The 133,497-nt window shown below is 38.7% G+C and overlaps 15 protein-coding genes and 1 non-coding gene across 21 annotated transcripts; 8 read left to right on the forward strand and 8 right to left on the reverse strand.

Moving 5' to 3' along the window:
• The first annotated feature begins 3,225 nt into the window (after window positions 1-3,225).
• LOC137936206 (protein PLASTID MOVEMENT IMPAIRED 15-like) lies at window positions 3,226-5,160 on the forward strand. The gene is made up of 2 exons (XM_068780774.1): window positions 3,226-3,363; window positions 3,496-5,160. Exons 1-2 carry the CDS (start codon window positions 3,226-3,228, stop codon window positions 5,158-5,160), a joined length of 1,803 nt encoding a protein of 600 aa, XP_068636875.1.
• Window positions 5,161-8,516: 3,356 nt separating this feature from the next.
• LOC137936440 (receptor protein kinase-like protein ZAR1) lies at window positions 8,517-11,612 on the forward strand. The gene is made up of 2 exons (XM_068781110.1): window positions 8,517-10,286; window positions 10,524-11,612. Exons 1-2 carry the CDS (start codon window positions 8,528-8,530, stop codon window positions 11,171-11,173), a joined length of 2,409 nt encoding a protein of 802 aa, XP_068637211.1. The 5' UTR covers window positions 8,517-8,527; the 3' UTR covers window positions 11,174-11,612.
• A 10,334-nt stretch (window positions 11,613-21,946) lies between these two features.
• Window positions 21,947-22,027, forward strand: TRNAL-CAG (transfer RNA leucine (anticodon CAG)). The gene has a single exon. It is a non-coding gene; the product is annotated as a tRNA-Leu (tRNA).
• Window positions 22,028-22,194: 167 nt separating this feature from the next.
• LOC137937839 (reticulon-like protein B9) lies at window positions 22,195-23,387 on the reverse strand. Its single transcript, XM_068783021.1, has 5 exons — window positions 23,242-23,387; window positions 22,971-23,151; window positions 22,703-22,844; window positions 22,526-22,595; window positions 22,195-22,438 (listed from the first exon to the last, which is right to left on the reverse strand). The coding sequence occupies exons 1-5, from the start codon at window positions 23,345-23,347 to the stop codon at window positions 22,269-22,271; spliced, it is 669 nt and encodes a 222-aa protein (XP_068639122.1). The 5' UTR covers window positions 23,348-23,387; the 3' UTR covers window positions 22,195-22,268.
• An 11,036-nt stretch (window positions 23,388-34,423) lies between these two features.
• LOC137936935 (F-box/kelch-repeat protein At5g15710-like) lies at window positions 34,424-37,925 on the reverse strand. The gene is made up of 2 exons (XM_068781912.1): window positions 36,596-37,925; window positions 34,424-35,287 (listed from the first exon to the last, which is right to left on the reverse strand). The coding sequence occupies exon 1, from the start codon at window positions 37,745-37,747 to the stop codon at window positions 36,641-36,643; it is 1,107 nt and encodes a 368-aa protein (XP_068638013.1). The 5' UTR covers window positions 37,748-37,925; the 3' UTR covers window positions 34,424-35,287; window positions 36,596-36,640.
• A 1,273-nt stretch (window positions 37,926-39,198) lies between these two features.
• On the reverse strand, window positions 39,199-51,997 carry LOC137936581 (FAD synthetase 1, chloroplastic-like). Of its 3 annotated transcripts, none has more exons than XM_068781346.1 (5): window positions 51,613-51,997; window positions 42,317-42,452; window positions 40,097-40,272; window positions 39,652-40,020; window positions 39,199-39,550 (listed from the first exon to the last, which is right to left on the reverse strand). In XM_068781346.1, exons 1-5 carry the CDS (start codon window positions 51,980-51,982, stop codon window positions 39,528-39,530), a joined length of 1,074 nt encoding a protein of 357 aa, XP_068637447.1. In that variant the 5' UTR covers window positions 51,983-51,997; the 3' UTR covers window positions 39,199-39,527. The 3 variants fall into 3 exon arrangements, with proteins under 3 accessions (XP_068637447.1, XP_068637446.1, XP_068637445.1); XM_068781345.1 differs by adding an exon at window positions 50,163-50,215 and having other exon boundaries at window positions 39,199-40,020; window positions 51,613-51,911; XM_068781344.1 differs by having other exon boundaries at window positions 39,199-40,020.
• Window positions 51,998-52,208: 211 nt separating this feature from the next.
• Window positions 52,209-56,239, forward strand: LOC137937147 (uncharacterized). 2 transcript variants are annotated; one of them, XM_068782225.1, is made up of 4 exons: window positions 52,209-52,315; window positions 55,559-55,662; window positions 55,777-55,924; window positions 56,014-56,239. In XM_068782225.1, the coding sequence occupies exons 1-4, from the start codon at window positions 52,297-52,299 to the stop codon at window positions 56,049-56,051; spliced, it is 309 nt and encodes a 102-aa protein (XP_068638326.1). In that variant the 5' UTR covers window positions 52,209-52,296; the 3' UTR covers window positions 56,052-56,239. The 2 variants fall into 2 exon arrangements, with proteins under 2 accessions (XP_068638326.1, XP_068638327.1); XM_068782226.1 differs by having other exon boundaries at window positions 52,215-52,301.
• A 581-nt stretch (window positions 56,240-56,820) lies between these two features.
• On the forward strand, window positions 56,821-58,295 carry LOC137937353 (flavonol synthase/flavanone 3-hydroxylase-like). Its single transcript, XM_068782421.1, has 3 exons — window positions 56,821-57,451; window positions 57,538-57,865; window positions 57,951-58,295. The coding sequence occupies exons 1-3, from the start codon at window positions 56,988-56,990 to the stop codon at window positions 58,161-58,163; spliced, it is 1,005 nt and encodes a 334-aa protein (XP_068638522.1). The 5' UTR covers window positions 56,821-56,987; the 3' UTR covers window positions 58,164-58,295.
• A 1,507-nt stretch (window positions 58,296-59,802) lies between these two features.
• LOC137937042 (G-type lectin S-receptor-like serine/threonine-protein kinase SD3-1) lies at window positions 59,803-62,690 on the reverse strand. 2 transcript variants are annotated; one of them, XM_068782073.1, is made up of 2 exons: window positions 61,035-62,690; window positions 59,803-60,569 (listed from the first exon to the last, which is right to left on the reverse strand). In XM_068782073.1, exons 1-2 carry the CDS (start codon window positions 62,464-62,466, stop codon window positions 59,986-59,988), a joined length of 2,016 nt encoding a protein of 671 aa, XP_068638174.1. In that variant the 5' UTR covers window positions 62,467-62,690; the 3' UTR covers window positions 59,803-59,985. The 2 variants fall into 2 exon arrangements, with proteins under 2 accessions (XP_068638174.1, XP_068638173.1); XM_068782072.1 differs by having other exon boundaries at window positions 59,803-62,690.
• Window positions 62,691-67,055: 4,365 nt separating this feature from the next.
• LOC137936555 (protochlorophyllide-dependent translocon component 52, chloroplastic) lies at window positions 67,056-70,342 on the forward strand. The gene is made up of 7 exons (XM_068781299.1): window positions 67,056-67,753; window positions 68,001-68,188; window positions 68,333-68,431; window positions 69,079-69,247; window positions 69,372-69,575; window positions 69,701-69,882; window positions 70,066-70,342. Exons 1-7 carry the CDS (start codon window positions 67,253-67,255, stop codon window positions 70,319-70,321), a joined length of 1,599 nt encoding a protein of 532 aa, XP_068637400.1. The 5' UTR covers window positions 67,056-67,252; the 3' UTR covers window positions 70,322-70,342.
• Window positions 70,343-72,151: 1,809 nt separating this feature from the next.
• Window positions 72,152-74,302, forward strand: LOC137936061 (cytokinin riboside 5'-monophosphate phosphoribohydrolase LOG8-like). The gene is made up of 7 exons (XM_068780587.1): window positions 72,152-72,247; window positions 72,334-72,431; window positions 72,580-72,610; window positions 72,770-72,869; window positions 73,086-73,156; window positions 73,259-73,402; window positions 74,137-74,302. The coding sequence occupies exons 1-7, from the start codon at window positions 72,152-72,154 to the stop codon at window positions 74,215-74,217; spliced, it is 621 nt and encodes a 206-aa protein (XP_068636688.1). The 3' UTR covers window positions 74,218-74,302.
• A 1,589-nt stretch (window positions 74,303-75,891) lies between these two features.
• On the reverse strand, window positions 75,892-77,926 carry LOC137936711 (uncharacterized). The gene has a single exon (XM_068781550.1). It carries the CDS (start codon window positions 77,716-77,718, stop codon window positions 76,105-76,107), a length of 1,614 nt encoding a protein of 537 aa, XP_068637651.1. The 5' UTR covers window positions 77,719-77,926; the 3' UTR covers window positions 75,892-76,104.
• Window positions 77,927-78,982: 1,056 nt separating this feature from the next.
• On the reverse strand, window positions 78,983-87,641 carry LOC137937052 (uncharacterized). 2 transcript variants are annotated; one of them, XM_068782087.1, is made up of 8 exons: window positions 87,141-87,641; window positions 86,179-86,271; window positions 80,717-80,928; window positions 80,084-80,228; window positions 79,920-79,992; window positions 79,582-79,728; window positions 79,383-79,508; window positions 78,983-79,301 (listed from the first exon to the last, which is right to left on the reverse strand). In XM_068782087.1, the coding sequence occupies exons 1-8, from the start codon at window positions 87,422-87,424 to the stop codon at window positions 79,206-79,208; spliced, it is 1,176 nt and encodes a 391-aa protein (XP_068638188.1). In that variant the 5' UTR covers window positions 87,425-87,641; the 3' UTR covers window positions 78,983-79,205. The 2 variants fall into 2 exon arrangements, with proteins under 2 accessions (XP_068638188.1, XP_068638187.1); XM_068782086.1 differs by having other exon boundaries at window positions 87,138-87,641.
• Window positions 87,642-94,818: 7,177 nt separating this feature from the next.
• LOC137936137 (small ribosomal subunit protein uS7) lies at window positions 94,819-97,503 on the forward strand. The gene is made up of 4 exons (XM_068780692.1): window positions 94,819-94,964; window positions 96,669-96,940; window positions 97,018-97,221; window positions 97,303-97,503. Exons 1-4 carry the CDS (start codon window positions 94,902-94,904, stop codon window positions 97,355-97,357), a joined length of 594 nt encoding a protein of 197 aa, XP_068636793.1. The 5' UTR covers window positions 94,819-94,901; the 3' UTR covers window positions 97,358-97,503.
• Window positions 97,504-104,959: 7,456 nt separating this feature from the next.
• LOC137936207 (transcription repressor MYB5-like) lies at window positions 104,960-106,012 on the reverse strand. Its single transcript, XM_068780775.1, has 2 exons — window positions 105,681-106,012; window positions 104,960-105,548 (listed from the first exon to the last, which is right to left on the reverse strand). Exons 1-2 carry the CDS (start codon window positions 106,010-106,012, stop codon window positions 104,960-104,962), a joined length of 921 nt encoding a protein of 306 aa, XP_068636876.1.
• Window positions 106,013-110,669: 4,657 nt separating this feature from the next.
• On the reverse strand, window positions 110,670-129,932 carry LOC137937103 (peptidyl-tRNA hydrolase, mitochondrial). The gene is made up of 9 exons (XM_068782166.1): window positions 129,628-129,932; window positions 129,476-129,560; window positions 129,317-129,384; window positions 125,426-125,476; window positions 125,244-125,317; window positions 122,827-122,885; window positions 122,620-122,696; window positions 118,852-119,021; window positions 110,670-111,185 (listed from the first exon to the last, which is right to left on the reverse strand). Exons 1-8 carry the CDS (start codon window positions 129,748-129,750, stop codon window positions 118,890-118,892), a joined length of 669 nt encoding a protein of 222 aa, XP_068638267.1. The 5' UTR covers window positions 129,751-129,932; the 3' UTR covers window positions 110,670-111,185; window positions 118,852-118,889.
• Between the last annotated feature and the right edge of the window lie 3,565 nt (window positions 129,933-133,497).

Here is a 133,497-nt window from a genome sequence, read left to right on the forward strand (position 1 = left end):
GGATTTGGACGAGACATCCTATTTGATCCGTTATTTTACATGAGTTTTGCCCTTGAGTCAATGTGAAAACTGAGTTCAAGCTTCAAAAGAAAAAATAATTAAACTCGATCAATTTATGTAAGAGAGTATTTTAACTCATATTTGTTAAGGATATTAATTGCATATAGACATATTTAGAATTATCATATATATCATTTAAAAACATGTTAAAACATTTAGAGGGAAATTCTCATGCTTTATAAATATAAACATTTGTATCTGGTATTGGAAGGATTGATCAATCATTGACTATGATTGATCATACAGAATTGTGCAGGCAAAAAATATGAAGTATAATTGACCAACTATAGCCGATTGATTAATCATCCAGGACATAGTCATATCATGTTATAACACATGATCAATCATCCAAAAGAGATTGATCGATCATAGTTGTCCTAGCAAGCTGAATTAACATGGAATGATCGATCATCTCACCAGATTGGTTAATCAGTTAGAACCTTGCCAATAAGGGACTTCAAACATGATCGATCAAATAAAAATACAATGATTAATCATATTTGTATTTAACATCCAAAGGGAATCTCGATTGATCGATTAGTCCATCAATCAATAAGTCACTATCTGAAAGAATAGTAGCATTTATGTTCGATTGATCGATCAGTCACTTACCATTGATTGAATAATCAATGATCTAATTTTTGCCAACAAGCAAATAACAACTAGTTTGAATTGGGGAAACTATAAATACCCTTACTAAACCATGAGTAAAGAGAGTCATAAACATTTATTGGCATATATTCAAGGCACAAAAGTTTTATCTTGCAAATTCTTTTTTAATAGGTCTTTATAGAGAAAGAGACCTTCATCTTTTTCAATCATCCTTGCATGCATGATAGCACAAACTCCTTTATCATTCTACAACGTGCTACAAAGGAGGAGGAAACTTGAAATCTCTCAAGGAGAAGCATATCTCCAAGTAAGGGTATAAAATTTTTCCTTTCTTTTATGTTATTGTGAAAAAGGTTCATCTAGAACTTAATAATCTAGATAGAAAGGCCTAACTAAAGCTAGAATCAAGATTCTCAATGGGGAGATTAGGCTGTATGAAAATCGTGTATTGAGTTACATGTGGCTGAAGAGAGCCAAAATCTCTATCAACGATTTTAAAATCCATTGGTAAAGATTTTGATTTCTACCAATGAAAATTCATTGACAGATTATTTGCTAATAACAACTTTTGCAAGTAAAGTTTAGACTTCCACTAAAAAATTAGCTAAGTCTATTTTTCGTGTAATGAATGCTTCATAATACACTAATTTTACAATGAGAAGCACAAATAAAATTATATCCCTCATATGTGCGCTCCAAATATAATAAAAAATTAAGCTCAATAAAGTAACTGATTTAAAAGCAATAACTCAAGTTGATTTGTTGAAATCAATTAGTGCAATTAATGTAAGAACAGGTTTAACCCCAAATTCACAAGTAAAACGATGGATATTCAAAGATGGGTTGGATTGTGCTCAACAAGGAAAACCCATAGCTCAATCAAGTGTCAATTTGAAAAACAAAACTCAAATTCATTTGTGGGATAATATCAAATGATTTGACAATCAAGAAGATCAATTCCAATATAAATATAAGCCAAGACAAGCTAAAGATATAAAATTAAGAGTTCTAGTGCACTTAGTTTTTGAAAAACTTGATGATTGATCAAACTCAAATGAGGCGAAAATTTGCATAAATAGATGAAATTCTAAAAACTTGTTATTTGAGTATGAAGTGAATCTTTTCTCTTTTAGTAAAATCGATGATATATGCTAAATTTTTAAGAAAATACTTAATTTTTTTTCTTTATCTACTTACATAGTGGTATATTACTTACATGTTTTGGTGGCTTACAGAGTTTGATAAAAAAAAATACTAAAATTATGAGAAAATACTTAAAAAAATTCGTTTTGACCTACTAACATGGTGGTAGAGTTTGGATTCGAAAATTCTCCTAGGTACATATTTAGTTCACCTAGAGCGATCAAATCAACATTTCTTCTCTTCTATTGTAGAACTTGTTCGATGAAGGCTACTTGTCTGATCAACCGTCTAACCCTTTGAATATAACAACTTGTTCAATTAAGGCGATTTGATCTATTAACTTTTTCTCTTCGATAGCACGGTCAAGGTGTCCTTTGCTCAATTAAACTCCTCTCTTTTGCAACACAATTTGATCGATCAAGGTGACCTTCTTTGGTTGAATTCTTGTCTTCCACAATACAACTTGATTGGTTAGGGTGGGATCTTGAGACTAATATTTTCCTAATAGGTAGTTTTATCAAGTTAGATCAAGATAAGTCATGTAGTTTCTTATTATTTTAGACCTAATAGATGGAATTCACTTTAATTTTAGTTGTTACAATTGTAAACAACTAAGAACTGAACCATTTTATACTGAATAAGGCTTAGAGCCTCGGGGCACTGGCGGACTACAATATGTGTGGCTTTAAGTACAAAAGACGCTGACGATTATTCAGATGTAACGAAAAGCAGATTGAACATTTTAGTCCTCTTCCCGATGCTTTAAAAATCCTGGCAAAATTTGTATTTTGCACGTCGTCGTTTCCAACCTTTCGGTCTCTTGCTCCATTTTCTATGATCGTATCGGCTTCATGGCGACTTGAGCGACTCAAATTCGGAAGGTCAATCCGGTGGTTGAGGACTTGAGGTAGGTGTTTCGGTGTCTTTTGATCAAATTCCTTGTGTATCGTCTTATCAAAAACTTCTTTCTTGTCACTGTAACTGGAACAATTTCTGAAATGTGATGGTAAAACAAGGAGGACCATGGTGTGGAATTTGATGTCAGACATGTGTTTGGATGGTTTTTCTGCTCTTGTTGCTGGAGTTCCGTGACGGACGGTTTTCAACTTGAACGTGACTTTGAAAAACGCGGAGATATTGCTGGAATGTTTGTTTTTATTTTGTTATATTATATATTATAATAACGATACCGAAAATGGTGTCTTCGGCATTAGATGGGGGAGGAAGCTCCTCTGGTTCTATCTCCTGATTTTACCTTTTAAGAGGCAAAATAACAGGCTAGTTTATCAGCTGCCCATGTGTTTTCATTGAAATTCATCTAAGTTATGATAAGAAATTACCCTATCTCCTCTTTGATGATGTGTGTTTTTCCCTGGTAGAGAAACTGAAGCTAGTCAGTGGTGGGGGAAAATGGTTGCTGTGAATGAAGCTGAAGCCAGTAGTACAGCAAAGACTGGTTCTGTTAAGGCAGCTATAGTAGACCTGTGTGGAGAAAAGCTTCTCAGAGGAACAACACAAAAGAGCAAAGCACATGTAGAATTTCCCAAGGTATTTCCTGTTCTACCAAAACAAGTGGTCAACTGAGGTTTTTCCGTTCTCTCTCTCTCTCTCTCTCTCGTTCGCTCTTTCTTTTAAATTTGTTAACGGTTGGATTGTTTATCAAAATTTATCTTGACGAAGGCAAGAGAACAACATCTGGCAGAATCTGAACTCTTCAATGCTAGAAAAAAATTTAGAGAAGTCTCACTACAAATTGAACATTCCAATGCCAACACAAAAGCAGAGAGGAAGAAGACTCGCAGAGTAAAGAAAACAGAAAGATCTGAAGGAGACTGGACACTGGTCTCTGGCGAGCCAGACAGTCCCAAGTACCATGAAGTGATGAGACAGTTTGAGTTAGTGAAACAAGATTTAAGTCAGCTAAAACTGGATATGGCCTCTGTTTTAGAATCAAGGCAGCAATCTGAAAAGCAGTTCTCCTCTTCAGTTTCTAGGATGAGGTCTAATTCAAACACCATAGAAACATTCAAAAAAGAGAGAGAAGAAACCAATGAAGAGCTTGGGCTTGCTAGAATGGAGGCTGTTCGAGAACTTAGTTCTGAAGATATGGAGAAAGCATGTACAAAAATTAATAATCTGATTCAAGACATTAATCATTCAAAGGAGCTGGAAAGGAATTCAGACATTCATGTATTAAAGAATGAACTGAAGTTGGTAAAGGTGATGAATCAAAATAATGGGTTTTCCTCCAAAGATTCTTTGGATCAGATTAATGTCGTGGAGCTGATTAAAAAAGAAAACGAGGGAGAATCTGCAAGCGCTGCTACGTTGGAATCTGTTTTGACCAAGTTAAGAGAAGCTAAAAAGGAGTTGAACAGTATTAAGCAAGAAAGTTTCCAATTCATGACTTCCATGGATGTTATACGAGGAGAGCTGAAACAAGTTGCTGCAGAAACAGCCAAGTATAAAAAACTGGAAGAGAAGTCGGATTCGAAGGTTCGAAACCTCAACTCTAAACTTCTCAGAGCACGGTCCAGATTGGAGAGTGCCACATCTGCTGAAGAGAAGGCTAGATCAGTAGTTTCAAATTTTACTGCGACACTCCAGCAGTTAGAAACTGAAAAAGAGGCGGGCAAGAAAGAGAAAGAGCTCTTAAGCCAAGAAACTTCAAGTATTAGCCAAGAAATTCAAAACGCAGAGTCCGAAATTGAGGTAGAAGAGGAGAGACTAAGAGCTGCCATGGAAGAGCTTGAAGCGGTGAAAAGATCAGAAGCTAGAGGTCTTAAGAGCTTGAAGGTTCTGACTGAGAGAACCGTCCAAGCCCGAACATCTTCCTCTCCAATGAGCTCCACAGTGACAATATCAAAATTTGAGTACAAGTATTTGACTGGTGTAGCAGACGATGCTGAAGAGATTGCAGATAAAAAAGTGGCTGCTGCTCAGGCTTGGATTCAGGCACTAAAGGGTAGTGAAAAGGAGATCTCGTTGAAGACTAAGATAGTTCAGAAGGAGATTAGACAGCTAAGAGATGTCGAAGAACACGAGTTGAACAAGACAGAGAATGCATTAAAAGCGAGAAAAGCAGTTCAAAGTGAGTTAAACAATTGGAAGCAATTAGCGAAACAAACTGAAGCGGCAAAGTTGCAGCCAAAGGTAGCATTGAAAAGAACACCTAAAACTGATAATGGAAGCCCCATAATCCCGAGAACATCTAGGATGAGAAGACCGGCCTCCACTGGACTAAGGCAAGTGGGACGAACTTCCTCTATAGCTCTCAGGAAGAAGAGGGGGATGCTAAATTTAGCCAAGTTTTTCACTGGTAACAAGGCCGGAAAACAGATTTGATTTGGCAAAACATGCTGGTTTCTTATAGATATCTTTAATTTTTGAAGATACAACATGATGATAATGACATTTATTCAACTCTATAGATTTTTATTTTGTTATTGCTTGAACGTCAAGAACACGATTTCTAATGCAAGCATAAACTTTTACTAAATATAAAAGAAGAAAGGAAAAAGAGAATATTGGAGAGAAAAAAAGGATTTCTTCTTGAATGAGCTTGGAGAAGAGAAACTAAATCTCATATATTTCCTCTTACACTCTCTTCTTTGCTCAATTCACATTGAAGCAACATATGAAGCCCATTATGTGTTCTTAGATCATTGGCACTTAAATAGGTGTTAGTGATTGTCAAGAGGGTTGACCAATACAACCTAAAAGACTAGTCGTTTAAGTGTAGAAAGCCAATCTACTCAAGACAGGTGGACCGGAACCACCTCTGACAGTGATAAGTATTATCCACAAGCTTTTTTATTAAGAAGTCAGTAATAAACTAGTTTAAAGTATTTTTTGAAACCCGAAGCAAATTACCACACAACAAAGTATGACATTAAAAATACTTGATAAAAGTAAAAATTGATGGTCATTAAAATTAGGGGGAGTAAAAGAGGGACATCAAACTTGGGGGTAGTTTTTCAAAAATCATACAATGTGCATTTGCATTTTATATGGTTTCTAAGTGTTTGTCGTCGTAAAAAAAGAGGGAAGAATGTTGACCTCAAGGTCCTCATTCTCATAGTCTTTTATGATAATAAACAACCTAAAGACTAATGGTGTGGCTTAGAGAATTTTTTTAATACACAAAATTACAAAGACAAACCATTCACCCCAGTAAGAGTGAATAAGAGACAAACCATTGACAACACCATTGTTCAAACAAGGACGACTATTCAAACAAACTTCTACTATGCAAAAGACAAAGAAAAAACACTATTCGAACAAGAGGAATGCTGAAACTTAGGATTTCATGATGTATAATCTAAGTAGAAGAGGATTAAGGGGTGAGTAGAAGAAGAAGAGTTGTAGAAAGAAGATTTTAGGAGGAGAAGATGAAGAAAGTATTAATAGTATAAGAATACCATTCACCCCAGTAAGAGTGAATAAGAGACATAAATCATAAACTAATTACATTAGTGTCATTTTTATAAAGATGACTCTTTATTTACCATCATGTCACCATTGTGTGGGCCTATGGGCCATCTCCTTAGTCTATGGGCTTGAACCCATCTTTCACACACTGGGACATGTGGACTTTCTTTGTTCGCGTGTACTTGGGCCCATCTTTCAACACCCCCTCAAGTTAGAGGTGAGAGAACATCATAAACATCTAATTTACTACAAATGGTGTATAGAATCTTCTCGTAGAAAATGACATTCTACCATATCTTCCCATGTGGGCTTAGGCCCATTGTCCAACACTTTGTAAATAGAGTTTATCTACACTACCTCTCTTATAACTATTTTTTTTCTAAGAATTACTTTAGTCTTTCATTCCACACTCTAGGAGCTTGCTTTAACCCATATAAAATTTTATGTAATTTATATACATGGTCAAATTTGCTCAAGTTTTCAAAACCTTCAAGTTGTTCATCATAAACTGTCTTCAATATACCTATTTAAAAAATGCACTCATTACATCCGTTTGGTATATTTTGAACTTCATATGACAAATATAGGCTAAAAGGATTCAAATTGCTACTAGTATTGCCATGGGTACATAGGTTTTTTCAAAATCAGTTATTTCTTTTTGGTTATATCATTTTGACAACTAACCTAGCTTTGCTCCTCGCAACTTAATTTTCTTCATTAGCTTTGTTCCTAAAAACCCGTTTTGTTTCTATGACTTGTTGATTTCGGGGTCTAGGTACTAGAGACCAAACGTTGTTTCTTTCAAATTGATTCAATTCCTTTTGCATTGTCATAATCCAAAAGTCATCTTTTTTCGGTTTCCCAATTGCACCTTTGCTTGGAGGAACCTAGCCTCATCTCTTCCCATGTCAATAGTAAGAGAGAATTAAATTTTATGTTTCTTTCAAAATATATTTATATAGTTTTCCTTTCTATAGAGGGGGTGAGATGTTTCACCTTCATAATCTGAAATATTTCTCCGGCAGGCGGTAACTGGAGCAGCTGCTTAAAACTGCATAATCCGTAATCATGACGACAATGCGTTTTTCCTTTGTTCTGTAATCAAGCCTTCCCCCACCAAATTGCAGGCCCGAATTCTCGGCTTCCACCTTGGAAGTTAGAAGTTGGAGACCAGAATTCTGTAATTAATTAGGTGACCATACTGAGCAGAGTCATCGCCGTCGCCTCCAAAATCGTCTTCACTGCAACCACTAAGACTGAAATTCCTACCGGCCCCACCTTTCTCGTCCATGTCTTGCCGTTAGTTGCGGCGAGATGCCACATTGAACGCCCCATTATTTCCCTGAAATGGCTTTTTCTTTGAGAGGAAGTCCTCCGTTTGGCCTTTCGATGGGAATTATTTTAAAATTTGGATTATCCCTTGAAACTTGAAAGAAATAAAGAAGCTAAAAAAACGAAGTATACCGTATTCCACTCTAGATTTGACAATAGAAGAAGTGGATGTCGTTGTCCTTCTCAGCCTCCGCATTGCTCAAAGAGTGAATGATTCGTACGATAATAATTGTTAATGGCCTCGGAGAAGTTTCAGAGCAAAACCCAAAGGACTGTAGGAGAGCACTCGGCGTTAGAATGGAACATAAAGTAAAAATGTGGGAGATCCTCGTTGTCAATACATCATTGTTCATCCCTTCCAGAGTACGAAAAGGGGACATAATCAGAACTGTTTTGCTGCTTTCATGCAAACGAACGAAACCAGATAGACACTGGCAAATGGGTTTTGAATCTAAGGTGGCGATTTGGAAATGGTTGCTGTAGCCTGTATGCTTTTCCCTATTTTCTTATTGCCGTCGGAAGGGCCCATGGGAACGACCATGTCACGCCCTTACCAGACAGAAGAATACCAGAATATCAGAATACCAGAATACTAGAATACTAGAATACTAGAATAGGCAAGTAGAAATCAGAATCGCATAAAAATGAACAAATATTAAAAGAGGTTCGACCATGAAGGCTTTTCTTTTTCTGGTATCACTTTTAATCTGACAAACGGCTACATCGAGTGGCGCATGCCAATTTATCGGCAGTCCTTTTCTCGTATCTCGCCGAAATCTTAGAAGCTTGATCTAACGGGTATGAGTTTGAGAGGCACAGGGGTCCAGCTTATCAGAAAATCATCAGAAACAGAAACATTCGGCGTAAGTGGTGGTGGAATATCATGGTAATTAGAAATATTGAGCCTTGAAAGCGTTCCCATTATGATTTTGAGTCAATAAAAGGATAGATGACAGTATTATTCAACTGGTTTTATGTTTTGGGTTCGTGTTTAATGAACGAAATCTGTCCTCGGAAGACAGCACAACCGGCATCTCCACTTCTTCACCGTCTTTTGAAGGCCAGGGCTCCCAGTCCCACTCCAACCACTCTCGTTGCTCCTCTTCAAACGGTCATATTCATTTCAGAAAAGGAATTTCAGCGGCAAGGTGAGCAAAGATCCCCTGATAAGACCGATTTTTCTCACGGTTGCTTCTTTACAACGGCCATGGAGTTCTGCAAAACTTTACCCTCTGAGTCATCTCCGGTTTGGGTACTGTTCCTCTTCTGTAGCTTGTTTGTTCATGTGGGTTGCTTGAATGAGGAAGGAACTGCTCTTCTCTCGTTCAAAAAATCAATGGCAGAAGACCCAGATGGGACTATGAATAACTGGAATTTCTCCGATGAAAACCCATGTTCGTGGAATGGAGTCACATGCAATGACAAGAGAGTTGTTTCTTTAAGCATACCCAAGAAAAAACTGATGGGTTTTCTCCACCCATCTCTGGGAGATCTCTCTTCCCTTCGACATATCAATTTACGAAGCAATAAGCTTTACGGAAGCTTGCCTGTTCGGCTCTTTAACGTACAAGGCCTCCAAAGTTTGGTGCTTTACGGGAATTCTCTGTCTGGGTCTCTTCCCCCCGAGGTTGGGAATCTGAAGTACCTCCAAACACTGGACGTGTCGAAGAACGCGCTGAATGGTTCCGTACCCATTTCCATAATCCAATGCAAGAAGATGAAGACCCTTGTTTTTAGTCACAACAACTTCACAGGTTCCCTTCCTGATGGATTGGGTACTAATTTGATACAATTGGAGCAACTTGATCTTTCTTATAATGGATTTAATGGTTCTGTTCCTAGAGATATCGGTAAGCTTTCTCACCTTCAAGGAACAGTTGATCTATCCCACAATCTATTCTCCGGCTCCATTCCTGCAACCCTTGGAAATCTCCCAGAGAAGGTCTACATTGATCTTTCATACAATAAGCTCAGTGGGCCAATACCACAAAACGGAGCTCTGGTGAACAGGGGACCGACAGCATTTATCGGGAACCCTGGACTATGTGGTCCTCCCTTGAAGAACGATTGCTCTTCAGATAGTCCGGCGAGCGTTCCTTCCTCCTTTCCCTTTTTACCAAGTAACTATCCGCCTGGAGTCTCGGATGATAATAACTCAAATGGCAGGAACAAAAGGCGAGGCTTGAGTAAAGGCGCTGTGATCGCTATTGTGGCAAGCGATATTGTGGGAATCGGGCTTATTGGATTAGGGTTCCTTTTTTGTTATTGGAGGGTTGTGTCCTGCAGGGGTAAAAGTCAGGGAGGTCACTCGGGGAAGAAGCACAACGGGAGGAATGACTGTTGTTGTTTTAGAAAAGATGGATCGGAGACTCCATCAGAACATATTGACCAGTTTGATCTTGTGCCATTGGATTCACAGGTTAACTTTGATTTGGACGAACTTTTGAAGGCTTCTGCTTTTGTTCTGGGTAAGAGCGGGATTGGAATTGTTTACAAGGTTGTGCTCGAACATGGGCTCACTCTGGCTGTGAGGAGATTGGGAGAAGCGGGTTTACAGAGGTTTAAAGAGTTTCAAATAGAGGTGGAAGCCATTGGAAAGCTCAGACATTCAAATATTGTTACTCTTAGAGCATATTACTGGTCAGTTGATGAGAAGCTTCTTATTTATGAGTATATCCCAAATGGAAGTCTAACCACTGCTCTTCATGGTAATTAAAATCCCTCTTTCCTTCCTTTTTTTTCGAAATTCTTGTCTGAATTCCAAAGACAGCTTGATGACACCATTACGAACGTCCATGACGACCTCAGTTGCATTTTATTGTGGCAAATTTTATTATGGATCTTTAGGATTGATAAAGTTCTTGGTTTTTATCTTATTTTCATGACTACTGTAGTTTGTATTCTGAAGCCAAATTTTTATACTGCGGATCTTATTCTTTTTTCAGGGAAGTCTGGAATGGCAGCTTTTTCTCCAATGCCATGGCTTGTTCGGATCAAAATCAAGAAGGGAATAGCAAAAGGTTTAGCTTATTTGCATGATTTTAGTCCAAAGAAGTACGTTCATGGAGATCTTAAACCCAATAATATACTGTTGGGGCAAAAAATGGAACCTTATATTTCTGATTTTGGTCTTGGGCGCCTCGCAAATATTGCAGGAGCGTCCCCAGCACTTCAATCAAATTGGGATCCCTCTGAGAAACAAGAAAATCAATTGTCTGATATCTCAGGCAGTCTTCCTGCAAACTCTGGATTGTATTATCAAGCCCCTGAGGCATTGAAACTTCTGAAACCATCACAAAAATGGGATGTCTACTCTTATGGAGTGATTTTACTTGAAATGATTTCTGGAAGATCACCAACAGTTCTGATGGCTACCTCTGAAATGGATATAGTGAGATGGGTCCAGTTGTGTATAGAACAAAAGGAACCACTTTCCAATGTATTAGACCCATTTCTAGCCAGGGAACCCCAGTATGAGGACGAGATTGTTGCAGTGCTTAAAATTGCCATAGCTTGTGTTCATTCCAATCCAGAGAGAAGGCCTTCAATGAGACATGTATCTGATGCATTGGAGAAGTTAAGTGTCAGTGATTAGGACTCACTAAGTCCGCTCATTTGTCATTTGTGAATTCGATTAGAACCACCTTTCCTGCATGAAACAACAGAGCTCATCCCGTTTGTCAAAAAGTTTCCCTCAAGAACATGTTAAAAGAGGCTCTGCCCCAGATTTCTCTGCAATAATTACCTTGTTGACATGGCCAGTTTCACTCCCCCTCCTCCCGTTTCCAGCTTATTTTGTGACCTTGTAACTTGTAACTTGTATCATGTTTGGTTGTGGTAAATGCAAAACAGTGCTGGTAATTTGATGCATGACCCATTTTTCTTTTCTCCCTTGTTGAGCTAAACTTGTGGCCTGTAAGTCTGGACTGTTGGGTTAAATAAAAATTATTTCTTTCTTAGCATTCGTCACTTGAAAGGGGAAACCTATTCAAAATCTGCTCTGTATTAGTGTGGACCTGCTGGAACTCTGTTTTGCTTGTGAGCAGATGTTGGATCGAGTGGTGACAAAAACTTTTATGTTGTTTCTTTTGTTCTTAGTCTGGGCAGGCATCTTGTTGTGAAAGAAACTGCTACATCACGGGAGGATGAACCCCATCGTTGTCATACTTCAATTTCTGTTGACAGAAATGAAAGATTAAAAATCTCCTTGGCCTAGATTCTGAGCTCCTCCCTCCCCCCTCGGACTATCTAACAGAGAAATCTACAGATTCTGGCTCATGGTTTGGCTTCTAACGAGCGATCACTACACGTACAGACGTTCCATAAACTGTTGCCGCCAAATCTTCCAGTAATGGCCTCCTCTCAATGCAGTGGCTTGGATTATTGTCATTTATGGCAGAAGATGGCCATTAGAGTCCTGCTCCGAGGCCTCCCTCGATTCTAGTGAAGAGAGCCCGGCTGCCATTTGCATCTTATGTTTGTCTCGCTAGGACCATCTCTGACTGTCACGGATGAATTCACGACGGTTGGCATCCAAGGCGATGGTACGCAAGCAGGTCCAATCAAAAACCACTTTCTTCCCGGGCTTCAATGATGGAATTGCCGGAGATACTGACCTTGACAGTAGCTTTTCTGGATTCTAATGATCCATGTGGTTACTAGTTTAACCTTTGGTGAAAATTCTTGTGAGCAATGTGGATTCTAGTCTGGTCACTCCGCAACTCTTCCTTCCATCTCTCTGCAGGACTTGTCGTGGTTGCTTTCAATACAGTTCCACTGAATTGTCCTTTTCGTTAGGGTTCTAGGGACAAAAAGCTGCATCTTTGCGTTCTCCACATTGGAGCTTTGGAGACGCAATGAGAGGAAAGTATGGACAGACCTTTCGTGCTTGGTGGAAACTAGAACCTTTAACAGCTTGTAAAGATAGCCTGTTCAGCCTCTGATAAGTAAAGCATCGAATTGTTTGACTGCGATGGTAAAAAGACTTTCTTGGTACAGTTGTTTACCTGGCACGACTCAGAAGAGGAAAAAAGACAGTGATGGACGTGATCAAGTGCGGGTGAGAAGAAGAAAGAGAACGGATAGGATGCGATTATGAAATTAGATGGTGAGCAAGCAAATGAGAAATGGATACAGAAAGCTCACTGCGATTGGATCATCCAGCAAGCAAGTGCGTTTTCAGTAGTTGTAGTAGTGGTTGAGCATCCACCACAGTTAAATTCTATTAACGAGGAAAGAAACTGGTAGACATGGAGAGCCGTAAAACGGGCAACTCAACAGAAAAGCAAGTGAATTTGAGGAGCATCTTAAGAAGGGTGACAGCTAAAGCATTTAGTCATCGGAGAGATTCGCAACCTCCTCAGGGGATCCATGAAGTCCCTGTCATCGAGAAAGATTGATTGGGGATGAGATGGGCGCCACGTTCCTCCATAAACTGAGAAAGCGTCCATTGAAAAAGGCTGTGTTCGTACATAAACACAGAAACCAATTTTGTCAAAATGATCAGATAGTCAAGATTCAAACAGTTTTATTTTTTGGTATCTAACCAGTTAAAAGTTGGCGAACAAATTGTCTAAGGCAGGTAGAACACTCCTAGAAGAATAGTCAAAAGCTTCCACGGGAGCACAGGAACGAAGCATCATTTTTTTCCTCCTTTTGTCTGTGAGAAAACCAGGAGGATAGGCAAGGGAGAGTAGATCGGAATCAAAATACCTTTCAGGGAACGTGAAGAAAGTGGCCTGACAAAAAACTCGCAAGAAATTGAGTTTAATCTCTGGTTAGATTCAAAAGATCAACTACCCTCTTCAAGCTTTCTCCATTGATACACGAAAAAAAATCAAAATTCAGAAATTTAGTTCCTTTTTTTCTCGTATAAACACTCAAGCGTGGTTCTTTAGCAACAGCCTGACGCTCAACAACCGGAGAACCTCCCATATACTATAACGTATAAGATTGATCTTTACCCACAAAGACAACTCCTGCAATCTCTCAACTAGGGAGAGAAGCAATAGCAAAACTCTAAAACTCCTCCCTTTATTCATACCAAACATGTCTTCAACTTCTCGAGCCAGAGAATAGTTGTTTAAATTGTTAACAGCGCAAAATTTTCCACCAACAACTACTCCATCCATGATCACCTTCTTCACATATGACCACCTTTCTGTGTTCCGTGCTTCTTGAATCTGTCGGACTCTGGAGCTTTTCAGGTTCAACCCTGTGCAGCGCATAATATACCCATATTGACTTGGTTCTACGACTGTTAGACAAGAAGAGAGATTATAGCCATCCGGTCTTGCACAATCTACTCTGAATTATAGCCACATTAACTGCATCTTTAAGTTCTCTGTTTCTGAAGGAAACCACAACTCTACTGGAAAAGTGCACCAGGATGTGGATAAATTCAAAATACTCTTAGATGGGAAACCCTTAGTCTTATGGATTTGTTTAAGAACAGTGATAACCAGAGAACTTGGATTATCAAGAGCAGTAATTTTTTATAACACAAACTGGGAAGATTTCATAGTCTCTGATATAACAAGGCTCCGAGCTTCACTTTAAACTTCTTAATTTTTCCCAAAAAACAAAAAAAACTGTCTCGCATTAAAAGCTTGAAAGTAATAAAAAAATTAAAAAAAAAGCCAAAACACATGGCCAAGAATCATGACATCTTCAAGGATTCCGTACTCATTGCAAACACCTGGATTGACAAACAGTGTCTACAATACAATCTGGAAAAAAACATTATTACAGTCAGGTGCTCAGCAGATGGGTTGCATATGGACCCGCAGCATGATTATCAGAATACTGCACAAGCTTGTCTGCTTCCTTTGAAAGCAGGATTAGCTCTAAGTCTCTCTTTCAGATAAGAAGCTCGAGTCTCCTGCACAAGCTTGTCTGCTTTCAATGCGTCCTCAATTAAGGCATAACACTGGATCTTGCTGGCAGTGGAGGTGCGATCAGGGACCATACTGATATAAAAGATCATCCCTACATACTGTTTTGGTAAACAATTCAGTCAGATGCAAGTGGACACTTAGAAAAGCTGGAATAATGGGCATATCAATACATGAGGGTGTAAACCAGTTTATAAATGGAATGGAAGCTATTCCAATACCATTCCATTAATTTATTTATAGAACTATTACTAGACTAAGAGAGTAAGGAGAATGTACCTGAAGTAGCCACAGTGGGTGTAGTGGCATTTTGGGGAGATGGCACAAAGCTCTTGAATTTCTGAAATACTGTATAATCTTTGTCTCACAAGTTTTTTCCTTTGGTTGAGTCACTTCATTGCTTGCTGATGTAGGAGAAGTGGAGACTTTATTTGCTTTGAAATAATCCGGTTTACCATGTAAATCCCAGAATTTATCAACTAGTTGGTTATTCAAGCCATAAAATGTGCACTTCCTGGATTAACTTGGATTTAAAGAGGAATTAGAATTGGAATAACTTCCACTCCTTCCTCTCCCTCGGCCATATGTTTTACCGCCTCTTCCTTGGGACCCTTCATCCCGATTATTCCTAAACAAATGTGTGATTTGGATGACTTAGACATCAGGATGGAAGACAACAATGGAAGAAGCAATGAATGCTCGTATGAGAATCAAACTTGGGCTCTAGTTCCACTTCCTCCCAGTAAGAAACCCATGGGCCATAAATAGGTTTTCACTATCAAGTACAATCCAAATGGTTTTGTTGCTCGCCTCAAGGCCTAACTTGTTGCAACAGGGTATACTCAGTGCTAATGAGCAAATTATGAGGAAACTTTATCCCCGATGGCTAAATTAAACTCAGTACGCATCTTATTATCACTCGTTGCTATTCGGCCTTGGCCTATATATCGATTGAATGTGAAGACTGTATTTTTGAATGGGGATAATAAAGAAGATATATATATATATATATATATATAAGCATCAACCACCTGGTTTTGTGGTTGAGGGGGAGTCGGTATGCAGATTGAGGAAGTCTTTATATGGGTTCAACAGTCTCCTCAAGCTTGGTTTAACAAATTTAGCCAAGCAATGTTACTTTTTGGATTCAACCGGTGCTTAGTAGATCATTCCATCTTTATCAAGAATACCTTAAAGGGAAGAGTATTACTAGTTGTTTATGTGGATGATATCATTTTAACTAGAAGTGATGCGGATAATACAAAAGAGGTCAAAGAGAAAGTATGCAAAGAATTTAAAACTAAGGATCTAAAACTTCTAAAATATTTTATGAGTGTTGAGGTCTTCCAATCAAAACATAGGATTGTATTATCTCAGGGGACGTATGTTCCTATGGGGACACAAGAATGATGGGGTGTCGACCAATAGATATTCCTATGGATGTCAATACAAAGTTATGCGCAAGCTTTGGAGAAGATGTTTATATAGGTAAATATCATAGGTTTGTGGGAAAGTTTATTTACCTCATTGTGACCAAACCAGATATATCGTATGCAGTAAGTGTGGCGAGTCAATACGTGCACAAATCATAACTTACCGATTGGCAAACCCTGGAGAGGATATTGAGATATTTAAAAGGAGCTTCTCTATAAAAACCATGACCACTTCAACATAGAAGGTTTTTCGGATGGAGATTGGGCTATATCACCTGATGATAGGAAGTCCACTTCTGGGTATTGTACCTTAGTTGGAGGTAACCTAGTTACTTAGAGAAGCAAAAAACAAAATGTTATTGCGAGATCTAATGTAGAAACAAAGTATAGAGCTATGGCCCACGCAGTCAGTGAACTTTTATGGATCAAATCACTTCTTACTAAATTGGGTTTTTATAAAGGAACTTCAATGAAATTATATTGTGATAACTAGATAGCCATTCATATTGCTTCAAATCCAGTCTTCTATGAGATAACAAAACGCATTAAGGTAGAATTCCACTTTATACAGGAAAAATTTCAATCTGATATCTTATCTCTCAGACATGTTTCATCTCAAGGGCAGGTGACAAACATTCTTATGAAACTAACCACATTCAAGATTCAGACCACTATCTGTGGCAAGCTAAGTATCTATGATGTTTTCTCTCCCCTAGCTTGAGGGAGAGTGTTAGAAGATAAGACCTTAGTATAGTGCCATGATGTAATTTTTTCTTGATTTTTATCCCCTTCTCATCCTTCTTAGGGTAAAGGGTAATGATGTAATTGTAGTTCTTTTCATTATTATAAATATACATTGAGGGGAAAGATTAAGCACGTCACCTAACCCTAATGCTCCTCCCTCCTCTCTCTCTCTCTCTCTCTCTCTCTCTCTCTCTCTCTATCTATCTATCTATCTATCTATCTATCTATCTCTTATTTGACCTCTCTTCCTCTCCTTCTTCTTTCACTCGAGCATCTCCCCTTTCTCTCTTCGTTCTCTTCCTCTTGTAACTCCCTTCAGCCTAAACTAGCTCGTTTAATACTCTCAACGTGGGATCCTAAATCTAACATCCTGCTTGAGGGAGAGTGTTGAAAAAGTCTTACATGACTTTCACAACATGAGGTCTCACATAACCAAAATTATTATGGTGGAGCCTTACAGGAGTCTCATAAGAGGTCTCATAGAAGAGTTTCAGTTAAATATGTTTTAGTTATATTTGTTTTTTAATTATGTTTGGTCGTTTAATTGTTCTAGAACTTATCTTTAAGTGCTAGATTTTGAGTGTAACTGAGACATGGGTAGTTTATTTGTAATTTAATTCTCCTTACTTACCCTATTATAAATAGAGGTTCATTGTATTCAAATTACATCAAGTTAGTAAAATATTTCCCTTTTCCATAAATTCAAAAAATTTGAAGTGTAATGCAAATAAGATACAGTGCACAAGGTACAAAATGATTTATAGTTATTCACGACTCAAACTCAGGTTACTATATCCACTTCCAAAGTATCTTCACACTTTGAAGTCCACAAAGTTAAATAACCAAGTGCCACTTATAGCAATGAGGTCACAAAGCCCAATTGCATCAATTGCCCATAAAAGGACTTATGACAGCTCTAGTAGGCTAACTAAGCCTAAGCCCACAAAGGAATTTTACAACAACTCAATTAGGCTAAACAAGCCTAGACCACAAGGATTTTCATCAACTTAACCACAACTTGAAAGGTTTTCTAACTAATGAGAATTGAGGTTGTGGTCTTACCTATACTAGGTTTGATCTAGTACAATGCAAGGATTACATGCTTATAGTTTCAAGACATTTTGATGTCTCCAAGTAGGTTGATTTTATGATAATAATAAGAAAACATAAAAATACACTTCTCCTTTGTGCCCTTCAATGTAATAAGCAACTTAAAAGGTATGAAAAGTCAAATGATTTCAAAATCAAACTTCAATTTCAACCCAATTGAAGATTTTTCAAATTAGCTCAATTGAAAAATAGCCATGATAAAGTAATTGATTCAAAAAATAATAGCCCAATGTTATCTAGAAATTAAATCAAAAGGCACAAGTTATAATTAGTGATACTAAAAATATAGGTTAATTGTACTCAACCTGATGGTAAAATTTCAGCTCAATCAGTGTCAACTTTGAAAATTAAAACTCAAATTCACTTGCTAGATAATGTAAAATGATCTCACAATCAAAAAGATCGATTTGACATAAGTTTGTGCTGACATATCAAATAGATTAAAGTAAGAGATCTGGTTTACTAACTTTGAAAAAGTGACTAATTGTACTTAAAACCCTCAAATCGACCTCTAAAGATATCAAAGTCCATGAATACTTTGGCAAGAGTTGTGGTTACTACAACATTCTTCACCAAACACAAATGTGGCAAAAATGGACAAATTCCACCTTTCTAAAAATTAGTATTTTGAGAATGAAAATAACCTTTTATCTTCTTTCAAATAAATTCACCTCAGCTTCCATGTTAACCAACCTATGTGTTCCATGGACTAATAAATCATCTTTTATAGCTCCATAAACTGAGTTAAGATGGTTGGTTCCATATCAATTTGAAGCATGTCTTTTACGTTTTTTTTTTTTTTGCCTCCATGTTAACTCGCTACGTCACACCATCTATCCATGAGATTTAGTCAAGTTCATGTAAATAATGGAACAGAGATGAAATTTTTTTCTGAATCTTTCCCGGTGGGCAAACTTCGAACAGTGTAGTCGAATCACATGAGCTTTTTTTTATCTTTGGAGCTTTGACCCGAGCATCAAGGCTTTTTGTCGCGAACGCGTAACCTCTGGTTCTTGTTACTCGGAGAGAAGTGGGAACTGGGAACCATCCTTGTCGGTCGAGTGGAGCAGAGTGAAGCTCCGAGTGATCGATGATTTGGACTCTGGAGTAGGAGGGGAGAATCCCCATTCCGAGATCAACTTTTTGAGGTCGATCCAGGCAGTACTTTTTGACTTGGAAAATATACATGCCTCACCTCACCAATACAGAGAAGAAATTATCTAGTGAAAGTCAATTGACGGGAGGAGACTTGTGGGATAAGGAGCCTGTGGAAGGAGTTCATAGACTCGGAAGCGAAAGAAGGGGAGAGGAAGAGTACCGGTAGGATGGTAAGAGTGGGAAGAGAGGAGGCTATCGTGATAGGAGGTGCAAGTGGCGGCGTTGGCGTTGGACTTCTCTTCTGGGTGGCGTTAGCTGCGTTCTGTCTCATCTATGTGGTTATCTTCTCATGCGCCGATGGGGTGCCCAAAGGAAAAACTTCTGCTTCTGATACGACCGCTTACGGAACAGGTTGCGGCGCCGGCTGTGGGGCTGGATGCGGTGACTGAAAATCATCTTCCAACAAGAATTAAACAGATTTATGAAGCCTCAGAATAAAAACTGAAGAGATTGTATGTTTGCTAGAAGGATGATATGTTTGTAGTGGTCACCACCCACAAGTGTAATGACAGAAGACATGAGAGCTTCATGGAATTGGAGGTATGTTATCGAAAAGTCTTGCAATGAAACCTCATAAGTAAGGTTGTGCTTTTGCCAGCATAAGCATAAATGGTAAATTTAGAACAAATGAGACTGGCATTTGCCCAGATGGTTCAATCAAAGTTAGCTTCTTCCCGTGAGACTCTTTTCCATCAAAGTTATCTAAGACTCTTCCGTATTTATTAGTAATGCCCCCCCCTCAAGGTAGAGTTTGTAACTTCATCAAAGTTCTATTTTCCTCGTATTAATAATTTAGTCAACAACACCTTTAGTGCATAATAATTGTAGCCGACACTACCATATTCCTCTACTTCTCCTTCTCAAGCTGAGAGCAAAAGCACGTAGAGACCCAGCTTAGATGAAAGAAGAAAACACATACATATCCTTCTTGATGGCACAAAAGAAAACACATAATTCTCTATGTAAAATCTCGTTCTTGATGGCACATGGTAATTTGATAATTTTACATGATCTATACCTCCTAGTAAGGGTATTATTTTACCCAACATGCTTTGGTGTCTCTATGGTTTCATTTTTATGTATTTTGGAGGTGTAGAGTGGGAGTTATAAGAAGTTAACTGCATAAGGGAATTTGTATATTTGTACACCATTTTTCATTTAAGTTTTAAGAAGGTTAGTGATCGATTAAGAACGCTAATGAGAGTAGCTCTTTTGGCTCTTTTGTAGCAACTGTCTCTCTTCTTTTCTCACACTCTCTTACTTAATCTTCTTTATTCCATTATTTCACATGGTACCAGAGCATTAGATCTCTTACTAAATCCTCTTAGATCTTGGTCACATGCTCACTTAACTAACTCTCTTAAGTTGTTTAGTTATTCTAGGACTTATATTTTAGTTGTTTAATTGTAATTGGATTCTACTTGTATCATCTATTATAAATAGAAGTTCATGTACTCAAACTATATCAAGTTAGTAAAGTTTTTCTCTTTTCTAGAAATTCAACATGGTATCAGAGAAGGTTTTATGAGTTGACTCGGTCAATCCACAACGATAAAGTGATTTTTTTCTAATCTATCATCTATAGTAGCTTAGGTTTGTATTATGTTATTTTTCTTTCTTTCCCGTCCCATTGCCTATTGGTCTCTTGGTGTTTGCACCTTCAAACTAAACTTTTCATATTGAAAATTATATGTTGACAGAAAGATCTTTGAGTTTAATTTTCAATGTAAAATAAATTTTAGCAATCAGAGTTTTCTATAAAGAGAAATCGTTATTTGAAGCAACAAAGGTTAGACAAAAAGAGAGGTTTAAGCGGTAGCAGAAAGCTTCATATTTTAAGCTATCTGAAACCATCAGAACGAGACTTTATATGGAGATTAATATGTCAAAAGAAAGAATTGTAAGTCTATTTTCTATCTATGAAGATCTCTAGCACCCCTACAACTTGCATTTTATAAGGCTATTCATCACTATGTTAGGAATGGCTGGAGTATCCATTTTTGGAAGGATGGATTGACAATAGCCCCCTCATGTCTTCATTTCCCTAGCTCTACAATCTAGCATGATCTAGTGTTTTACGGTGTCTTATTCTAGAAGAGGGAAGAAAGCTATATTGACTGAGATCTTGGATTTTGAAGAGGGTTGAAGGATGATGAGGCTAAGAAGGTTTCATAGACTCATTTATGCTCGACAAAGCGTGCAACTGTGTGATTCCTCAAAAGATAAGCTCATATGGACCAATGAGAACAATGACCAATTCTCAGTTTCTTCAACCTATTCAACCCTTAAGGGTAGGGCGAGCTATCCAGGTGCATGGCGCCACTGCAACAGTTGCACGCTGTTTAATCCGGTCATGGCAGGAGTTGAAGGCCGAGCTGAAGGTACAGTCTCCTGGATGGGTTTTGCAGACACTGTCCAATCTGAAGCCGGTGCGGTGCGAGATGAATGTAAATCAAGTCATTACGAGAAGCAACTGCCAAACATATTGCCTGCAGAGCAATACGTTAAAATTCTCCTTCATTATCAGCTAGCTGAAAACTATTATCAACGAGATAGACGACAATATCAAATATAAATTTCGCGATTAACCGGCCTCCAATGAACGACAAAATATTGATTTTGTGACTGGTAAACTCAGTTGCAACCTAGATTACTAGTCGGCCCGACGAGAAGGTCCGATCTACTGTGAAAAGATCACCTTAGCAGATGCACATAACAACCCAGTCAGATGGCAAAAAGAAATAAGAAACGGAGAGGGAAAGAGAGATTACTTTTCCAAGTAACTATGCCATGACATCCTCAAGTAGGGAATCACAACTTCGAGAGAGGAGCCACCGGAGGGCCTGCAGAAAATGTCATTGGGGGTTCTGTTCAGGCCGAAAGAGACGAAGAGAGAATGTCTGCCACAAGAGCCTGGATGCTGCCATCCATCGTTTCACCGATTGTCAGCGTCTCTCCGGTGAAAATAGAAAGGACGGCGACGAGAAATTTATCGTATTATAGTTAATTAGTTTTACAACAAAACTGCAAGTCAAGATGGCCGAGTTGGTCTAAGGCGCCAGTTTCAGGTACTGGTCCGAAAGGGCATGGGTTCGAATCCCATTCTTGACAATTTTTATTTTTTTATTTTAGAGCAGTCTCCCATTGGAGACTCTCCTTATAAGATATAATTTCAACACAATATTTAAACTGACCATTTAACAGTAGATCGGAAACAATCCAAAAGCTTACAGCTCTGAATTTCAGCTTTATTATCGTTTTCAAGGGCATGCCTTGGATAGTTTTTGAAGGAAACAAATAAAATAACTTTGATTGTCATCTTTTCCATCAAATATGGGAGGATTGAGTTTTCTTATTTGTGTTTCTTCTCCTTCACTGGTCCCCTTGGAATCTTGTTCAGGACCTTCGAATCAAATCTCTTGAACAACTTCCTCATGTCCCGTCTTCCCTTGCTTGCCAGATAATCCACTTCATTCTCGTACCTCTCGTACAATGCCGGTAGTATTTGGAGGCATAAGTAGCCTGTTCAGTGCACCCCAACACTCTCCTTTATGCTCAAAGCAGAAGAAACTCAGAAGAAAATTGATCAATAGAGAGCGTGATGCTTACACATGTAGAGGATGCTTAGAGAGCTGAAATAGCTTCCCACCACGGATAACATCCAGAGAACGATGATCGACTGAAGATTTGAAGAAGAAATAGATAGTAATTGCCCCTGATGCACACACACACACACAAAAAGAAAAAAAAAAAAGGAAAGTGAAGCAAGCTTTTCAGAGCGAGTACCAGAATGAACAGAGAAAGGTCTTTTCCACTGGCGATGTCGTTGAAGGCCCACAACCACCGATTGAGCTCGGCGCGGACAGCTAAAGAGACTTCCCGGAACGCCGATTCGGATAAGATCATTTCCGGGATCTTGGGGGCAGACCTGACGAGAAGGAAAAACAAACGAATGATCAGAAACTGTTAGCACGTTCATTAGCTACAGCTAGTTCGGGTGGATCAATCTATTCCATATATGTAAGGTTTCTTATTGTTTGGATTGGCTAATTACCTATCAAAGAGAGCAGCAACGTTGGACCAAATGAAAACCAAGAGCATAGCAGTGATGGAGATGTGGCACAAAAGAGTTATAAATGGGTATTCAACCACCTCGAACAGAAACCACATCAAAGTAAAACCGATCAAAATGGCGGCCGATAAGTTCCTGTTTCTCCACAAGACCACATCTGCAACTGTAAACCAAACACATGCGCGCAGTTTCAAGGATCGTAAGGCTGATCGAATAACAAAAACTCAGCAGTAAAGGAATTGTATATATATACCTCTTCCTCCTCCAAAGACAGAATGGAGATGTCTCTCACGACCGAAGAGCTTAGTCGGTACTGGCGATGGCTCATCGTCGGAATCAGAATAGTAGATGGCCGGCATAGTTCTGAGAAATGGATTGCTACAACTGTTTGTTTGTCGGAGTCAGGTTTGCCGAGCAAGCAAGTATGCTGTTTCTGATGTACACTGGGAAAAGGAATGGCATGAGCGAGATCTTATATAAGAGCAGTTGTTCTCTGCTTAGTGCCTACGAAAGACAACACAAAGATGTCAAGGAAGGAATGGCTTTAGCTGCAGATGCCTCTGTCAACTTTGCATGTCAATTCTTTTATGTACCCTCTTTCTTCGTCGGAAAGGGACAAAAAGGTTCTTCTGAAAATGGAACTTGATTCTGGGAGGCAAAAGAGTAGCTTCAACGGATATACCGAGGAGGACGGCGAGGAAGACGACCAAAGTCCCGAGTCGCGTTGGTATGTCGAAGTATCTACGACTAGACTTCTCTCTGATCGGTAGAAGAGGTGTTAGGCCTGCAAGATACGCTGGGTTGGCCTATTTCGTCATAGATTAAGGAAACTTCTAGAAGCTTCCTTCCGGCGTCTAATATTATTTTCTGGTGATTGGTGTGTTGAACGGAGAGGACAGATTTCCCAAGACCTGGGAAAGCACAAAATTTTCTTCATGTTTACGTTATATATTTCCTTATTCTTGTGGGGTTATTCCTCTTTTTACATAAAAGTCTCCACGTAAAGTCTCTTCTTGATAGCATAAAATACTTTAAAAATTAAAATTTTCTTCTACTACTCGTTTGATCTTTGTTACTTAAAATATCGATTTCTCTTTTAAAAAATTCCAATTTTCTTCAATATATAAATACAAATAATTCATTATGAAAGAGTGAATGTCAAGGAAACAACGAGTACTAATACAAGGAAAGAAAAAGTATAACAAAAACAAAAACTACTATAGATGATAAACCAAAAAAAAAAAAATCATATTATCTCAATGGGTTGACCAAATCAACTCACACGAACATAAACTACTACATATGATAAACAAAAAAAAAATCACAGTATCTAAATGGATTGACCAAATCAATTTACAGAACCTATTCTGATATCATGTTGAATATATAAAAAATATAAATATTTCACTAATTATAATTTGAATATAATAAACCTCCATTTATAAAAAACGAAACAAATAAGATCAAATTATAATAAACCTCTATTTATAAATTGAGTACGATGAACTTCTATTTATAATAGAGAAAATATTTTATATTCTTTCATTTTCTTTTTATTGAAACAATTGAATCGTGAATATAAAGGGAACGAGAGAACATAATTTCTAACATATTGCAAACTAAAGTCCTTCAATTTGAACTCAATCCTTACATCAATAGATTGACTAAATCAATTTACAGAACCTATTCTGATATCATGTTGAATATTTAAAAAAATATAAATATTTCACTCACTTATTATAATTTGAATATAATAAACCTCCATTTATAATAAACGAAACAAATAAGATCAAATTATAATGAACCTCTATTTATAAATTGAGTACAATGAACTTCTATTTATAATAGAGAAAATATTTTATATTCTTTTATTTTCTTTTTATTGAAACAATTGAATCGTAAATATAAAGGGAACGAGAGAACATAATTTCTAACATATTGCAAACTAAAGTCCTTCAATCTGAACTCAATCCTTGCTAGGTTCCATATCTGACAGAGATCAATTGGCAAAGATACACTATGACTAATCGGACACCAGGACGAATTGCTGTTCATACGAACAAATTTATCCCAAGGATAGGTCAATCAAAAACAACATTTTCCAAAAGTAAATAGTTAAAAGTCACTTCAATTTTGACGAAAAACGTCACAGGGTGTATTGGTTTTCCAACTGCGAGTGCAAGGAGGGCTTTTAGATAGATAGAAAGAGTGCAAGTAACAGCCAAAATGGGATAAAGCAAAACCATCCCAACTAACCTTATTTCTCCATTTATGCTGTTATATGGTTAATTAAGTGGATAGATTTACTGGACTGGACCAGCCAGGCTAGCAAATTCAGACTCCTTCCATAGGCAAAAGCCAGGGGGTCTAAAAGTACCTCTCTCGGATCAGGCATGAGGGGGTAACGAATTCCCACCTCACAAACATGAGAGAATTCCATTCACAAGCATAAATTATCTCCCTATCCGGAGTTAAAAAGGAGGAAGCCTCCTCAACCCCTTCTTTGTAATGTAAGAATGGAGAAAGTAAATTCCACCTTAGCACTTTCTACCCACATCTACAAGAGTAAAAACACTGCACTCGGTGCGTTACTATAATGCAGATTAACAATATAACATAAATGAGAAGACAAAAGCTCGAAACATATTTAAAAACTACACTTACTATGGTGAACAATTACAGCACAATCAATCTTCCAGTTAAAAATACTCCTACAAAAACCATTCAAATAGTCCATCAAAACATATAACAACATATTCTTGACAACATTGCTTCCTCTACTTGTATCATGGAGTAGCAATTACAGCATAGGTCAACTTCTCGTGAAGAATATATTATATAAAGGAGTGGCAACAAGAAATAAAAAGGTATTTTAAAGATTTGATCCAATTCTGATCGCACAATTCGAATAAAATACTATACTTGAAATGAGCACTAATTACTCTTATCTATTACCCAATTGGTATATCATAACTCAATTACATCTAATACTACTACAAGCCCACCTGCATACTTCTGCTGCACCTTTCCAAGCAGCTCCCACCCCAGACTTTTGCTTTTAATCAGAAATCTCTAATGACAAAGCTAAGGGCACTACGCAACACCTTTTCTAAGTATAAGCCAAGCTAACATATTTGAGCATCAGTGAGACGGGGGAAGAAGCCATGGTGTAACCAGACAGCAAGGCAAAAGACTGTACAAGTCCAGTGCACAGCAATAGCAGCAACGGCCAAGGCCAAGTGCAAAGGCACGGCCCAGAGGGGCGCACACATATGGCTGGCCCGACATCAGCTGCAGCAAAGGAAGACACACTTGAGCTTGCCAAACGGATGGCCAAGCAACAAGGTGCACAACAACCCCAGCAGCCAGCCCAGACACAAGGCAGCACGCCAGCAGACACTTCTGGCGGGGCGAAATGGGGTTGGGCGCGACCAGGACTCCAGGCGAGGCGAAATGGGGTTTCCAGCACTCCAGCGCCAGCAGGACTCCAGGCGCCAGCAGAGTCCTGGCGGGGCGAAATGGGGTTTCCAGGACTCCACCGCCAGCAGGACTCCAGACTCCAGGCGCCAGGCGCCAGCAGAGTCCTGGCGGGGCGAAATGGGGTTTCCAGGACTCCAGCGCAAACAGGACTCCAGGCGCCAGGCGCGCGCCAGCAGAGTCCTGGCGGGGCGAAATGGGGTTTCCAGGACTCCAGCGCCAGCAGGACTCCAGGCGCCAGGCGCCAGGCGCGTGCCAGCAGAGTCCTGGCGGGGCGAAATGGGGTTTCCAGGACTCCAGCGCCAGCAGGACTCTAGGCGCCAGGCGCGCGCCAGCAGTCCTGGCGGGGCGAAATGGGGTTTCCAGGACTCCAGCGCCAGCAGGACTCCAGGCGCCAGGCGCCAGGCGCGCGCCAGTAGAGTCCTGGCGGGGCGAAATGGGGTTTCCAGGACTCCAGCGCCAGCAGGACTCCAGGCGCCAGACGCCAGAATTCGGATTTTTCGGATTCTAGCGGATTTCTTGGCGTTTTTAGAGATTTCTAAAGCCAAAGGAGAGGTTATAAATAGAGGGGTCTCTCCCATTGTAAAAAAAGGGGGAAAAAGGTCGAAAATCCTTAGTATTCTTTACTTTTCAAGTGTATAGAGAGAGTTTTTAGCCTTGGCCTTCAAGAGTGTTTGGCCATCCTTTGTAATCTTGTATTCTTAATACAAAGTAGGTTTTTCTCTTCTATATCTTGGTCTTTTCATTGTCCCATTTGACTGGCAACTTCTTGTGTGAAGTATTGGTTGGAGGATCCGAGGCTCAAGGAGGCTGACTAGTTATTCGGAAGAGCTAGGCCGCACGGGTTAGATATTCCGCAAGGCTAGACGGACTTAGCCTAAATCTAACCGCGTGACAACTGGTATCAGAGCAGCTTTCCATCCATGACGTCCACAAGTGGAGAAGTAGCAGCAAGAGGTATGGAAACACTCTCTGAAAATGATTTACGTTTTGGTGATTTCAAGTCCAGGCTTGTTAGCTTGAAAAACCAGCTTTCAAGACTGGAGGAGTTCGTACGTGACATTGTGCATGGCCTACACCTTGTCCCTAACTTGTCCCAAAGGTTTTTGGACAATGTACATAGTGCCATGGCAGTAATGCAAACTGAAATCCAGAGAGTGGACGGAGATGTTAAGACCATTGAAAAAGGAGTGGGAGCAAGACTCACTCTATGCGAGAGAGCCCTTGCGAATGGAGAAGGTTCGCATGGAGGTACTAAGACCGGTGCTGCTGGGAGAGACAACAGCAAGGCGCCCGATCCAGTGCTGTTTTCCAGAAATTGCTGGGATTCTGCTATGCCTTTTGATGGAGAAAAGGGCACAAGGGTATTAGCGCGTATACAGCGCACAACACCAGATTGCATTGCTGGAACACACGCAGAAACGGAATTCGTGCGTGCAGCAGAGGCAGAGGTGCGTGTGGCGCTATGCGAACAACACTCAGTAACCTCAAGGTGTGATGCGGCAAGCGGCAGACCCTTCACGCGCATCATGCGCGATGCGGTAGCAGCTGCGCGAGACGGATATAGGCGCAGCACATGCGTCGGCACTTGTTTCACGCGCATCATGCGCGATGCGGTAGCAGCTGCGCGAGACGGATATACGTGCAACACATGCGTCGGCATTTGCTTCACGCGCACCACGCGCGGTGCGGTAGCAGCAGAACCTGATGTGGCGCATGACGCACACATAGGCGCAGGAGACATGCGCTTTGTGCAAGGCATGCCTGCGCACAGGCAGGACCATCTTGTCATAGAAACGGAAAATACGACTTGGCGATTACGAGTCTTAACAACAATTACACATGTTAGTACTTCGTTGCTAGACCGGATTCGCACTAGACTTCACCAAGACGCCCAGACCTTCAGCATTATGCAAGCTGCAACCTTGGGTGAGAGGAGAAGACTATGGCTTGACGACGGATTGCTCAAGACCAAAGGTAATCGACTTTATGTGCCTAAGTACGATTACCTATGGCATGACCGCTGGAGGGAATGCCATGATTCCTTGTGGGGAGGACATCCAGGCCAAAGACGGACGTTGGCCTTGCTCTCTGGCCAGTATTATGGGCTGGACATCGAGAGCGATGTGGAGGAGTTTGTGTACACATGTTTTATCTATCAACAGGATATGATGAAACAAAGAAAGCCCGGAGGCTTGTTACAGCCTTTGCCCATTCCAAAACGGCCGTGGGAGTCTACTTCAATGGACTTCCTTTCTGGTTTGCGCAAGAAAGAAGGGCTTGAGTCTATCATGGTAGTGGTGGACCAGGTTACGAAACACGGAACATTCGTAACAGTGCCAAGTGATTGTACAGCAGAGGAGGCTGCTCGAGCTTTCATGGCACAAGTGGTGAAGCACTGGGGTGTGCCCACAACGATCATCAGAGATCGCAACCCCAGATTCATAGGAAAATTCTGGACCGAGTTATCTAAACTATTGGGAATTACTAAAAATTTTTCCACTAGTTTTCATCCTCATACTGACAGTCAAACGGAGCTTATAAAGACCGAGAGGAGCGAAAAAGGGGCAAGCCCCAGAAGATGCAATACTTGGCAAAGCGGCGTGGTCAACCGGAAAGTTAGGCAACACGGCAAGACACTGCCGAGTTGTAGCAATCCGAGAAGGAGGTGGCCCACTATCGCCAGGGGATGCAGACGAGGGCGTCTGCCTTATGGCGGTGGGAGTATGAGACGGGGGAAGCAGCCATGGTGTAACCAGACAGCAAGGCAAAAGACTGTGCAAGTCCAGTGCACAGCAATAGCAGCAACGGCCAAGGCCAAGTGCAAAGGCACGGCCCAGAGGGGCGCACACATATGGCTGGCCCGACATCAGCTGCAGCAAAGGAAGACACACTTGAGCTTGCCAAACGGATGGCCAAGCAACAAGGTGCACAACAACCCCAGCAGCCAGCCCAGACACAAGGCAGCACGCCAGCGGACACTTCTGGCGGGGCGAAATGGGGTTGGGCGCGACCAGGACTCCAGGCGAGGCGAAATGGGGTTTCCAGCACTCCAGCGCCAGCAGGACTCCAGGCGCCAGCAGAGTCCTGGCGGGGCGAAATGGGGTTTCCAGGACTCCACCGCCAGCAGGACTCCAGACTCCAGGCGCCAGGCGCCAGCAGAGTCCTGGCGGGGCGAAATGGGGTTTCCAGGACTCCAGCGCAAACAGGACTCCAGGCGCCAGGCGCGCGCCAGCAGAGTCCTGGCGGGGCGAAATGGGGTTTCCAGGACTCCAGCGCCAGCAGGACTCCAGGCGCCAGGCGCCAGGCGCGTGCCAGCAGAGTCCTGGCGGGGCGAAATGGGGTTTCCAGGACTCCAGCGCCAGCAGGACTCTAGGCGCCAGGCGCGCGCCAGCAGAGTCCTGGCGGGGCGAAATGGGGTTTCCAGGACTCCAGCGCCAGCAGGACTCCAGGCGCCAGGCGCCAGGCGCGCGCCAGTAGAGTCCTGGCGGGGCAAAATGGGGTTTCCAGGACTCCAGCGCCAGCAGGACTCCAGGCGCCAGATGCCAGAATTCGGATTTTTCGGATTCTAGCGGATTTCTTGGCGTTTTTAGAGATTTCTAAAGCCAAAGGAGAGGTTATAAATAGAGGGGTCTCTCCCATTGTAAAAAAAGGGGGAAAAAGGTCGAAAATCCTTAGTATTCTTTACTTTTCAAGTGTATAGAGAGAGTTTTTAGCCTTGGCCTTCAAGAGTGTTTGGCCATCCTTTGTAATCTTGTATTCTTAATACAAAGTAGGCTTTTCTCTTCTATATCTTGGTCTTTTCATTGTCCCATTTGACTGGCAACTTCTTGTGTGAAGTATTGGTTGGAGGATCCGAGGCTCAAGGAGGCTGACTAGTTCTTCGGAAGAGCTAGGCCGCACGGGTTAGATATTCCGCAAGGCTAGACGGACTTAGCCTAAATCTAACCGCGTGACAACTGGTATCAGAGCAGCTTTCCATCCATGACGTCCACAAGTGGAGAAGTAGCAGCAAGAGGTATGGAAACACTCTCTGAAAATGATTTACGTTTTGGTGATTTCAAGTCCAGGCTTGTTAGCTTGAAAAACCAGCTTTCAAGACTGGAGGAGTTCGTACGTGACATTGTGCATGGCCTACACCTTGTCCCTAACTTGTCCCAAAGGTTTTTGGACAATGTACATAGTGCCATGGCAGTAATGCAAACTGAAATCCAGAGAGTGGACGGAGATGTTAAGACCATTGAAAAAGGAGTGGGAGCAAGACTCACTCTATGCGAGAGAGCCCTTGCGAATGGAGAAGGTTCGCATGGAGGTACTAAGACCGGTGCTGCTGGGAGAGACAACAGCAAGGCGCCCGATCCAGTGCTGTTTTCCAGAAATTGCTGGGATTCTGCTATGCCTTTTGATGGAGAAAAGGGCACAAGGGTATTAGCGCGTATACAGCGCACAACACCAGATTGCATTGCTGGAACACACGCAGAAACGGAATTCGTGCGTGCAGCAGAGGCAGAGGTGCGTGTGGCGCTATGCGAACAACACTCAGTAACCTCAAGGTGTGATGCGGCAAGCGGCAGACCCTTCACGCGCATCATGCGCGATGCGGTAGCAGCTGCGCGAGACGGATATAGGCGCAGCACATGCGTCGGCACTTGTTTCACGCGCATCATGCGCGATGCGGTAGCAGCTGCGCGAGACGGATATACGTGCAACACATGCGTCGGCATTTGCTTCACGCGCACCACGCGCGGTGCGGTAGCAGCAGAACCTGATGTGGCGCATGACGCACACATAGGCGCAGGAGACATGCGCTTTGTGCAAGGCATGCCTGCGCACAGGCAGGACCATCTTGTCATAGAAACGGAAAATACGACTTGGCGATTACGAGTCTTAACAACAATTACACATGTTAGTACTTCGTTGCTAGACCGGATTCGCACTAGACTTCACCAAGACGCCCAGACCTTCAGCATTATGCAAGCTGCAACCTTGGGTGAGAGGAGAAGACTATGGCTTGACGACGGATTGCTCAAGACCAAAGGTAATCGACTTTATGTGCCTAAGTACGATTACCTATGGCATGACCGCTGGAGGGAATGCCATGATTCCTTGTGGGGAGGACATCCAGGCCAAAGACGGACGTTGGCCTTGCTCTCTGGCCAGTATTATGGACTGGACATCGAGAGCGATGTGGAGGAGTTTGTGTACACATGTTTTATCTATCAACAGGATATGATGAAACAAAGAAAGCCCGGAGGCTTGTTACAGCCTTTGCCCATTCCAAAACGGCCGTGGGAGTCTACTTCAATGGACTTCCTTTCTGGTTTGCGCAAGAAAGAAGGGCTTGAGTCTATCATGGTAGTGGTGGACCAGGTTACGAAACACGGAACATTCGTAACAGTGCCAAGTGATTGTACAGCAGAGGAGGCTGCTCGAGCTTTCATGGCACAAGTGGTGAAGCACTGGGGTGTGCCCACAACGATCATCAGAGATCGCAACCCCAGATTCATAGGAAAATTCTGGACCGAGTTATCTAAACTATTGGGAATTACTAAAAATTTTTCCACTAGTTTTCATCCTCATACTGACGGTCAAACGGAGCTTATAAAGACCGAGAGGAGCGAAAAAGGGGCAAGCCCCAGAAGATGCAATACTTGGCAAAGCGGCGTGGTCAACCGGAAAGTTAGGCAACACGGCAAGACACTGCCGAGTTGTAGCAATCCGAGAAGGAGGTGGCCCACTATCGCCAGGGGATGCAGACGAGGGCGTCTGCCTTATGGCGGTGGGAGTATGAGACGGGGGAAGCAGCCATGGTGTAACCAGACAGCAAGGCAAAAGACTGTGCAAGTCCAGTGCACAGCAATAGCAGCAACGGCCAAGGCCAAGTGCAAAGGCACGGCCCAGAGGGGCGCACACATATGGCTGGCCCGACATCAGCTGCAGCAAAGGAAGACACACTTGAGCTTGCCAAACGGATGGCCAAGCAACAAGGTGCACAACAACCCCAGCAGCCAGCCCAGACACAAGGCAGCACGCCAGCGGACACTTCTGGCGGGGCGAAATGGGGTTGGGCGCGACCAGGACTCCAGGCGAGGCGAAATGGGGTTTCCAGCACTCCAGCGCCAGCAGGACTCCAGGCGCCAGCAGAGTCCTGGCGGGGCGAAATGGGGTTTCCAGGACTCCACCGCCAGCAGGACTCCAGACTCCAGGCGCCAGGCGCCAGCAGAGTCCTGGCGGGGCGAAATGGGGTTTCCAGGACTCCAGCGCAAACAGGACTCCAGGCGCCAGGCGCGCGCTAGCAGAGTCCTGGCGGGGCGAAATGGGGTTTCCAGGACTCCAGCGCCAGCAGGACTCCAGGCGCCAGGCGCCAGGCGCGTGCCAGCAGAGTCCTGGCGGGGCGAAATGGGGTTTCCAGGACTCCAGCGCCAGCAGGACTCTAGGCGCCAGGCGCGCGCCAGCAGAGTCCTGGCGGGGCGAAATGGGGTTTCCAGGACTCGAGCGCCAGCAGGACTCCAGGCGCCAGGCGCCAGGCGCGCGCCAGTAGAGTCCTGGCGGGGCAAAATGGGGTTTCCAGGACTCCAGCGCCAGCAGGACTCCAGGCGCCAGACGCCAGAATTCGGATTTTTCAGATTCTAGCGGATTTCTTGGCGTTTTTAGAGATTTCTAAAGCCAAAGGAGAGGTTATAAATAGAGGGGTCTCTCCCATTGTAAAAAAAGGGGGAAAAAGGTCGAAAATCCTTAGTATTCTTTACTTTTCAAGTGTATAGAGAGAGTTTTTAGCCTTGGCCTTCAAGAGTGTTTGGCCATCCTTTGTAATCTTGTATTCTTAATACAAAGTAGGTTTTTCTCTTCTATATCTTGGTCTTTTCATTGTCCCATTTGACTGGCAACTTCTTGTGTGAAGTATTGGTTGGAGGATCCGAGGCTCAAGGAGGCTGACTAGTTCTTCGGAAGAGCTAGGCCGCACGGGTTAGATATTCCGCAAGGCTAGACGGACTTAGCCTAAATCTAACCGCGTGACAATCAGAATCAAAACCCAAACCATTGAAATTGATCTTATTGGGGGCAACAATAAACCCAGCAAACTCCATGACTTGCCACATCAGCACATACATGGAAAGTATCCTATTTTTAAAAAATAAATCTATCCTATAAACTAATTTTAAAAAGGGATCTCATCTATCCCAACATTGAGAGAAATGGCAAAGGAGAGGTGGGGGAGCAGGAAAAGAGGGGAGGTCCAAAACCTCACACCCACTCTCACGAAAGAAACTAGAAGATTTGAGGAGCCCTGCCCACTCCCCCTTTTTTTTCCTGCAGGAAGTGGCTGATGGGTCTCCTCTCTGGCTCTATAGGAAGAGAGACAATGGAAACAAGGAGGCCACTCTGCCCTCTTCCGAAGGGATATAAGAAAGAAGAAAGAAGGGAAGGGAGGGCCCCCCACTCCTGTCCTCCTTTGTTAAGTAAGAAGAGAAAAGAGTTCAACCAGAGAGGGAAGTCATGGGCCCCCTTTCTGCTTCATTCTGGCTAAGGCAGAAGCAGTAGACAGTGTCCTCCCCTGCCTAGCCCATGCTCAAACAAGGTGTCAGTTTTTTTAAATTTGTTTAATTTAAGAATAATGAAAAAATATAAAATTTAACAGGTTTTAAAAGAAGGGAGGGACCACATAGGCACTTAGTGGCTACACAGGAGTTGACCGGTTTAAATATGAGACAGTGATGAATATCATTTATTAAAAGGCATTTTGAAAACTAAATTTTCTCAATCAGTTAGTAGAATAGAAAGATTTTAGAAAATATGAACATCCTTTTTTTATATGGATATTCTTTGCCCATCATAACATTATTCTGCCAAGATCAATGAACAAAAAATTGGTCTACTATGCAAAATTTAACAAACGAGTCTATTAAAAAACCAGATATATAACACTACGGATGGCCAGGACAGTAGCAAAGAGTCAAAACCAAACAAGAAGCAAATAAGATCTCTTCGAAACAGTGCCTCTTCTAAACCACAGAGCCCAATAATTTTTTTTTTTTTTTTCATATTAGTTATGCAAAAACCACAAGCAAGGGGTCATATGGTTGCCTACCATGGAACCTAATTGCCCATCCTCAACAAAAAGTATGATTCCGTGCAAGTGTACCTAATGTTGAATAAACCTTAGTGTCTGAACTATGTGCTTAGAACCCCATGATTTGCAAGGCGTGCCTCCAGAAAATGACAATTTACTTTCAAATGCCAATTTCATATTTTGGCTTGAATTTTTATCAGACACAAAACAAAATCTATTGCTTCACGAGTACCTGTCAAAGAAAAACCCATAAATGCTGAACCAGAGATGACCATTCTCTTCTAACCAATGGAGTAAGACCAACCAGTCACCACTTTCTTACCCAAGTCATTACCTCCATACGCCTCACCAGCATCTGTATTCTTAGTTTCAGTTTCAAGAACAAACTCTTAAAATAGTCCATACCTCCATCAATTGGTAATATCCAAATATATCAACATGTCGGAGTCCAACTACTAGATAGTCACCATGAACATATGAGAACACTCGTATTTGGAAAGTGTCAACAAATGCATCCCTTCAAACACCTTTACCCACAAAATCTCAGGTCAATCTCCAACTTACTACGCAGTTGACAGCTTGCATACGAGTGATTATCACTGTTTGTCACCAACAGTGGCAAGAACATAACTCAATTCCTTTTGGGCCTTCATATTTGACAATACTCAGCGTGTCTAAACCTTTGTTCCCTTCCAATGTCCAGAGACATAAAAGAGCATCAGAAACCAGTGTTCCCCACTATAATTGAAACCTGCAGACAGGTAGTAAAGTTTTCTCAATTTCCTCAAATAAACACCCTTTTAAAGTCTACAAGTGAGTGTAGCACCACATCAACCCAAAATGCATTTGCCCCTAGTGACTCAGGAAAACCCCAAATAACTGTCTTATTTAGCCAATGAAAGTCTTAAATCAATCCAATATAAGTAGTTCATCTCATAATACAGAATAGAATTCCATCTTTCACATTTGTCTCGTCTTCTAAGTCCATAGGTTCCTTAGTGGCAGCCCTGATATGGGTCGATAAACTTCATAAGGAATATTGAGGTCCATGTTTGGTAAACTAATCTAAAAATAATAAAAGTTGACTTTCACAGTTAGTTGTCATTGTTCAGGCAATTCATCCAGAACATCTAGGTAGCTCTCACTGTAGCACCAAAATCCCCATAGAACTGATGCCTTGTACACCAGAGGCCATTTAATCATTCACTGTCCCTCAGAAAAGCATAAAACCCAAATCTTTTACAGCTGCTCCAATGCAACAAAACCATAAGTAAAAGCAGAAAGGACAGGAGCTGTGACAAACTTCAACAGGTTATCTTTAATGTGACTAACCTAACCTATATTATTGAAGTCAGCCAAAACTAAGTTATCTAGGGACAACTTCTTAAATTCATGACAATGACAAGAGATCAGTTTTTTAACAACACAAGTTTTTAGTTCATGTCTCAGGAGGTAGAGAAAATGAAAGAGAGATCAGACAAACAGATGGGAAAAAAAATGACAAGTAACAAACAAACAGGGTTTAATAAATAATTCATTTGGAACTGCCAAAGATCAGTAGATTTTTCAAAACTTCCAAAAATGACAGTGGATGATGCAAGTACAACTTATTGTGCATGCTAATATCCCCTTGTCCCGGATGTTAACTAATGACAAAATTTCAATAGATTCATGCAATACATATGAAGAATGAATTGACGTTAACATATGATGTGTACTGCTCATTTACATGCACCTAAAAAATTGTATGGTGAATAAGCTAAACAGACAGAATAGCTTCTGAACACAATTAGCCACAAAATAGCTTTTGAACACAATTAAAGGACTCAACTCCTACACAAGAAAGTCGTTCACCCAACAGAATAGCTTTTGAATAAGCCAAACAGACAGAATAGCTTTTGCACACGATTAAAGGACTCAACTCCTACACAAGAAAGCCATTCACCCAAAAGTTAAATTATATATGTAACAGATAGAATGCAGAATGGTAAGTAAAAAAGGATCAGCCCAACTTGCACGGGTCTATTTATGTTGGCTAGGACAGAGGATATGGACCTACGGAGATGAAAAGATGAATCCCAAAACACTGTTCCACTCTGGTGACTCAAACCCTTGCTGACAAGCTCGGCTCATATGGCAAACCCACCAGATTATTCCTTCCTATTGCCTGGCATTGACTCCCCCCAGACACGTTGTTTTCTGGCACCCACTCCCAAGTCCGGTCCAACAGATTGTATAAAATTGACTGCCACCCTCGGTGTGTGCTAAAGCACAAAAGATCTCCATGACCCTGAGACTGTATCAAAATGGAGTAGGGTGAATGTATATCCTTCAGTATATAATCTGGCATAACTCCTATCTCAACCCATTCCAAGCTCTCCCACATAAGCTCCCAAATGCAAATGCTCCTAGTCATATATTCCTTCACAATCTTTCCAGTCAACAACAGCCTTCCCCTGCATATAACCAACGACAAGCACCTCAGACCTCCCGAAGGCATTCTAACATTTAGTTCCATCCAATTCCGATTCTCCATATCATAAGCAATCAGACGGTAACCTTGGGAAGTATTAACAGGGGTCGCCAGGCAATAGAAGAAACCGTCGTGCCATATTGCATGAACCACGAACCAGAACTGCAAGAATCCCTGACAAGAACGGCAGTGATAGATCCACCGGCCCGTTCTGGAATCATAAAGCTCCGTGATGCTCTCACTGGAAGCCGGCTCGGTGGTCCCCGTGACGAGTATCTGATAAGAATCCGAAACCTTGTCAGCAACCATGCCGACAATGTCAATTTCGCGAATTTGGGACATCAAGGGTAAAACCCTTTGGGACGAGGTAACAGGGTTACACACTATCAAGGTAGGGTAATCGGAACTACGGTTACGGAAGCAGAGAAGACCGCCGGAGGAGGCAAGGAGGAGGACTTGGGTGGGATCCAGGGAACACCACTCGTAGAGGGGGAGGTTGTTCCAGCGGTGTGCCGCAGGGCTGAAGGCCGCCACAGAGAAGTGAGTGTGGTAGACGAGGAACCAGAGGTTCCTCGGTGAGATCTCCGCCCAGAGATCAATGAAAGAACTTGATTTCAGCAGCGAATTCCACTGCTTACAGACACAGCGGCAGCGGAAGACGGAAGAGAGAGGGAGGAGCGCAAGGACTCGCTCGATCAATTCATCCGGCAGTTTGTACCAAACGCACCTTTCCACCATCCCTTGTAAAGAAAATTACGCCAAATCAAAACAGAGAAAAACCTTTAAGTATAGATTCGTCTATAAATTGCTAGCTACAACCAGAGAATTGCTCGATGTGTTGCCACAGGAAAGGAGTTTCGATGGCGGTTAAGAGCGCTTGTTAGAAGGAGAGAATCAAAGAATCAGACTCGCCACCTTTCTCAATTCTCTCTTTTTTTCGCTCGAACGACGCGCATTATCGCTGTTGTTCGTTTTATCAGCCGTCCCGCGCGTTTGACCGCTTTGGCGTTTTTACCCTACGTGCCGTCGTCAACCTGATCGAGCATGTTCAAAATTCAGGGGCGTCAAGTTTATCTGATTTTTATTCTATGAGGAAATATGAGAGCATACGATAAAATATAAAAAAAAGGTCTCACACCAAAATATTCTTGAAAATGAGTCCAATAGGAATAGACATTGATAGGTCTATTTGATGAAAGAAAAGTCCAACAAACCTCTTGATTTAATCTTGGAGAGAAAAGAAAATGAGAAAAAAACATGGTTTGTCTCTTAGTTCTAATCTTTTTCGTTTTCAAACGATGGAATTCTAAAAGAAAAGAAACAACATAGAAACAACAGAGAAAAATTTATCCAGTTGAAAGAGGCTGCCCTCCAGTCTCATCACTAGTTCTCTTTCCTCCCTCATCGAACATCTTTGTCGAAAATTTCTTCATAGGAAGGTATGTCTCTCTCCCACCGGTCCATTCTTCTTGCAACTTCGTTTCAGTATCGCTTCTCTTAGCCACTCTCTTCCATCTACCTCTTCTTTCTTCCCAAATCCCGACCTCTCTTCTGGTTATTCTAGTTGAGTCATCGTTTCTCTCAGCCACTCTCTTCCATTACTCTCTTTTCTTCCTAAATCCCAGCCTGTCTCTGCCTTAATTTGTTTCTTCACAAGCTTTGATTGTCCATCCCACTCTTGATATCGTAATATAGATTTCATTGTTTTTCCTCTAACTCTGACTCACTTTTGTATGTAATAATAATAATAAGAATTAATATTATAATAAAATTTTATAAAAAATATTTATTTTACTTAATAAAAAACATATATCGATAATACTCTAATAATTATAATTTTTTTAGTTCTTAGATTTCTATATAATTTAATTATTACAAAAAAATTTAATTATTAATTTTCTTTTCTTTGCCATTTTCCTTGTATATCCAAACAAGAGAAATATGATTTTTCTTTTATTTTCTATATACATCCAAAGAGAAAAGAAAAAAGAACTCTGTTTCTTTTCTCTCCACATTTTGTGTTTCAAACACAGCCTAATTCTCCTTCGGATAGATTGGAGAGCAGCGATGGACGGGGACCCAAAGACCAATAAAACGAGAAACCAATACCCAACATGAGCAGAAATTTAGCGGTGACTCAACCATGAGTTCACCAGCCAGTTTGGCGCCAAACGAGTGTCTGGAGACCCTTAAGATGAACCACGCTACTTTGAATAGATATTCCATTGTTGCCAACATTACAAATTTGCCCAAAACTCAGCAATGACAGAGGATCATCTGCAGGATCTTTACCTGCAGCACAAAAAAACATATCATGCGGAACAAGGAAAGATAAAATTACAAAAAGGAGAAAAGATCATCAGCAAGACCTCTTGCTGGATCAATCTCTGGCTTCTTTGTGGCATGCACAGCTCAGCTTTCTGCACCTGCAACCTCCTGCTCTGATGCAGACCTCAAGTAAGATATGGCCGGTTGCAGCCTATGCCCATCATCCCAATCTCATCTAGAGTGACCAAAATCAATACCCATGATATGACAATTCTGAAACAGCTCCAAGACATGAAAATCCACATCATCACGAAATTCAGTATGGACGTGTGTGGTATCAATTGTAACTATGCACTGTTCCACACCAACATTACCAGCTAGGGCTGTGCAGCATCCATAATGCCCATCTCCGGGAGGTTGGTTCAACAAACATGATTTCGGAGCTGAAATCCTATTCCCAGTAATAAGATACTCGGGGCCCACAGCAAGCACTAGACGATGGGGCCTCCCCAAAAGCTGTGACACATATTCCATATCTCCAACGGCAAGAGCATGGCGAACACGAGTTGAAGATACCTGTCCCCTTTCCCTCAAACCATCGGTTTTACTTCCAGTATTGGAGGACATTTGTCTTCTATCCATTACAGACCTAACAATATAAGCACCCAATCCATACTCTTCACAGAGCCTCACCAACTCTGATGCATCACCTGAGGCTTTGTACCCAAAACGATAATTTTCCCCTATTGACAGAAAGCAGAGTAATAGTTAGAGAAAGAATTTTCAGAAAAAAAACTCTAGCAATGTGGAGTTCTATACCTGCCACAACACCACTTACTCCAAGCTCATTTGATAACCTCTCAACAAATTGCCGAGGAGAGAGATGTCTCACACTTGAAAACTCAATCTGATATTCAACTGGGATAATATTTCCACAGTATGGAGCCCACAAGGCTAGGACACGCTCCCGGTCACATTTTGCTACTACAGGGGATCTGTATAAAGAATCAAGTCTCAAATTTATGATGGTTCTGATAGGAGGCACTTGATTTTCAGTAAGTGTGAATGACCGCACTAAATTTCAAACTACCGCAGATACAGATGTCTAGATAAAGTTTGGCACGGCATATTGTGGCTAAAAGTTAAGGTTCAGCAGCAGAGTTTGTTGGGATGAGATCTTGGTGGCACTATCCGTTTACATGTAAGAAATTGAGTTCAAGGCACATCAAAATTAGTTGAAACAAATGTTAAGAAAAGAAGCTTACACACTTAATCAGCATTTATAAGGTTTTCACCTTGTGTTTTTTCTCAATACAACACAATGTCAACTAAAAAATTTTATCCACCTAATTGACAGCAGCAATCAAGGTCCATTTTAATATATTAATAATTTACCTCCACCTAAGTCTCGAAACAGCATGAATTGCATGCGGATATACCTGTGTGTGTATAAAGAAAAAGATAGAGAGAGAGAGGAGGCAGGACTTGAGTCCAGCTAATCTTGGCTGCACCCAAATTTTTCCACTAAAAAAAATGTACTATTCACAAAAAAGCCATTTACTTCATTGTTTTCACAATAATGTCATTTACTTCATTATATTTAGAATAATGCAATTAACACCAATTTATCATTAAAAATTCATAAAAATAAGAAAAATCTCAACTGAATATGAATCATGAATTGCATGACATAATACATAAATATGAAATAAGAAAAAATCAAGTTTTGAGTAATTTAAGTAAAATTTTATGATGAAATTAAAAATTGGGTGTGCCAAACTTACATGGACTTAGGTCCATACTCCTGATATATAACACTCAAAAAAAAAACTTACAGAGATCCAGTAGCTTTTTTTTTTTTTTTTTGGAAAAACACTTTCTATGAAGAGCCATTAGCATTGTACCTCAAAAAGGAGAGGGGTTACTCTCAAGTCTAATATATTCAGATCTAGAGACTTCTAGGTTCCATTTCTTCCTCTTCTACACATTTTTCCACTCCCTCTTTGTTTGTGTTTGATGTCCAATTCAGCTTTAAAAATATTTTTTTAAAATGATAAAATGGAGAAGATAATGATATTGTAAACATATGGGAAAAAGATAGCAAAAGTGTAAATAGTACTCAACCAAGAGAGAGTATTTGTTGAAGCCACCTATTATCTGGAGATGATTCCAAACTAAATGCTCTCTCCATATTAATTGTCATAAAATATCAATATTAGTGGCAAAGAAATTTTTCTGAAAATTGTAAGATGAGATTTGGATATGAAAAAAGCTTATACAGAAAAAATGAGCATTCATTTCCTTACAGGGAGGAAATCAATTGATGTCAACAAGAAAATAAATAATATACTCCAATGATAAGATGTTGTAAGAAAACCCCCTGCCTAGCAAAGGAATCAGTCAGATGGCTAGTGCTATGAGGAACATGTACCCATCAAGTGGTTATATCCACAATCTCCTCATTAGAAAAGCCCTGGGAGTGTAAGAATTGCACAAATTGAGCAGTTGCAACTTGTTCAACATACAGACAAGATAGATGTTGAGACTAGCAAATGTTCATGAGAGGATTTTTTAAGTTGGCATGTTCACGACAGAATTGAACCATGGAACACCCATTTTAATACCTCTCACTTTCAGAAAGTACCCAATGATGTCTAGGTGTAGAGTACTAATAGCTGAAATATCCAAAGTAACAACTGCTGTTACATGTGGAGTAACGCATAGCATGAAACATAAAAGATGGACCATAACTCGTGAAAACTTACTAAAAAACAAGGTCTTGTAACAAATTTATAGGAACTACACATATAAATGCAAAACACCTGCCTTCGGTTGACTTATAAATAATTCTGGTGAATTAATGACTGCATCCAAAATGAACATCTAAGAAATTTTGGAAACTAACAGACACGTGAGCATTAAGATATTCCTCCAACACACACCTTAATGAAAAGTTTTCTGGCACAGATAAAGTATATTACACAAAAATTGGAGGAAAGCAGCTTATAGCATTTACAGAGGCATCAACAGCTTCAGTACCTTTGCTCCCAACCAAGAACTTCTGCCATTCCCACAAAGGAAAGGAGATATGGACTCCCAGCCCTAGATGCTTGTATTGCAAGTTCTCGATGACCAATGTGAAGGGCATCAAACTTACCCAATGCCACTACACCACCTAAAAAATTAATCAAGAAACATGCTAAGATACTGAAAGAGATAATTATCGCCATTCATGACACATCATGCATTAAAGACACATATAGACTATGTTGAGTGGGAAAAAATCTCATATTGAAAAGTGTTAAGAGATGTGATTGGATTATAAGATTGAATAATAGGCCTCCCAAGTGGCTAGTCGTTTTGACATGGAACCAAGCTTAACCTAGTAGTGGTATTAGAATAGGTTGTGTATGGATAGGTCAAGGCCCAGTTTGTGCTCCCTATATTATTTGTGCGTTGTGGGCTTTCATTAGGTGGAAGTCTACGTGGTGTGGGTTCCATTTGGTGGAAGTCTATGAGGTGTGGGCTTCATTAGGTGGAAGTCTATATGTTGTGGGCTTCATTAGGAGTTTGTGCCCACATCTCAAGCCCATGATGTGTAAGCTTGGACGTGAGGGGAGTGTTGAGTGGAAAAAAAATGTTAAGAGATGTGATTGGGTTATAAAATTGAATAATAGGTCTCCCAAATGGCTAGTCATTTTGAGATGGAACCGCCCTCAACCCAACAAACTAACTAACAGGGGTGGTTAAAAACTTTTGCAATGGAAAGTTATAAAAAGAAAAAAAAATTGAGAGCAAAAAATATAAAACTTTCATTCTACACTGTCTCAGAAACATCATCAACTAGATATCATTACGACTCCAAATACCATATGAGAAACAAAAAAGCTAGTAGATAGATTCAATCACAGGATCATAATTTAGTCTCCTCGGTGACACTTATAATGATCCATTACCAAGATTTAAAATTATAGATTGTGTAATAATGTCCAACATTCTTAAAGGTCAGATAGTTGACTGGAGATAGGGGTGCAGATGGCATGAAAAAAGGGCGATTGCAAAATTCTATAAGACAGGTGTTCAAGCAGTTGTGCCTTACACAGTAAATGTTGAGGTAGTAGATAGATATGAAATACAATGGTGGATATGCAATAAAACTAGGAAATAGAAAATTAAGAAAAAATGTACCAGAGACAGTAAATAGCAGCATTACGAAGATAAAAAAGTGAGGAGTCATTTGAGGTAGTTTGGACATGCTTGAAGAAGACCTAATAATGCACCATTCACACTGGATGATCAGAGGAGATTGAGGACCAACATAAAATGGAGAATGCTAAAGACACATAGATGAAGGCAGCAAAGAAAGACTTGAAGATGGCCAATCCTTTGGGGGGTTAATTAATATCATTAAGATTATCTATGTACTCTTCTTTCAAATTTCTGTTAATTTTGGTACATAAAAAGACACAAATGGCCTTTGAAAAATTGCAAAAAAGGTGGGTGCCTGAGGCCCCTAGTCTCATCCCCCACTCCATATGTGCCCAAGGGAAAAAAAGGAAATTACATCATATTGCAGGGGCATAAAGGCAAAATTAACCTTTTCTTTTAATAAAAATGCCATTTTTTTAAAGGAATTAAGAATGCCAAATTCAAAATGGAACTAGTCCAAATAAGAGCGGTTTGAATAAGAATTCATGTAGCTATCCCTGGAAAAGACAGGAAAGGTTTCAAGTGATGAAATTCATATTTAACATGTAAAACTTTGAAATTATGCACAGAGAGATAGCCAGGTGCCTCATGCAGCCTTGAGATTCCAATTCAATACCTAGCAAATGGAACCCTGACATGTGGTCAATGACCAGATATAAGGGGAGAACTGGAAGCCCTCCCACCCTCACCCCTCTTAGTTGCAAAGAGACGGTGTGATGGCCTTACATTTGATTCTTAATATTTCTTTCTAAGAATTTATATGTATCTTTCATTCAATGTTATAAAATCAATTCAACAAGGTGACAATGTGTGTAGAACTCAAGTCAATTGGCTTGACCGCACATTGAGCTGAGATGATGTCACATGATGTCACATGATATCACCCTCTCTTTTAAAAAAAGATTGAGATTGAAATGGGGAGAGACTCTTATCACCTGATCTTTAGAAAGGAGGGAATCTACCCCTCTACCTACCTTGTAGTGGAGTGAGGGGAGGCATCCTCCGCCCTTCCCATCATTGCATGGACGATTCTCTCCTATTGTTCTAGGTAAAAGAGAGAGGGGTAGCGGCACCCCTCCCACTTCTCTTCTTTGTAAAATTACAAAGAAGGGAAGGGGGAGAGGGGTTGCCGCTCCTCCCCTCCACATTTGTTTGTGCCAGTGGGAGAGAAACCCCAACACTCCCATCATCGATGTATCATTAGCATCAGAAACAGAGGAGCAGAGGGGCAGCTGCCTTGCTGGTGCCGAAAGAGGAGAAGGGGTAGCCGCCTCCCTCCTCTCATTTTGTGCCATGGAAGGAGAATTTTCCCCGCATGACAAGTGACCCAACTGACAAGGCTGTTAAAATACCGGTTCCAGGTTATTTTAGTCATTTCATGTATGCTGATTTATCTTAGCATGATTCTGTTAGATAGATAATTCCATTAAGCTCTTATGTTTCAAGTTTCGTTCAAATCAGAGTTGTATCGTATGAGTTATAGAAGTTTTTGTAACTAAGGACATTTTTGTTGTTTCTTGTAATTATAACTAAAGTGATAAATGAAAGAGGAGAGATTGTGCTTTTCGGGCATGAACTCCAGCGCAGCCCTTGCTGCTTCTTCTCCCTCTCCTTTCTCAAACTTCTTTCCCTCTTTCTCCCTCAAATCTCCTGTTTCATATGGTACCAGAGCAGTGAAGGCAGTCTTGGGCAGATCTCCAGTTTTGTGGCCTCTTCTTCTTCATTCAACAACCCTATTGAAGATTCTTCCAACAATTTCTGGACTCGTAGGGTAAAGATACATTTCTTTTTCTTTTTCCTTCTTGCCACAACCAATTGGTTGATAGCTCCAACTATCAATTGGTAAAGGCATCCCACTTGAAGCCTTAAGCTTCATCTCTGCTTGCACAGCCTACCCAGGGCTTGTGTCACCTCCCCATAGTCTGCATCATCCATCCTACAGGCAATTAAGTTGATTTTTTACAGAGTTCTACTTCAATTGAGGATTGTGATCACTGTTCATTACTGGTTTGTGTACTTGGAGAAAAATTGTGCCCTAATTTCTTGAATTGTGGGCCACACGTGCTTGCACAGGGTAAATTGACTTGGGGAAAATGCTCTTTTAAATAACAAGACTCTTATTTGCATTGAATTATGATCTTTTTTTGGAAAAACAGATGGCAGAAACCAGCACACAAGTTGTTGTCCTAAAACCACTTGAGAGTTCAGATGGAAAACACTCTCAGCTTATTCAGATGACCTCTATTTGACTGAAAGGATCAAACTATGTTAATTGGTTAAGATCTATTCTTATGTTCCTAAAGGCCAGAAGAATGGCTAAATACATCAAAGACGGTCCCCCTATACCAGTAACTGAAGACTGGAAGCAGAAAACAATCAAGTTATGACTTGATTGGTGAACAATATGGAGTCACCTCTTAGTGACCAACTTTTGAGCTGTGGGACAGCTAAAGAAATGTCAACCACACAGGCTTCCATTTTGTCTCGAGATAGTAATTTGTTTTGGATTTAAGAGCTATACATCCGATATTTTAATATGAAGAGAGGGGACAGATCAATGGCAGAATCTTTTACTGAAATGAGAGGTGTCCTACAAGAAATCAGCACCTTTCATCTTTCAGGTTGTTAGGTTTCTAGATGGTTTGAGATCTGAATATGATGTCATTCAAACTCAGTTATTGATCAATAACGATGTGTCTACTCTTAAGCAAGCCTTTAACAAAGTGCTTCGGCAGAAGGAGCAGTTGCAAGTAAGCCTGATAAGGATGCCAAATTGTCAGATGCTACCGCTCTTAACCTCCAGTTGTTGTTGGTAAGCCCAAGGCTCAATTTCATGGAAGCAGTAGCAAAGGTAGAGGATGAGACTTTTCTACTCAAGGTCGTAGCCGGAATGATAGAAAGGATCGAAAATGTATTCACCATGGTCAATCTAACCCTTTCTCTGACAAGTATTGGGAGAAATTTGGTAAACCCACCAGGGCCAATTCCATAGTAATAGACTGAGACGCTACCTCTTAGTCTGGTCTACATAATGAGATTCAGCAACTACTACAAAGGCTTGGTCAGTTAACTACACCATCTACCACTTCTTCTACCATTGAGCCTGATCCTTCATCCTCAGCAAGTACCAAAATGGTGAACAAAGGTATGACTGCACTAAATGTGTCCCACTCTCCCTCCCAGATCATTGATTCAAGATTTTCTACCCCATATGTCAGGTATGTCCTCCTTATTTCAATCCATTCATCCTTCCCATTCATATTGACATGTTACTTTAGCTGACGGTTCTAACCTCCCCAATTCAAGAGGATGGTACCAGACATACCACTCCTCATATGTCCTTGAATTCAGTTTTTTTGTTCCAAAAAATTCCTGTCAACCTCTTATTTGTAAGTCACATAACGAAGTCTTTAAATTGTTCAGTAACCTTTTCTCCTACTTTTTGTGTTTTTCAAGACTTGCAGACAAATAAGACGATTGGTTCCAAGCATGAGAAAGGAGAGCTCTATCTGTTGGATGATGTTTTTTTTATCCCTCTCTTTTCTCAAACTTCTCTCCCTCTCTCTCTCAAATCTCCTTCTTTACAAAGGCCTAGTTAGTAGATTCACCGGTTGAATGGGTAAACCTGGCCTAGTCAACCAGGTTTTAACCCAATCCAAGTCTTAAAAAAATATGACCTAGACGAGGGACCAGATCTGGTTGAACTCAGTTCAAACAACTGGTTTGGGTTTTATAGCTTTGACTAAACAAATTAAGTAATTGTATTAACAAGTTTGTTTTAATGCTAATTATGCATGCACCCCCCAACCCTTGGTGAAACTTGAATCCAAGACCTCACACTAGAAACACCTCCCATGTGACCATTGGCCAACGGCCCAAGTCTTTAATTAAATAAGTTTATTTATTTGAAAGTATGATATAACCAAAATGAATACGTTATTTAAGCAACTTGATAATAAATTAAACAATTATTTTAATAACATATTTTGATATTTAATTAATCCATGTAAAACTTAATTATTTATTTAAACAAAATACACATGTTCTTAATTTATTTATTTAAACAAAATCAAATGAACTTAATCTATAACAACCTTGCCAATGTTATAAAAACCGACCTGCTCAACAACCTAGTGAGGTGACAGGGTCTAGTCTAACCTGGTTCAACTGGGTTTGACCACTGGTTGAACAGGGATGACATCATAAAAGAGTTTTTTAATTTTAAAAATAAATTAAAAAATATTTAAGCATAAAAAATTTAAAAACCAATATGAAACTTGGATTTCAATGTTTATAATTCAATTTCAAATGTTTTATATTTTGAATAGAACCACTTTATGTTCATGTTTTATATTACATGGGAAGCTGTTTTGCCACCGGTGTTGTTACCATAAGCTTCGATTCTGTGTAGTGTGGTTCCATTGATATTGAGGTGTAACTCAGACAACACGAACAAAAAAGGGTTGGGAGAAACAACATAAAAGAGCTTCGGTGAAGAGAGAGGGGATTAGAGGGATTGTAGTAGAGGACTGATAGAAATACATGGAGGCGCTTTAAACAGAGGATTGGAGAGATTTTTGGTAGAAATCACATGGAGGAGCTTAAAACAGAAGATTAGAGGGATTTCTGGTAGAGACGACCACATGGGACTAGTACTTGAAGATGAATATCCCATGGAGACATTACGGTAAGAGAGAAAGGATCCAAGAGATTTCTGGTAGAGAAGAATGAAGTTGGTAGAGAGGAACTTGAAAAAGGAAGGAGGCAAAAATTGGGTATAAAGGGAAGGTTGCACTGGAATTGCTTCAATGAAAAGGCATGAAAGAAATGAAAATTGATGAGAGAGAAGCAGAAAAAACACATGGAGAAAAGTCACGAGAAGAAGGCATGACCAGAATAAATAATTGAACGTGAAAACATGATGATCTCTTCTCTTTCGAAGTCTCATCCCCTGCAGTGTCTTAGTCATTCCAAATGCCAAGAAGGAGAATGAGAATGAAGGAGATGAAACCCTAGCCCTTTGTTTCTTGTCATTTCCAAATGCCGACAAGGAGAATGAAAATGAAAGAGACGAAGAGAAAAAAAAGAAACCATAGCACCTTGGTCTCAATTCAACTTTCTGTAACTTATTTTTCTTATTGGTTTAATTGATCCACCTGGTCGCATGGTTTACCGATTTAACTATGTAACCCAGCCAGGTCAGCGGGGTTTTGCAAATGTAAGACCCAGACAGAAGACCAGTTCGGGTTAAACCCGGTTCAATCAGCTGATCCGATCTAGATTTTATAAATATGCAAAATACACATCTATAACCTATGTTATTCAATCCACAAATTACTAAAAATTTATAACTATTTAATCCATAATATCATTTACTTTATCTTTATTTTTAAAATTTTATGTATTTAATGCCATGTGCTTTAATATATTTAATTATTTAAAACACTTAAGTCCATCATATCTCGCTAACACCTAATTTCTGAAATCTTCGGAATTAATTGTCATCTAACCAACCACCGACTTTTAAAATCCATAAAAATACATAGGATTCTATAAATCCAAGTATATAAAAAAATCAATTCACTTTCTGCTTTCAACACTAAAAAGTCAATATGAAGGAAGCTTTGAAAACTTGGCAATAAAAACAAATTGAGAAAACCTTTGAAATACATATTCAGCATGCATTTTATTATTTCTAAAACAAAGTTCAAGCTACTGTTTCAGACAGATATGTAGTTAGTTACGAAACTAATGATTCTGCTTCCACTTGAATGAGTCAAATATGCTCTCTATCAATCAAAAGTAAAATGCAAGTAGTTCAGCAGCCAAATTCTTTGATCACAAAAAAGAAGGAAAACCAAAATATTTACAAAGAAATTTAAAATGAATATGACAATATGCTCAATAAAAGGGGTCATCAAAGACTAGCTATACCATTTATCACTAGTACAAACATCCAAAAAACAAGATCACTAGTAAAATATTTTAACCTTTTTATAAGAATGAGAAATGGGATTTCATTAAATAGAACTCATCCTAAGAGGAAAAATTTACATCAAGAGGAAAAAATATAAAACATAGCAAGAAAGATCGCAGAGGAAGAGAATTGCTCACAACAAGATGTTGCCTAGAGGTACCTTCCTTGGCTAGAGAATCAACCACCCCCTTAGCAATACTTAATCATAGAATTCTAATACATCAAAGAAAGACAAGATGACAAAAGAACTGAGTGTATGATAGTTCATCTAACAGGAGAGAAAGACAGTAGGAGCAATGTACTGTCAAACAACAGTTAGGAGTACTACTAAATAAGAAGTTCAGGAGTCACTTTGGATGCTTTGGGAATGTTCAATGAAGAATTAGTGGTTACAAGGGTTTTCTTTTATGACAGACGAGGGACTAGAAAGAAATGGAGTTTTATTGATGTCACACAAGGGAATGACAAGAAACAGAAGATGACAAAAGCGGCAAAATAAAATAAAAAATACAAAATCTACCAATGGATACATAAATGATAAATCAGCATACAGAAAGGCTGATGTACCATAGTTGATTCTAAGGCAATGATGACAACAAAGATGATCCAACAAGGATGGAGAAATTAAAAAAGATAAGTTACCCTTCCCACAGACAGGAGATGAAAATTAATATAATCAGAATGAGAATCAGATTGAACCTGTCACCTGGCACGGTTCAGCCAAATGAAACTCTTGATGATCCTCTTGTTGACTTTCCAAAATGAAAAAAAAAAAAAAAGTCAGATATTTAAACACAATGAAAATAAGAATGGCTACAGAGACATATTCACAATTGATACATCTTAATGTCAAGTCTTGCAAAAGAAGGATCTCAATCTTGACGTATTAGACAGAAGTAATGCATCTGCATTTCTTTAGGACAGTCATCTTTATCGTTAAATTTGTTTTTAAATGGCTTGTTTGAGAGGGATATACTAAGAAACAACAATTGTGAAGGCAACAAAGTAAATTATAAAAGCAATCTACTTGCTAATATTTAAACACCAAAGCCAGAAAACAGAAAAGTCCGTAAGTACACCCCATCCCCCATGACTACAGCAATAACACAAACAAAATTTTGATCCAAAATCAGAATTACTATTTCCTGCAGAAAGCTTGTCTTGGAGACCTATTAGCAATGCATACCCATCAGTTACATTTAAAACATGTCTGTAAAAAGGCCTGGCAAGGTTTTTCAAGAATAGCAGCTTAAAATCTACAAGGTGCCATCATTCACAGTTCATCCACTGTTCAATCATAAGCTCATAATGATAAACAAATTCATTAATGAGCTGATATAGATGGTCTCATTTCTCATGGCATTGACATAGAGCCAAACCTCTAGTTCTATCTTCGGCACCTAGTAACACTAAACACGAGCGAGCCATATATGGAGAAAAAGCATTTAGCTATCGCTCATAAAGGCAGGTTCTGCATCAAATTGGAAAAACAGCAGATCTAAAGGATCTAATGCAACTAGCAACCATGCACAAAACAGACGAGAGAAAATGTCTGCCATAAAATAATTGGATGAGTGTGTGCAACGTCACCTTCTCCAAGCCAAATGATGGAATACAAGAGATAATAAAACGGCTGTGCAAGCCACATGGCAGGTCACACAAATAACTTCCGTTTACCTCGACACTAAAAGGAAATGAAGAAGATGTTTTTCTTTTTCTTGTTTGGATTTCTGACAGTTCATTATCTGCTCAGAAGCCAAACTAAAAAGATCCACCACAGAACTTACTGCGCAGGTATGCAGCCTCTGCAAAGGCGGCAAGCTTGTAAACATGTTAACGTCTAAAATGTACCAACTGTTTTGGGTTTCTGACCGCATTGTGCAAGCTCGTTCTACTACTCGTTAGAAAAGGAGGAAAAGACATAAGCTAATTCTTAAAAAATGTAATACAAAGCAAAAAAAAATTCACAATTATCTAGTTCAAGCAAGAGAGCCTAACGCATAGCAGGTAATCCGTCTTTCATTGTGTCCCTACTCATCTTTAGAAGAAAAATATAAGCCCACGTAAGTGAAAGTATGCTGGAACCTGAATTTCAAATTTTTAAAAGGAGGATAATTAATTTCAAAACCAAGAAGAAGATAATACCAACCTGAAACAATCACTGGGCAGAGGCATCTTTCCAGGAGAAAGACTGGAGCAACAGAAGAAAAGTCTGGGTCCCTCCCATCCCCTAAAGCCGGAGCTTCGATAAGATTTTTGTACAAACTTCCCTCGAGTAAAGCAGGGGCGAATTGGGAATCTAGCGATAAAACCCGGGTCGTAGCCTCGCAGATAATGGGATATACGATAACCACTTTCCATCCCAAGAATTTGGGAAGGAGGAGGCAAAGCTTCTCAACTCTGTGAAGATACCAAAAGCCAAGCAAGTTTCGGGGTTTTCCCGGTTGAAACGAGGAAATGCGTCGTGGGAGGTCGAAAGCAGAGAATTGCTGCAAGCGGCGACGTGGCTGGCGTTGCATCCGTAACCAAGTAGACAGACGAAAATCACACAGCACTAGGCTACGTTTGGCTCTGGATGTCTGATTTGTTTTGGACCATGGGGCTTCGATTTGGATTCGGTACAGTGGTCCATTCTGTGAGCCATGAACTAGAATCCTTTGAAATTTTATTCCAGGGGTAAAACCGTAAAACCGTTGTTTGGGAGTTCTCCGCTGGGTCAACCCGCGAACTGAAGTTTCCGTAGAACTTTCGCGGACCATTCAGGCGTTAAAGCTTATCTCATTTTCTTCTTTTTGGAGAGAACCGTCTCATCGACATCATCGGCTGAACTCTCATGGCGTACGTAGAAAAAGGTTCTGACAAGAATTCCTTCTGTTTTCTTTTCAAAATCGATTTGAAAGGCTTTTCTAACTTTGAAATTTTATCTCGTTAGTCATCTCCCGCTACAAATTTAGGTTCCCTTTCTTCCATCTGATCTTTGCCTGATACTTAATGTAAGTGTTTACCCCCAACTCGAATTAGGGTTTCTCTTTGAGCTTTTTGAGGCGGTATTGGGTGTTGTTTTAATTTGTTGAACTGTCCTCCTCCAAGGCGTTGGATTACGTTTGATGATTATAGTATGAAAGATGTTTTATATTTCATTTCGTTCTTCAAAGAGCTATTTATGAATTAAGACTTGAAGCTCTTCGCAGATTATAATTTTCTTTGCTGTCCGGTTCTTCCCAAGTTATCGTGCTTCATTTGGAAATCCTGTTTGGGTTGCTGACAGCATTTTAAATGAACTGTTCTTAGGAAATGTTATTGTGTATTTTCAGATTTGTGACCTGGCTCAGATGCGAAATTATTATCATGAGACCTTTGTAATTTGTACATTAGAAATCCAGGATGAAACTTTAGAAGAAACATGAGACCTTTTCCCTTTGGCGTTTAAGACGAATATCTGTTCATGCTGCAGCAGTATTTTGGGAAAATCAGATCATTTGATTGAAACGGTAGCTGCTGAGGAAAAGGATCTCTGTCCTGTTATAGGAAACTCATTCCACTTAAGTGGTATGATGTCATCCACGTTGAGGGTGAAATCCCCTGTCCATGGAGTTGAAAGTCTGTCCTTGAGAGGGAGAACATCCCCATTCTTTTTTTATTTTGTTATTTTCAGGGGATTTATTTCTCTGTTTGGTTTTGTTATGTGAAGCATTGTATGAGTTGAAAATCATTTTATATTTATTAGTCTATGTTAGGAGGATGAAAAACTACTTTTTAAAAGAGAACCTGCATTTCAAGGAAATATCAATCCCCTTTTATGATGCCTGCCATGAGAAAAAGAGGTTTTAAAAAATATATTAATTACGTTTATGACATGTTCTTCACTTTGACTGCAGAGTGGGTCCAGTGTAGGTCTAGCTTACTCCCCGATCTTCTGCTGGATGACTATTATGTTTATTGGGCAGTGCTTGGTACCTATATATAAAACTCTAAGCCATTAAACTCATCTTATACTGGCTGATTCAACTTGATTCCCATACCCTTAGCTTAGCCCCATAGCCCACATAACATGGCATAGATTTATGATATACCGTCACCATGCAGCAGAACTTGCTTGGCTTATGAAATCCATTTATGTGAAAAAGGAAGATCACATGCAATAGATAAACATGGTGAATTGAAATGGAAAGATAAGTAAATAAAGAATCATGGTGGTGGAATTTGATGTTCAATAAGCTATCTAGGGAAGCAATTAATACTTGATTTAGAGTGTGGTAGGAATGCAGGCATGGACTTAGAAAGAACAAGAAAAGAAAAGCCAAAAGTAGAGCCTTAATCATTCTAAGAAATTAAACTTTAGAGCATCTGATGATCTATACAATTAATGAGGGATAGCATCTGCAGTAAAAAGATTTTTGTGCACTAGCAAAATTAAGGTAGAGAACAAGAGATCATGTTAAATATAGTCAGAATCACCTTTCAAAAAAAAAAAAAAGGTGGTAAGAGTCATTTTCAAAAGCAAAAAGTAATCAGAGTGCTAGTTATTGTGATCATTAGGGAGTTCTCATTGGAAAGATCATTACCAAATGAAGGTGTTGGAACCTCTTCTTTTCTCAACTAGGTGGAGAACCTTCTTGAACAAGCAAGTTAATGAAAGACTTACATTGTTTTTGTCAATTTTGTGAAAGTGTAGGGACCTCTGTGGGTTTTAGGAAGAAAAATTATGCCAGATGTGTTAAGTGGTTTGAATACAGTAGCGGAGATGAAATTGTATCTGTGAGCTAGTGGACTTACACAAATGATTAGTTTCAGACTTACCATTGACTTATCACCTGTTAACTAATAATTCGTCATATACAAGAGACTCTTTTGATGTTTTTTGTTTGTGGCTTTATAAATTTATTAAGAAATATGGAGATGATTTGTAACAAACTAAAAGAGTGGAGGCAAATCTGGAGTAGGGTTAAATTTATGTGCTGCAAGTTTTAGTGAAAATACTGGTGTTTGTGGTTTGTGACTCTATAAGTTTATTAAGAAATATGGAGATGATTGGTTACAAGCTAAACGTATGGAGGCAAATCTGAAGTAGGGTTAAATTTATGTGCTGCAAATTTTAGTGAAAATACTGGTGTTTGTGGTTTGTGACTCTATAAGTTTATTAAGAAATATGGAGATGATTGGTTACAAGCTAAACGTATGGAGGCAAGACAGGGTATGGCTAAATTTATGTGCTGCAAGTTTTAGTAAAGATACTGGACACTGAAATATAATGCAGATTGAGGATCATTTACTCTATCAAGATTTGTGTGTTCCGCTGCTCTGTAACCCTAAAGGGGAGAAGAAATGGAAAAACTGTAAATGATATTTATCTGCGTGACAGATGAATGTGTATTTTGGCAAGACTTTATTTCCTCCAATTAAGTTGTGCATATTGTTGTCATACTCGGGTGGCTGCATTATCATGCTTGAAAAATAGTCTTATGTATTGTAGGCTTCATCAATTTTTAGCCTTTTTGGCCATGTAATTACTATAGAGAGCATTTCCCTATGAATGACTTAAGTTTCCTATGTACCTGTTTTATGTAAATAGTCTTGCATTAGATAATAGATATAGTAGATGGATAGATAGGTGGATGACAAATAATAGATGTCTAACAAATGAAAAATTATAAAAAATGTAGAATAAGAACAAGTAACCTTTAAATCATTCAATTCAAATTTTAGTAGTTAAATAAAGAAGTGGCTGCACTTAACTTCTATGAACATAGGTCCAAACTCGTTTCTATACATACACACACACACACACATATATATATATATATATGTGTACTCTCATAAAAAAGGAAAAAAGCTATATAGTTAAATCTGTCATGTACTGCCTCTTTTTCATCAGTTACCAGAAAAATGTAAAAAATAAATTTTTCAGCATAGGTGTATCTTAAGTGTCATGTTCCAAAACATCTCTAGTTGGCATAGTTATTTGTTGCTACTGTACAAAAGGAGCTCATATTGTACTTGTTCCTTACGTTCCTGGCTTGATGTGGGTGAAAGAAATAGAACTGTAGCATGCAAATTTTGCTGGTCTTTCTTGTTTCTAAATATCAAAATGCCAGGTGTTGTAAAATCCAAGAGATCTATCTGGCGCGTGAGTACAATTACTGATTTCTTCTGGTCCATCATCAACTTTATCAGTGTCTTCTTTATGACAATGTTCTCGGTATGAATTCAATGTTATTCATTTTGCTCAGTTTTTATCAGATTTTTAAAATCATTTTTTCTAGTTATTTGTACAGAGTACATTTTTGCTACCTTGTATTTGTTATGTGTTTAGATGGAAAAGTCCGATGCTTACAAGAGAAGCTCGGGTTCTAGCAAGAAATGGGATGGTGGTCCAGGAGGAGGTCCTGGAAGTGGTCCATATGGTGGTGGACCTCGTGGTCCACCTCGTGGACTAGATAATGTCCGCGGTATTGACCACAGTAAGTAATTTCCAAATTTTTATCTGCCAAGTTCTCGTTTGTTTTCTTGGAATATAAACATGCAGTTAAACGCCAAACTCCGTTTTCAGGTTCACTTCCTGCATGCGGCTCCTGCTGCGGAGGCTAAAATGCAACCCAGGTTCCCTATCAACGGCTAAAACTCCTGTCCTGCATGTTACTCCAGTATTAAATTCATATATCCAAGTAGTTTTTCCGAGTGATGATTTCATATTTCTGGGACTTTTGTTGGACTACAGTCGAGCACGACTTTCACAAGAAATGAAATAAACTACTCTCTTTTACGCTTCTTTATCATGCGTGTTTTGTTTATTTACTACATGGCTGTCTGTAGATGGTTCTGTTTCAACTTTCAAGTCTCCGCTGTATTGGGCTACAAGACGAGCAGAAAAAAAAAAAAGAGTTTTCATAGCTAAAAAAGAGTTTTGGACATTGCCCAGAAAGCTAAATTCTGATTTCTGGCCTCTTCTTCCATCATTGAAGGCGATGTTGATTCTACCGATTTGGAGAGTAATTGGAGTGTGAGCTTCGACCCTGACGACCCACCACCCGTTGGAGTTTCTACTCAAAACCTAATCTTATTGTAAATCACATCATCACCCTTATGAATCTGACCTAACTAATTAGTATGGTTCAAATAACTGAGTTGGTTTAAGATCATTGCGCGCGAGGTGGAGTTCTGTGACTTTTGGTTCATTACTTGTGTTTAATATTCAGTCGGGGAGTCGTTGATGGATCCTTTTCCAGAAATCATCACCTGTCAAACCTTTCTCTAGAATCTAGAAAGGCCAAAACCTGCTTCACAAAAGAAAAACGCTTAAGATTATTTATTTAAATTACTGAAGCGGCTAACACCCAATGGTGGTTGGTGCCTCCAGTGAACTATCTTCTCCCACGTCAATTTTCTCCCCCTCTCTCCCATATTTCTCTCTTTACCCCTCATCTTCTCCCTCCCATAAAAGCAACTTGAGCTCAGTCATCGCATCACCCGCCGACGTCTCTTGATCCCCTTCGGTGCGGTACTCAGCACCCTCGATAGGCAACAATGGCAGAGGTCGAGAGGGTCCAGTCCGTTGCTGCGTTCTCCAAAGACATGATTCCCCCCGAGTTCATCCGGTCGGAGCACGAACGTCCCGGCACCACCACCTTCCACGGCCCCATCCCGGCAATCCCCACCATCGACTTCTCCGAACCCAACCAGGACCGCCTGGTGGAGGAGATGGCCAAGGCGAGCTCTGAGTGGGGCATCTTCCAGCTGATCAATCATGGGATTCCGGAGGAGCTTATCCAGAAGCTGCAGCGTGTCGGGAAGGAGTTCTTCGAACTCCCCCAGGAGGAGAAGGAGGCTTACGCGATAAAGCCCGACGCCGACACTCTGGAAGGGTATGGGACGAAGCTGCAGAAGGATTTGGGAGGGAAGAAGGCTTGGGTGGATTTTCTCTTCCACAACATCTGGCCGGCTTCCCGCATCAACTACAGCGTCTGGCCAAACAACCCTCCTTCTTACAGGTGTGTTTTCAGTACTTCTCCTCTCCTTCCTTCCCAACAGTCTTGATGCAGATTTCCCCGATTTAATTTTTTTTCAACACCTGCAGGGAGGCGAATGAAGAGTATGCCAAGTACATGAGATTGGTGTTGGACAAGCTGCTCAACAGTCTCTCACTGGGGCTAGGACTGGAAGGGGGTGTCCTAAAGGGCGCCGTGGGTGGGGAGGACTTGGTCTACCTGTTGAAGATCAACTACTACCCTCCCTGCCCTAGGCCTGATTTGGCTCTGGGGGTGGTTGACCACACTGATATGTCAGCTGTGACAATCTTGGTGCCCAATGAAGTCCCAGGCCTTCAAGTCTTCAAAGATGATCACTGGTTTGATGCCAAGTACATCCCTAATGCTCTTATTGTCCACATTGGTGACCAGATTGAGGTTCGTCTTCTACACTCCAAAGGCTGTTGTTAAACAAATAAGGAACTGGGTTTTGATGGGTTTTTTTTTTCTTCTTGTGTTTCAGATACTGAGCAATGGTAAGTACAAGAGTGTGCTACACAGGACCACAGTGAACAAGGAGAAGACGAGGATGTCGTGGCCTGTTTTCTGCTCGCCGCCGCCGGAGATGGTGGTCGGCCCCCTGCCAGAGCTTGTTACCGACGAAAACCCCGCTAAATACAAGACTAAGAAGTACAAGGATTACCAGTACTGCAAACTTAATAAGCTTCCCCAGTGATAAATAATAAATAGAGAGAGAGAGAGAGAATAAATCAGACCTCATAAGTGGGAGAAGCTCCAATTTCAATTCAAAGCTTTCATATGGGTCTTCCAGCTGTAACTCTTTGCAGCTTTTTGTTCCTTAATTTTATCAGATTGATTGTTAGTGTAGCTGGAAAGTTGGAATCTAAAGTAAAATTATTAGAGAAAGAGATCAAAGTACGTTAATGGCTAGGGTGGAATTCATTAAACCTAAAGAAAATTATTCTTTCAATACAATGAGAAAAACTTAAGAGCAAAAAAGGGTTTGTTAGTGTGCTTGGAAAGTTGGATTCTGAAGTAAAATTATTAGAGAGAGACCAAGCTACGTTAATGGCTACAGTGGAAACATTTAACGTCTTAAAAAGTAATGGCATTTTGTCCTTCTCTTTTACAACGAAGAAACACGAACAAAACAAGAGCAACACACAGAAAAAATAACCCAACCGTCACCGTCAGGACTCCCGTCCTGAGAAACAGCAAACCCTGGCTTCAGTGTTTGGCATTGTCGGGTAGCTGAAATTTCCTTGAGTGCTTCCCTACTCTCCTTTCCATCTTTATATACTTGACGTCCTCCTCCTCCTCTCTTCCTCTCCCGGCTAATGACCAGTGTCTTGTCCTCCACCTGCACTTTCAAAGTGCACTAACCCCCAAATGACTCTCTTTTCTTTTATTTTCTTTCGGAGAGTTTCCTAATTTCCTTCAGAAATTCTGATTCCTCGGCCAAAAGTTCCCGGGTTATATTTGCCACCGAAGTGGGCTACACGTTCCAGGTGTTCATTTGAGATATTATTTCCCGTTTCTTCCCATTTTGACAGCTTCCTCGCGACCAATATGGCGAGAAGTCATAAACATCAGGCCAATTGGAGGCAAACTACGAGTAGCACTCACTACCCTACTACACAATTGCAAATGATGAGGTTTTGGGAAAAAATGTTTCCCAAAGAAAATCCTCCTCCCTTACCTGTTGTTCATTATGTGGGTTTTGCAGTCAGGAAGCCATTAAAGTCTACCTCCTTCCTAGTTCCCCTACATCTTTTGTTGCGACTTGAAAGCAAAAAATGACATGAATTGTCGTCGTTTTCCCAGGACGTCACCACGACATCACAAAGACAGCCATCATATGTGGTTTGAAATCCTACGAGTGGTTGAAGGCATATTTTCCTACAAAACCGAAACAAAGAGGAAAAAAGTCGAACAGATTCATTTTGCCTTGTTTCAGATGTTAAACCCTCTACACCAAACACCAAAATACATACTTGGGAGCATTCAAAAGATTTCAAATTAATCAGACCCTTTTAACCTTCCACCAGTCAGCAAGGAGACCTTGAAGGTAACTGTGAAGGGTAGTAAAGATCGACTGTATCTGAGCACTGCTTTCTCATGTACCCAAGAAAGGCTCCGAGCCAAAGCAACCAGCTCTCATGACATAGCAACAGAAGCTACTCATCCCTGAATGAGATCGTGTATGTTATTGTGTTCTATAACTGCATGTGGTGGAAACCCACAACGTTAATGACAGAAGATCACTAGTCTGAAATAGCTTTCTATGACATTTATATAGCGAAAAATCAAAACATCCATAAGAGAAGATCACTTGTTTGAAAAACTTCCCCAATATGACCGTTGTGAATCCTGTATTAATTTCAATATCAAGATTTTGTACAAAATTAAGAATCTTTGGATCCTCGACAAAACTGCAATGCAGTTTTGCTTCAATGATCCACAGATGGAAAAGATTTTGCATGTAAAACTCTAACAACAACAGGTTAGTCACAGCTCTTTAACAACAACTACTAGAATCATGAAGCTACCTCCACAATCTCTGTTTCTACCTTGGCTTTCTGACTTCCTTTGGCCCTGAAAGCAGAATATACTGGTGGTTTGTCTACATGAAGAGAACCTTCTAGAACCTTGACTACTTCTCCCATGGAGGGTCTAAGAAATGGTTGATCCTGTAAGCACCAAAATGCAATCCTGATTGCTCTTTCCACTAGATCCGACTGCATGCTACCCCTCTCCACATGAACAGAGTCAGTAATACTACTCAAGTGGCCCTCTTGACACAGTTCATATAGCACAGAATACCTAGTCTCTTCAATATCACCCTTCTTGCCTGTAATAATTTGTAGCAGCATCTCTCCGAACATGTAAACATCTCTCTCAGGTAGAGTCTCTGATGAAGTTGTCTTGTTTCCCCATAAGCTCTTTATCCCAAAATTTGTCACTTTAGCAGTCAATTTTTCATCAAGTAGTATGTTCTCAAGCTTCAAATTTCCATGAGCAATGCATTGGCGGCATTCTGCATGTAAATAGGCAATAGCCCTAGCCACCCCAACAGAGATCTCTAACTTTTCTTGCCAACTGGCCTTGTTTTGGTCCTCACCTGTGTTAAATAGCCATTGATCAAGAGAGCCATTTGCAACATATTCATAAATTAGAATCTTGTGTTTGGGTTCAAAACAGAAGCCCTTAAGCTGTACGAGGTTTCTATGGTGAGTGCCACCTAGAGTTGAAACAACCAGGCGAAACTCCCTCTCTGTCACCACAACATCATTTAGTACCTTAGCCACCACCATAGTATGGTTCGGAAGAACCCCTTTGAATACATTTGGACTGACCGGATCCGAGAAGTTGTTTGTTAGATCTTTCACTTCTTCAAAGGATAACCTAATCAGAGTCCTATAATGAGGATTCATCAAAGCATCCTTTTGGAGAGGAACCCTCCATTGAGACTTAATTTGCCTTCTCTTATACAAGAACCATACTACGACCATTTCCATTGCAAGAAAAACAGATGCAGTTATAATAAACAATAGAGCAATAGGAATGAGAAAACCCTTTCGAATACCTTTAGATACTTGTTTAGCTGATGGTGTTGATGAGTCATTAGGAAATTTGGTTGCTTGATGGGCAGAGACAGCTTGAGGAACCAAACATACTTTCAAGAAAGAGACTGATGACAGAGAAGAATACTGATATCCACTGATAAAACCTGTTCTTTTGATGGTACAAAGGCCTGAACCATCATTTTTTGCAGTTGCAGCAAAACATGACCTGTCATTTGAACAATATCTTTTACAGGCATCAGCACTTAACATAATATCGACATCATGAGGAGGATATAGCCCATATAATACAGTCTGTTGTAGAACCAGCATGCTTGTGCCCATCTTACAGTTCCCTAAATCAACCATTTTTTTGCACCCATAAGACCCCAAAGCTTTAGGCGACCCAAAGTGGAAGGAATCCTTAACAAGGCAATCACACACAGGGCCAGTGTTATTATAACTACATACACTAAATAGACCACATGAACCAAAAACATTGCACTGATTTTCAACAGCTTGCCAACCAACTCTCCATGTCTGAAACGCAATATCCCATGAATAAATTCTCAAGTTTCCATCGGCATCAATTTTTAGATGCCTAAGATTCACAGAAGGGTCTCTAAAATCCTTACTTGAACGGGACCAAAGAATTTGACTCGAAGCATCAAGCAATGCAAAGGTCCCATTAGCATCGAATCTTGCTATTTTAGGTCCACTGGATGGGCTTAAATTGCTGCTCCAGTACGTGATATTGTGGTCCCACTCAAGAGCAACGTTGCCGGACTCACGAATCACCAAACTGTAAAAACCAGAGACAGAGCTTTCTGAAGGGGCCTGAAGGGTTTGCGGAAAGCTAGTAGACTGGCCAGGAAGAAGAGTGTCTGTGGGGCTGCGGAAGCTCTCCCAAACAACATTTTGGTCGAACCCCCTGAGTATCAGATTTCCATTGTTCAGCAGACTAGCATCTTGAACTCCCAAATTTCTGGTATTGCTGCTCCACATGAGCAAACCATTTGAGTCATACAAGGTGAGACTTCCATCCATGGAAAGCATAAATGTGGAATTTTCAGAGACTCTAATTCCTCCGCCAACAGTCCAAACGGCAAGTGGTTCTTCTTCACCTTTCACTTTCAAATTGTACCAAATGCCAATCACAAAAGCATCATCTTTTCTACTATGAGGCAAAAAACCAAAAGCAAAAACACCATTTTCAGATACCAAGTAGTTTCTCTCGTACCCAAAAAATTTAAATCCTAAGGGAAGAGAAACCATGGAAAATTCCTCGCATAACCCAGAACCAACAAGTCCCAGAACGACCACCACAACCACAAAAAGAGGCCCAGATTCGAGATTCTTGAAGTATTTACCTCCGAACTGCTTGATGCGCCTTTCAGATTTTAGAGAATTTTTCAGAACTCCATCATTTACCGCCGAAGAACGTGAGAACTTCATATTCGTACTGATGGACTGAAACTGAAACAGTATATGTGGGCTAAGTGGTGTTTGGAGCTTTACGGAGGATAAAAAAGCATTCGAGGCTGAGGGAGATATAACCGAACATTTCGATTCTTCGGGACTCGGAAGTAAAAATTCAAATTTTGTGTAAGAGGCAGGGTACCCATTCCAAAGCAAAACGCTCCTGGTTTTCTTCCACTAACTACAGTCTATTTTCCTCTTTTTATGACATGGGTCTTCGTATACAATGATTTTTCTCGGTTTAGCAAGTATTCATTCTCAGATAAGAAAATCTTCTGCATGGATTTGCCAGACGGCGTTGCTGTCATTGGGGACAGACACAGGACCGCACGGCGGGCGGCTCATAGTTATTCTCGAAGAAAAAAAGCCCAATAAATCGATTATTTCAGGCAAAGGCAAAGATACTTCCAGGATGCTGAACTGAGCTAGTCTAAAGGAATACTCCGACGCTGTATTGCTTCGCTTTTCTTCCCCTCGAAGAAAAAATAAATCTGCTTTTGGAGATTTGTGCTGAATCTACACGGCGCCTGTTTGGTTCCATGCTAAAAGACAAGACAGGCAGTGCACCCTCATGTACTTCGAATTGCTCTACATGTGGTAGCTCTGAAACTCTTTTTTATTTTATATACAGTACCACTGTACACCAAAAGTAATGGATCCTGTGATCAAACCTCATGATGCATAGACGCAGGAATGGATTCCAAATCAATGAATTAGAAACATAAATCAACAGGGTCGCACCATTACAGTATCTGAAAACGTTTTGAAGGCTACTGATCGAGGAATTTAGAGCTAGAACTTCATTGTATAGAACACTTATAATTGCAAACAGTTAAATCAAATAAATACAATTTTGGTTGAAGTTACTTCCATCTCCGTTGAGACTTCACTGTCGAGAGGAAAATGGACGGGATAATTCCCTGTTGCCTTTCAGGCGTTTGCATTTTGACTAAGAATTATTACATTATTACGAAATAATGTAATAATGAGGGGAAGAGATTGGTCAGCTGTAACATTCATGAACTAATTATATCGTCCTTTGCGATGGAAAGAAGAAAAGTGGTGTGGAGAAATTTCAGAGACAACAATCATGAGACCGCTTTCCAAGTATTTTGGCTTGGCATGACCAACTAATCTGGTCTCTGTCTTCCTTCTCTAGCCATCCTCTTGCTTCCTCTCTTTCTCTCATTCTCTCTTTCACACCTCTCTTCCTTCTTCCTTACCTAACCTCATGAATCATTAGTATTACTACCGTGGAATCCTGAAAAACAACATAGTATCAGAGCAATAATGTCAGGATTCCATGATTTTTTCTCTGTTTACCTTGGTTAATCAAAGTATACATGAACAAGAAACCAAAGTGTAACAAGTTTCTCTCAAAGCAGATAAGTCCTTTCTCTATTGCTTTTTATGGTTCTTTTACTTACTGATTGAAGCTTTGAGAATGTGCATGGAGTTAAGAATGCATGGTTTAAAATATCAGAGAGTTTTCGTGCATATGTTAAATTACTACACAAACTGTTTTGCACATCATAGAATATGATACCGTTGGTCTAGAAAAATTAAATTAATCGATCTTTACCAGTGGATGATCTGTCAATCGAAATTCTCTCTGGTTATGTAATGCAAGTTTGATCGATCAGTGCATTTCTTATGATCGATCATGCGTTATGTCCCTTGTTGGCAAGGTTCAATCGGATCGATCAATCAGGTGAGATGATTGATCGTTCCATGTGAAGTTTGTTTGCTTAGGCAGAAATGATCGATCAATCCAAGTGAGATAATGGTCATTCGTTATAGCATGAAATGATCATGTTCTGGATGATCCATCAATCAACTATGGTTGATCGATCATGCTTTATATTTCTAATTCTGGATGATCAATCATTCCAATGCCAGTTCAACAAAGTTAACTTTCAAAGCGTGGGAATATTTTTTTCCTAAGTGGTTTAGCATGTTCTAAATGATATTTATGATAGACCTAAACATGTCTAAGTACAAATTATGACCTAAAGTTCCAATTTCACATGTGTACTTAAAGAAAGGGAGTTTAAACTACTCTCTTACATAAGTGGCCGAGTTTGGATATTTGACTATTAGACTTGAACTCTAGTTTTCTCGTTATCTTCTTCCTTGTGGGTGCTTCTTGAAGAGACGTTCTTCAATGGTGCTTGAGGTCTTGAGTTTGGCTTGAAGTTTTAGACCTTGAGATGCATTTAATCTTGAAGGTGAAGTATCTTAAATACTTAGATTTTCAAGTTGTTAGACCAATTAAGTTTTTTTATCGTAAAAAAACAACATGGAGGCAACCTATAGTCAACATGTAATACCCAAGTACACTTCCCAATCTATCTCAAAAAGGTTCAAATACAACTAGATTCTACCTCTACTAGGCAATTCCATTCTAGACATGAAGGTTCTAGGAATCTTCTTAAAGAAAATGAAAATAAAAAAAATAAAAAAATGCAAAACTTACACCTTCTTTGGAGAGATAGCCACTCCTAGAGTATCCCCAAGCTTTTAGGATTTTAGGCATGAATGAAAATGTGTTTGGAGCCTTAGAGAAATTAAGAATGCCAAGAAAAATATAAGAGGATTGAAAGATTTGACTAAATTCCGAGTTTTCTCTTGCAAAAGAGTAATTTTAGAATTTGCTCCTGTGAATCTTTTTTGAATGTTCAGGTTTGTAGATAAATGCTAAATAATGGCTAATGAATGAGTTTAGGTCACTATTTATAACTTTCTTGGTGAAACTAGTAATTTTAGACTGTTGTGTAAAAATAACTATTGAGGGTCGATCAATCATGCATTTTAATTTATTGATCATTCAACCCCCAACACCAATATTATGAAGTTTCTATGACCTTATACTTGATTATAGCATCAATCAAAGTGGGTTTTTATGCTTTTGTTGCAGCTTGATCGGCCAAGTTGCTATAGGTTAATTGATCAAGCTTTATACACTAACCAAGCAGTATTTAAAATGATCCACCATTCATACATGGGTTGATTTATCATGTTTTATTTACGTGATTGATAATTCTACAAAGTTTGATCGATCATGCTTTATAAACATACCTATCAGCATATTGTATGATCAATCACACCTACAAAGGTTGATTCGATCATGGTTTACACTAAATTTTTGTCACCCACTGTATGATCGGTTATGCCTTATAGAGGTTTACCAATCATGTTGTCATATTTATACATTAAACACTAAACATAATTAAGGCCAAACTAATTGGATTAAAGGTTCAGAATATTTGAATGAGCTTTGAAAACATGGTTTTAGAAGGAGTATGCACATCCTATGCCCCAAAATAAATTCATAGCAAAGATTTGGAATCTTGATGGCTATCCTCTTTTCATAGCTTGAGTTCATGAGATTTTTCTAATTTGCTTAAACTCTTGGTCTTTAATTCTTCATTCCTCTCCAACGTGTTACTTCAATGTGACTTGGGTATTCATTTTGGTTCAGGTATGTCAAATTTATCGGTTCTTCCTCATAGTCCTTGTAATTGAATAAAGAAAATGTATTTGAAGGCTATGAATTGCAAATCTATCAACTTACTTAGCTTGATTTTTATTATCATCAAAATCTGTGAATAAGTCAACGTAGTGCCTGACAGCGACTAGCCAATACACCCAAAAGACCGATCTGTTAGGTGCAAAAAACTACCGCCTACAAGAGTGGACGGAACCACTCTGACAGTGTCAACAATGCCCACCCTATCCACACTATCCTTGTTCCAATGACTTTTGTGAAAGGAATTTTTAGATCGGCATGAAAATAACATGTCTAATAGAGACCTGATTCACATAATTTTAGAAAACTTTATTGAGGGGAGAGATCGACCTACTCTTTTTCTATTTTTGCATAGTCGTAAGTCTGAATTTCATCATGCAAATTCAAAAGCATACTTTGAACCACTATAGACAACTAGACATCTTCAAGATGACTATTATAGATATACATTTCTGTCAAGAATATGAACATCTCTTGGTTCATGATTCTCAAGCAGATTAGCTTTCAGCCATGTGAAGCTAATTGACCATGTACCCTATATCACAAATTTCCAAGAGACACTTTTGTTGTACTAAGCTTGGTTTGTATGGTGACATGTGGATTCTCATACTATAGGCAAAGAGACATCATAAGTGGACATTGAACTACACAGGTATTAATGGGTATAGAACTCACGAGTTTAAAATTTTTGAGCTAAAAACTAGGTTCTAGGAAATTTCTAATGCACATTCAATTTCCTTGCAATTGGAATTGTGCCAATTTAGTTTGTATAGTGAGCATAGTGAGCTTCCTTCTTCGACAAATAGTTCCCCTAAATCATTTTTGTCTTCTACCATCAAATTTCGCCTTGTGAAATTTGCATACAAGGCAAGTTACCAAGGCAAGTTCATGAAAACCAGAAAAACAGAAAACAGAAAAAGAAAAAAATCTGAAGCGACCAGTGTTAACTGACGTGATTGGAGCTCCGTTACGTTCATGACAAATGGAGGCCCGCCTTATCAACTCAACAGTTTACATTGTTTGGCGCGGAGAATGAATTGAAGAGCAATTAAGGTGAAGGGAAAAATCAGAAAAAAAGGGGGAAGGGAGCTCACAATCCGTGGAGAAGTATGAGCCATACAAGTTCTAAACCATATTAAACTACCTGATTTAGTTTCTTTCGCCCTTCCGTAGAACTCCATATTAAGTTCTCTTTCTTCTCCGTCCAGCTCAAGGAGAACGACAGCATCAGTCATGGATATTCTGCTTCCCTCCTCCTCGTGCCTCCTCCGCTTTAACTTTCTACTTCCGAAACAGTACATTCCATCTATTGGGCCTCTCTCTTTCAGACATCCCAGACGGCTTTGCTCCAATTCCAGAAAAATTTCTCATGTCCAAGTCATTTCAGCCTCTTCTGCAGTGTCTTCGGCCCCGATGGAGGCGAAAGAAGAGGCTGAAGAACCAGAAGAGAAATTCGATTGGTTTGCGAACTGGTACCCTCTGGCGCCGGTGTGCGACCTGGACAAGAAAGTCCCACACGCGAAGAGGGTGATGGGTCTCGATGTTGTTATCTGGTGGGATCGGACGGAGGAGACATGGAAGGTTTTCGATGACCGCTGCCCACATCGTTTAGCTCCTCTCTCCGAAGGACGGATCGATTCGGCGGGAAGGCTGCAGTGTGTCTACCATGGTTGGTGTTTTAATGGTTCAGGGGACTGCAAATTTATCCCTCAGGCATCCCTTGATGATCCGCCGGTACCGCTTTGATAAATCTTCCTTGATTATGTTCGCATTATTATCTGTTGGTTAGTGCCCGTTGAATTACTCTGAGAACCTGAACCAATAATAAAAATTTATCTCTCTTTGTGTCATTTATCATGCAGTTAAATCGAATTGCTATAACCATAGCTATTGACGAACGATTCTCTGCATATTGCTTAGTTTCAATGTTGACGATCAGGGTTTGAGCTTCTCCATGTTTGATATTTACCAAAATATGTAGGTCCATACATCTAAGAGGGCCTGTGTGGCGGTTTACCCAAGTTGTGAACAGAACAAAATTGTTTGGTTTTGGCCGAACAGTGATCCTCAGTTCAAAGATATACTGTCAAAGAAAAAGCCCCCTTCTATAGATGAAATAGATGATCCGTCATACACATCTATTTTTGGGATAAGGGACATTCCATATGGGTTCGTTTCTTCATTTCTTTTCTCCCTAAGTTTTTTAGATTTTTCCTTCTTTATTTGTTTTTCTCCCTGATTTTGAGGTTTTTTTTTTTTTTTTTTATGGATATGATTTTTCTGTGTATACTGATTAAACTGTTGGCATTTCAGGTATGAAGTTCTGATTGAAAATCTCATGGACCCTGCTCATGTTCATTATGCACACTATAAGATAATGCCAATGCCAAAAACTGCCAGAACAGGACTCAGATAAGTTTCTATCTGGAATATTAGTGAGCTACCTGGAATATTTAACAGAAGTAAGGATTTGCCGTCCTAATTTAGCCTTAGAAGTATTTAGGCTCAGGTGGAAAATTTGTTCATTACTAGTGCCTTAGAATGAAGTTTGGTTCTCCAATCCAAAGCAGTAAGCAATTAGCACTTAGAAAAACCATTCTCAGGTGCTTCATGTCAATAAGCCTTTACTGGAATGAACTTCAATGCCATTCATGGAAGTAAATGTTAGCTGAGGTTAAACTGTGGTGCATTTTTAGGGGTCTCTTCCATCCACAAAGTTGTTTCTTTTTTATGCACCATAAATGAGGAGAATGATTTGTGACTTTTTTATTTTTTTGTTAGGCAAATGTGCCAGAAACTCTGTAGAAATATTTGTAAAGAAAATTAAGTTTTTGCACATATCAGTTGATTTATTTGTAAGATTTATGTAGAAAGTTTTACTTTTTTAAAAACACTATGCTGGAAAGCAAAATATGCCTGATAAGTTTGGAATTTGTTATATTTTCACAAGCATCAAGACAATATTTTTATCATGTTATACCTCATTTCTCTAAATTCATTAATCAGATGAAATCTACTTTAGGTGTTCCGGCAATTAACTTGAGAGAAAAAAATTTCACAGCTAAGCGTGATCGAGAAGGAGGGTTGCCTTTAGATATGATGGTACAGAAGCTAGATGTGACTGGTTACATTGCAAAACTAGAGCGTGGTTGCAGCAAATTCATAGCACCTTGTCTTTTCTTTGCTTATCCAAAGTCGGAGGAAAAGACTGCTGAGTCTGCCTCATTGGTAAGTATCAATAATGTAAAGCTTGAGGTTTCCGGTTTTTTATATCATACTTGTTTTCAAGCTGAAAGAAATTTCATATTACAGATTTTCAATAATCTATACTGAAGTTATTTTGTCTGTTCAGAAAGCATCTGCCAATAATCCCCAGAAGCAAAAGAGAGCCCTGTTGATCTTTCTGTCCATTCCTGTAAGTCCAGGGCAGAGCAGATTGATTTGGGTATTTCCAAGGAACTTTTCGCTCTGGGCAAATCGCCTTATTCCACGTTGGGTGTTTCATGTGGGCCAAAACCTGATTCTGGATTCAGATCTGTATCTTCTTCATCTTGAGGTAACTAACTTTGTTTCTGTATGAAGAAAATCTTCAACTGGGTCATTTCTTCAAACACCAATCTTATTAATGGTTAATTGCTAGCAATATGTGGAGAATTTATGGTGACCTTTTCTTCAATACAGGAGCGAAAAATATTTGATGTGGGGCAAGCCAATTGGCACAAGGCATGTTTTGTCCCTACAAAATCTGATGCACTTGTAAGTGGCTTTAGAAGATGGTTGAGGAAGTATGGAAGCATTCCATGGGATCCAAAGTTTGGTGAAGGCCTTCCTCCCTCTCCTCCTAAAGAACAGCTAATGGACAGGTAGCATGAAACAGTACCATAAATTTCACACTTGAAAACTTCTTTGCTATGCTCAAAGATCTACTATTGATTTTTTTCACATCAACTGAAGTTGGGATCTTTTTAACTCTTTTTTTTTTTTTTTTTTTTTGTTATTCTCTGTAGTTAACTAAGTCTTTCTGTTTCAATTTGCTTCTGCCTCAGGTACCAGACTCATGTTGTGCACTGCAGTAGTTGTCGTGCAGCTGAAAAAGGACTCAAAATTCTTGAGGTTTCTCTACAAGTTGTCTCCATAGGTTTGATCGGATTCGTTGCAGCATTGAAGCAGAATACGATTTCTTCTGTTACACGCAGTTGTCTGGTCTCATTCGCAATTCTCTGCTTCATGGCATCCAAGTGGTTGGCTCATTTTGTCTACAAGAATTTTCATTTCCATGATTATGACCATGCTCTTGTATGATAACAAAATTTCTTTAGGTACTGACTGCGGAAACTTTATAATTCATTCAATATAAGAAAGGAAACTAGAATAGGGTGAAAGAAGAAAAGAAGAACTAAAGTTGCATGAAGCTATGAAATTCCAAGATAACCTTTTGCTGACTCGTGTATCCACTTCATGTTATCAGAAGATTGGAAATGAGGACAATGCATTATAATACTTGTAAGTGACAATTAATTTGAAAAAGATGACACACACTACGAGTCTCAAAATGATCAGAAAGACTTCAAAACAAAGTAATTATTCTCTCACTAGGGCTCAACAAAACCAAAAAGCCAATTTGAGCTCAGTTGAAGAACAAAATCCTAGCTCGAAAGTGTTATTGTTGTATCTTCAAACACTTTGGAGTTTGCAAGGATCAAGAAGGCCTTGGAAACTGCCATGGGAAGTCAAAAGGTCTCAAAGTGATTATAGGTGTTAAGCCAGGGCATCCAGACAAAGGTGAACCAAGAGAGTCTACCAGGGCACAAACACTACCTTCGATTCCAGGACTAGGAGTTGAGTACAAACACTAGTTAGTTGATTGTTTGTCTCAACTCTCAACCGTGTGGCTTACTACTACTCGTTTGATGTCGGTAAGAAGTAAGAATGGGCGTGTGCCAACCGGAGACAAGTCCAATTTTGAACTTCCAACTTTAAACAATTAACACATGGAACTCGCCCTTGGAATCTGTAATGAGAGGAGTTCAAACTTCAAATCATGATTCAAACCCTACTTTACTCAATTGCTGGGGTTTGTTGTAGCTTTTTCCATAAATAAAAAAAACCCCAGTTGGGGTTTAATAGAATAAATTAAACCTGCTGATGTGATTTGCATTAAGTAAAGAATAAGAGGGTAGCTCCGATAGGGATTAGGTGCACGCATGTCCATTTGGATTGTGTTTTCTTTTGGCTTTGGCCTACACCAAAAAAGCAACACCCATTAGAGCACTACTTAAATAAAGCTTCAGCAATCATTTTGCTAATCAGATGGGCAACCATTCATTTCACAAATAGATTCTTCCTGATCTTGTCTAAGGATCTGTTTGGAACCCTAGAAAAAGAAAAGAAAAAAGAAAATGAGAGACAAATATAGTTTTTCTTTTAGTTATAATATTTTTTATCTTAAAATTATGAAATTTCAAGAGAAAATAAAAGAAATAGAGAAAAATTTTAAATATTACTATTTTTTTTCCTTTTTCATTTTCCACGTGTATCCAAACAAGAAAAATTATATTTCTCTTTCATTTTCTCTCTCCTTTTTCAAGGACATCCAAACAAGAGAAAATAAACCTCTTTTCTTTATTTTTCTTTTCTTTTCTTTTCTAGGGTTCTAAACAGACCCCTAATGTTTTGGTTAAAAAATATTACCATTTTTTTTTCTTTTTCATTTTCCACGTGTATCCAAACTAGAAAAATCATCTAAGCAGCCAAATCTACTTCATAAGCGCACTGACGATTGCTCCGTATTTACAGAGGTTACCTATCAGGATTTTGATTTTTATTAAAAAAAAATCTTTATTAAGGTAGGCAGCCTCACAAACAACAAGATGCATCTTTATCGAAGATCAGACTTAAAATCATATGTTTTTTTACGCGAAACTACAGAAAACAATTGAATACAAACATGTAGAGAATCTCTTCTTTGACTCTACCACATTAATACACAGCTCATGAACATCAACTGTCACATGGAGCAATAGACAGGCAGCCCTACATAGATTACAATATAGCATAAAAGACACTCCTGAACAACCTTCACCCAACCAATCCATTAAAAAGGAACTTGCTTTATTTGTTCTGAGAGAGGTCATGGGCAAGTTCAATAAGCTCTGTGTTTTCTGCGGCAGCAATTCAGGGAACAGGAAGGTTTTCAGTGACGCTGCTCTTCAGCTAGGAAATGAACTGGTTAGTCTTTCTCTAATCCATTCTCCTGCTGTTCCAGATACTCTCATCTCTTTGCTGCCTTTCCTAATCTATACTAAGTCTTACAGGTGGAAAGGAAAATAGATCTGGTTTATGGGGGTGGCAGTGTTGGCCTCATGGGATTGATTTCCAAAACAGTTTATGATGGTGGATGTCATGTACTCGGGTAAGAGGAGATATTCTTTTGTTTCCTTATTCTACTAATCGATATTTTTAGTTACAGAGAAATGTAATGAAAGTTAAAGACAAATCAGAATACCCATTTAACATTGTGAAGTGAATGTAACTTGTTTGTTTTTCCTGTCTGATGCTAGAGTTATCCCCAAGGCTCTAGTGCCAATTGAGGTATGAGAGCTTTTTCCCTGTTAAAAGCAAGCCAAGAATATTTTCAAACATCTTTCTTTGAAGTAGTATATATTGATTTGGTGTACCTGTATCTTCGACTGAGCAATGAGATCTACTTCCTTTCCATCATTTCTGTGGTACTAAAGAAACCTTACTCAGATATCAGGCCATGCGGTGGGTCAAGTGATAATTGTACCTGATATGCATCAGCGCAAAGCAGAGATGGCTCGTCAGGCAGATGCTTTTATTGCTCTACCAGGTGCAATTACAGAAGGATTTGCTTTAAAATGCTTAAGCACTAGAAGTAAGAAAAGAACAAGACAAGAACATTCTTATTTTCCATAAACAAATTTTAGCAGATTATAACAGTAACTAGAAACACGACACATTTTCAAAAAAAGAAATAAGAAAATAGAAACATGAAACTGCAATACAAGAACGAGATCCAGTACAATAATGCTTCTTTACCTCTCAGGAGGCTATGGAACCATGGAAGAGTTGCTGGAAATGATAACTTGGTCACAGCTTGGAATCCATACAAAACCAGTGAGCTCCTTCACTAAATCTCCAATGCTCTCTTCACTTTAGGATAAAGATCTCAGGCACCTGGAAAGTTCAACTAAAGCTGAGAATCTGCTGTGTTCACAGGTAGGTCTCTTAAATGTTGATGGATATTACAACTGCTTGCTGGCACTCTTTGACAAGGGTGTGGAAGAAGGATTCATAAAGCCTTCTGCTAGGAATATCATTGTGTCAGCACCAACAGCTGAGGAGCTGATAAGGAGGATGGAGGTGGTATCAATCTTCTGTCAGTCTAATCCATTTAATGTGCAAATAGTGAACGGATATCATAAGCATCAGTAGCATGCTTATAACATAGAAAGCTTTTAAAAGAAATAGAAATAATACATTGAATTCTAGTTTGAGTTGAACTGTTTATCTGAAGTCAGGCAACAAACCCACCTACTTCTCAATTAACATACTCCTATAAATGTGTGCAAGCAAACCAAAGAGTCCCACCAGATGGCCGGTTTTCATTAGGCCTTCCTCAGTTTCAAGAACAATGTAGTCCATGAGTTATCTCAGAATCCAAATCAAAGATGGATATCATTACCTAGATGAACTATACAGTCTATGGCTTCCTGCAGAATAAGACCTCCAAGTAACTTACGTGGATCCTAAACAGATGCAGGTTGTGGCTTCTTCACATCCAATGAGAGCCAGGGGTGCTCAGCATAACCTCTTTTTTAAAATAAAAAATCGAGGGATGGAGAGGGAGATTCACAACCCTTGGAATACCAAGAGGAAAGGAATTTCCAACCCCATTACATGTTGGCAAGATTTATCATCCTCAGCGTCACAGATACATCTTTAGAGCACTAGTGCATATAGTTGGAATCAACGGTACCTTCCCAGCATCTATATTAGATAAAGATGTTCCCAACCAGGCTTCAAATCTTACAACAAACTGAACTTCTTCCTTAACAATATCCTGACTTTCAACTTCCTTTTCTTGGACCTTGCAGGAATATTCACCTGTGCATGACCAAGTTGCCTCAGCCAACAATTGGACAGTGGAAGCACAACAGATCATCCCAAATTCCTGAAAAAATCCTGTGCAGCAGCTCCATACTCCTGAAGTGAAACATTACTTTCTAGCCAACCACCACATATTGATTTCAGGAATTTAATATGAAGAGCACTTTAGCTTCAAAAACCATGAGTGCCACTGAAATACTTTTGAATATCTGTATTGTTTTTCAAATATTTCATTTATTGAGGAAAATAAATACAGAAAGTAATACATACTTGATAATGGAAAAAAAAAAAAGCTTCAGAACTTTGTACATGAAATTGCACACATGTCAATAAGTTTCCAGTTTGGATCTACGAACTGCCCATTGTCAAGGAGTGAGCTTCATCTTAAATCTTTCCACCACCATTCATAGAAAAAAAATTCCACCAAAAGCCAGAAAAAAGATGCAGCATAGAACCAGAAACAACGTGGGAAACAGGTATAGCTCCCCAGCTGTAGTGGGTTTTACATGACCATATGGTTTCAGAAGAAACAAAAGATGTTTCAAAGAATACTAAGCCAATAAAGGCTAAAGCCTGCTGAAAGGTTAAGAACAGAAAGAAAGCCTTATATACAGTATAGAAGCCGCACACCACAGCATAAGAGTGGAGTAAGTTAGCATATAACAGGGAGATGATTTTAAAGAAATTTTAAATATTACCTCAATTGTTTCTTGTTGTTGGACCCACATTCCGAGATCCACAAATTCAGCGGCTGATGTACTTGCTAGGCAGGGAGCTACCCTACAATCACTGGTTGTAAGGGAAATGCTCCCTCAAACTTTGTAATTTTCTTCTGTTTTATTAATACATCTTTATCAAAAAAAAAAAAAATATATATATATATATATAACAGGGAGATGAATGTCACTAGTCAAGGTAAAAGACATTGGTAAGTTTCAGTAGCCAAGAGAAAACCAATTGCAAATCACCAGCCAAGAGTTAAGTGAATGGTGAATATCACTAGTCAAGAATGAACCCACATATTAAAGATGATCACCACTAGCTGGACACCGGAAACGTTACAATTAGTATTTGGGAGGTCTTCTACATACACCCTCACTTCTTTTACAACAGAGATGAGGCATCCAAGAATTTCATTCACAACATGCTACTTTACAACCACAAGGAAGAAAGGCTTGCTCTGTCACAGGAATTATAGCTTCAAAAGACAATGAAAGCAGCATCATTCAGGAAGATCTAAAGCTAAATATGGCAGCATTAAGCACCCATGAGGATTATGCTACCGCATAAGTATGCATCCAGGAATACTCTGAAAATATTTCAGAAACTGGTAGGCCATATAAATTCCCCTTCCCAGCCATATTGAGACCAGAGTGCAGGACAAACATATTTTGAACCAAAGTGCATATATAGCACAAGACGTGGTGAGTTAGCTCTATAAGGTAACAGCCTTTTGGTGGAAATCTGCTTCCTCACAGTTCAAGATTATTTTTCTAAAATTGGTATCGTGATTGTTTTGCAAATTGTATTTCAAAAGCTGTGATCTGGGGCCAGCTTGGGTCAGTATTCCACAGTGACTGAACCCATGACACTTAGCTATTGACTCACAAATTCTCCACTAAGGAACATACCAAAAAGTTAATGACAAATGACTGACACCAATTCATCAAAAGATTGTTCCTACCTGTAGCTATCAACTCTGAACAACTTTTTTTCTTTCATGCCTGAGATATGTAATCAACAGCCATATATATAGTAGAACATGTTTGATAAAAGAAACCAATCTGAATACAACATTTAAAAGAGAAATTAATTGTACTATTTAACCAATACAAAAGAAAAGGGATACATCACTGATGTGTAACAGGAAAATTCCCATTTTTTGAACCCAAAAAACTAATCAAAACGTAGTAAACAATAAATGTCAATCACACTAACCAAGATTCACAATTAACTCAGCAAGTACCAAACCCATCTTTACAGTCCATTGTCAAATGATTAAAAGTTTCCACCCATGTCTTTGCCCTGTACAAAACCTCAGTATCCACAGCCACTCTCATATAACCATCAAACTCCACTGGCCTGCCATCGTTAAGAGCTTTTGTCTCATTGTACCACTCGCTTGTATTTCCCCACAATTCTTTAAAATCATCCAACAAATAAATCTTAAACTGTGACCTCAATTTATCAAAGTAATTGTAAAACAGCTCGTTAGTCGCAATATATAATTTCCTCTGTGGCGTAATCAACTGCTTCAGCTTCATCAGGAGTGCATCAGGAGAAGTATCTCTATTCAGATTAGGCCACATTTCCCTGTTCTCTGCCTTGGCTCCCCTAACCACATGAACAGCATCAAAATCCCAGTCTAATTGCCCACTAATCTCTGAAACTATATTCATTAACCTCTTCGATTTCCAAATTGCATGCCAAGGTCTTTGAACAGACTTAGCAGCAGGCCCCTCACAGACTCTATACCAATAGTTCTCTGGCTCCGGCGCATCAAATTGTCGCCAAATGATAGTGCTCTTATCTTTCTTCAATTGCATGGGGGAAACCTTGTAGCTGGCCACCTTACGGATCGATACCCGCTTATTTTTCTGACGCCGGTCCGAAATCTTCCACTCTCGCAAGAATTGAGCCTCTTCAACCACCGAAGCAACTTCTTTTAGGTGCTCGAAATCAAAATAATATCTAAAATCCTTACCTTCCTCATCTTTGTTACTAGCATTGTAAGTTGCAGCCAAGCACATGCTCAGATCCATAACGAAAGTACGATTGAGGTACTGTGCCTCACCTAGACCACACAAAAAGCTCCAGAGATAGTGATTCATGGACTTGCAGTAGTCGCCCCCGCGCGAGTAGTACAGATACTTGCCTTTGCGGAAATTAGCCTCCGATCCAAGGGTAGGGATCGTATCGTTGATGTCATCATCCTTGAGAGGAGGAGCGACCGTGGAATTGAGATTTTTTGGCGGCCGCCGGGCGTTCTTGCCGGAATGCCAACCGCCGGCGCCGGCGACCTTGAGGGTGCAGCCATCCCCGAAGTCGAGCGAGAAGCGACGGAAGTCCCTATACTTGCGCCACGACTTCTCCTTCTTATTGCGAAAGCGCCAGGCGACGTCACACTCATTGGGCTTGGATCCGGCAACAGGGGTTCGATACTCGATGAAGACGATAGATTTGAAGATGTTGAGATTGAAGGCCTGAATGGCGGGGAGGACACGCGGATCGGAGCAGTTGAGGGGAAGGGAGGCACCGTCGGAGCAATTGGAGGAGGGAGCAACAGGCGAAATGGGGAGCAGAGAAGCTTCAAAGGAGGGGGAAGGCGCGGGAGGGAGAGGAACAAGATCTTCCCCGGTTTTGAGGAGGGATTCATCAGTCTGGAAGGTAGCGTTCTCGACGGATGAGAAGACTTTGGTGAGAGCTTTGGAGGATTCGAGCCAGGGATCTGGAGGTTGATAGGTAATGGCAATGACGGTAAAAATAAGGACGGAGAAGACAAAGAATGAGAAACAGAGGTTGCTGATGAGCTTGATGATGATCTGGCCAATGGGCTCAGTGTTACTCATTGCCGTCTGAGAATGTCGAAGTACGCACAAATTCTCTCTCAAATAGAACAGACAAATGAGCTGATCAGCTTCCTTGCTTTTCGACTGGAGTTACTGAGCACCGGCTACTGGGCTGCTGAGGAGAGAGAGATCGACTGGAAGTAGGAAGAAGGGGAAGGGGAGAGAATTGAGGGCATTTAGGTTTCAATTTTTCACCATTCAGTCAACCAGATCTCTGACTACGTTCTGGCTACTGTTTTTCGGTCCCTAATATCTAATTTGGGCTGTCTGAGAGCAGACAGAGTCGCCCGTTGGATCAGAGGGACTCCAGAACCCGACCGACCCCAATAGCTTCAAACGTACTCTAAATTATGCTTAATTTAATATATCAAATGTATAAAATCATGTTTGTTTGTACTTAACAGCACACATCTGTCATAATGCTCATTACTTGTAACGATATAAAATTAGCCTCGGTAACATTTAAAATTTCCATTTACATAAACCTATGGAATGGGATCCAAAGGGATATCAGGCGGGGAAGGAGGAGGTGTTAGGCAATTGGTGGAAGGTGAGGAAAAGGAGTCATTTGGAGTAGAGGAGTGGCCCCTATATGTCATCAAATCTTCAATGTTAAAAATGGAGCTAATACTCGAATATGATGGCAAATCCATAACATAAACATTTTGACCAACCTTTTTCAGCACTTAAAAAGATCCAATACTATGAGATTGCAACTTTCGGGCGGGTCCACTAGGAAACCGATCCGCTATAATCTGAATCATAACATAATCACCTACTTTAAATTGTTTATGACATTAAAGCATATCGACTTGAAGTTTGTATTGGGAATTGCTTGTTTGGAGTCTTTTAGCGATTTTAACATGCATATCAACTTGAAGTTTGTATTGGGAATTACTTGTTTGGAGTCTTTTAGTGATTTTAACATGCATGTCTTGATTTCTACATGCAAATTCTGTAGCAGACTCCGAAACCCTAACATGAGGTAATACAAGTATGAGATCTAATGGTTTCCTAGGCTAATAACCGTGGACAACTTAGAATTGGCTCATATCAATTGACCTGTTGACTGAGTGATTGTAAGCAAATTGTGCTATCAAGAGAACCAGATACAAGTGTTGTGGTGCTCTCCTACAAGGCAACGAAAGAGGTTTCCCAAGCTTTGATTAACAACTTCGGTTTGACTATTAGTTTGGGGTCGTAGGCAGTGAAAAATATCAATTTGGTACCCATCAAATGCCGGAGCAAACGATTTGGTGCAAAAGATACAATATGCCATCTGGAATACGATGCAATATCATTGTAATTTTGTTCACTGACCAAGATGGTATTGGAACTTATTGAACTTGCTTCCCTCCCAGTTATAAATTGCTTTGAAAAAAAAAATTAACATAACAAAAAATTAATACAATTTTTTTTTTACATCCACCTGGTAATGCTATAATCTGCAGTGTCAAAAAAAATTTTAAAATTAAAATAAAGCACAATCATGTTATAGGTCTTGTTGGAGCATTAGTTTCTGTTCCGGAGTGCCGAGCCACAAACGACTCTACTAGGGGGTTCACGAGGTCCGGTGCCTCATCCTTCATGTAAACAAGGAATATTTAGCAAGAAGACACCCATGGAAAGCATCATAAAATAGGATTGAGCAGCGGGAAGGATACCTGTGGGCAGTGGCCAACATTAGGAAGGACAACAAAGTCTTCAACCGTGTCAAATTCTCCATAAGCTTGCCCAAGTTCAATGGGTTCCCATGGATCCTTGTCTCCCCATGCCACAATAACTGGGCACTACTTGAAAAAACGAGAAAATAAGTGAATTAAATTTGCATGACGAAGAAAGTGGTACAAGTTCATATCTAACCTTCACTTGGGGCAGAAGTTCCTCAGGGAGGGGACCATCCGAGTAACAAATGAATTCCAGAAAAACATCAGCGGCTCCAGGCTCAAGACCTGGGAGCAGGATTTTCTCAACCAGTTCGTCTGTCACCTTAGATGTGTCATAATAACACTGAATACCAAATCATACTATCCATCATATCTCTGTACCACAAATATCATTATGCATGCAATTGAATTTGTTATACACAAACACCCAATGTGTCATATCCGTAGATGATCGAACCTAATATCTTTTCTACAGCACGTATTTCATGATAAATGCCCATGAAACTTGGTACATCTTTTGTGACACAAAAGTACCTGACTAAGAATACTTTTAACTGATTTTGGTGTGGCAACAGCTCTGTAAAAAACTTTACCAACTTCAGTATTCCTGTCATGACAATGTATACCTTATAATTCTGCTATTAGGATGGGCTCAGCGAGATCCAAAACTTGCATAACACTTAACCATCGAGATATACCTCAATAAACTTTGAAAAGATCTAATAAATGGTCTCCCATACCAAGGCTGTTTCTTTATGTGAAGCATACGCAAAGATATGTTTAACAGAATAATGCCCTTACAGATCTGAGGATCCATAACAGCTGCTTGAAGACCAACAAGACCTGATAAAAGAATACAAAGTTTAGAATTTAGAAGCTCTCTTACTGTAACTCTTCAAAATCAACATTGACTGCCTCTGTTACAGTCATCCAGCCATTAGGTAAATAGGCATTGGAGGAGTCCAGTTCAGGAAACCAGTTCGGAGGGGAAACCTATTTGAACTGTATATGAGATGAGTAGCGAAATTCAAAGCCACCACATTAACAATTAGAAGTAAGAGAGCAGCTTCAGATGGTGGTAAGAAGGGAGAGTTTGGTGGTAATAGTTAGAACTTGTTTTAGATGACCATGATAATCCAAGTGGGGATCATTTTAGATCATCTCCTATTTTTGGGACATCAATCTGTTCCCTGGCCTCATATTGTCTCATAAGTTCTATATGCATGAATATCAAACTGTAAAAGTAGTACACAACAGCAGGCCCTCCTCTCAAGGATCACAGCAATTCCGAAAAATTCTTATATAAAACATGGAGTAAAGAAAAGGCTTACCTCCAATAGAGTTGCAGATGAAGAAAGCTTCATCTTTGACAACATCAGAACAGAAATCATTCAATTGAGCAGCCCATGTCTCAAATGTGTAGAAGCTATCATTCCCAACATCATGTGGGTTTGGTTTGTCAGAATAGCCATAACCAATGAGATCAATTGAGTAGACCCTGTGTAATTTTGCAAGAAAAGAGAGATTTTTCCTCCAATGGTCACTGAGAAAGCAAAGGAAAATTGGAAAACATATGAGTGACATACAAAGCTTGCCGAACTCAGATAAAAACAAATAAAAATCAGAAATAATCATACTCAAAGTGCAAAGATACCTAAGCAAATAAGAAGTCATGATGAAGCTCAGGCACAGAACCTGATGTATTACTTGAAACAAAATGTTTGTCTTAACGAATTTTTTCATTCAAAGGAAAAGGTTAACCCCATCCAGAACAAAAAACCACAAGTAAAATACGTACAAGGATAACAGGGCAAAGAGATGAGAGGTGAGAAGATTGGAAAATTCACCACACTCTCGGGTGAGTTCTTCTATGTATTTATAGTTATATGTATATCAATTACAAAGATTACAATTGATTACAAAGGATTGTGATTTGTACAAAATAGGTATGATGGAGCTTGATTAGCTCCTGTAATTGGGGAGCATAATCCTCTGTAATTGAATGTCCTAAACAGTGCAGTGTTCTGTTTTGGCATGATCTTCAACAGCCCCCCGCAAGCTGAGCGTCGGATTAGGACAGACGTGTAGCTTGAATCGAAAAAACTGAAAGAGAGTCCGAGAGACGCTTTTGGTGAAGATATCTGCAACCTGTAAGTGGGAGGGCACGTATTGAGTGCGAATCTTGCCAGCAGCAACAAGTTCTCGTAAAAAATGAATGTCTAACTCAACATGTTTGGCCCTCTTGTGGACAATAGGGTTGGAACTCAGGAAGAGAGCGCTGTTGTTATCGAATAAGAGAAGTGGCCGCTCATGGAGGGAAACTCTGAGATCACGAAGAAGATGGGTGAGCCAGATAAGTTCAACGGCCGTGAGAGCAAGAGCACGATATTCAGACTCACAGCTGGAACGAGAAACCGTAGGTTGCTTCTTTGCACTCCATGAGACTAAGGTATCACCAAGGTAAATAGAGTAACCTGAGGTGGAGCAGCGAGTGTCAGGACATCCGGCCCAATCAGCATCAGAATACGCAACTAAAGTTCCTGGTGAAGCGGATGGACGGAAGGACAGACCATAATGGAGAGTACCTTTGACATACCGAAGAATGCGTTTAACAGCAAGAAAGTGGTCAGTAGTGGGAGAGTGTAAAAACTGACTGATTGAGTTGACAGCATGAGCAATATCAGGACGCGTAATGGTCAAATACTGAAGAGCCCCAACAATGGAGCGATAAAGAGTGGGGTCCGAAAACAACGGACCAACAGAGGATAATTGCTGAGAAACCACCATAGGAGTGTGCACAGGCTTGCTCTCAAGTAATGTAGCTCGGGCAAGGATGTCGCGTGCATATTTCAATTGACTGAGGAAGAGGCCATCAACGGTTGGTGTAGCTTCAAGACCAAGAAAATAGCTGAGTGAGCCCAAATCCTTAGTAGCAAATTCAGAATGAAGCTTCGTGGCAAAGCTATCAAGAATAGAGGGATTGTTGCCCGTAATAATAATATCATCGACATATAAGAGCAAGTAAAGGATGTCAGAGTGCCGATGAAAGACGAAGAGTGAAGGGTCAGCACGACTGCAGTAGAAGCCAAGATGAATAAGGAAAGAGCTGAACCGCTGAAACCAGGCTCGAGGAGCTTGTTTGAGGCCATAAAGAGCTTTCTGAAGCTTGCAAACATGATCAGGAAAACGCGGATCAATATACCCTGGTGGCTGTTCCATATAGACTTGCTCATTTAGGGTACCATTGAGGAAAGCATTTTTGACATCCAATTGACGGAGAGACCAGCGATTTGTGACAGCAATAGAGAGCACAACCCGAATAGTGGTAGCTTTGATGACAGGACTGAAAGTGTCAGTGTAATCAAGACCGGGGACTTGTGTGAACCCCTTTGCAATGAGACGAGCCTTGAAGCGCTCAATAGAACCATCAGGCAAGTATTTGGTCCGAAATACCCATTTAGAACCCACAATATTTGTATGAGCCGGACGAGGAACCAAGAGCCAGGTACGGTTATTTCGTAGAGCTTGAATTTCTTCATCCATTGCAGTTAGCCAGGCAGGATTCTTGGCAGCAGATTTGAACCCTTTAGGCGCAGTAGCTGTCAAGAGAGCATAAAGGAGACCAGAAGAGCCAGAGTAGGCAAGATCAGCCGAGTGACGCGGTTTAAAAATTCCAGCCTGAGCACGTGTAAGCATAGGATGAGACCGCATTGGGAGTGAGTCAACAGGAGCAGGAGGTCCAGTTGGACCGGAAGCAGCAGGCGGCAGAGGCGGTTCTGGAAGCGAATCAGTAGCCTGCAAAATCTCATCCACAGGATCAGGACAAATAACACAGGGACGAGAGCTGGATGGAGTAATGTGCGGGGAATGAGGCGCCGGAGGAGATGGGGACAAGACAGTAGGAGTTTGACCAGGTTCCAAGAAGTTGGAGAACTGGAGAGAGGAGAGAGATTTAGCCTGAGAAGATGCTAAGAATGGGAAAAATGTCTCATCAAATTGGGCATGTCTGGTGATGTATATGCGAGAAGTAAGGGGATCAAGGCAACGAAAACCTTTATAAGATGAGCAATACCCCAGAAAAATACATGGAAGACTACGCGGGGAGAATTTGTTAGGCATATAATCACGTAAACAGGGATAAACACGACAACCAAAGGGATGGAAATTTGCATAATTGGGAGAAAAACCAAAAAGAAGTTCAAAGGGGGACTTACCGTTGAGAAGTGGGGATGGCAATCGGTTGATGATGTAGGCAGCAGTGCTAAAGGCAGCAACCCAGTACCGAGTAGAGATGTGAGAATGAAAAAGCAGAGCCAAACCAGTTTCAGTGACATGACGATGTTTGTGTTCAGCACGACCGTTTTGAGCAGGGGTTTAAGGACAAGATAATTGATGATGAATACCAGATTGACGAAGGTGATTTTAAAAAAAATTGCTTGTAAATTCAGCACCACCATCACTTTGGAAAATTTTAATACGAGCAGAGTGTTGATTTTCCACAAATTTTTGAAATTGAAGAAAAATATCATAAAAGTCAGATTTCAATTTTAATGGATAAAGCCAAGTAAAGCGAGAAAAATCATCAACAAATAAGACATAGTAGACAAACCCCAAGTTTGATGTTACTGGAGACGGACCCCATATATCGCAGTGAATTAACTCTAACACATGAGATGATCGTTTTTCGTTTCGAGAAAACGGTAAACGATGACTTTTGGAAAGTTGGCACGTGTCACATAATTTAGGAGAGGGTAATAAAGACGTAAGAAAAAGTTGACCTTTTTGATTTAATAAAGAAATGACAGAATGATGCACATGACCTAGACGAGCATGCCATAATTCATACGAGGTATGGAGAATTTTATTGTGCAAAACAGAAAGGAAGGCAGAGTTGCCACGCTCTAGCACATATAGACCTCCATCACGTCTACCGATTGCCACCACCTTTCCCGTTTGACGATTCTGAACAGTAAAAAAATTATTAGTAAATGTAACAGATAAAGGATAATCATTAGTCAATTTACTAATAGATAAGAGATTTTTGGTAAGGTGGGGAACGACTAAGACATTTAAGAGTTTGAGGTTTGGGGAATGGGAGAGATGACCTGTACGGGTAATTGGTAGGGACGCCCCATTCCCTACAATAACCCGATCCTTACCAGTGTAGGGGACAGACTGGTCCAGTGTGGAGGGAGAAGGGGTCATGTGGGCTGACGCACCCGTGTCCACGAACCAGTCAGAAGACGCATTTGGTTAGGACAGGGAGAGCGTCGAACCAAAATTTTCGGCGAGCTGCGCCGACTGCTCCTGCGAGGAATACCTTTGGCGACACCGATTGGCAAAGTGGTCGTCCTGACGACAAATCTGACATCTCGGCGGTCGGCGACGATGATTCGAGTTGGAACGACCCTGGCTGGACGAGAAATCGCCGTGGTGGCCATGGCTGGAGGAGTTTCGCGAACCATTTCCAGAGTTCCGGCCATGATAGTTGCCGCGACCGCGATTTGGGCGAGAAGATGTGCCAAATCGAGAGGAGGAGGACTGATTTGCCATGAATGCAGCAGTAGGGGGCATCGGGCTGTCCAACAACGTCTGAAATAGTTCGAAGCTTTCGGCCTTCGAAACCAAATCGGAAAAACAGGGGAGAGGTGTTTGCGCCATCTGGGCGGTGGAGAAGCTGGAGAAATCGGGGCCAAGACCGCGAAGAAACCAGTGGACTTTGTCGGTTTCGTCAACTGGTCGTCCAATAGCATGAAGCTGATCGCACAGAGCTTTGAAAGCTCGAGCGTAGGCGGAGACTGGTCGATTTCCGCGTTTCATCAGTTGGAGATCATCCTTGAGGCGAATCTCCCGAGCTTTTGATCAGTGGCTGAAGGAGTTTTCAAGGGCACTCCACACCTCCCGAGCGGTGGTCAGACCAACGGCTTCGGCCATGGCCTCTTCTGACATAGAAGATAGCAGGAGGCTGAGGAGGCGTTGGTCTGTCGCCTTCCATGCCAGAAATTTTGGGTTTGACATCGATGAAGTGGAGGGCTCAAACGGCGGTGGTGGCGCAAGAGTGCCATCCACATGGTTCAGCAAACCTTGACTGTCAAGAAGAGGGAGAAATTGGCTCTTCCAGAGAAGATAATTTGAAGAGGAGAGCTTGATAGTGATCATATGGATCAAGGTGTTGAATGGGAGGAGATCAGAGGAGAAATTTGACGCCATTGGGCTAAAAGGCTCGAACCCGTTAGGAAAGCAACCCCACGGATTTTATACAAGGACTGGCCCAGTCGATACAAACACAAATTCCAACACTCCCCCGCACGGGAAAACCCATGGACAAATTCACCGGAAAAACCCGGGACAAACTCCTGGAAAAACCCAGGACAAATTCACCAGAAATACCTGGGACAAAATTCGGTGGGAGCGGGACTCGAACTCGGGACCAACCTGCTCTGATACCATGAGAAGATTGGAAAATTCACCACACTCTCGGGTGAGTTCTTCTATGTATTTATAGTTGTATGTATATCAATTACAAAGATTACAATTGATTACAGAGGATTGTGATTTGTACAAAATAGGTATGATGGAGCTTGATTAGCTCCTATAATTGGGGAGCATAATCCTCTGTAATTGAATGTCCTAAACAGTGCAGTGTTCTGTTTTGGCATGATCTTCAACAGTTGCTAGGTAGTATAAAAAGATGTCATACAGAGAACGAACCATATGACCTTTTCTCTGAAATTTAGATACCTAAAAAAAAAAGTTGCCTTTTAATGGGAAGCAAAATGTACATAAGATTCACCTGTTTGCCCCAAAACCATGAACTAAAACCAGTGCAGGTCCGTTGTTACCAGCAAACTGATAGCGAATACGGTAACCTCTCCAGATCCATATGCTGCAAAAAGTAGATTAGACATCAATTTCTGCAGCAGAAAACAAAATTTGGCTATTCGGATTAAAATAAATAAATATCATGGAATAACTGCATATGAATAAATTTATGTTACTGATATTAGATTTACATAGTCAAAATGAAGTAAATTATACACTTGAAGTAGAAGAGAGAAACCAGACTCTACTGTGATACCTCCTCCAGTAAAGACCCCACCATAATAACTCTTCATGTTCCTCCTTGTTTTGTTCACTTGCTAAAGTCCACTTTCCTAAGGCTGGTTCTCAGGATTGTTCTTAATGTTTGAGATGAAAATGGATTTTTCACATCTTAATTCGAGCACTTCCTATAAAGTGTCAGTAATGTTACAATTTACCAGAAAATTAGCATTTTATGAGAACATAGGTAGTGGGTCAAAGTCTATTTATGTTGACGTTTCCTCGCTTCTGTCACTCTAAAAACCAAAGCAAGTAAAAAAACAAATCAACAAAGTGAAATTGGTGGCTGAATGATCGCATCTTTTATCAACTGTAGCTCGTTCTAGAAACATGATTTGCAAAACAAATACGCAACGCAAATCTTCCACTTATTTTAATTTTTCAGAGGATAGCACAGAATCAAAGCATGCGCTCAAATGAGACATGAGTTGTCGACTAGCTTCCCCAAGACTAAAACAGATGCCATGATTTGCAGAAAATTTGAAAATGTTGTATTAAGGAGCTCCTGCCTGACACATGACGCAATAATTCGTCCACAAACTGAGCTATGTAACCCTATATTGTACCAAATAATAAGTCAGGAGTTCAATATGCGCGTCATTGCAGCCAGCAATTTGAGCAAAATTTAAAGTTCAGAAAGAAAAACGGAACTACCAGGTACGGACTTCCAGCTTTTGATCTTCTGGACTCGATATCCGACCAGCGAGGTTATTTTCCTCAGTTGAGTCTACTAAAGAAGCAGCAAGATAAGAAGTTGAGTGGTAACCACTTGAATCTAACTTGGAAAGAGAAAAATTCTTGCTGGGAGTTATTCTGAGAAGATGCCTTCTTTTCGGCAGAAGCGGTCCTGCAAGTATTCGGCCAGTATGAGAACTGGAAGCATGACATTCAAAACCGGAGAAGGCAACAGCAGGACTAGATGTCGCCATTAAAATCATAGTCTAGAAGAACCAAAATTTGAGCTGAAAAACACAAAGATTTGCAATTCGCATGCTACCATTTTAGCGGGGAAGTAAATGTAGGGGAGGCGTGCCCCTGGCTGTCAATCGATTGTACTCTGTCCGCTTTCTTGTGGTTGGAGTTGGACGTTAAAGAGTGACGGCTCGTGCTCGTGCGCGTCAGCTAGGAATCGAATGGGCTGGAATCTGGGACGGAACTTGCTATCAACCGATCAACAAACTTCAAAGTAGGAGCAATTATTCATTATGAGAAATTGCTTTTATGCCTCAATAGTCCCTTATTACTCTAATTTTCTTTCAATTCGAAGTGATATTATATTGCAGGCTTAGGTGGTACAAGGTTATATATGAGGAAGAAGAAGCTCAAGATTCTTCCATTCATTGAGATTTTGAGGACAACATATAATAGGCATTTGATTATTTTATTCTTGAGTAGTTCATGAACAAAAGAAGGTTGATTATGAGTTGAACATGTAGAATGAATCGAGTACATCACCAAGAAGAGACCAACCAAATTTTGAGTCAGAGTACCCAACTTAAAGGAGTCAAACACATACATTGAAGGAGTCGAGCACAGCTTCAAAAGGCAAGAAAAATAATTTAAAAGTGTTACAGATAATAACTAAATAGAAAAGGCGTCGAGTACATCTATATGGAGGCATGAAGATAAGCACTAAGTTGAACTTGAAGAATGTTGGCCCAGGTAACTTCTCAAGAAGGGGGTGAATAGAGATTTTGAATTTAAAAGCTTAACTTAGGCATGTAATGTAAAATATGTGATATAGCAAATACAATGTAAAACATCAATCACACATCATAGGAGACAAAAAAAACTTTTGTTATCGATATTTCTCTTGGTATTCACCGCCTAAGAACCCTTGTTTCAAAAATTCCACTATCCAAAGCTCTAATACCTTAAATTGACAAAAAGATATTTCAACTCTTTTTAAACCACGTGTAGCTCAATACATGTTTTTCACAAATACAATCTCCCCAAGAAATTGGGTAGATTTTATCTTTAGTTGACCCTTTCTACCTAGATTAAATAGGTTCTAGATGAACCTTTCGCAAGATAAAAATCAAATCAAAGAAAATTCCACTTATACCCATTTCACTTGGAGAGTACCTTCTCCTTGAGAGGTCCAAGCATCTACTTCTTTTCAGCACAATGAGTGTATTCAGGAGTTTGACTATATGAAATGCAATGAACATGTAGAAGAAAAAGTAGATAATTTGCAAGGTTGAGTCTCTCTTTCACTTAGAGAAGATTTGCAAGTCTTTGAGAATGAATGTTAATGGATTTGCCAATAAACGATCATTAATTTATCTATGTGTAGTTTTGTGGGGTATTTATAACTTCCCCAAGCCAAATTAGCCATTTTTTGTCTATTTGTAAAAGTCAGTACATTGATTCAGCGATCGCTATAAAGTGATCGATCGTATATAACGAGTCGTTTTCTGTTAGGATGTGACTTATTAATCGATGCACTAATTTATCAAAATATTTTCGTTAGGCCTAAAATGTTAAGTCAGATGGATCATTAGCTCTAGCCCAATAAACCGAGTTCGAGCTCCAAGCTACATTTAGAACTTTGCATAAAATACATGTAAAATAAAATTGTATATAAAATTATGCATAAATTTTACTTAAAATTGGGCGCCCTCTACATAAAATTGGGCATGACTTGCATACATAAATCCTACATAAAATTGTTTATACAGTTTGCATAAATTTTTTCATAAACACTGCATAATATTATGCATAAAATTTATTCAATAATCAATCACAAAAATGCCAAATGAAATATAAATATCAATTTACAATCATCCAAATAAAAAACTATAAATCTGATGTAAATTTATAAGTTCTAGCCCTTTCTCTTCGTACTAAAAAACAATATACTAAGTCCCCATTACCTTGAGAAAAATCTTCACTTATGACAAAAACAAAAGAATAAAACTTATTATTGTTTGATAAAAAAAATACTCTTCTACTACTAATTACTTAATGTAGTGAAAAAAATTAAAATTACCAAGATAAGAAAAAAATGAAAAATCAAATAACTGGAAGCATTATCTCCATGGTCTTCTTCTCAGACTGTAATCATTAAACCAAAATTTAATAAATAAAACTAAAAATTTTACTAAAAAATATCATAATAAATAATTATACCAAAATAGTTCACCTTTTGATTTTTCTTAACACATGAAGAGCCTGAACCCAATCACCACCACAAATCAAAGCTTGAACTATATTTTGTGCCAAGGAAGAATGATATGTGTCTATTACTCTACCACCAGTATTAAAGGTAAACTCTGAAGCCACTGTAGATATGAGATTTATCTGCGTCCATCTTAGATAATACCCGAAATTTTAAATTATTCATTTTCCACCATTCTAAAACATCAAAATCATATTGTGAAATTTACTCACAATATACACACCTTCTTCAAGATAATTTTCCATTTTTTACTTTGGTGAATTCACTACTTCCACTTGTTTCACATAAATCATTAACTTTGACCAACCTGAACTTGATGAAGAGTGTTGTTACCTATGACTTGTGGATAAGTCTTGTAGAGCTAATACTTGAAGCAATTCATTCATTACTAATATCTACATTATATATGGATACATGTTCATCATAAATCTCACATAAGGTTTGTCAGACTAAGTTTATATTCATTGTAACTTCCTCCTCAAAATATATATCTGGAAAACACATTTCAATTTATCTTAATTTGACCCTTGGACCCAAAACTGAAGCAACAACCATCAACAAATTACATTCACCCCCAGTACTTCTCAAATTTCTCTTTCAGTCTACTAACCGTTGCTCTAATGAAAACATTTTCCCTTGTAGAATGAAAATTTAAAACTTCTTTTACCCTATATACCTCACTAAGGTACAAATTAGAAGTAGGATAATCACTCCCATAAATTATATTAGTGACTACTTTAAGAATTTCTTGAATCCTACACACCATTTCAACTTTTTCCTATTCATTAAGACTTGGCAAACAAGCGGAAGTTGGTTCTTTATCTTGAAATCTAGGAAATGTATATTTTAATTTTAATGCAGAAGATAACATGTCATAAGTAGAGTTCCAAAAAGTTGGACAATCAATAACCAACCTTTTTGTACCTAGTTGTAATTGTTGCACAATTTTAGAAAAAGTGTGAAGTCTAGTACAACAACACACGTGAAATAACTTCCCACCACAAACCAATCTCCTATTTCTTGAAAAATCATCTTTCAAAACTCTCAGAAAAACACCATTATATGCAACATTAGCAACTGAGATACTAAAGACTTTATTTTTTATTTCTCAATCTTTCAAACACTTGTAAATAACATCTACTATGTCAACACCACGACGAGGAGGAACATGCACAAAACTCAAGACTCGTTTTTGTAGCTTCCATTTATTATCAATAAAATGTCCAGTAATAACCATATATTCAATCTTTTGATTTTGGAACTTCCAAAGATATGTGGTAAGATTAATCTTGTTAATCTCTTTTAATAAATTTCTCAATTTTTTTTTTTTTTTTTTTTTTGCCTCATACACCTCCACACACTCCTTTTTAATGGTCTTACTGGATATTTTTTCATAATTCATATTTGTCATCTTCATTACAAAATTAAATCCTTCTTCTTCTACTATCATGAATAGATTCTTATGCATAAGAATCCAATGAGCAATGAGTACTCTCTTTCTAGCTTGATCATATTTGCCTCCAAGATCCATAAAAGGAAAGCCAAATAGACTCTAATCAACATTAGACCCCATTGGTTGAAAGTTTATGGTTTTTTTGTTTTATCTTTGCCACTTTTCTATTAGGACAATATTTCAACTGTTGACTCATATGTGTGGTCACTTCACTACTAATAATACTCAAATTTGTGTTACAACAAAAGTATTGACCCTTTTTTGTACCATCTATGAGTGAGACTTCTTTGAATTCAAACTATACATGAGATTTTTTTTGTCTTTTTGAGCTCTGGATGGAATAACCTTCTTCCTCATTTAAGGTACCTTCATCTAGGTTCACTTATATTACATTAGTAGTCCTAGGGGATATGACTCTAGTGGAGTGGAGACATTATCTATGGCCACACTAGAACTAGTGTTAACTATTGACGTCAATTGAGCAAGAGGTGTTGACATTCTTACTTCTACAAAAAATAATTATAAATTAAAAACATAAAGAAAAAAATAATCCAAACAACAAAGATAAATCCCAGAAAAAATTAGGGCATTCTTAAGGGGTTGGTTCGGCCAAGAAAGAAAGGGGATGCACCCTTTCGAATCATGTCTTTCGAAGAGGCTTTTTCACCTTGAGGTATGGTTTGAGTCCTCATTAAAACTCAGACAAGAGATAAATTATTCCTCATGTGAGGACTTTTAATAAGATAGATGTACATACCCTTCTCCTTACATAATATTAATTTACAAAAAATCAGGGCAAACATTTTGAACCCGGATTTAATGCACTACTAAGTAAGTGCCAAGTGGCTCTCAAATAAACTCAAAGCACCACATTAAAGGCACAAAACAACTTTACCATTCCAAAGTTGCGGTTTAAGTTGCACATTAACAAGTAATTTCAGGAATGGGACGATTTTACTAATAGAAAATACTCATTGACAACCAACTAATATCTAATAGTCTAATTAAGAAACGACTACATATAAAGGTGAGGGCATTACCAAATAAAACAAAGACATGCTCAAATCTCTGAGTGGGATTAGAGCATCCTTTCATCCAGCTAACAACAATGGTAGAATCCCCTTTAATAACAAAGGGGGAGTGGAAATTTTGGTCCCATGAAGAAGAAACCCTTCTCACAGTAGACTTACATGGAAGGACATTGTGACACGGGTCATGGAAAATGCATAAAAATAAATAAATTTTAATATGAAAACAAATAAAATAATAATAAAGATGATATTTACTACTCACTACCGCTGGAGAGTCGGACTTGGAGATGTTGCGCAACAATTTCTTCATAGGGAGAAATGGTGAATGGATAAATTTTTGAACAGAGGTTATTTCTCTCTTTCACCATTTCTCCTCTTCGGTAATCATGGAGGAATTTAGGTTTTTGAATAGTTAACAGATCGAAAATCATGGGGAAATTTAAGTTTTTGAACAACTAACAAATCGGAGATGACTTACCAGTCTATTATGTGGCTTCCATCGGCAACATCCAAATCCGGCAAAGCAAGGAAGGAACTGAAGAAGTTGAAGATCATGACAACTGAAATAGGAAACGATTTTGAATAGCTGGATGCTATCGAGAGAAAATCGCATTCCAAATATTCCAAATCACCTATTTATCCAGCATATGTTTGAAATTGAAAACCCACACCCAATCGAAGATTGGAGAGATTTTGCCTTTCGTCCCAAGTTTGACCGGAGATGGAGAGGTTTTGTCCCAACTGGAGGGAGAGGAAAGATTTTGGGCCTTCAGCGTCCTTCGCTCCCAAGTCCTAAATTATTTAGGGGGGGTTAGTGCATAATGTAAGTGCAAGGAGAAAGTGGAACGGAAAGTGAAATACTTTCCCTAGGGAAAGTGAGATGGAATGTAAAGTACTTATTTGTGTTAGTGTGCGCAATGGAAAGTGCAGTGTAAAATACTTGTTTGTGTTAGTGTGCACAATGTAAAGTACAGTGTAAAGTACTTGTTTGTGTTAGTGTGCACAATAGAAAGTGTGGTGTACAGTGTAGATAGATTATTTATTAAATAAAATAATTTGATATATCTGACTTTCAAAAAATTAAATTAATATTAGTTAATAAATAAAATATATTAAATATTATAATTAAACAAAAATTTATTTTTATATTATTAAAATTGTAATCAAAATTTAATTTTTTAATATCTAAATATGAATAATTATACAAATATCGTACTATATAGCGTACTACACAAACATCGTAATAATAAAAATACAAATAATACAAATATAAATCAATCACCTTTTTAATATAAAAAATTATATATGTTCATACAAAAGTACAACACAAAATATTTAGTGGCATTAAAATATAATAGTCAATAATTTTGCCACATCTGAATTGCTAAAACATCTCAATAATATGATGATCTTGCATATTGTACTACGGACTCCCTCTGAGTAGTACTTCTTTGAGTATCCACACTATCCTCAACATCATCACTACTATCAATGTCTTCATTTTCACTTCCATTGTTATCTTCACAATGTTCTCCACCACAAACACACTCATTTTCATTGCAAATGAAGCATCAGTACTTATATAGTAAACAAAAGTTACCATAATGAAACTCCTTATTCCCTATTCAGTCAAGCTAACCATGGACGAGGACCAGGTTATTGAAAATTAAAGACATACCCCCATACATGCTTAACTTTGTAAAATATATTATTTTTATTAAATACTAATAATAAATTTTAATAGCTAATGCTCTAAACAAAGACTTACAAGACCAATTAACCATCGATGAACAGGATTAAACTTTTATCCAACTTTCTTCCGAATCGAGCTGGAGAGGTTGCAAAGAGGGGAAGTCGCCGACGGTCGTCTGTGTTGGGGACGGCGAGAGGAAGAGAGTCAAGCGCCAGGGAGAGGTCACAGAGGGGGCGATTAAAATCGCCGACGGTCACGAGCAAGGGAGGAGCTGGAGAGGTTGCAGAGAGGGGAGAGATGTCGCCGAAGGTCATCGATGTTGGGGACGGCGAGAGGATGGGAGTCAAGCGCCGGAGGCAGGTCGCACAGAGGGCGATTAAAATCTCCAAAGGTCACTTGCGTGCGAGAGAGAAATTTTTTTTTTCGAAACCTTCGTTCGACAAAGCCTTCCTTCCCAACAGCCGAGCCCGATGTAATTGAGGGAGGAAAAGTGAATTCAGAGCTAGACCCCTCTGAATTCACTTTCTCTCCTATTATGCCTAGAATAGAGTAAAGTGAAATACATTTGTATTTTACTTTTCCCTGTTACTTACGTTGGGTACTAACGACTTGTGGCTACTTTTACCCAACACAAGTGAAACACTGGGCACTAACGGCTTTTGGCTACTTTTACTCAGCGTAAGTGAAATATATTTCACTTATACTGTGCACTAACAAGGCCTTAAGTAAATGAGTCAGTTTGTGAGCTCACCAACCAAATCGAACCTTATTCGGGGTCCGGCAAGTTTACTTGAACGAGTCAAAAACCCAATCTCAAATTGGATTTGAGAGCCTTAATGCCCACCCCTACGCTAGAAGATTGCGCAGCTGTGCAGCAACTCGTCCTAAGGGTATTATAGTAACTTCCTAATTCCATACGCGCATAGCATGATGTATTTTTAGGGTTTCTTGTACTTAAAAACTGCCCTTTTAGTTCAAGTGGCAAGACAGAGTTGCGTCTTCGGGGTTTTTAGGGTTTTCCGGGAGTTTGAGGCTTTGAGCTCTTGGAGCAGCTACTATGGCCGTCGTCGCACAGCCCGAAGTCAAGTTGTTCAACAGATGGACTTTTGAAGATGTCTCGGTTCGTTTCTCGCTTGTTTTGTTTTTTTTTTCTAATATTTTTTTGTGCTTGTTCTTCCTATTTGGTTTTCTTTTTCTTTTGCAATATACACGTTAACTGTTTTTTTAGATATTAATCCGATCTGGACATCTATTTGATGGTTATATACTAGCTTTGTGTTTTTTATTGGTTGCAGTAAATCACGCTACAATTATAAATGTAATTTTTTGGATGGAAGAGGAAGAATATTTGGTATCAGATACTTCATTCTGTGAGAAGACTCAATACGTTCCTTTGCATATTTCGATTTTTCGGTATATGTTGCTGGTTCAGTTTATGAGAAACGCCAAGTACCAATAGCGGTTCCCGCTATCCCCTTTACTGGCATTGTTCCCCTGTTATTGTTCTTTTTGTGTATCTTTACAGTTGGCCATCTCCTAGACCCAAGTGGAATGTCTTCCATTTGTGTATTGGTTTTGCTCTTATCTCTGCTTTTATTCTCTATGTTGGGGTCAATTTATAAATTCTTTGATAAGTTAGTGTGCTACTAGATCCTGCCTTGCTTTTCTGGAATGCCAAAGAATTAGGCAGGCTGGATAGCATGCTGAACTAATCTCCTAGACCAATTCGCCAAAAGTGTACCCCATCCTATTCCTTTAGCAGTCAGAGAGCTTGATAAAAGAAAAATGATGCATTGCCCCCTTGGTTTTGAGGGTAAGAAGAAGAGATGCATGGATTGAATATAACACTCAGGTTAGTACAGAGTCTAATCCATATCGTCACTCAAAAAGTGTTATTTTTCTGTCATTGGGAAATCAGGGGTAATAAAAGATGGTTGTTTGTCAAAAAGGAAATTACTGTGCTGTGGATGAGAAGGCCTGGGACCTCCAGAGACTTGATCATTTGCAACATTTGGGATTTTTGTTTCTATTAATTGTTAAATGTATTCCACTGCTATTTACCCATAGGTTCTGTTTGGTAGTTCTTGTTGCCTGGGTCTGATTATTTTTAGGAACAACAGTCTTAAAGACATACTAAAAAAAGGTTGTGAGAGCAAAAACTGTTGCAATCTAGTCTCAACAAATTGTGTTCCCTTCTGTTCCCTTTTAGGGTAATGCTGTATTGTTTCTATACTTACCTGGCTATTTAAGGATGCATAAAAAAAGAAGGCATCTTTAGTTACCGGTGTCCTGGTACATGTTATATTGTTAACTTAGCTTTCTGGTAACATTTCTGATAACTATGGAATCTTTGATCAAGGTTTTATGTATTGTTGATATCTATCACAAATTTGGGCCATGCAAATAGGATCTTGAAGTGTCCTATGTTGGAAAATTTTGTCACTACTGACCAATGAGAGTCATCTACGACCATTCTACTGGTCTGATATTAGTGATACTGATGCACATTACCGTGACTTATACATTTACTATTGTAATCTGAGCCATCTTATGAAGATGTGAATCGTTTCATATGAAGAGTAATGGTCGTAGGCTTGAAGATTTGTTTGGCTACTCATTGAGAAATTCGACTTTCAAGAATAGGAACAAGATATATTATTGTTAAGGTAGGATTTATAGATGATCAGAATGGCATTTGGCAGTGAAGTGTAACTGCATTTTTCTATTTATTTATACTTTTGAAGTTCCATTACTAATTGATCTATGTTATGGGAATTTGTGCAAGGCATTTTGTTCATTTTTGGATGTTCTATTTTGTTGTCAGGTAGGTGATATCTCATTAGCAGATTATATTGGTGTGTCTGCTGACAAGCATGCCACCTTTGTACCTCACACTGCCGGGAGGTATTCAGCGAAGAGATTCAGGAAGGCCCAATGCCCAATAGTTGAGAGGTTGACTAACTCCCTTATGATGCATGGTCGTAACAATGGGAAGAAGCTTATGGCTGTTCGCATCGTTAAACATGCTATGGAGATTATCCACCTACTGACTGACCTTAACCCCATTCAAGTCATTGTTGATGCTGTTATTAACAGGTATAGAGAATCAGAGTTGCTTCTTTTGCACATTTAATTGTTCATGATTCTTAACACGCGTAGGCTGTTGGATATAGTGGGCCACGAGAAGATGCCACTCGAATTGGGTCTGCTGGTGTTGTTAGACGTCAAGCTGTGGATATATCCCCGCTAAGGAGGGTCAATCAGGCAATTTATCTTCTCACAACTGGAGCGCGTGAGAGTGCATTTAGAAATATCAAAACCATTGCTGAGTGCTTGGCCGATGAACTCATTAATGCAGCAAAGGGCTCATCAAACAGGTGATATGTTATCTTTAGTAACGAGTTGTCAGCACTGCTTTGTATTCTACAATCACTTATACTTTTGTTTTTTTTCTCCAGCTACGCTATTAAAAAGAAAGATGAAATCGAGCGTGTCGCCAAGGCCAACCGTTGAGGACTCGGAGTTAGTAGTTTTCTCTTGAGTTGTCTAGATATCGCTGAGTTTGGGGATGGAATCTTTTTGGATTTGTTCTCGAATGTTGTTGGAGCATTGTAATGACTTTTTTATATTCGTTATATTTTGAGATGTTTATTCTGTTAGTTTTATGAGTTATATTGTCATTTATGACTGCTTTCCCTCCTTCCCACTTGAATTTTGTGATAACTATAGCTCATGTTCGAGACCAGCTTTCTACTTATGAATCAAACTGTATGTCATTGTGGTTGGGTTAGGTTTTGTTGAAGTACAAAAATTGGCACCTCTGGAATAACTGTGATTGGTCTCCTAGACGTTAATAATTGTTCTTATCCAAAGAAAATCTTTATCTAATACGTCATGAAAATTCATTAACAATTTGTTGAAATGTGACAAATTTGTTTTTGAATTTTCTTTCTAAAGTTGTTTTTTCATTCTTTAGAGAATTGTTTTGATCTGAGGAAAACCTTTTAAACTTTCAGATTTCAATGGATCAGTTTAATTGTCAAAATCAGAAATAATAAAAGTAGAATTTTTTTTAAAATTTTCTTTATTATGTATGCATCATATGATGTATTTACCAAAACAGACTTACAATCTCGTCCTAGGTGGTTTTTCAGCATTGTTGCCTCTGCTGCATCTATTGATTAGCAAACTAAACAACATCTTGAGTTTCTAATGCATGGCCAGTGATCTTACGTGGTGCTGTTCTTGAATAGGTCATTGTGATGGTTGTTGTTAAGGATTATCTTTGTTGAGGATTGTCTTATGCTACTTGTTTAACTTAAGAGTCAAAACTATTGGTCAAATTTATGGAAAGAGTCTCCTTGTTAGTTTGTTCTCCTGGGTGTCAAAATTGTCACCTTTGTTCTCTCTTTGTTGCCACCCATAATAGGGTGAATGGTCTTATTGAGATGTGTCTCATGATAGAGGCAACGTTTGGTTTATGTTCCAGGGTAGATTGTGTAACCTCTAATGGTATTTGTTCATATGACTATTTTTTTATCACTTCGAAACAATACCTATGGACCCACCAAATCCAACTTGAGAGTCAAGTTAAGTTAGGTTTTTTGAACCCTTAAATAAGTGCATAGATTGGTGTCGTCCAAATCTTCTGTGACTCGGGGGTTCTGGTATATAGAGTCTTATCGTTTGGTTAGGAGTAATATTTCTTTTTTCTCAAACTAGTTTTGGGCAAGCTAGGTTTCATGGGAAAAGTAAAAGGAGAAGTATAAAAAAGAATTTGGAAGAATCAACATTGAAGAGTCCCATGAATGATGGCAAAAGTTTTTATTAGAAATGGGCTTTGATTGGAAATGCAAGTGAATGACAGAATTAAAGATGAAGAACTTGTGTGTAAGTATCAAATTTCAGAAGTTGTCGGTATTTAAGAAAAGGAAAAGTTCTCTCTTACTTGAAGCACGTAAAGGAGAAATATTTTGTTAAAAAAATGTTTTTGCTTCCTATTTTAACTTATTTTTTACATGTTACTTTATTTAGCAGGTCAAGTTTTGGTGTAATTGGGATTCAGGCAGTTTTACTTTAGATATAATTCTAAGTTTTAGTGGTTATATAAAGACATTGTGTAAGAGAGTAAGGTAATGCTTCTCACATTTTTTCATTTGGTTCTTCTTAGTAACTTCTTTGTGGCCATTAGGCACAAGCTTATAATGTGTTAGAACATTGTGAAAAGGAAAGTGAAGTGCAAAACATGTCTTATGAGAGAGTGTTGGATATAATATTTTGGAGAAAATAAGTTGTATGATGCCTTTGTTGCATTAGACACTAAGGATGTAATTTTATTGTACTTACACATGATTATCCAAATTTATGATATAAATAATAAACTGGAACTCAAAGAACACTACTAATTCAAGCAGTACAGTTTGTTCCTATGGATGTGCGGGTAAAAAGATACTATTTGAGTTAGTACTCTAGACGCTAAGGCATGGTTGTAATTTCCCAAATTTTGGTGGATAAAAGGCAATATTTTGAACACTTTGTTGTATTAAATTAGTGAATGGATCATGATTTTACTACTAAGAATCGAGAATCGATTCGGAGTCCAAAATTTTTGAGTTTGTGAGGTGAGTCAAATTGAAACACAGAAGTTTGGGGGACCTGGCTCAATGTGAGTTGGGTGCGACTCACCTATTCTAGAAGGGTCGAGTCAATATGAGTTGGGAGTGACTCACCCATTGTACAAGGGTTAAGTCTGACCCTTCAACCCAATCTACCTAATTCAAAAACTGAGTTAACTTAATTGAGTCGTTGATCGAATTGGTAAGACAAAAAATCATGTACTGGAATAGGACTTCTATTGTGGATGGAGATCTTGAGTCAAGTCGTTGGTTGACTAACTTCGACTTTTGGTGTTTGTCTTGATTTAGAAACTCCAAAAACTTGAGTCCATTGACCGTATGTTGACTCCCACATTGATTTTGATGATAACAAAACTTAATTGAACTAATAACTAGCAAGTCTAAAATATTTCAGATACTTCACCTTCAAGAGCATCTCAAGGTCCAAAACGTCAAAGCCAAAATCAAGACGTCAAACATAATGGAAAAACATCTTTTGAAGAAGCACCCACAAGGAGAAGACAACAAGAAGACTCGAGTTCAAACATTATAGACAAACATCTAAACTTCCTATTCCTTAAGTTCATTTGTGAAATCAGAGTTTTAGGTTATAATTTGCATATAAACATGATTAGGATCATCATAAACATCACAAAAAGTTATTTTGATCTAACAACGGTAATTTTAATATTTCATATGCATTTTCTTCAAGAGACACAAAACTAAAAGTTCTATGCAAAGACCGACAAAAGCTTATACACAAATATGTCAAAGTGTTCTTGAAGAAGCACCCTTTAGAAAGAAGAACCAGTAAATTGAAGACTAAAATTTATGAAGTCATGAAAATAAAAAAAAACCCGGTTTATATAATAGAGTGGCCCCAAACCCTCCAAACTTGAGGTACAATGATTTTTTTTTTAGCTATAGGACAAAATTGTACTTCTACATGTTTTATCGATACATATACATACTTTAAACATGTTAGAGTCACTTATGATCATTTTTATTCATGCTACATAATGATCTACCACTGGATTGATATATCAACATCAGCCAATAATTGATTAACTAGAAGTGCATAGGCCAAACATATAAAGCATGATAAATCAATCAGGTTTGATTGGTCGATTAACCAGAATATGGCCAAATTGTATTATAAAGCATGATCGATCATGCTCAATGAACTAATCGATCAATGGTGTCCAGGTAATGTAAAATTATGTTGATTGATCAATCAACTTCTTAACCTAGATTAATCATACAGAAGTTTGCAAACCAAGAATATAAAGCATGATCAATCATAGCAAAGTCATTGATCGATCGATCGTACTTGGTATGCACTACTAGTAGAAATTCTAACTAATTGATCATTTCTTCTACATTGATCAATCAACTTAACTTGTTGAGCCCAACAAAAGAATATTAATCGCTTATACCATCGATTAATAAGTTATTTTCCTACAAAAAAATAGACATTACACTCGATCAATGTAAAGCCAAATTTTTTTTCAAACAGGCAAAAGAATGGCTAGTTTGGCTTGGAAAACTTATAAATACCCCTACCAAACATTATTTTGAGAAGTTAATGAATATTTATTTGCATATCCATTACATTCAATTCTCTCAAACTTGAAATTCCTCCCTAACTCCATTTTTTAGAAAGAAAGAGTCTTCCTGCAAGTCCAACTCATCCTTTCTCTTTCCTACTCCCTACATTCATATAACAAAGGGAATTTTACCAAAATACCGGTTTTAAACAACTTATTTATGAAAATAACGAAGACCACAAATTATTTACAAAACTACCGAACTTTGACCGGTCCACCGTATATGTGGACAGTCAAAGGTGACACGTAAGCTTTGACTGTTTACGTGTCGCTCCATCATCAGTAGATGAACACATAGACTGCCACGTCATTATTATTGACACGTCATTCGCTACGTCATGATAAAATTTTGAATAAATTTAAAAAAAATAAAAAAATCACATACACTTTTTATTACCTTATATCTAAAATAAAATATTATTTAAAAAAATTAATAAACAATTAAAAAATTAACTCTTACTTATTTAACACCATTTAATATCAATTAAAATATTTATTAATTAAAAAAATTATCGTTATACTTTTTATTTCTTCATATTTTACAAAATAAAATAAAATAAGTAAATTAATTAGATTTAAAATATTTATAAATTAAAAAATACAAAAAAAATATTTTAGAGTTTAAAAATACTTTATTTGTATATTTTATCACCTTATTTACGAAATAATAATATTTACAAATTTTAAATATTTATAAATTTAAAAAATCTTACTCTTAAGTCTTACCCATATATTATCGATTTAAAATATTTAAAATTTTTAAAAAAATACAAAAAAACTATTTTAGAGTTTAAAAATATAATTTATTTGTATATTTTTATCACCTTATTTATAAAATAATATTTAGAAATTTTAAATATTTATAAATAAAAATAATCTAACTCTTACCCATTTACTATGGATTTAAAATATTTATAAATATTTTTTTTATTTTTAAGTCTTACCCATATATTATCTATTTAAAATATTTATAAATAGAAAAAAATTTACTCTTAAATCTTACCCATATATTATCCATTTAAAATATTTATAAATTAAAAAAATATACAAAAAAAATTGTTTTAGATTTTAAAAATATAATTTATTTGTATACTTTTTATCACCTTATTTACAAAATAATAAATTATTAAAAAATATATTATTTAATTAAAAATCTTACGAAACTTTACAATAATTTTAATTTGGCAAAAAATTTATTAACATAAAATCAGAAATTAAACAGTAAATCACATAAAAATCAATACAGTAATTAAACACCTAAATTCAAATTAATATTATAATTAAATAAAATAATTCTATTCAATTAACAAAAAGGGGAAGGGAAAGAACATCGGCGGCGAGAGGATGAACAGAGGGTTGAGCGGAGGGCGTCGAGGGCGAGGCCGAGCGGCGGCAACAGGGGCGAGGTCGAGGCCGAGGCAGAGCAGCAGCCGCAGGCGAGCGGCGATAGCGGGGACGAGGCCGAGGCAGAGCAGCGGCCGCAAGCGATTTTCTCCTCCACGATTTTCTCCTCGCCTCTCGTCTCGGCTGCTCTCCTCTCGTCGCTCGCCTTCTGCCGCCTCCCCTGCTGCCGCTCACCTCCCCTGTTGCCGCCGCTCGGCCTCGGCCGCTCGCCTGCGGCCTCTGCTCTGCCTCGGCCTCGACCTCGCCCCTATTGCCGCCGCTCGGCCTCGCCCTCGACGCCCTCCGCTCAACCACTCTCTCTTCGTCTCAGCCTTATCATTCGTTCTTTTTCTCCGTTCCCCTCTGTTCATCCTCTCGCCGCCGACGTTCTTTCCCTTCCCCTTTCCTCTCGCCGCCGACGCTCTTTCCCTTCCCCTTTGTTCGTCCCGGCCATTCTCTCAAAACCTTGGGGTGATTTTTTAGGGTTTTTGTTAATTGGATAGAATTATTGTATTTAATTATAATATTAATTTGAATTTAGGTGTTTAATTACTGTATTGATTTTTATGTGATTTACTGTTTAATTTCTGATTTTATGTTAATAAAATTTTTGCCAAATTAAAATTATTGTAAAGTTTTGTAAGATTTTTAATTAAATAATATATTTTTTAATAATTTATTATTTTGTAAATAAGGTGATAAAAAGTATACAAATAAATTATATTTTTAAAATCTAAAACAATTTTTTTGTATATTTTTTTTAATTTATAAATATTTTAAATGGATAGTATATGGGTAAGATTTAAGAGTAAATTTTTTTCTATTTATAAATATTTTAAATAGATAATATACGGGTAAGACTTAAAAATAAAAAAAATTATTTATAAATATTTTAAATCCATAGTAAATGGGTAAGAGTTAGATTATTTTTATTTATAAATATTTAAAATTTATAAATATTATTTTATAAATAAGGTGATAAAAATATACAAATAAATTATATTTTTAAACTCTAAAATAGTTTTTTTGTATTTTTTTAAAAATTTTAAATATTTTAAATCGATAATATATGGGTAAGACTTAAGAGTAAGATTTTTTAAATTTATAAATATTTAAAATTTGTAAATATTATTATTTCGTAAATAAGGTGATAAAAATATACAAATAAATTGTATTTTTAACTCTAAAATATTTTTTTTGTATTTTTTAATTTATAAATATTTTAAATCTAATTAATTTACTTATTTTATTTTATTTTGTAAAATATGAAGAAATGAAAAGTATAACGATAATTTTTTTAATTAATAAATATTTTAATTGATATTAAATGGTGTTAAATAAGTAAGAGTTAATTTTTTAATTGTTTATTAATTTTTTAAATAATTTTTTATTTTAGATATAAGGTAATAAAAAGTGTATGTGATTTTTTAATTTTTTTAAATTTATTCAAAATTTTATCATGTAATGACGTGGCAAATGACGTGTCAATAATAATGACGTGGCAGTCTATGTGTTCATCTACAGCATCGCTCTGATGATGGAGCGACACGTAAGCAGTCAAAGCTTACGTGTCACCTTTGACTGTCCACATATACAGTGGACCGGTCAAAGTTCGGTAGTTTTGTAAATAATTTGTGGTCTTCGTTATTTTCATAAATAAATTGTTTAAAACCGGTATTTTGGTAAAATTCCCTATAACAAACTCCTAAATCATTGCTATTATGCATCAAAAGTTGGAGGTTTGGACATTTCAAGAGAGACGGTTATCTCTCCAAGATTGTAAAGGGTGTAAATTTTTCTTTGTTTTGTAACTTTTCAATTTCTCCCTTGGTTCATCTACAACATTTTCAAATCTAAATTGTACTGTTTGCTAAAGCTAGAATTTAGCTAATCCCTGACTATTCACTGAAGATATCTTTGAGTTATTTTGATCTTATTCCGGTAGAAGGTTATCATAGACATAGTAATGAACAAGAACGGTTTTTTTATATCAACAATTTAAGATTTAAGTACCTCAACTTCGGGAGCAAAAATCCCAAGCAATGAAAATGCAAATTAAGGAGTTTCAGGGATTCAAAAACGCTAGCTAACCAGAACTCTGAAACTAGCACGGATGTTCATTATGATTTCACAAGATCAACTTTTATAATAATCTTAGTATTCTTTGAGATGGTTCTTCATCGGTCTCAAAATGGACGCTTGATTCCGTTTCGACAGCTAAACTCATTTTGATGGATATTTCGCGGCGTTTTTTGGCCCTCTCGAAGTAGAGCTTCTGCATGCGTCGTCAAATTGGGAGTATATTGGGAGCAATGCGAAGCCAGGAAGACGATAAAGAAAGACTAAAATCCATAAGCCAGAAAGGTAGGCATTATCAGCAAATGAGTCTAATAGTGTTTGTCTATAAGCCACCCGTGCGCGCTATCTCTTCTCTATGAGAGTCTCGTACTATAACCAAGCAAATACACTCACAGGATCCATAAATTTCCGTGGGTAAAGTCGCCTTACTTTCAGAGAAGCTTATCGATCTGATGGGCATAGTGCTCGTCTTCACCGTTGGCACCCGCCGCTGATGCACCGGCGCCAGCTTCCCAGTTGTTTCCGTAAACAAGACTGGGTATGGGCACTCCACAAATGAACCGCCCCGACTCCGACTGCTGCTGCTGCTGAAGTGTAAGCGTGTCTTCATTCATCAAAGAATTCAGAAAACAAGTGAAGATGTCCTCGCTGCAGTAATCCCTTTCAACTTCTTCATTGCTGTTTCCTTGGCTGTTCTGGGTTATCAGACAGTCGGAACTCATGTCCCAGCTTTCACCTCCAGTACCAACCTTTCCGTGTTGATTATCGAGCTCAGTCCTCACGACGCACCCGTTGCCATTGGTCCTTCCGTCAGTCTCTCTGCACTTTCCGGCAACTTGAGCGTTTGAAGAAGGGTTGATTTTAGGAACAGGTAGGGTATCAAGAGGAGAAGGGTTGAGTGGTTTGTGAGTCCTGGGATCAATTCCGTGGCTTATGAGCTTCTTGCTGAGATGGGTGTTCCAGTAGTTCTTTACCTCGTTGTCGGTCCGCCCCGGTAACCTCCCCGCTATCAGAGACCACCTGTAATTGAAAGACGAAACAAGCCCGAGTTCTCAAACCCTGATCCAGAAAGAAACGACAAGATCCAGTGCAGTTGCACCAGATTATATATAAGATGTAGTAACTGGGCAGCGAAAAGCCAAGATCTACTACCTGTTACCGAGAAGACGATGGAGGCGCAGGATGAGATCTTCTTCGTCGGGGGTGATCCGACCACGCTTCACAGAGGGGCGGAGATAATTCATCCAACGAAGACGGCAGCTCTTGCCACACCTGAGCAGGCCCGCCCGGTTGGGTAGCGTCCGCCACCGCCCCTCTCCCTCTCGGTTAATGCAGTTGGACAGGAGCTCGTCCTCTTCCGGCGTCCAGGGACCTCTCTTCAGACCCACCTTGCTGCAGCATGGCGTGGTTTCTGGTCCTGTCCCAGCCGAGGAATACGACGACCCTGAAGGATTTCTAGTCGACAGGGATGAAATGTTACTCATGGCTGGCTCCTCCTTCCAATCTCCACTGTCTAAGTCTTCGTTTGAACTTATGGATGGATCGCTGGAAAATGCAAAAGCGTTGGATGGGAAGGAAGAAAGAGGCGGGCGAGCGCTCTTAATTTCTTACACATTTTGAAACTTAATTAAATGCATGCATGATAAATCCATAAGGGCCAATTTTTATTTTCTTATTATGAATGGTTAATTTGTCTCCAAATACTAAGCCTGTAGACCTCAAGTCACAGGTCACCGTTCTTCTCCACCAAGACTTTCTGGATTAGCAACTCACTGGAAAGTGGGAAGTGGAGACAGGAAAAGAAAAGTACAGTAGCGAAAACCAACTGTAAAATGAAAATAACAAAAGAAGAAGAAGAAGAAGAGCACGACGTTACCCAGAGCAGAGCAGGAATTCCCAGTCCTAGGCCCCACTTTGGAGCTTCCCATTTTGTCGACGATGATAAAGTTTTCTTTTTACAACTAGGAACGGGGTGAATCACTGGATTTCCATCACGGAGCCCAGACGTCTCTGCACACTGAATAGAAGGATCGAGGAAGAGACATCTCTAGAGTCTGCTCTTTCTTAAGTCCACTTTGAAAAAACTATTTTGAGAAGAGGAAAAACAGAGTGAAAGAAAACTATGGCAAGTTTACTCAATAATTGCATCTGTAACGTCAACCACTTTTGGCCTTTTTGCAAGACTCCTGGCAATAGTTTCTTTTTTTTTTTCTTTTTTTTTGTTTTTGGCGTCTCTGGCTCTATCCTCAACCAACGTTCTTTGCCGTTGAACGACAGGCCCTTCCCTGAGAAGAAGACTTAAACTGCTTTTCACGGGTACGATCCTCCCCACCTTTGATTGCATTATCTAATACTTTTTGTCCACAAAGAAAAACGTTCTTTAACAACTTTTAATGTTCACTCGTAGGGCAAAGACCAACTTTAGATGAATTTCTTTTTCAACACAAATTTACTTTGAAAATGATTGGACACAAACAGAATCACCTTCTGAGCTACACTACCTATAACACTTTACTAAAAAACAATTCCCTACCCCAAACCAACAAACCATTGGATGTTATAGTCCTAGGTTAAATGATTGGTTTTTTACTATCAAATAAATCGGTCTTTTGGTATGTATTGGCTAGGTGTGTAACATTTGGTATCAGAGTGGACACCACGTTGCGAGTTCGACTCCCGACATGGGCGATCATGTTGACCCAAAAGCGGCGGCCATGTAACAGTGGACCAACGTCGCTAGTGTTAAGCCGTCGTGGTTGTAGGCTCGTAACGGTGGATATACTATTATGGTCATGGGGTGTTTGGTTTTCCATTAGAAAACAGATCGGTCTTTTGGTATGTATTGGTTAGGTACGTAACATTGGAATTGGGCCAAGTGACTTATCAAGAATGAGAAAAATTGATATTCTAAAATTAAAAATTAATGCACATGGAGTATTAAAATAATTATAAAATAATTAACCACACACCATAAGGGTTAATTAGTCTACTCAAATAATAACGAATATTGACAAATATCATCTATTAAAGACTTACTTGCAAAAATAAATCATGTCGTAGACTTATGTGCAAAAATAATTCATGAACTTAAGTGTAAAAATAATCAAAAAGTCTTTTACCTACAAATTTTCAACCAAAACTTGCAACACTCAAATCTCAATTTTTTGAAAGGATATTTATCAAAATGTCGTAGTTCCGAACCTCTTTTACTCATATCTACAAAAACAAAAATCATAATTTTAAGGCTTTCTTTGGAATAACACAAAAAAAGAAAAGAGACAAAGCCACATATGAACAACTTAAGGTTACTTTTTCTCCTTCATCCTCCAACAATGACTAAATCATAAGCGAAATGCTTGGAATCTCTTCAAGAATTCTCCCCTAAAATTTCATGACAAGACCCACACACATTTGAAAGGCCTAAACAAAAGTGCTTGAAGTCTCAGTTTTTAGGTGTAACATCCGACACTAGTATTTTTAGAGGGATTACAAAGCCAAAGCTCAACACGGATATAACTTATATCCAGCCCAAAAGTCAATATATATTAGCCAATACCCGATAATTTTAAGTGATATGAGCACTGTTGGTCACACAGGAACAACCCTTACCACCCAACAGCCCATCAAGGTTGGCATTCACAAGCAATAGCAAGATGCCCAAATGTTTGAGGGGCACAACATGTGCATAACAATGCACACTGTTGAATAATAGGTATGGAAGAGTCTTACATGACTCTCAAAGAAAAAAGTCTCACAAAGCAGTACCTAATATGGCAGAATCTTACAGAAGTCTCATTGGAGGATGTCTCACAGAAGTGTTTCAATTAAAATGTATTTTAATTATCTTAAGTCTTCCTTTCATGTTCGGTTATTTAAATGTTCTAGGGTTTATATTTTAGTGTTTGACTTTGAGTGTAACTGGGACAAAGGTAATTTAGTTATAATTGGATTCTACTTGTTTCCTCTATTATAAATAAAGGTTCATTATACTCAAATTACAACAAGTTAATGAATTAGTTTTTTTTTAAAAAAATTCAACATGATATCAGAGCGGGTTCTGTGACTTGACTCGGTCAACCCACAGAGAAAATGTGATCCTTTTTATGATTTTTCGTCTCTAGTAGTTTAGTTTCGTATTTTACCTTTTTCTTCCTTTCTTGTCCCAGCACCTATTCTTTCTTTGGCATTCACACCTCCATACTAATCTTTTCATAGTTCAAATTCTATATTGACAGAAAGAGTCTAGTTTTCAAATGCAAAAAGAATTTTGGTAATCACAAGTTTCTACAAAGATAAATCAATATTTGAAATAGCAAAGATCAGATAATAAGAGAGGTTTGAGCAACAGTAAAAAGCTTCAATTTTCAAGGTGTTTAATGTCATTAAGAACAACACTTTACATGGACGATTATATGTCAAACAAAATATTTTTAGTCTATTTCATAACTTATCAAACCAATTCTTGATCTGAGTTTTCTAGAGTGAGATATCAATATTAGAATAGCCAATGGTTATATTGGCCGAAGAAGGAAGAGTACTTAGTTCAACCAAATTGCAGAGTCCAAAATCTATTAGATTTTTTCTCTCAAAAGAAATATATTTCATGAAAAAAGTTATACTTGAATGAAAGATATCGAAATCTAGTTTCAAAAGAAGTGACTTTTATGTCAATCTGATTTATATGTAAGAAGATATTCTTATTAGAGTCAACAAGGGGTCATGCTACAGAACAAGGGGTCAAGCTATAGAACAAAGCAAATCAAGTGGTCATAATAAATCGAAGAATTTTTTTATGCAAAATTGGGTATCAAATTAAAGCTCTTTGAGTATAGTTTTTTCAACAATAAACCATTTGTGATTCTAAGCTATATTTTGGGAGACAACAATATCAGATATCAGAGGTCAATTCTATAGAAAATCTTCCCTTTTCGCATTTTCTCTCCTATTATCACTACATGCATTAACGTGAATTAAGTTCCCTTTTCTCCTAGAGTCCTTGTTTTTTAGACAATTTTTTTCTTCTAATCAAAGAGTTTTGGTCAAACTTAATCACCCTAAGATGTACTCATTCAAAGTAAGTGGTATCTTGTGAGTTGCTCTCAATCTTTTGTATTTTTATTACTTAGTTGTGGATCTTCAGCATCGTCATCTCTAAAAAATATGTTCATCCCCAAAGAATTTCTTTGGGATCATACTTGGCCAAACTGGTTTTCTAAGTTATTTTTTATAGTTCTACCATCACAAACACCCTTATTTTTTCTGTAAAAAAAAAAAAATCACATTTTATATTCGTTTGGAAACTTGAGTATTACATAGTCATCTCATTTTAGTTAAAGTTGTTTTTCTCTTGTATGTCTTCAATTTATCATTTTTTTTTTCATTACTTCAAAACAACGCTCAGAGCCACTACCTAAAAAATTACAAAAATGCACCCAACATCCAACTCGAGTAAAATCTTTTATTCTTCACCCAAAACTCGATTTGTGTTTGAAATACCCTAAAAAACTAAGTAGTCTCTTTGCAATTGAGTGGAATGTGTTTCAAACTATAACTGTTTTGACTAATATATGGAGTTTTGTCGTACAACTAGGAGTGGTTTTCTTCTCCTATATTGTGTCTTATCTAAGTTAGGCCTTTATGTCCTCTTTATCCCTAGCTTAAAGGGGAGAAGTAGAAGAAGAAGTACAAAAAAATGTATTTTATTCCACATATGGTAATTTTTATGTGACCAAAATATTTAAGAAAGAGGAAGAACAAAAAAAGAAGATTTCACATCTATAAAGAATTTTTTCAACAAAAGAAATTAAAGACAAAAAATATTTTTTTCTTGTAAGCTAAAGTTATAAACTCCAACTTGAGAGGGAGTATTGAAGAGCAAGTATGGGAGAGTCTTACATACCTACCACATAAAGAAGTCTCACAAACAGTATTTTGGCAAAATTTTATATCAATCTCATGGGTAGATATCTCACAAAAGTGTTTTAGTTATGTTAGTTTTCTATTTAAGTTTAATTGTGTAATTGTTCTTGAAAGTATCTTTTAATGTTTGACTTTAGGTACAACTGGCACAAAGATAATTTAATTGTAATTGAATTCTATTTGTTTCTTCTATCATAAATAGAAGTCCATTGTATTCAAATTACAACAAATCAGTAAAATATTTCTATTTTTCAAATTTTCAACAAACATTAGTGGGGTCGAAGCAACCAACCCCGAAACACGGGCCTACATGCAGGAGGACCAACAGGATAGCATATACCACATTGGAACTTTTGTCTATCCTACACACATGTTGGTCCTGCATGCATGGCAGAACCACCATGGACCAGGCTTTTTTGTTATGACGTAACTCCTCCCTGCATGGCTTTTTTGTAACAACTCCTAAAGCCACAGCCTGCTTCTCATGGTAGTATTAGCATTTGCGTGAAAGGTTTTGCACTCAGCCGAATTTTGGTATGCTGTTACAAAAGGAAACAACACAATTTTTCTTCCCTTTCCAAATCAACAGATATCTTGTACCAGCAGATAGGTAACTATATAAACATTTGAGAAGCAATTGCAGTGAATTCGAGGCTGCTTACTACGAGTTCAAGATGAAACCATGTGTGATAGTGGAGGTGAACAACAATAAGTTGAAAGGATAGCTGAGAAAAAGACCTGAAAATTAAGAATATATTCAATTCTTAGATAAAAGGATAGCAGACATGGTAATATTTAAAGAAAGCAAGCCGTGTAACCAAAGAGCTTTTAATAAAACTATTCACTGAAATTGAAATTGTCCTTCACACATGGATACTTTTTGTCATGGTTACAGAAGAGAGTCATATCCTAACTCTCACTAATGAAAACGAAAAAAATCTTACTGTTCCAGGGTTGACTTAAAATACTTACTTTTGAGCACAGAAAGTACCTGCGTAAACATGTCCTGACAAAGTTTGAGGACGGTCCAGGGCCAACTATGTCAAAAATATCCTCCTAAACTAATAGGAATGTAATAATATGTACTTATGCATCTTTCTACAACCTTCTCCATTTTTCTTAAGCACCTGCTCTATGTCAGAATGTCCACGCTCAGAATGTTACATGAATCTCGTAAAATCTTCAACAAGCTGCTCTATGTCAATGCTTGCCAAGGTTGGCCTTTTCTAAATGCTGAATAATTCTCTCCTGGTGAGGATAATCACTATGGAATGAATTAAACTCACCCTCTATGCAAAACGCAAACAATTGTAACATTTGACAAGATATTTTATATCTAGACCACAGTATTCAACAACAACAAAAAAAGAGGAAAAGGAAAATTCTTCCTGGGTTACATAAGATGATATCTGTGATTCACTGCTCCAAGGTCAAATGCATGAAGGTGCGAGGTGCCTCCAAATGGTAGTGTAGTTCCAATTCTCACTCTTTCAAATCAATTAATTCATTGAGACATACCTTTTTGTCTTCTTTGAATTGTGAACATGCTTCTCCTAACTGGTTATTCACCACAATCAGCTCTGATTTTTATTTTATTTTATTTTTTTGAGAAAGATAATCAGCTCTGATTAATACCTTCAGAACTTTTCTATGGGAAAATTAGCCTCACATTGAATTGAAACTTATGCAAGGGTATGTTGAAGATACAGACACATTCACCTTAGTTTTGTGTAATACTCGAGAATTATTTCAAGGCTGTGAACAACATTCTGATAAATAAAATCTATATTTGAAGTTCACCTATTTAAGCATTTTATAAATATTTTGTCCAACCCTCATTTTGTTTCTCCAATTTTATAGAGATTTTTGCAGCAAAGTGACAAATCATTTGCGTACTTTTAGATCTCAACTTTGAGATAAAATAATCAAGACAAACCATTCACTATCATGAAATCAAGGCAATCTTTGGACTTTGCATTTTTTTTTAAATATAGATTAAACACATACACACACCTTATCCCTAAGTGAGACTTGAACCAAGACAAGAAACAATCCCCCCATGTGACAATTGAGCCAAAGGCCCAAGTCACAAACATTAGCATCAAGGAGGAACTGCACCATCTGAGCACCAAGAAATAACTGATTTGGACTCTCCTTCCACCAAGAAAGGCTCTTGGACTCCTGAGAAGTAAATTCAAAGCTCCTGAAGAAAGGCATGAATCTCAGCACTAGTAGAATTAGTGATGCCCAAAGGACCTGCAATAGACAATAACTGGTCCATCATAGCAATGAAACAAATAATCAACCTAGCTCGACCAGGATTCTCAAATGAGCAGCCTGGGCATATGAGGAGCACAGAGCACCATAGAAAGTTGTCTTATCACTGCTAGATGAGCCACTAAGTTCCAAATAAGTCTGACATCCCCCCTCTCCCCGAGAGAAGTCCTTCAATTCTTCAAGAGAACATAACTAAGTAACCATATGCTGCCCTTTACTAGAGAAACTCAAGATGAAGTCTGCTAAGAGTGCATTTGATTTCTCTCCAGCCATAACACCCTAGGAATACAAGCAAGACAAGTGAGCCACATCAACTACCCCAGCCCAGAAGCTTGATATAGAGGTTTTGCTCCATGAATTCTTTCGACCCCAGATTGTCCATGTTAGAAAATATATCCAGGGGTATTTTGGTCAATTAACCATCTCTGTGGTTAATTTTCTTTATGTAATCTTATTATGCATGTTAAATTATGTCAGTGGTTAAATTTTCGTGTATATAGGATGTGTAGTTAGGGAGATGTAAGGAGATTAAGATTTATTAATTGTATGGGAGCATTTTTGTAATTTGTAACTCAAAACAATTATTTAAGAGGTCTGGGAATTTGTGCAAGATTTCTAACGAAGCCTTTTCAAGCTCTCCAGAGAAATCTCCTTCTCTTTCCCTTGTTTCTCTCAATTTTCTCCTCTTCTTTCAACCAAATCTTGATTTTTACATGGTATCAGAGCAATAGATCATTGCTGGGAGCATTCTACTGCAATTTTTTGTCAATTTTGAGGATGACGACCTACTGGAAGGAGAAAATCTACAGGTTTTTTATGTTGGTTTATCAAAATTAAGCTTTTTCTTCTTTTCTCTGACATAACCTTAGGATTACTGGTCTTTATGAATCACTGGAGGATTCTCTATGCTTTAATTGTCCTAATTGGGTTTTTTGAAATCTGTGTCAATTAACCATGTGTTGGATGCCTGCATCAACACCCAATTGATTTTTTTTTTTTTTGATGAAGATGTAATTTTATTAAAAAAGGAAGAGAAAAACAAAACTACAAAAGCGGAGGGCGCAAATCCTTAACAACGAGAGATTGCAGGAAAGCTCCCTCCTTGGCAAGCACATCTGCTGCCGAATTAGCAGATCTCGGAATGTGAGACCAAATACAAGAAAAGGAAGAAACAATATCCAAGATCTCCTGGAATACATCCCAATGCCTCCATGGGGGAGAATAATTGCGCTGGCACCAACCAATCACCACCTTGGAATCTCCTTCGATGTGAATGGGCCCACTACATTTGTCTTTGAACACCCGCAATCCATTAAGAAGGCCATGTAATTCCGCTAACATTGAGTCGGATATGCCTAAAGGACCAGCATAGGAAAAGCATTGATTCCCAGTTGAGTCTGAAATGACACCCCCAAATCCCGCTATCCCGGGATTTCCAAGAGAAGATCCATCAAAATTTAGTTTTAGGTAGCCAGTTTCCGGAGGGGTCCATTCCTGCATAGCTGGGCTTTTAGCTCCGATGTGCATCCTCGCCAAATTGCTCCAATTGTGTCGAATGTCAGTGCCTTTGAAAGAGGAGAAGGGTTTTTTTGTGAATAACCAGGTTGATATCTGCCCTATCACTCTATCAACAATTCTATCCGCAGATTCGCTTTTAGCATCAAACCGCCTTCTATTCCGTTCATTCCAAAGCCCCCAAGGAATGAAGCTAGCACAAGCTGAGATAATCAATTTACCGAGGCCAGGAAGGGAATATCCCAAGATCGACTTGCAAAAGCTAATCAGGTCGACAACAATAGAAAATTGAATCTCCAATTTGCTTAAAATAGAGGTCCACACAGTCCATGAGAACTGGCACTGAAGAAGAATATGACTGGTGGATTCATCTTCATTGTGGCAGAAAGGGCAAAGTGGGTCTATAGATGGGTGACCTCTTCTTCTGCGCACATCAGCCATGAGAATTTTACTTTGACAGGCACTCCACATGAAAAATTTTACCTTAGGGGGGGCACATAGGTTCCAGACGAAGTTGATATCATGCTCCCTTTGCGTCGGATCCCAACCGTTGATGTATCCATATGCTGAAGCAACTGAGAATTTCCCACTTTTGTCAGGCCACCAAATGAGCTTGTCTTCGTTGGAAGGCCAAATTCTGACATGATTCAAAGAATCTAAGAGGCTGCTGGCTTCCATGGCCTCCATGTCAGTTAAACCCCTTCGGGGGTGTAGGTTCACATTCCCTCCCTCAAAAGCATCCGCAACTGTAATTTCCTTGTGAGTGGAGAGAAGGAAAAGAGTGCTGAAAGAGTTCCGTAAAGGTGCCTGACCTGTCCACCAGTCATCCCAGAATTTAAGAGATCTTCCATTACCCACAAAAAATCTACAGGCTGATGAGAAGTTTTGAAGAAGCAAAAAAATAGATCTCCATATTGAGGACAGTCCTCTCCGGTTTCCCCCAGCCATCCACCATGGCATATTCCAGCCCAACTTGACGCGAACCATATCCTTTCAAAGATTGGAGGTATTTGTGTTGTATTTCCGAATCCATTTAAGCATTAAGGCTTTGTTCATTTCTTTTGATTTCCGAAGCCCTAGTCCTCCCAATCTTTTAGGTAAGCAGACTTCGTTCCATTTGACCAAATGATATTTAAAAGAGTCACTTGATCCTCTCCATAGAAATCTTCTTTTCATTTTATCTATGGCTTTGCAAACTGAGGATGGGCAAGGCAGAAAAGATAGTGCATAGTTTGGAAAGCCAGCAATACAAGATTTAAGGAGAATCAGTCTGCCTGCCTTACTAAGTAACCGCTCCTTCCAACTGGCTAACCTGGATTCAATCTTTTCAACCACTGGGATCCACAGATTTTGGGAAATACGCCCATGAAACAGAGGAAGACCAAGGTACTTCGTTGGAAGCGTAGCCGTAGAGCATCCAAATAGGTTTGCCATCTCTTCAAGGTCTTCTGGGCTCACATTAAAACCAATGAGAGAGGTCTTCCTCCAATTTACTTTCTGACCTGATGCAATTTCAAAGAGCCCTGATACTGCTTTGAATTGGTTGAGATAGCTTTGAATTGCTGGTTAGTGGCTTGTTGAGGTGCGCATATCCTATTTTTGTGCCCTAACCCAAATTTTGTGGGTGAGGCCTACCTTGGTGATAAATCTGGAAATTGTCTGGAAGCTTAGATTAGTTATTTTGTGATTATATATCAATATTATGGCTGAGACAGGAGAAGTTTACACTCCGGCTAGAGAAAATTTTGGATTTGATGGAAAGGATACCATCGTGGTCACTTCTAAAAAATTGACAGGGCCAAATAATCTTAATTGGGCTAAGTTTGTTAGGATGTATTTGAAGGGTAGAAAAAAATTGAAGTTTATCCAAGATGATCCTCCAGTGCCTCCAAAAGATGATTGGGAGGCAAAGGACAGTAAGGCTATGACCTGGATTGTCAATAGTATTGATTCTACTATGAGAAAACCAGTGATGAACTGTGAGACAGCTAAGGCTATGTGACTGTCTCTAGAATCTTTATATGCACAAGAGAGTAATCTCTCTTAGGTTTATGAGCCGTATACAGATTTTTTTGGATTGAAAAGAGGAAATAGAACTGTTACAAAGTATTACAGTACATTGACCGGCATATGGCAGGAGATCAATGTATATCATCTAATAACTATGGATGAAAATGAGTTGAGAAAACAACGAAGTCAATTGCTTATTGCAAAAAAATGGATGAATTAAGTGCTGAATTTTATGCTCTTAAAGCCCAAGTGTTAGCTTCAAATGAAATTCCTACTCTCTCTACCACTTTTAATCGTATTATAAGGGCTGAGAAGACTATTGTACCTGAAGCAAGTAAAGGAGGTAAGATAATGGAAGCCAATGTTCTTAATGCTTCCAACACTACATCAGCTCCTACAGATTCCTCTAGAGGTAGAGGTAGAGATAGAGGCCGAGGTAGAAGACATGGTGATGGTAAGTTAAAAATGAAGTGTGTTCATTGTAGCAGAAATAATCATTATTCTAACAAATGTTGAGTTAAGTTTGAGAAGTCAGCATGGGCTAATTCTACAACTCCTGATAGTGGAAGTGGGAGTTTAGAATCTTCTATATCGGTTAAACCGGATGCTCCAGATGAGATGCAGCAATTGATACAACATTAGCAGCAGATTGCTCAGGGCATGGCTTTGATCTCTATTGCCTTGACCTCAATATTTGTAGCTCATGCTTCCATCCCAATTCCTAGTTCTACCAGTGTTGACTTAGGTATGGCAGCTTATCATGTTCACTCGTCACCATCCTGGGTTCTTGACTCAGGAGCCTCCAGACACATGTCAAGTATGTCATCATTGTTTTCCGATTTGAAAGAGTCTTTATATATCAAACATGTTAATCTTGCGAATAATTCTACCTCTCTTGTTCAAGGAATAGGCAATGTTACTCTTGCTTCTTTTCTGTCTCCTCAATCAGCGTTACTTGTTCCCAAGTTTCCCTTAAATTTGTTGTTGGTTAGTTAGTTAGCCCTCCCCACTCTACTCCCTCTACAGCAAATTGGCTTTTCACCAAGAGGAAAAACCGGAAAGAATCCTTGGCTGCTCTCTTTTACTACAATTATTTGGAAAATTGGAATGAAAGAAATAGCGGACATTTTGAAGGTAATCAAAAGCCCATGAGGGGTGTTATTAAGACATCCATCCACTATGTCCTTTTCTAGGGAAACAATTTGAAGGGCGTGACCTCGCACCTCACCAGGGTTTTCATCAGGTAAAACTAAAAGCAGATCATCTACTCCTTGGACTGCACCATCCCAACCTTGTTCATGGGATCCTCCTCATGGGAGTAAGCTAAAAGTTAACTTTCATGAGAGCTCTAGGGGCAACCAGGGTCCAACTGAAGGGGGTGGCATGATGAAAGACTCCACAAGTAGTAATATCCTTCTTGTTCTCTCTGCTGCTTTCAGTTTTAGGGATGCTACTACAACGGAGGTAAGGGCCCTTCTGAACCCCCCCCCCCCCCCCCCCCCCCCCGAAAAAAATGTTTCTTAACATACATAGACGAAGTTGAGAATTTATGTACAAATCTGGATGTTTTTGGTAGCAAGCTCTGAGAAGAGCCAACAGCTTTGCTGAAACCATGCTTAGAGAAGGGCTGGAGAGAACCTCTTTTCCTATCTAATTTGGGTTGGCTCTTCCCTCTGGAGTGCTGCCACAACTCTTCCATTTCATTTTATTTGCCTTATATTTTTACTATTCACTCCAGGAGTCCTCTTAATGGAATCCTTATTCTCATTGTTATTAAAAAAGAAGCGTGTGAACCAATATAACAGGTCAGCAGCACATAGCAGGAGGCTTCAAAGTATATCCTATAAGACTTCTTTCTCCTCAACAAGGTTTTGTTGGTAAGAAAGCATCACTCTTAGTGTTGTTTTTCTAAAAAAAAATTATAATGCTCAAGGCATCAGTCAGGAGTGTACCCTTACAAGTTATCAGATAGAGGCAGCTGATTTGTCTAGTGGAAGTTAAAAAAGAAGAGTATATGACATTGTATGGAACTCTTTATGGGTGCAACCCACCTGTCTAGGATGTTTACAGTATGGTCTAATTACCCAACTTTGATCAAAACATATTGGATGGAATAAGGTCCTCTGGTCTTTCAAATAAAATCTGAGGAATGAATGGTATCAATTTTTAAATAGTTTTTGGTAAAAGAGATATTGAGTCATATGGTGGGTTGGATATCAAACATTTCAGGGATCAACAATATACTGAAGTCTACAAATAATAATGATAGATGCACTAAGAGGGAGCATATTGATTTTCTCCAACAATAAATAGACCTACAGGTCTAGGAGGCCAACTTCCCTTGAAGCAAGTCAGTCATTTATCAAACACAATATCCTATCTCACCTCCAATCTCCTATCCCACGCATTTCCCCCAATAAACACTAAAATATAAAGCATTGCAAGAATGGTATCAGGATCCAAATGTCTAACAATGGTAAGCTGGGATACTCTCGTTCACACTTTCTTGACTATAATACCATGCCAAATGATAATATAACTAAATTAATGACATGGGAGGGAGAGAAAGGAGGAGAGAGGACACGAAAAATCCCATGCTTACTTTAGCAGCCTTGAGATAGGACAGAATATTCTGTAACTTCAAATTTCCATTGTTTGTACTCGTAAATGCTTGTACTTCTGCTGCCTATTGAAGCAATTGGCACTCTCTGTGAAACCTTTTGATACAAGAGACTTCAATATTCCAACACCTTCACGCAAAGCAGCATCAATCTATCAAAATAAACAACCTCATTAGTCAGACACATTACACTGATAATTTACGAGACTACATAATGGGAATTGGAAATAAACATAAAATATGAAGGAAAAAGAAATATTGCAAATACATGGTAAAAACTCATGGCACTGCCCATTACAAGAAATGCTTATCCCCAGCAAATTGTTATGTAGTAGTCTTTCTTACTTAATTGATCGACAATATCTTTCAATGAATCTCAAGCTAGAGATAGCTCACGTCTAAAAATATTATTATGAACTGACTATCCCAAGCAAGTCATGTAAACAATGCACTTTAAACGTCACAGGCTAGATGTTTATATGACACTATTCATATGGTCACTACCATCAGATTGGAATCACATTGTGTGACATCCAGATGGGCTCATTGAATGTGTGAGATGGATCAGATGTTCTTCATGCAGTACAGACACCATCAGCTTAACTAAGAAGCGGCATAAAAATATAAGTTTTTGGGAGAAAAAGAGAAATGAGGAAAACTAGAAAAAGGAGAGAAGAATGCACTATTCAGCACTCAATTGGGAAAGAGATCAATCCCCTCTATTGAGTCGTCACTTAAGTGTCTTTGAGTCTAATTACATAAATACCCCTTTATAACTCAAAACTCCATATCTTAAAAATTATAAATAAAATATTATAAAATCTGAACCATAGACTTCTAGCAATCACCCAATCATGTTGACACTCCTACAAGCTCAAACATAACATATAAATGAGCAAAATACCGTACTTAATTTTTGACACTCACCCTCAAGTTGGAATACATATCTAGAAGCCCCAACTTGTTACAAAATATCTCACACTCATACTTACTCAAGGCTTTGGTAACCATATTACCAAATTGATCACTTGCCCAAATATGGGGAGTAACAACTCTTTTCTCGTCATAGCCCTTGAATGAAGTGGCAATCAACTTCTATATGTTTTGTTAGCTCATGAAACACCAGATTGCTTGAAATGAAAATAGTTGTCTGGTTATCACAATACATAACATGGTAATGGGTTTTGTGACCTACAAGTTCAACTCTTAAAGAACAGAGTTGACCTACATTGGCTCACTTACGTTGTGAGTCATTGCTCTATATTTTGCTTTTGCACTGCAACAAGGCACTACATTTTGCTTCTTACACTTGCAGGTAATTAAATTTCTGCCCACAAATACACAATACCTAGTAGAGCAAGTGTTATTGATAGAATGGAAGCCAAGAAAAGGAAATTCCTCCGGTGGGGTACCGCTAACAAGTTTCACTACACCTAGTGAAATGGGAGGATGTTTACAAGAAAAGGAAAGCAAGGGGATCATCAAAAGGCTAAAGTTAATTAACATCTCTTTTCTAACCAAGTGATTATGCAGGTTTGCCTCCTGTAAGAGCTCTCTTTAGATGAAAGTGCTCAATAGCAAGTATGGCTATGGCATTCAAAGTTGACTGCCACAGAAGGCACCATGTATAGAGCCTCAAGCATATCGAGAACAATTTGTGAATGCAAGCAGCACCTTCCAGCTTCATAAGGTTTCATGTGAAAGATGGATTGTTAAGGAATAGTCCCACATGGATTAGTGAGTACAAAGATCTTGAGTTTATTAGTTGGGAAAGAGGTTTACTAAGGAGACTAGTCCTTTTGGGATAGGGCCTTGGACGTAATTTAACATGGTATCAGAGCCAGTACTCATATGTGGGCCTACACCTAAAAACTTGTAGAGTCACAAAAGATGGCCTACACCTAAAAACTATCCACTTGTAGAGCCACAAAAGAGGGCCTACACCTAAACTGCCTACTCCTAAATTATCTACTTGTAGAGCCACAAAAGATGGTCTACACGTGAGGGGGAGTGTTAAAGAATAGTCCCACAAGGATTAGTGAGTACAAAGATCTTGAGTTTATTAGTTGGAAAAGAGGTTTCCTAAGAAGGCTAGTCATTTTGGGATGGGCCTTGGACCCAACTTGCCATGGATAATCCTGCCCTGAAGAATCAGTACCTAAGGCTATAGAATCTAGGGAGGGACAAAGACATCTCCATCTTGGACTTTATGGGCGTTGGGGGCTCAACATCATGGAACTTCCTCTTCAAAAGAGCCTTGAGGAAAGATGAAGAATCAGAAGCACTTGAATTATTTTCCCTTTTTGAATCCTCCTACATCAGTGAGCATGACCAAGGTTACCTATTTTGGTCCTTGGATTCTTGTGGCCTTTTCAGTTTTCTCCACCGCTTCACCATATCAGCACCTTTTGGAAACCTCTCTTGTACCCAGTGTATCCCAGGTTTGGAAGTTGAATTGGCCATAAGTACTTCATTTCTTATGGACAGCGCACTCAACAAAATGATGACATGTGTCGAATTACAAAGGAGTGGTTACCCAATAGTTATCTGTCTTTGCAAGTTCAGTAATTCAGTAAAGGAAACATTGGATCACTTGATGCTTCACTGCCCCTTTGGTTTCTGAGTGGGGCCCACTTCTGCAAATTTGACTTCAGATGAGTGCACCTTCCTCGTTTCTGGACTTCATTGCTCAGTGCTCTTCTTGCAATTTGCATGTAACTGGCCAGCACCTTGGAAAGCTTCCATTTCTGCTGTCATGTGATTTCCTTGGGATGAGAGAAACAAGTGAACCTTTAATCAGAGCTCTTCCTCGACCCATGGTCCTATTGAGAGCCCATTGCATAAAATTCTGATTTGGACTAGTAGCTTTATTGTGACTTCCCCACTTCCTTTCTCCATTATCAGGAAAAAATGGAAGCTAATTGCATAGTCGCCCCCCTTACAAAGCCCAATCTCAGCACATTTTATGGTTATTTCTGTGATTTATGACTGAAAAACCTAATAAATAGCATTGGGTGCACAACCCCCAACGCAGCTCATTCAGAACTTGTGCCTCTTTTCTCTCTTCTTTCTCTCTCTCTAGATTTTTCATACTTATCACACCAGTGAATACACATTTGACCCCCATTAGCCTACCCAGTCAAAACAGGATCTTATCTGACACAGCTTGATAGGCATCTCATATCAGGTTTTAGTTCCAATATAAGACCTAATATTGAGACACCCAGCCTGGTCTCATGTAAACTATACTCACAGCCCAATATGGTTATGAGAGTGGCTATGTCTTTTCATATGTCTTAAGTTAAAAGTTAAATGACAGGGTATGCAAGTAATTGTAGTGATTTTACATAGGTATGTCAGCACTGATTTGAATCCAGGAGATATACAAGTGTTGTTCCATAATTCAAGAGTATTTAGGCTGCACAAGGGGGAAAAGAGATATGTAAGCTGTTAACCCTCTTGAAATATGAATACTATAAGGAGCATCTGGCTGATAAGAAGCATCGCACTTCAGTGAACTATTTATAAACATAGAATTTCTAATTTCTAGACATCATAGTTCTAGCATATTTATCCTTGTCATCCATAGGCCCACTTAAATGCCATGTGATGTGCTAAAAAAAAGTGTCAAAATTAAAAAACAAAAACAGAAAAGTGGTTTTCCACCCATACAAATATTCCGTAATTCCAAGTGGCTTCAGAGCCACATTAATGTTCTTGAAAGGGAAAGTAATAACACCACAAAATTACCTGCCCTCGAGCAGTACCATTGAACTTCTGCAGCAAAAACGCCTTGGGATCCATCTGGCCAGGAGGTCTTCCAATACCTTGACAAGTGATACCAAACACCTTACCGTCATTAAAAGCAAATAGCACAGCAGTAAAAGAATAAAAAACCAAGGAGCTATAAAAATCCAATTCTTGGATTTTTTCCCCTGGAAAAGGTAAAAGACAAACCAATTCTTAGTCGAGGAAATTCTCTGTTTCCTCGAAAATTGGAAATCACACTCTTCAGCCTACCGAAAGAAAAAAAAAAAAGGCATAATCAGATGACTTTCTTTTAATTTTTTTTCAATTAAGAAAGTGCAGCACAATCCACAGACAAAACTATAGATATTAAACTAGAATACTGAAGGAGAATGGTAAGCTTTTACCCAACAAATGGAAGCTCGTATGTACTTCCATTTCTCTGTGGTAGAGAAAATTGTATCACGTCAAGATGAAGTACATATTTTAAAGGTGTTGCCAAGAAACAAATTCTAAAATTAAGTGCAGAAGATACAAAAAAAATGCAAAAATATTGCAAAATCAAAAAACTGCTGACACCAAAGATTGCTCAATCATCACTGTTTTCACATGGTAACATGGGATAAACATGGTTTGCTCACTATCTTTACATTTCAAGAACATTTTTGTCTTGGACAGCCAGAATAGCCACACACTGCTAATTGTATTGCAATTTTTCCCACATAACTAATTGAAACACAAAATCTTGGTCAAAACCACTGTCAGACAAATCGTGCACTTATGCCATCTAAAGAAGCAACAAATTTAAGTAAAATTTCAATATTTGTAGTGAAAGGTAAAATCAACTTTTCCACAACACAAACCTACCTGAGACAGTCTTGAGAATGTCCAAGAGAGGGAGAAAAGTGGGAGGAACCATTCAAAGAGAGAAAGAGAATCACACCTCCTTCAATTCTAGTCTCTCTTCTTCTCCCTCTTCATCTCTCTCTCTCTCTCTCTCCACTCTATTTCACTCAATTTCACATCTAGTATGGTTACAATAGCAAGAGAGGTGAAGCCGCATATATTCATGCACGGGTGAGACGCACAAGACACTATAGGATGTGGGCACTCTGGATAAGAGTGCAATCACCTTTGGTCAAAGTGTGAGCACAGATGCTTCAAGTGAAGCTGCAAGATCTAGGGTGTGGTGCAAAACAAGCACACCATGTGGAGCTAAGAGTACCAAGGCATGCCACAACCACAAGCACTCCAAATGGTGGTGTGGGCAGGCAGAGGCAAGAATATAGCCACCCAAGATGAGGCACAATCATTGGCACTTCAGATGGAAGTACATGCACTTGCATTGAGGTGCAGATACGGAGCATACTAGGTTTGGATGTTGGCACTTAGGGTGAAGGTGTGGAAATGAAGCATCCTGGATTTGAGGAGCAAGCACCTTGGTGGAGGTGCAGATATGTAGCACCCCAGATTGGGGGGTGCAAACACCTCAATGGAGATGTGAATATTAACCTGAAGCTGGATGTTGTCAACATCAAAGTGAAGATATGGATACTTATTGGTGGATGACATGCTAGTTGGAAAATGGCGCACTTGACAGAGGAAACAAAGCGTTCGCAGGATCAACTTCAACTATGTATATCTTCTGGGTGGCTTAAAGAATCCAAACCAAGGTGGAGATTGTTAGGTTTTATCTTCTATTCTGATTTATACATGCTGATGTTCTGTGCATTTGCTGCAAGTGTAATTGGGTCAAATTTGAGCCCCTCACAGGGTAGGGGTAAAGTTGTAATTTTGCATCAAGTCAGGTTTTGGGTTTCCTATTAATGGTCTTTGGTAAGACGTAAAAATAAGATAGAAAGGAAGAACTTGAACGATGATTTCTCTCCTGGCTGGATGTAGGCCTATCATGCCAAACCATGTTAAAATTGAGTGTACCTACCAATTTTTTTCTTACTCATTCCCTTTGTGTGCAAGTCAATCCCCACCAATTTTCATTCTTTACTCGATGAAACATGACCTCTTAGCCACCCAAGCTTGTCTAAATTGCCTAAAGATCAAGATTCTTAGGTCAGGATAACTACAAGGTTCTTTTTCAAGAGAAGAGAAAGTCCTGATTGTATTTAATTGCACCACAAGTCAAATTAAGATCCAAATTAACAACTATAATCCCAGAATCCAAACAACCCTTCGAAAACTTCAATTTTGAGGCAAACCTCATTGCTACATACAGCAGAGCACCCAACTTAATCCAAGTTGTTGTTATCCAATTTCAAATGGCAAATGACTTACAATCATCACTATGAGATTGCAAGTACTACTCCAGTTGGAACAGATCGTCTAGTCCTAAACTCCAATCCTAAGACATTTAAAGGACTTCCTTAGAGCAATCAAGTTATAAAAGGAACAGATATCATTATTCAAAGAAGCTAATGGGCTATTATGGTTAACTAATTAGCTCAGATAAGACATGGAAAATTATAGTCTTTAAAGCACAGAGATCCAACAAAAAAATGAGAGATTTAGTGGCACATGAAAATGGAAATGGATTCTCAGTTGGCAATGATTTTCACACATAGTCCAAAGCAGGGATCCAGAAAAGAAACAGAATAAATTTTCACCCATACCCATTATGACCCCCATGTCCTCCTCCAGGATGAAGGCGAAGCACCCCACATGGCAAGTTCAGGTCATCAAAAATCTGAAAGTACAACACATCCGAAAGAAATAAAAGGTAAAAAGCAAGATTCGTCAATGCAGTGAAATATCCAAATAAATGAATAAGTTGTAATAAAAGGAAGAAAAGTACCAAGACCACACGATTAAGTGGTAGCATATAATATGCCGCAAGGGGTCCAGCCTGTGGTTAGCCAAGCCAAGTACACAAACATCAAACAATAATTCCGCAAGCCACCATTTGTAAAAGATCATGTGAATGGCTCAGTAGATATACAGATTCAAAGGATGGAAAGTTCAGAAATGAGTGCAAATGCAGTTAAGCTTCAAGGCAAACCAATCATATCAATATGCATATCAAACTTTCTGCTACAGAATCCTCTCAAGTAACTGCTGCAGTGTATATTGTTTAATTAAGACAGCCGTCCCTAGTGTGTTTTATAGTTCAATGAGATGAGCCTCATTGATGATAATTGGAAAAGACAAACCATATGAAGCCACACCAGATGCTGGCTAAGATTAGACCTAATGTTGAGGCCAACAACAAAAGGTCAACTCCACAGAAGCCAATAAATTATCCTATATTTAAGGAAGAGTTAAACAAGGTAAAAGACCAAGAATGGTTACAGTTTATGTTATTGACATCTTCATTTTTTTATTTGAGCACTGACGTCTAATTCTTTTTCACTGTGAACCTACCATCCAACTGGGATGGAAGGGGTACAGTTATTGTTAACTCCCTTTGAAGTTGAATCAGTGGACCACATATTCCTGTTTTCACAATTTGCTTATAGATTTGGACAAGTGCTTTTCACCTCTTCGACATTCTGCCTTGCATCCCTTCTTCCTTTAACATGTTTATCCATTGGAATACATTACTGCTTCTACCTACTCTTGGGAAAATCCTCTGGCGGACTGGTCATTTGGTTTGAGCTCTTACGTTTAATTCTTTTTCACTGTGCATTTGTTCTGAAAGGAATAACAGAGCTTTTACTTTTTTCTTTTTAAGCAAAGCGAATTTCATTCATAGCAAAGCCAAGTAATAACAGAGTTTTTAATCATACAAGTGTGGCACTGGGATTGTCAAGAAGAAAATTCATCACCATGTTCTCTACCGGGTAGCCACGAAAGGAATTTATGGCGCACCACAGTTCATACATCAGAGAGAACTGGGCAGCAATCACTGCCACATCAAGTCCATCAGGAACTTGGTCCCACCTAACCTTAAAGTCATTAAGGTGAACTTTAGCATTAGCTCCTATAACAACCCTGGCCTGACTAGTATTGGAGGTACTTTCTGGAACCGTGGTGCTATGATCCTCTCTTACGTTAATCCTTGAGGACATCAGGATTCTATCACAGCTGAAACCCCCCCTCCCCCCGATAATTGAAAGTGACTCATTCCCTTCCCTTCTCAATGACCTTAGAATTGCCAAAGCCCAATTTCACCTCCCCCCGCCCCCCTTGACTATTGAAGTTGCAGCTGATAAGCTTGCTAATGATAGCATTAACCTTTCAGACCTTGTTGTCCTTAATCTATAGTTGTATGTTTATTTTCTAGTCAAGAGTTGTGTGAAGTTGGGTCCAAGGCCCATCCCAAAATAACTAGCCAACTTAGGAAACGTCTTTCCCAACTAATAAACTTAAGACCTTGGTACTCACTAATCTATGTGGGACTATTCCTTAACACTCTCCTTCACGTGTAGGCCCTCTTTTGTGGCTCTATAAGTGGATAATTTAGGTGTAAGCCCTCTTTTGTGGCTCTACAAGTGGATAGTTTTAGGTGTAGGTCCTCTTTTGTGGCTCTACAAGTGGATAGTTTTAGGTGTAAGTCCTCTTTTGTGGCGCTACAAGTAGATAGTTTTAGGTGTAGGCCCTCTTTTGTGGCTCTACGAGTGGATAGTTTAGGTGTAGGCCTTCTTTTGTGGGTAGTTTAGGTGTAAACCCTTTTTTTGTGGTTCTACAAGTGGATAGTTTAAGTGTAGGCCCACATATGAATACTTGCTCTAATACAATATGAAGTAGGGTCCAAGGCCCATCCCAAAATGACTAACCAACTTAGGAAACCTCTTTCCCAACTAATAAACTCAAGATCTTTGTACTCACTAATCCATGTGGGACTATTCCTTAACTGTAATGTATTTTAGTTATTCTGTCAGGATATTTGATTATTGTTTTTGCTTCTAACTGTACCCTCTGCTAAAACAGGCCAGTGATGCAGTTCATTCAAAATAGAAGATCTACTTGAAGAATATCTAACGATAAGAGAACACCCCAAAGCCATTCATGTTTGTGAATAAGATGGAAGAAAAAATTCAATTAAAAAGGCCCAGATTTCCTATTTTAGGACAAGTTCCAAGAATAGAACATCCTAAATCGGAGAGTTTCTCTAAGTTGCATTTTCCTACTTCAAGCTTGCTGAAATAGAAGCTTTAGGACAAGTAACTTGCAGATTTTAGGGAAGCATACTCAAATACCAAATAGCTATTCTAGGTAAAAGTTTTGTTGAAAAACCAGCCCAGAGGCATTTTGGTCATTTCACCTTATCCTCAAATTCATATTCTTATATAATCCTGTTTTGTATGTTGAATTATGTCTACAGTCCAAGTTTCATGTATATAGGACATATAGAATAGGAGATATAAGAAGATTAGGGTTTCACTAAGTGAAGGGCATTTTTTTTTAATTCAGCAAGACCCACTTAATTAAATAGGTTGGGCAGCTCATTCTTGAGCCTTTCTCTTTCTCTCTCATTCTCTCTTCACTTTTCCCTATACTCTTACTTTTTACATGGTATCAGAGTGGTAGATCACATCTGGTAAGGCTTTTTATCAGTATTCATCATCCTTTGAAGAAGATGGTCACCTAAAAGAAGGATTTTCTCAGATCTTTCGGTTACTAGTTGGTAAAAAAACTCAATTTTTCATCTTTTTCTTCTGCCATAACCATTGGGTTACTGGTTCTACTGTTCCTAGAGCAGTTTTCTATGATTTAACTGCCCTAAAAAGGGTCTTTTATGCTTGTCTTGGGATGTGCACCACCTACCCTTTTTCTCTTGCCTGCATCATCTTGGTTTAGGCTAACATCAGCCCTAATTGATGGTTCTGGGAAATTTGAGATTTGTGTTATGATTATTGAAGATTGAAATGCACACATCACATTATTTGCCCTAGCCCTAATTTTGCATGGTGGGGCCCACATAGTTGGCTTATAAGAAGTACTTTGGAAAGTAAAATTGAACAGATTTGTGATTCTATACAAGCAATATCGTTGATTCTGGTGAGGTATATACTCCATCTAAAGAATTTTTAGGTTATGATGGGAAGGACATTATTACTATTACTTCTAAAAAGTTGAATGGCTCAAATTATCTTAATTAGGTTAAATCAGTTAGGATGTACTTGACGGCCAGAAAGAAGACGAAATCCATTAGGGATGATCCCCCCATTCCCACTGATGATGATTGGGAAGCAAAAGATAGTCAGGCTATAACGTAGATTGTCAACAATATAAATTCTACTCTCCATAACCAGGTCATGAATTTTGAGATTGTCAAGGCTATGTGGGTGTCTTTGGAATCTTTATATGCTCAAGAGAATCTTTCACGAGTGTATGAGTTGTATACAGATTTCTTTGGGTTGAAAAGAGGAAATAAGATTGTTACAGAATACTACGGTTCCTTTGTAAGCATCAGTCAGAAAATTAATGTCTATCATCCATGTACTATGGATGAACGAGAGCTCATAAAACAACAAAATCAGTTGTTGGTAGCAAAATTTCTTGAATTTCAATTCTCCTACCTGGTTTTCTAAGCTCTATCAGCTCTTCTCACTTCTCACAACCAACAATGTTGTGGCTTGGACACCTTGTGACTTTTACTCGTCTATATTTTCATAGTATACAAACAACTCGAAAACATAAATGTCTCTTAGAAGTACATCCTAATCTCTCAAGACCATAAAAAAATTCCTCCAAGTTCAATTTAAAATATCAAACTGAGACAAAAACTGAAAGATCAGAATACCGATTCACCACTAAGGTTCATATATGTCTGCGGCTTCGCCAGAAAAACCGGAGTACCATCCACCAATGCTGGACAAGGAAAAATCTATTACCGCTCAAATCAAGGATTACGCGTTCAAACGAATAGAACCAAATAAAAGACAGAAAAGTGAATAGAGACCTTGCCCAAATAGAGCCTTGCAATGCAGTCTGTCCATCGGAACACCGAGCGACTCCGAAAATGCGTCAATCATATCAAAACCAACCTGAATTCGTCGACAACATCACAAAGTAATCGAATTGGAAAATGAAATCTAATACCTTTGAACATACGTTATGTCGCGTTCCCTGGTATTTTTCGCCGGGGTTGCCCAGTCCAATAAAGAGCCATGGCCGAGAAGAAACCGAGCAGAAACGGCGGAAATAGATGGCACTATAGTTCATCTTTCCAACCATACAGTCACTTCTAAACTCAAAACACAGCTACTGCTGCCCCCAGAAGCAGACTAGTAGTACTCTAAATGGTCGTTTTATTTTCTCTCGGTGTGTAACCATCCGTGCTTGGCACTCTGTCCATGATCCGAAAGCAAGCAGGCAAGAAACGAATGTGATGGGCCGTGCCGCCTGCTGGCTCGTCGGTCGTCACAGCAGTTCGTCGGCCAGAAAATCAGTGCGACTCCACGTATGGTGTAAACTGGTACGTACGCGAAAACGATTTCGTATATATTCTATTTATAGATGGTATATTGGTCAAAGTTATTATAGATATGTAGAATACTAAGCAGGTTAATAAATGAAATAATAATAAAATAATTAAAGATTTATAAAATTATAAAACATAGTATCATCACATATGCATTAGCCCTAATAACAAAGTTGTTATAATGTACAAAAAAATCTTTAAAAGAATATTATAAGATTCTTAGAAAAAAATAATTGAAATGGTGTTTTAACTCAAGCATACATTCACTCAAATAGAAACTTATCAAATTACTCTTATCGGGTAATTTGTTAATAGGGTATAGAATAATTGTTACCCATTTTTTTTTCATTTAATAAGTAGCAGGCAACTAATCAGGTAAAATTACCTAAATATCTAATCCAATAAGTTTTTTTTTGTTTTAATTTAATATATGATAAACAAATATTTGAGTAGACAGGTAAAATTGACAAATGTACTTCTACTCGACAACATATCAAAAACTTAATCTTTTTTCTCTTTAGCTTTTGATCATCACCTTTAAATACAAATCCAATTTTCAGATAAATTTATTTTGTCCACTAGTACAATGGGGTTTTATGCCCGAACCTAAAGAGATCTCAAACTAAAAGACACAAAATAGGATCGTTGAACTGAAGTTCAAGTCTCATTAGAGGTGCCTTCTTCCTATGTTTTCTATATTAATTCAATTTTTAACTAAAAAATTTTTTAGCAATTTTTGTCCATCATGTTTTAAAGATCAACTAGGCACTAGAAGAGAGAAGTTATCAAGTCCAATTTGAGTTGTTTGACCCAAGATGACATTATCATGATGTTATATTTACAAACAAAAAAAAACGATCGAGGGACAAATCACCCCCGAATTTTCAAAAGGATAAGGGATGAAGTGGAATGATTCCATATTTGCATTATCCTCTAATCATCCATTGAAATGTCCATTCTCGATGATCAATCTTCCATTTCTCTTTTCCCTTCATGTTGATACGGGTGTTGAAAATTATTATTAAGGCTCTTCATATTGGTCAAGTAGTCGTACTGTTGGTTTGGTCATGGATTAGTGGGACAGACAAAAAAGTGACTAAGAAAGAGCACCGCCTTTGTGATGTGCAAGAGTACTCTTCAGAAGGAGTGAGCTTGGTGATAACATCTTGGAGGGGTTCAAATATTTAGATTAGAGAGAGAAGGACATGGGTTATAATTGTGCCTTTTAGTTCTCACCCCTTTCATTTACGAGATCGTTTGTTCCTATGCTTGACGGTGTAGTATTAGCGGTGAATTTATATGTTGTTTGTGTCAACTTAAGTGTCCTATTTGTTTTCCCTCTATTTCCTCCCTATTACTCCCTATCAAAATGTCCTCCTCCTCTTGCTCATGTTGTCAAAAGAGAAATGATGGTGAAGCAGCTACAGATAGGTCAACTAGCAAATATACTAAATTTATTTGCAAATGATTATTTAACACTTGCCTTCGCTCACAATCCATATGTTCCCTTGAATTTGTCTCTTGCTATTGTCCCAACCGATTGATTTGCACCACTTCTACAACATTTTAATCAAAAAGTTTCTCCTCTCAACCACAATGCTTGGAGATGGTGATGGTTACGTTGTCGTTTCCAAGTATCAAATCAAGATAAACAACATCAATCTTGTTGAACTCCAAAAGTCGAGAAAGAGGTTGCAATAAATCCAAATTCACCAATACTAGCAGTTTTCCCTACCTACAAATCTATTTTTGTAGATTGCACAACCAAGTTGTAGCCTCATAGCTAACTACCTGTCAGCATGTGGTAGCCTTTTTAAGTGCCGTTTCAAAGTTTATCCTCAAGATCTCAATGTGTAAGACAGTGATCAACGTATAAGAGACGTCAAGGGGTTTTAGTGACAATTTAGAAGAAATTTTATTTAATATATTATTCACTCTACTACTTGAACTTTAAATATTTTTTTCTACTCAAGAAGATGGATTATAAGCCCTCACCACAAGCGTAGTTGATCAAATATTTGTTCCAAGCGATGTAACCTTGACCTTTCTAGCATGACAAATCAAATTATGAGACTCAATGGAGGTTTATAATTGGATTTTGATACTATTTTTGCAAAAAAAAAAAAATCATAAAATTAAGATTTTAAAATCTAAATAAGTATAGGGTTGGAAACTCCAAAAAAGGATTAAATGTAATAAGAGGGGAGAATGTAGTTGTAATTGGTGAGCAGGATTTGGAGAGAGGTGAGTTTCCTACACATATGATTCGTGTTTCAACAACAAAGGTAAAACATGACAAAAAGTAGAAAATAGATCAGGAAAATTATATACACCTTTGCCATGTTGGATCCACTCACATGGCAAGTCACAACCTCTAATAAAATTATTATCTTTTGGTTTTACGGGGGAGATTGCACAAGGCAGTTTGGCATGAGATCTCCTCTTTGTTGTTTTGTCTTTTTTCTACTTCGATTGCTATCTTTTGCTTCATTATCTCCTCATTGCAAAACAACTATAGAAGCAATATTTTTACATCCTTTGTTGTGGTCGAATCTTTGTTGGTGATTTTTTTTCCTAAGAAACCCTTCAAATAGTTAGTCTATTTATCATTGTTTTATATTTGGGCTTGTCCACCATTGAAATTAAACAAAGATCTATTAAGACTTAAACCATTTTGATTGGTGTATGGGGTCTTGTCGTTTAGCTAGGAGTGATGTTTCTTGTCTCGTATTTGTTTTATGGTAAAAACTTGTTTATGTGACCAACAATAAATAACATCCAAATAAGGAGGAGAATAGATAATGACGATTTTTGCAGCCAAAGGTGTTGAAGGCAATTGAAGATTGGTATTGAAGACCAAGAATAGTTTATTTGGAAGTTGAAGTTAACAACTCCAGCTTAAGGGGGAGCATTGAAGAGACAAATATAGAAGCATCTTAATGTATTTTATTAGTAATTTAAATATTTATTATTGTAAAAAAATATTTCAATATGCATCTTGATACCAAAACAAGAGTGAGGGGAGAGTGGAACCCCTCATTTTTTGGCCCTTTCCCTCACTTTATATTCATGAAAAAGGGAGGGGATTTGCCATTCTCTCTCTCTACATAATTTCCACCTACCCCTTGTAGAAGAGTGAGAGAACAACCCCCTATTTCTAAAGTGGGATTTTTTGTTCCTTTTAAAAATTAATGATTAATTTTTCCTAAACATTACAAATTCAGTTGAACACATTTGAAATTTATCTCTTTCTCAAATTCTGATATATTGTCTGCCATATTTGAAAATAACATATCATAGGATTGATCCCGATAGGAAAAACTATTTGGTACAAAACATGCTACCATGATCAAAGGCAACCGTCACAATGGGCTATAAATCGGTTTTCGTAAAGTTACTTATAAACTACCAAACGGTGTGAGGTCAGAAAATAACAAGTGGAAATTGTAAGTTCATATTTTCCACGCGGCTGTTTGAAATTGCCTTCCTGGCGCTGACCA

This window comes from Aristolochia californica, unplaced genomic scaffold (assembly GCF_029961685.1).
Source record: "Aristolochia californica isolate CCGP_79_NKW_82.1479 unplaced genomic scaffold, dmAriCali1.0.hap1 SCAF_7, whole genome shotgun sequence".
Classification (NCBI taxonomy): domain Eukaryota; kingdom Viridiplantae; phylum Streptophyta; class Magnoliopsida; order Piperales; family Aristolochiaceae; genus Aristolochia; species Aristolochia californica.

Excerpts from the sequence above, each read along its gene's own strand:
- LOC137937353 (XM_068782421.1), top strand. The coding sequence starts at position 56,988 with ATGGCAGAGGTCGAGAGGGTCCAGTCCGTTGCTGCGTTCTCCAAAGAC. Across the intron at positions 57,452-57,537 it reads AACAACCCTCCTTCTTACAG|GGAGGCGAATGAAGAGTATG; the intron begins GTGTGTTTTCAG and ends CAACACCTGCAG. Across the intron at positions 57,866-57,950 it reads ACATTGGTGACCAGATTGAG|ATACTGAGCAATGGTAAGTA; the intron begins GTTCGTCTTCTA and ends CTTGTGTTTCAG.
- LOC137937147 (XM_068782225.1), top strand. Across the intron at positions 55,663-55,776 it reads TCTTTATGACAATGTTCTCG|ATGGAAAAGTCCGATGCTTA; the intron begins GTATGAATTCAA and ends TTATGTGTTTAG. Across the intron at positions 55,925-56,013 it reads TGTCCGCGGTATTGACCACA|GTTCACTTCCTGCATGCGGC; the intron begins GTAAGTAATTTC and ends CTCCGTTTTCAG.
- LOC137937839 (XM_068783021.1), bottom strand. The coding sequence starts at position 23,347 with ATGCCGGCCATCTACTATTCTGATTCCGACGATGAGCCATCGCCAGTA. Across the intron at positions 22,596-22,702 it reads ACCTTTCTCTGTTCATTCTG|TCGATCATCGTTCTCTGGAT; the intron begins GTACTCGCTCTG and ends TCAAATCTTCAG. Across the intron at positions 22,439-22,525 it reads TCTAAGCATCCTCTACATGT|GCTACTTATGCCTCCAAATA; the intron begins GTAAGCATCACG and ends TGCACTGAACAG.
- LOC137936061 (XM_068780587.1), top strand. The coding sequence starts at position 72,152 with ATGGGCAAGTTCAATAAGCTCTGTGTTTTCTGCGGCAGCAATTCAGGG. Across the intron at positions 72,870-73,085 it reads TGCTTTTATTGCTCTACCAG|GAGGCTATGGAACCATGGAA; the intron begins GTGCAATTACAG and ends TTTACCTCTCAG. Across the intron at positions 73,157-73,258 it reads TTGGAATCCATACAAAACCA|GTAGGTCTCTTAAATGTTGA; the intron begins GTGAGCTCCTTC and ends CTGTGTTCACAG.
- LOC137936440 (XM_068781110.1), top strand. The coding sequence starts at position 8,528 with ATGACAGTATTATTCAACTGGTTTTATGTTTTGGGTTCGTGTTTAATG. Across the intron at positions 10,287-10,523 it reads TCTAACCACTGCTCTTCATG|GGAAGTCTGGAATGGCAGCT; the intron begins GTAATTAAAATC and ends TTCTTTTTTCAG.
- LOC137936711 (XM_068781550.1), bottom strand. The coding sequence starts at position 77,718 with ATGAGTAACACTGAGCCCATTGGCCAGATCATCATCAAGCTCATCAGC.
- LOC137936206 (XM_068780774.1), top strand. The coding sequence starts at position 3,226 with ATGGTTGCTGTGAATGAAGCTGAAGCCAGTAGTACAGCAAAGACTGGT. Across the intron at positions 3,364-3,495 it reads CACATGTAGAATTTCCCAAG|GCAAGAGAACAACATCTGGC; the intron begins GTATTTCCTGTT and ends ATCTTGACGAAG.
- LOC137937052 (XM_068782086.1), bottom strand. The coding sequence starts at position 87,424 with ATGATTTTAATGGCGACATCTAGTCCTGCTGTTGCCTTCTCCGGTTTT. Across the intron at positions 80,229-80,716 it reads CATCTGCAACTCTATTGGAG|GTCTTGTTGGTCTTCAAGCA; the intron begins GTAAGCCTTTTC and ends TTCTTTTATCAG. Across the intron at positions 79,302-79,382 it reads ATGTTGGCCACTGCCCACAG|GATGAGGCACCGGACCTCGT; the intron begins GTATCCTTCCCG and ends GTTTACATGAAG.
- LOC137936207 (XM_068780775.1), bottom strand. The coding sequence starts at position 106,012 with ATGAGTAACATTTCATCCCTGTCGACTAGAAATCCTTCAGGGTCGTCG. Across the intron at positions 105,549-105,680 it reads CATCGTCTTCTCGGTAACAG|GTGGTCTCTGATAGCGGGGA; the intron begins GTAGTAGATCTT and ends TTTCAATTACAG.
- LOC137936581 (XM_068781344.1), bottom strand. The coding sequence starts at position 51,982 with ATGCAACGCCAGCCACGTCGCCGCTTGCAGCAATTCTCTGCTTTCGAC. Across the intron at positions 42,453-51,612 it reads CTGCCCAGTGATTGTTTCAG|GTGGTGTAGTGGCATTGGGT; the intron begins GTTGGTATTATC and ends TTAATTTTTTAG. Across the intron at positions 40,021-40,096 it reads AGTAAGTGGTGTTGTGGCAG|GGGAAAATTATCGTTTTGGG; the intron begins GTATAGAACTCC and ends TTCTGTCAATAG.
- LOC137936555 (XM_068781299.1), top strand. The coding sequence starts at position 67,253 with ATGGATATTCTGCTTCCCTCCTCCTCGTGCCTCCTCCGCTTTAACTTT. Across the intron at positions 67,754-68,000 it reads CATCCCTTGATGATCCGCCG|GTCCATACATCTAAGAGGGC; the intron begins GTACCGCTTTGA and ends CAAAATATGTAG. Across the intron at positions 69,576-69,700 it reads TGTATCTTCTTCATCTTGAG|GAGCGAAAAATATTTGATGT; the intron begins GTAACTAACTTT and ends TCTTCAATACAG.
- LOC137937103 (XM_068782166.1), bottom strand. The coding sequence starts at position 129,750 with ATGGTTGGAAAGATGAACTATAGTGCCATCTATTTCCGCCGTTTCTGC. Across the intron at positions 122,886-125,243 it reads GGACATGGGGGTCATAATGG|GCTGAAGAGTGTGATTTCCA; the intron begins GTATGGGTGAAA and ends TTCTTTCGGTAG. Across the intron at positions 119,022-122,619 it reads ATGGTACTGCTCGAGGGCAG|ATTGATGCTGCTTTGCGTGA; the intron begins GTAATTTTGTGG and ends TTATTTTGATAG.
- LOC137937042 (XM_068782072.1), bottom strand. The coding sequence starts at position 62,466 with ATGAAGTTCTCACGTTCTTCGGCGGTAAATGATGGAGTTCTGAAAAAT.
- LOC137936935 (XM_068781912.1), bottom strand. The coding sequence starts at position 37,747 with ATGGTGGAAAGGTGCGTTTGGTACAAACTGCCGGATGAATTGATCGAG.
- LOC137936137 (XM_068780692.1), top strand. The coding sequence starts at position 94,902 with ATGGCCGTCGTCGCACAGCCCGAAGTCAAGTTGTTCAACAGATGGACT. Across the intron at positions 96,941-97,017 it reads GTTGATGCTGTTATTAACAG|TGGGCCACGAGAAGATGCCA; the intron begins GTATAGAGAATC and ends TGTTGGATATAG. Across the intron at positions 97,222-97,302 it reads GCAAAGGGCTCATCAAACAG|CTACGCTATTAAAAAGAAAG; the intron begins GTGATATGTTAT and ends TTTTTTCTCCAG.